Source organism: Hemiscyllium ocellatum, chromosome 7, assembly GCF_020745735.1.
Source record: "Hemiscyllium ocellatum isolate sHemOce1 chromosome 7, sHemOce1.pat.X.cur, whole genome shotgun sequence".
In the NCBI taxonomy this organism is placed as follows: Eukaryota; Metazoa; Chordata; class Chondrichthyes; order Orectolobiformes; family Hemiscylliidae; genus Hemiscyllium; species Hemiscyllium ocellatum.
Window position 1 is genome coordinate 99,457,122 of NC_083407.1, and position 123,290 is coordinate 99,580,411.

Below are 123,290 nucleotides of genomic sequence, written 5' to 3' on the forward strand. Positions count from 1 at the left end.
TCTTCCAGGCTGAAAAGAAATAGGGCAAGAAGTAAAAACCTGAAGTAGTGAAATGTACGCCTACAGTTGGTGTTTTGCTGGCTGAAAGCAAAAACCCCAAAACAAGTGGGTGTAGATAGTGGTGGGGGGCAGGAGATTACAGTCAACACTGTTGAAAGAGCATGGGGTCTGGAAGGCTGTAAAACAAACAGTCACTGACAGAGGGCAGCAGGCCGGGGACAGAGATGTCAGGTGAGAGCGAGGCACAGAATTACAATGACAAGAGACCAGAAGCTCGGGGTCACGTTTGAGGGAGTGCAAAGCATGGTGGCCTAGCCTCCCCCAAGTAACAGGCCTAGTGGGTCCCCAGGGTGAAGCAAGCAGTGAACAGGTCAATGCCTCACCTGGAACAGGGAAAGGGGAGGAGGATGCTTGGGCCTTTCGATGACGGGGAAAACAAAGCTCCTGCATTGCAGAGAAACCTTTTTGATCTCAATCGTAGGTTCGTACGGTTGGGAAAGATACTGAAATGGCTCACTCCCAGGGTTCTTTTGAGGTATCCGGATCTACTTTCAGGCTGCAAGATGTCACGCTGAGGCTGATCAATCAGCAGCGTTAGCTGGGGGTGAGGGGAGAGTCACATGGCACTTGAATCAACTTGTAGGAAAAGGCCAGAACTGGAAAAGGGAGAGCCAGTCGCCAACAGGGGAAAGAATACATGATGACACGGTTTGAAATCCTGGTCTGATTAAAGATACTGTGGTCTTTGGCAACATCCTGTCCCTTCTGTATAATACAAAAAGGGTCAGGAACTAATTAATGATAAGGTCCTAGGGAGTGTTGCTGAACAAAGAGACCTTGGAGTGCAGGTTCATAGCTCCTTGAAAGTGGAGTCGCAAGTAGATATGATAGTGAAGGTGGCATTTCGTATGCTTTCCTTTTTTGTACAGGAGTTGGGACGTCACGTTGCGGTTGTTGGGAGGTACAGGAGTATTGAGTACAGGAGTTGGGAGGTCATGTTGTGACTGTACAGGACATTGGTTAGGCCACTGTTGGAACATTGCGTGCAATTCTCATCTCCTTCCTTTCGGAAGGATGTTGTGAAACTTGAAAGGGTTCAGAAAAGATTTACAAGGATGTTGCCAGGGTTGGAGGATTTGAGCTATTGGGAGAGGCTGAACAGGCTGGGGCTGTTTTCCCTGGAGCGTTGGAGGCTGAGGGGTGACCTTATAGAGGGTTACAAAATTATGAGGGGCATGGATAGGGTAAATAAACAAAGTATTTTCCCTGGGGTCAGGGAGTCCAGAACTAGAGGGCATAGGTTTAGGGTGAGAGGGGAAAAGATATAAAAGAGACCTAAGGGGCAACTTTCTCACGCAGAGGGTGGTACGTGTATGGAATGAGCTGTCAGAGGAAGTGGTGGAGGCTGGTACAATTGCAAAATTTTAAAAGGTATTTGGATGGGTACATGAATAGGAAGGGTTTGGAGGGATTCGGGCCGGGTGCTGGCAGGTGGCTCTAGAGTGGGTTGGGATATCTGGTCGGCATGGACAGGTTGGACTGAAGGGTCTGATTCAATGCTGTACATCTCTATGATTCTATAGGACGCAAGAAGAGGATGAGGGGAAAGGGGTGGGAGGAATGTTTCGAGGAACAGCGCCTGGCAATTGCTCCTGGTCAACATTTATTCCACAACTCAGCAGTTATGAGAACCCAGATCACCTGGCTGACTAGCACATCGCTGTTTGTGGGATCTTGCTTTGTACAGCTTGCTCGGCGACAACAGAGACCGGGACACAAGAAGGGACACAACTGACTGCGAAGCAGTTTTGGATGTGCCAATGTTTTGCAAGGCGATGTATAAATAGAAGCCTTTAGATGTAGCAGCAGCGTGGGTATGAATGGGGTCTGACCGCCTGCCTGCCTCATGCAGGCCAGTACTCAGGGGCACAGTGCCAAGCATAGCTTGTGGGGTTTGCTTTTGGGGTGTGGAGAGATCTGTTTACACCTCTCGCTCTGAAGTCTGGGCAGCCAAGTTTAACAAGTGTCATCACTTTCATCGCCTCACGTCTCTCGGTACGTGCCAGTTTGGGAACACTGGATCCCACTCTGGCACTAATCACCATGTTATTCTCGGTCAGATTCATGGTTCTGGAGGTGGGGGATGGTGTTTATCTAAGAATTGGTTTTCTTTGCCACAAAATGCCAGGCTTGAACCGGCAGTCTCCGTGAGGGTAAACACGTTCCCCAGGCAAGCTCGTTGATCTGAACCAGTGTAAATCCCAAGAGGAACAACAGAGGCCAGAATCAGGCCTTTTGGAGTAAATCACCTCACTCTGGAGAGTCAAAAAAACACAGCAACGTTTCGCAAATACATAGGGATCTCGAGATCTATCCCGGGCTGTTGTCAACACAGTGGACTTTAACCCGGGAAGTTTATATGTGCAGGGAGTCCGACAAGTGAACAAAAGGATACGGTGTGTGGGAAAGGCAGCAGGATCTGCAACTGAGTAGCACCTCCCCCAGCCGCTGTACCCCGACTTTAGGGCCCGTGAGCGACGTTTCGAAGGGCGGTCACCAATGTGTGAACAGCAATTAGTGAACCCACTAATTACGACTAATGATCAGGCAATTGATCCATCAGTGAGGAGGGGGCGGGGGGAGTGAGCAGCCCTCTCTCACTGCTCCCTGAAAGGCTTCACCTTCATGGCAGGCTGCTATTTTAGCAGTAAACAAACCGCAGCGAGTGGTTTGGCCTGGATGGGTTTATTTTTCACATTGGAGGTGAAGGCAGGACACACATTCCCAATCACTGACTTAAAATTAATCATTAGTTCAGGGTTCACAAGCCAACGGGGTCTGGATTCAGGATGGATAAAGTTTGACTGATTGTTAACTACAAGCACATCCAAACAGAGACACTACCCAAACCTGTACAGTCACTGCTATATTCCTCAGACAATTAATCACAACAACAAGCTCGATCATCTCACAGCAAAGAGAAAAAGAGTCAAGCAGAATTTAATCGATGTGGTCAGAATTATAAAGGATTTTCTTTTAAACAGAAGCTGCATAGAAAACCATTACTCGTGGTAACAGACAGTAAGCAAGAGGCCACTGGTTTAAAGATAAATGACAAACAAGATGGAGGAAGGTAGTTTTTAAACCGATGTCGTGATTTGGAATGCGCTGGTGGGGGCAACTTGAATGCTGACAGTGGGGGTGTTGCTTTTAACATGACGGTCAGCTGTGGTCAATCTCACCCTGTAGGGTATAGTCTGGAGCTTGTGATGGAGAGATGTCAACTTTCTGTCCAACACATGGCTACTTCAGTAACCTTCCCTCCATTGGGAAGTCAGATGTGGGAACGTTTGCTGATGATTGTACAATGTTCAGCACCGTTCGCCCACCCCTCAGATACTGAAGCAGTCCGTGCTCAAATGCAGCAGGATCTGGATAATGTCCAGCCTTGGGCTGACGAGTAACACTCACACCACACAAGTACCAGGCAATGACCATCACCAATAAAGAGGCAATCTAACCCCACTTCCCTATGTCACTCAATAGTGTTACCCTCACTGAATCCCCCATTATCAACATCCTGGGGGTTACCAATGAGCAGAAACTTAACTACACTCAGCATAAAAACAGTGGCTCCAACAGCAGGTCAGAGGCTGGGAATCCTGCAGTGACTCCCCAGTCCTTGTCCACCATCTAAAAGGCACACGTCAGGAGTGTGATGGAACACTCCCCACTTACATGGAAGGGTCCAACTCAAACAACACTCAAGGAGCTCGACACCATCCAGGACTGGCACTATATCCACAAGGGCAGCAGATACAGCAGCAGACGACAGCACAGGGACAGACGGAGGAATGGCCTCCCACAGTGCTCCATCAATCTATAACGAGAAGCACAGATGGCCCAGTGGTGGCCACAATTATACCAGCGTGCCGGCCTGTTCTGGATTGGGGCTGTTGTTTCCTGGAAAGTACACACCACACTCATTTCCCACCGCACCCCACCCATAAGAACTCGGAACACAGAGTAGGCCATTTGATCCCTCCAGCCTGCTCCGCCATTCAATAAGATCATAGCTGATCTTTTCGTAGACTCAGCTCCACTTAACCCACCCATCTGCTGCCCTTTGCTGTTCAAAAATCTACTTACCTCTGCCTTAAAAAACATTGCCTCAACTGTTGTTTCACTGGGCAGGGAATTCCACAGATTTACAACCCTGTAGGGGAAGACATTCTGCCTCAACTCAGTCCTAATTCTGCTCCGCCCCACCCACCTTATTTTGAGGCATTGCCCTCTCATGCCCGTGTCACCCACCAGTGGAAACAACCTCCCTGCTTCTATCACATCTATTCCTTTCATAATTTCTGTAAGATTCCCCCCTCATTCTTCTGAATTCCAATGACCATAATCCCAGTCACTCAGCCTCTCCTTATAAGCCAAACCCCTCGACTCCGGAATCAACCTAGTGAGCCTCCTCTGCACCCCCTCCAGTGCCAATACATCCTTTCTCAAGTAAGGAAACCAAAACTGCACATAGTAATCCAGGTGTGGCCTCACCAGCACCTTGTACAGCTACAACATAGATTAGATTCCCTACAGTGTGGAAACAGGCCCTTCAGCCCAACTAGTCCACACCGACCCTCCGAAGAGTAACCCACCCAGACCCATTTCCCTCTGACTAACACTACGGGTAATTTAGCATGGCCAATTCACCTAACCTGCACATCTTTGGACTGTGGGAGGAAACCGGAGCACCCGGAGGAAACCCACGCAGACACAGGGAGAATGTGCAAACTCCACACAGACAGGATAACCTCCCTGCCTTTAACCTCAATCCCTTTAGTATGAAGGGCAATATCCCACTTGCCTTCCTAACGACCTGCTGCACCTGCCAACCAACCTTTTGCGATTCCTGCAGCATTCCCAAGGGCAGGAAGGGGTTGCATGTGTTCCATACCTAACAGGGTTGCGGCTGCATCCACACCACCGTTGTAGACACCTCGGTTTTCCCTGGACGGGTGAATATTATCCCACAGGATCTGCACGTAGTAAACCACCAGGTAATAACCGGTCGAGTTAAAGATCCACCACAGAGACCACAGCTTCAACTGCGGTGATCGGACCGTATCTGAAAGGGGGGGGGGGGGACAAAACACAGAATGAGAGTGAGTGAGTGAGTGAGTGAGTGAGAGAGAAAGAAAGAAAGATTTTAGCTCCAACTTAAGAGATTTACTTCAGAATCGTAGAATCACATTAGCATTTCCAGAGTGTGGAAACAGGCCATTTGGCCCATTGAGTCCACACTAACCCTCCAAAGAGCAAGCCATCCAGACCCATCCCCCTACCTTATCCTTGTAATCCTGCATTTCCCATGCCTAATGCACCTAACCTACACATCCCTGGGCACGATGGGTAATTAAGTATGGCCAATCCACCTAACCTGCGCGTCTTTGGGCTCATCACAAACATTAGCCAATGGTGGGGCTTTAAGTGCGACTCATGTCAGGAGGAGACCATTCAACTCATCAGACCAGACACTTCATTGCAAAATTATTTTATTTGGACCCACTCCCCAACCCCCCACCAAAACAGACCCTTAGGTTTAACTCATCCACGCCGACCAGATATCCCAACCCAATCTACTCCCACCTGCCAGCACCCGGCCCATATCCCTCCAAACCCTTCCTATTATTCATATACCCATCCAAATGCCTTTTAAATGTTGCAATTGTACCAGCCTCCACCACATCCTCTGGCAGCTCATTCATAAACCCTCTGTGTGAAAAAGTTGCCCCTTAGGTCTCTTTTATATATTTCCCCTCTCACCCTAAACCTATGCCCTCTAATTCTGGACTCCCCAACCCGGGAAAAGACTTGCCTATTTCTCCTATCCATATGACCCTCATAATTTTGTAAACCTCTATAAGGTCACCCCTCAGCCTCCGATGCTCCAGGGAGAACAGCCCCAGCCTGTTCAGCCTCTCCCTGTAGCTCAAACCTTCCAACCCTGGCAACAGCCTTGTAAGCACCTGAACCCCAGCAGATACAAGCTTCACCTGTCTAACCTTTCCTGACACAAGAGTTCCAGCTCAAAGCACTGATGTTCCTGCTCTGGATGCTGTGTGGTCTGCTGTGCTTTTCCAGCTTCTTATCTATGGGCTCAACCTATCCTCGTAATGGAGCATCTCCATTCCTCTTACTTTTGTTGAAAATTCCAGTCTTCCCATTGGTTCACTCTTAAATTTGTACCCTCCATCCCTTCCTGCTTTCCAAAAGTCTATCATTTCCTGTTTTAATGCCTTTCTCAGTAACCTCAGCTTAATGCTTTGATTTATGACACCTTCTGAAATGCGATCACTTGCCTCCACTATTAAGCTTGATGTACATTCCCACTTCCCGAGTTATGCAGCTTACAAGGACACTTTCCTGAGCGCAGTTCAGGTGGAGATTGTGCTAAATGGTCAGCCATTTTCCCCATGACTGGTGCCAGTGCCCTGGAAACCAGAGCCCACTTCTCCCACACCAATGAGCCATGCATTCTCTAATCAGGCTTGCCCAATGCCAATGTGCACACTGCTCATGTACCAATGCAGAATGTCCTCTGGCCAATTAGGGATGGGCTACAAAAGCCAGTGACATTCATCTCATGAATTACTTTTTTTTTAAAAACCTTCTGGCAATGGGAACATAGTTTCACCCCCATCTCCTCCATCCAGACCCCTCTTTAGTTTTGAGAACTTCTGTCTGCATCGTCACAGCTCTCGTTTTCCCAGTGGAACGGTTAGCCAGGGCTCCCCTGGCTGGGTACAAATAGATCTGGTTGTTCCCCAGAAGAGCAAGGAGTGCTCCCTCTTCCAACCCTCAACTGAAACAAACATCGCCGAGACACGTCCTGGAAACTGGGGCGTAAAATGGAAAATCTTCCACAGGTGAGGGGCACCAGTGCAGCCAACCTGCCTGAGCTGGGAGCGTTCAGGCCCAGGTGTACTCTCCTCACACACTACCACAACTGCTGACTGAAAACTGGCCATGTGCAGTTTGTGGGAGCTGGCTGTACATGGCTGCAGCATCTCCTATCTGACAGAGTGAGTGAGCGAGAACAAGAGCACACGAGAGAGTGAGAAAGAGCGAGAGCGAGGCGAAAGTGTAGACTGCAGAGCAGAGTCAAGATTAGAGTGTTGCTGGAAAAGCACAGCGGGGCAGGCAGCATCCAAGGAGCAAGAAAATCGACCTTTCAGACAAAAGCCCTTCATCACGAATGAGGCTGAGAGCCTCCAGGGGTAGAGAGATAAATGGGAGGGGGATGGGGGGGGAGGTAGCTGAGAGTGCAATAGGTGGATAGCGAGGTGGGTGAAGGTGGAGAGGAGGATGGAGCGGATTGTTGGGAAGGAACATTGACTGGTGGGACAGGACACGAGGATGGTGCGGAGCTGGAAGGTTGGAACTGGAGTAAGGTGGGGGTTGGGGGCAGCAGAGAGAGAGAGAGCGAGAAAGAGAGAGAACTGGTGAAATCCACATTGATGCCCTGGGGTTGGAGGTTCCTGAGGCATTCTTCCTCCAGGCATCTGGTGGTGAGGGAGAGGAGGCTCAGGGACCTGTGTGTCCTTGACAGAGTGGGAGGGGGAGTTGAAGTTTTCGGCCACGGGGCAGTGGGATTAGTTGGTGCGGGTGTCCCAGAGATGTTCTCTAAAGCGCTCCGAGAGAAGGTGTCCAGTCTCCCCAGTGTAGAGGAGACAGCAACAGATACAGGAAATGATGTGGGGAGTGCAGGTGAAACTCTGATGGATACGGAAGGCCTCTATGGGGCCTTGGATGGAGGTGGGGGGTGGGGGGGGGGGGGTGGAGGGGAGGTGTGGGCACAGGTTTTGTGATTCCTGTGGTGGTAGGGGAAGGTGCCAGGAAGGGAGGATGGGTTACTGGAGGGCATGGACCTGACAAGGGAGTCACAGAGTGAATGGTCTATATGGAAAGCAGATAGGGGTGGAGACAGAAATATATCCCTGGTAGTGGGTAGGTGTGAAAATGGCGGGGGATTGGTGTGGTGGCCTCTGCATACATTGCATCATCCCCCACCATTTCCACCACCTACAAACAGACCCCACCACCAGGGATTTATTTCCCTCCCCACCCCTATCTGCTTTCCATTAAGACCATTCCCTCCGCAACTCCCTTGTCAGGTCCACACCCTCCCCTCTCGGCACCTTCCCCTGCCTCCACAGGAATTGCAAAACCTGTGCCCACACCTCCCCTCTCACCTCTGTCCAAGGCCCCAAAAGGAGCCTTCCACATCCATCAGAGTTTCACCTGCACTCCCCACATCATTTCCTGTACCTGTTGCTGTCTCCTCTACACTGGGGAGACTGGACGCCTTCTCTCAGAGCGCTTTAGAGAACATCTCTGGGACACCCGCACCAACTAACCCCACTGCCCCGTGGCCAAACATTTCAACTCCCCCTCCCACTCTGCCAAGGACACACAAGCCCTGAGCCTCCTCCATTGTCATTCCCTCAACACCCAATGCCTGGAGTAAGAACGCCTTGGGACCCTCCAATCCCAGGGCATCAGTTTGGACTTCACCAGTTTCCTCCTTTCCCCTCCCCCCCACCTTACCACAGTTCCAACCTTCCAGCTCAGCACTCTCTTCATGACCCATCCCATCAGTCAATCTTCCTTCCCAACCATCCACTCCACCCTCCTCTCCGACCTATCACCTTTACCCCCAACTCCATTCACCTATTCCACTCAGCTCCCTTCTCCCCAGCCCCACCCCCACCATCTCTCCATCCCAGAGACAGACAGAGACAGACAGACAAAAACAATGACTGCAGATGCTGAAAACCAGATCCTCGGATGCTACCCGAACTGCTGTGCTTTTCCAGCACCACTCTAATCTAGGAGACAGAGACAGAGACAGAATGCATCATTAGCTATAAAGGGCTTTGGAAACAGCCTGGAACCACTCCTGGCGTTACGGAAATGCAATGGTTTACTACTTTCAGAGCTACATGTTGGCCGGTCTCCCTGGCAGGCTGTGATGGGCAGGAGAAAGCACCCACGAAACTACAGGGTGACCAGGTTTTGAAAGGTCAAAACTGGAAACCACTGGTAAGACTGGGACAGACAGGCTGTCACATTTTGGATCGACTGTGGAACTTTGAGAGTGGGAGTGTGCGGACAGAATGAATGGAAAAGGACTCTTCTGTTTTTAAAGAGGTTAAGTGAGGGGGGTGTGGTCCTGGCCAAAATGATCCAATGCAGACCGTCAAGGGAAGTACCTGGACTCCTAATCGAACGAAACCTGCCCTCGGTCACAAACTTTATTTAGGTTCAGTTTACTGAGCAAATGTCAAGCAGCTCACTGCTGCCATCTACAGTGTGGCCAGAGGACCGGCAGCTCACTTCCAACACATTGGGATGCCAAAATGGAGGGTCAAAGTTCAGAAACAGAGGGCACCAAAGGTTGACAAGAGCAGACGTGCGGGGCAAGGGTCAGCAATCAAGAAAGGCAAGACCCCAAAAAGGAAGGACGGACGTACGGACGGACGATCGAGGGAAACAAGGAGATCCACTTTGGAAGACATTTGAGAGGATCAACTCCTCAGGAATTAAGACAGAGCGTGACCCATGAGACATTGCTGCTTCAAGCAAAGACGGGGAGGAAAATCAAAGAGGAGTTATTAAAAAAAAACTAAAAAGCAAACTTCCTTCATTTGACTGGAACACTTATTCAGAAATGAAATATTGAACGGGATAAAAGAACTAGGCAGGATGAAGGCACCTATTGACTAATGGCAGGGTCTTTGGGGGTGGGGTCATGTGGTGAAACCAGTGGAACCCTGGGAAGGACGTGAAAGTGAGAGCAAGAGCAAAGGCCATCCCTTTCGGATGGGGGGAGTGTGGAAAAAGACTTCAGAACCTTAACATTTACATCCAGGCAGGTCTACAGTGATGTAGGAAGTACATCCTGGTCCAAGAAGGCGAGGGAAACCTGGATGCTGAGTTGAAGACAATTCGTTTCTGTTAATTAACATTACCAAGGGATAGGGAATCATGATGGATACAGCCACCAGTATGTGGATGATCTAACAGAGTTCTGGAAGGGGCTGGATGGTCTAATGTTCCACTATTCCAATGGAGTGCTGAATGTGTAAAGGAACTCTTTTATGGTCTCATTGTATGATGGAGCAGGCACGAGGCACCAAATACCCTACAGCAGCTCCGGTGTTTTGTGGAGAAAATAAGAGAGAGTGGTGTGCCATTATAACAGCATGGAGGAAATGGCATTGGACTGTCACTGGACTGGTAAATGAGAGGCCAGGCTAATGCTCAAGGGGGTCAGGGGTGAAATCCCACCATGGCAGTCTGGGTAACCAGTTCAACCAGCCTCATTCACTAATTGACTTTAGGGAAGGACACTCAACGTCAATAGCTGGCCTGCTCTACATGTGACTCTAGACCCATAGCAATGTGATTGGCTCTGATCTACTCTCTTGACAATTCAGAATGGACAACAAATGCTGCTCTAGCCCACGAAAGAGATTACCGAAGGGGGCACAAGGAAGCTGAAGGACCCAGGGTCAGTTGTTGCACTCCCAAATCGGATGCAAAATGGCGACACAGGTTAACGGGTAACTCGTTGCGCTCACTGCACTTTGAATGCCTGACGGGCAACTGTTCGAGAGATCGTTACCCCAGGGACCCTCAGTGTCCAGACACCGGCTCTGAATGAGGCATTCTCTACAAGTTATATAAAAAGTTCACATTTATATAGCGCCTTTCAACAGGACATCCCAAATTGAAAAGAACTCCACGGTGAAAGAAGGAGAGTCACTTGCAGTATAGGAAACACGCCAGCCACTTGCATGGAAATCATTGAATCCCTACAGTGCAGATGGAGGCCATTTGGCCCATCAAGAGCAGCCCCTCCCCATCCCTCACTTTCCACAGATCCCTCTACACATCCTTGGACACTATGGGCAATTTGGCATGGCCAGTCCAGCTAACCTGCACACCCTTTGGACTGTGGGAGGAAAGCCCTGCAGACATTGGGAAAATCCCACATTTTCCCAGTCACCCGAGGGCAGAATCGAACCCTGGCACGATGAGGTGGCAGCCACAGCGAGCCACCGTGCAGGGATTCGGTTAGAGACGACTCGGCAATCCAGACACCTCGGATCTGACCTCTAACCTCAGGAGCGAGACTTCCAGCCCGTAGCAGGCTGCAAACATGGAGGAAGGAAGGAAAACAGAGGCCGCTCACCTTTGAGCTCCAGGATCATCTTGACCAGCGCCATTTCCCGCCACTGCCAGCCTCGGGGGGCCTTCTGTTTCTCGGCCACCAGCGAGACGGAGGTGGCGTTGACTGCCTCGCCCTCGGAGTGCAGCGTGCCATTGGCCGTCAGCGCGTGCCGCCTGTTGAAGAACATGGTCCTCTTCGGCCTCTTGAGGAACAGGGTCAGGGTGAAGGCGAAGGTGACAAAGCCGAGGGAGATGTAGTTCAGGGTGAGGAAGGGCACGTCACCCAGGGTGACAAACAGCTGGCCCAGCACCGAGCTGACAAAGACCCCCATGAGCACGGAAGAACGAGAGTAGCTCGCCACCTTCTGGTAGGACTGCGGGCTGACCAGGGTGAAGATGTACGAGGAGTAGGCCACCCGAGCGGCCATGGTGATGCCGTAGAAGAACTCCATGAACTGCATCTGCAGCACGGTGGTCCCAAAGAGCAGCAAGAGCCAGATGGCCACGTGACTGAGGCTCTGTAGGATCAGCACCGGCTTATAGCGCAGGTAGTCCGTCAGCAGGAAGACAGGCACCAACACCGACATGTACGCGTACGACAGCACGGGCGTGATCTCATTGGTGAGCTGCAGAAAGGAACGTGGTGGGGGGAGGAAAAAAATATTTGAAGAAGTTTGGAACAAACTCTGTGACAACATTGTGTACGTCTGATATATGCACAGAGTCCTACAGCATGGAAACAGACCCTTCGGTCCAACTAGTCCATGCGGAACTATTTTCAAACTAAACTAGTCCCACCTGCCCGCTCCTGGCTCATATCCCTCCACACCTTTCCTATTCACGTACTTTAATCATCGTAATTGTACCCACATCCGCCACTTCCTCGGGAAATTCATTCCACACACGAACCACTCGGCGTTAAAACGTTGTCCCTAGTGTCTTTTTTAAAATCTCTCTCTTCTGACCTTAAAAAAACGTGCCCTCTCGTCTTGAAGCCAAGCCCCCGCTCCCATCCCATCCTAGGGAAAAGACACCTACCCTTTAACCTGATCTATATTGTCTCTATGAAGGTCACCTCTAAACGTCCTCCGCTCCAGTGGAAAAAAGTCCCAGCATATCCAGCCCCTCTTTATAACTAAAGCCCACCACTCCTGCCAACATCATGGTAAATCTCTTCAGAACCCTCCTCCAGCTTAATACTATCCTTCCTATAACTAACTGGGTGACCACAACTAGACACAGTATTCCAGAAGAGGCCTCACCAATGGGTCACGTACAACCTCAACATGACATCCCAACTTCAATACCGAAGGGACTGAGCAATGAAGGCAAGCATGCCAAATAGACCACCCTGTCTATAGATGCTGCAAACTTCAAAGAATTACGTGCCTGACCCCCTAGGTCCCACTGCTCTACAACATTACCCATTAATTGTACAAGTCCTGCCCGAATAAACAAAACCAGGAGGATCAGATGACCATGGGAAATAGGTACTTTAGGAATGGGTGTACGTATGCATTGTAAAGTGGGAGAGACTGAGGGGGTTAGGCAGAGCTTCCAGATACAGAGATGATCACCACTGGTGGAGTGGGGAAAGTTGAAGGGGCAGAGCGCTCTCGGAGGTGGGGTGCAGTGGGAGGAGATCGCAGAGCTACTGGAGGGCAAATTGAAAATTCCCCTTAAAAGGTGCTTCCCTGCATCTCGCAGACTTAGCTGGCTCATGGCATGCTTACGCTCCCAGAATCAGCCACACACTTTGGACTTTTGTAATCTGCCGTTTAGCAGCTGTGAAGGTTAAAGCGACCTGTTATCACACTGATACAGCTAATGAAGTGAACACACTTTCCTGAATCGCTCTCATTACTGAAGGATCTTCAGATTAAACACCAGCCTTCCCACTTTTCTCTCTCGGTAATGTTCCCCCACAGCACCAAGTTGTATTGCCATGGGGACAGTGAAATGCTGCAAGTCTCAAACAGAAACTAATCACAGGCCAATCAGCATAGACTCTAACTAACTAACTAACGAAATAATGTGTGGGGAGTCACTGACAAAGGACCATTAGCTTTCAGTCACCCATGTTTTGTCAAAAGAAAACAAGTGTCTTTTAGGGGCGCTGTTAAAATGGGAGCGACTACCAACAGCCCTCGCACTGCTTCACTGGAGAGATACACAGTTCTGGCAAGTCTTTCATTTTGCCAGGATAGCTCCGTTTTTTTCAAAAACAAAAACAAACGAAAACAAATAAACAACAAAAAAAAGTCATGGGAAGGACCTTATTCCCGATTCCTGGTTCCACTGGTTTTGCCAACGGACAAAGGTGCCAGCAGTGAGCTCCATTGAGAGTCTAGGCAATTCTCTTAACCTGTATTTCTATGGAGAGATGTCAGAGGATAGTATGGTGGCTCAGTGGTTAGCACTGCTGCCTCACAGCGCCAGGGGCCTGGGTTCGATTCCAGCCTTGGGTGACTGTCTGAGTGGAGTTTGCACATTCTCCCAGTGTCTGCGTGAGTTTCCTCCGGGTGCTCTGGTTTCCTCCCACAGTCCAAAAAGATGTGCAGGTCAGGTGAATTGGCCATGCTAAATTGCCCGTAGTGGCATTAGTCAGGGGAAACGTAGAGTAGTAGGTCAGGGGAATGGGTGTGGGTGGGATACTCTGAGGGTCAGTGTGGACTTGTTAGGCCCAAGGACCTGGTTTTCATATTCTATAACTCCAGGGACAACAGTCAGGGAATTCCCCAACCTTGCCTTGGTGGTGAAAATCAAAAGGTGGGTAGGGATCGAGAGAGGGTGAGGAGAGGTGAGTGTGGACAGACAAACTGACGCGGTTGTCAGCAACAGCAAGGGTGGCAGCATTCAGGTCAACAGAAGGGATGGTGCAACACAGCCAAAGCCAGGGACATTCTCAGACTTTGCCAACATTAGCACTGAAATGACCATTGTCAATGGGAAGCGCGCCCCCAGTTCCACACTGCAGCCTGTGGCAAAACCTCCAAACCCATGACTGTTAGCCTGCTGACTGTGAGTGATGTCGAAAGACAGGTCTCTCTCTCTCTCTCTCTCATACACACACAACCCATGACCGACAGAGAGCCCGAGACAAAAAAAAACAGGCAGACACAGAAGGAGAATAACATTCAAAAGTAGAGAATAGTTCCCGAATGGGACCTTTGACCCCGATCCTATTTTGTTGGTTTTATCTGCGAGCTGACTCAGAGTTAGGACTCTCAGTCTAAGCTTTTTTCACAATGTTACAGCTGGTTAATAATCTCCATGCTCTTCAAACCAACCCTGCTAATTATCACATAAAAACTCCGACACAGTAAACTACTCACACAGGCTCACCCCGAATCAGTGCGTGATTGCAAAATTCACAGTTTCCTATTATCACCAATACCATGACACGTACACCTTTAACCTCCTGCTATTGCTTAGAGGACATGGGTCCAAATTCTTACCTTGGGAAGACAGTAGGATTTCATTTAAACCAAACATGGCATTGAAAAATTGGTCTCAGGGGATAGTGACCAATGGCAAACTGGTGCAAAATCCAGCTCACTCATGTTGTTCAGGGAATGAAATTAGCCTAGCCTGGACCAAGGGTGACTCCCAGTCCACAACAACCGGGCCGACTCCTGGTTACTCTCTGAAATGGCTGAGCAGGAGGCTGGAAGAACACAGCAAGGGGGTGCAGAAGTCAATGTTTCAGGTGTAACCCTTCTTCAGGACTGGGGGTGGGTGTAAGGGGAGGTTCAGATAAAGGAGTGGGATGGGGGCAGGGGGAGGGAAAAGAAAAGAGAAAGCTTTTGGTGGGGAAAGGGTGAGAATGGTAAGGTAGGGATAGTTGAACGGGCCCTAGTTGGTCAACAGGAGGCATGAACCCAGTCGATGGCTGGAAGGAAGAGTCGGTCACTGGAATAGAAGGGAGGAGGACGGGGCTGGGGAGGGAGTCGAGGGATGGGTGAGAAGGGAGATTGTTTGAAATGTTGAGTCCTCTGGGCTGTAGGCTGTCCAGGCAGAAGAGGTGGTGGTGTTGTTCCCCCAATTTGCGGTCTAACTCAAACAACCTACCCACCCATCCCCCCACCCCAAACCTCCCCCGCTCCCCTCCACAACCCCACCCCAATTCCCTTTCAAGCCCTGCCTCCTCCCTTCCATTCCTCTGATCGACCCTTCCTTCCAGCCATCGACTGGCTTCATTCCTGCCATTGACTAACCAGGCTGTACCCTCTACCTGTGAGTTAACCTATCCCCACCTCACCACTACACCTGCCCTTTACCTGCAACTACCCTGAAAACCCACCCACACCTCCCCCCTCCCCCACCGCTCCTGAAGAAGGGTTACCCCCAAAACGTTGACCTCTCCCCCTCCTGATGCTGCCTGGCTTGCCGTGTTCACCCAGCCTCCTGCTGGTCTACCTTGGATTCCAGCATCTGCAGTTTTGGTTTGGTCTCTGTAACAGCTGACCCTGCCACTCAGTTCTAGGGCAATGGAGGTCAGACAACAAATGCTAACCTTGCCAGTGACAATCAGCCTTGGCGAGGTTGGCTCGAAGCAGACTCTTGGCTGTGGTGGAGTCAAGTTTGGCTTGATTCGGTAGCCAGTGGCAGCCACATTGGCAAAGACCATAGAGGATCACAGTGGCGAGGGCATTGGTGGAGGCAAGATGGTGCCAATGCGTGGCAACTCTTGTTCCAATGGCGGCAAAGGGGATTCATGCCACTAGGCCCCAGGGCAGAGCGCTTAACAAGGAGGACTGTAAAGTTAAACACTTCCTGTGTGTTCTATGTTTTGGTTTATTCTTCCCGTGTTTTAAGGCAGCGTCAGAGAGTGGTGACACTGTGCAACATTTTACATTGTATCCTGTCACAAAGTACACATGACATTAAAAAATAAAATCAAAAGAAGAGGGAAACACATATTGGCATCCCCATGCCCCTACCCCTCCCAGCACACAAATCTCCATTTCCAAAGTCCATCTCCCACCCCTGCCACAGAGCAGTCTATGGAGAGAGTGACAGATTCCGTAACGATCCTGACAGAATCACAATGACTCAGTGGATCAAAGATATGCCCAACTGGTCTTGACCCATTGACCACACTCCCACACTTCCCAGCATTCTCCTGCTGATCAGGGTGAAGGATCCCAGATGACGTTGGCACATGTGTAATCCCAGCAAGCCCTCTCTCCCTCCTTCCAACAAGGAGCAGATGAACAGACACACAGTATTTAGTTAACCACAACCATCATTAGGAAGACAAACCTATTCCCTGTTATTAAAATCGGAGCCCTATGGTTTCAGTATATTCTGCCCTGTTCCTAGCAGGTCAAGAAGCAAGCCATTACAAAATTCTGTCATGAGGAAATAAAGGCATTAAGAGCGATGAGGTGCTGACCTACCAGTTTCGACGGAGGGTTTAGAGATGCTTCAACATGTCAACATTTAAGTCTCCAGCTGTGGGATTCACCCCAATGCCCATAAACAGAAATGGTCTCTCTCATCATCACTGGAAATACTGCAATGTTTAAACTTTTAGCTTCATTTCTCCTCCTTAACACTAAGAAAGCCTGCAAATGTTTAATTTTGTTTTTACTCAGAAGAGAGTGACAGTCATGTTTAACTTTGTTTTCTTCCAGGTTAAGGTTTTGTACCGAGGTACTTGTATCTAAGATAGTGCTGTGTGTGAGGACATTGAAAACCTCTTACTGTGCTACTGTACTTTTGTACTTGGGTACAAGTGACAATAAAGTTTAAACTTAAAAATCACGCTACTGTTGTGGGGGCTTTTTGCGCACAACCTGGCTACCGCCTTTCCTTCATTACCACCTGTGGATGTGAAAAGCACCATGCAAATGCAAGTCTCTTCCCTCCCCCACCAACTTCCTGCAGAAGGTCCTTCAGACACAGGGGAGTCAAATACTGACTTGCATTCATATGGCGCCTTCAAAGATCTCAGGATGTCCCACAGTCCCTCATGGTCATGGAAGTACTTCTGCAGTCTGGCTATTGTTGTTATTGTAAGAAATGAGTCAGGGAGACAGTGCTTCACAGACTACATCTGTTGGTATATATACATGGGTAGGCGCAAATGTTGCTTGTCCCTTTTGAACCCAAGTCTGGAAACCCTTTGGATGTTGTTGCATTTGAACATGGACTGTTCCAGTATCTGGGGAGTCACGAATGGTGCTGGACAGTGCCGAACATCCCCACCTCTGACCTCAAGATGGCGGGAAGGTCATTGATGAAGGAGCTGAAGATGATCGGGCCGAGGACACTACCCTGAGGAGCGCCTGCAGAGTGAGCAGGCACTGGCCAAATATAAAACCTGCCTGAGTGTCAGAGGTTCTGCACACTCAGAGCTGGCTCTGAGGGGGCTGGGTCAATGTCAAAGACTCTCTACTTTTAACTCAAGGGTAACCTGGTGACGGAATACCAGTTATTTCACATCCAGTAGGAGATTGAGGGGAAAAAAAAGTTTCAAAAAAATACCTGCCTGACAAACACATAGCTGTCAAAAAAAAAGATACAAGATTTTCTGCTCTTTTATCACACTAGCATTAGTACAGCAGTAATATCTCTATACTTTGGCCTCAAAAGCTCGGGTTCAAGTGTCAACTACTCCAGAGATGGGTCACAACAGAATGGTTTTAATATTAAAAAAAAATCTAGACTGCCTCAAATATGGGAGATTCGAGGTGATCTTGTTGAAGTGATGTCGACAATTGAATGAATTGATAGTTAGTTTTCCTACTTCCTCGGCTGCAAAAGTCAAGAATGTTTTTAAAACAAATTGTATTCTTAACATGAAAGTTAGGGCAATGGCAGTGACGTTATAAAGCACTTGGTCACACACACAAGGGGGAAAAAAAAAGGTAGTGAACACCTGGAATCCTCTCCCAAAAAGCAGAGGCTTGAAAATCTCAGAGCCGAGAGCGATGGGGTTTCTTTGTGAATAAAGGGGATTTAGAGGAGAAAGGCTGTTGAAAAGAGAAAGAGTGTGAAAATAAAGAAAAGCCATGACCCAAAGGAGAAGTGGAACACGCTCGAAGGGCTGAATGGCCTACTCTGTGGAACAGATCTCTGCCCCCATTGTTGAACATCACCCCGACAGAACCTGGCAAAGCTCTACTGGGCAGCAATGCATTAATGCCCACAGTCTCTTCGATAGGCCCCTCATTCTCTGCACAAGGTGGTAGTTACAATGCAGTAAAAACAATGACTGCAGATGCTGGAAACCAGATTCTGGATTAGTGGTGCTGGAAGAGCACAGCAGTTCAGGCAGCATCCGAGGAGCAGTAAAATCGACGTTTTGGGCAAAAGCCCTTCATTAGGGCAGAGAGCCTGAAGCGTGGAGAAATAAGTGAGAGGAGGGCAGGAGGTGGGAGAAAGTAGCATGGAGTACAATAGGTGTGTGGGGGTGGGGTTGGAGGTGATAGGTCAGGGACGAGGGTGGGGGAAGGTAGCAAAGAGTCCAATGGGTGGATGGGGGTGGGATGAAGGTGATAGGTCAGAGAGGAGGGTGGAGTGGATAGGCGGAAAAGAAGATAGGCAGGTAGGACAAGTCATGGGGACAGTGCTGAGCTGGAAGTTTGGAACTAGAGTGAGGTGGGGGAAGGGGAAATGAGGAAACTGTTGAAGTCCACATTGATGCCCTGGGGTTGGAGTGTTCCGAGGCGGAAGATGAGGCATTCTTCCTCCAGGCGTCTGGTGGTGAGGGAACGGCGGTGAAGGAAGCCCAGGACCTCCACGTCCTTGGCAGAGTGGGAGGGGGAGTTGAAATGTTGGGCCACAGGGCGGTGTGATTGATTGATACGGGTGTCCCGAGATGTTCCCTAAAGTGCTCTGCTAGGAGGCATCCAGTCTCCCCAATGTAGAGGAGACCGCGTCGGGAGCAACGGATACAATAAATGATATTAGAGGGTGTGCAGGTAAAACTGACGCCAGCAGGCGGACAGAGAGGGCCAGGAGCAAACCTTCCAATGGTGAAGGGTACACATTAACAAATCTCAAGCTCATAACAAGGAAAATACTCCGGAGACACCATATTCATACCTCAGAAAGCTGGACAAGTCTAACCTGATCTGTGGAAGAAAATGGAGGCCTTTGAAACATGGATACCAATACCTTAGCTGAAGATTCCATCTGCAAAAGGAGGAGGGGTGCTAAAATTGCAAGAAGATTAAAAAGACGAGATCCAGAAAGCATTTTGGTCTTTTGTTCTCAATGGCAAAGTGGAGAGCAGCGGGAACAGAGCTTGACCCAGGACGCTGGCCATCAGGACAAGCTGCAATGGGTGCGAGCTTGGTCTAAGACAGATTGGGGTGGTAGATCACATCGGCAGATCTCCAGGTAGCAGCAGGAATACTAGGTAAATACAATCTTCCAAATACATGCCAACGTGGTTTACAGTCTTCGATTCAAAAACAGATCAGGAGATGTTGGGTCAATGGGCTGAGGGGTGGCAGATGGAGTTTGAGTTGGATAAACGCGAGGTATTCCTTTTGGTAAAGCAAACAAAGACAGGACTAGTTAATGGTAAGGCCCTGGGGAGTGTTGTAGAACAGAGAGACCTAGGGGTTCAGGGACATTGTTCTTTGAAGTTTGCGTCACATGTAGACATGGTAGTTAAGAAGGCATTTAGCACATATGCCTTTATTGCTCAGACCTTGGATATAAACGTTGTGACGTCACGTTGAGGTTGTACAGGACATTGGTGAGGCCTCTTCTGGAGTACTGTGTCCAGTTCTGGTCACCCTATTTCAGGAACTGTGTTATGAGGCTGGAGAGGGTTTAGGGGAGATTTACCACGATGCTGCTGGGAATGGAGTCATTGAGTTATAAAAACAGGGTGGGACTTTATCACTGGAGTGTAGAAGGTTGAGAGGTGGCCTTATAGGGATTTATGAAATCAGGAGGGTCAATAGGTAAGGTGAATAACAAAAGATCTTTTCCCTAAAGTGGGGAGGGGGTGGAAATTCAAAATTAGGGGCACATTTTTAAGGCAAGAGGAGAAAGTTTCAAAAGGGACATGAGGTGCAATGTTTTTTAAAACAAAGAGTGATTTGAGTGTGGAATTAACTGCCAGAGAAAGTGGCAGATGCAGGTACAGATACAATGTTTGAAAGACGTTTGGGTAAGTACATTAATATGAAGGTTTTGGAAGGATATAGGCCAAACACAGACAGGTGGGACTAGTTTAGTTTGGGAACATGGTTGGCATGGAGGAGTTGGACTGAACGGTCTGTTTCCAAGCTGTGTGACTCTATAAAAAGATTTCCAAAAATGAAACCAAAACTGAGTGGTTCCAACTCCCAGCAAACACACCCTATATTTTCTATAGAGGGAAAAATAAAGGATGGGGAGATAACCTGACAGAGAGCTTCCAGTCAAGGACTAGTAGAGCAGACCTGAAGGCCATTTGGCCCATCAAGACATGCATGCTTTTACTCTGTATCAAACACAAACCCTTCATTCAAATCACTGACGGATTACACATAGCTGTGGTTCTAGTAAGCTTTCACGTGGTCTGCCGCAATCCCAGCTTGCCAACCTGAAAAAAAAAGTGACCCATCTGTTCCAACTCGGTTTCCTGACTTGCATCAATTCCTACATCCAATTATGAAGGAGCTTGGCAGGGAGAAAGTGCTCCTGTACAAATAAAGGAGGTCGTTAATACATCCAGGGGATTGCGAGGGACTTTATCTTTTTTTAAACCAAAGACAAAAGGGAAACGCCAGTGAATGAGAAAGGGGATAGAAAGTGTGATGTTGCTCAAGTGGAACGGAGATGCTGAGCGTAGTGGATTTCTGAGCGAATCCATTTGGTGTACGTTTTGATGAGTACAAGCCGTGCTCGTCATTTCCATCTAAAATGGAGAGTGGGAGAACACCCATGGAGCCACTAATGAAGCTGGAACATAATCCAGGAGGAGGGCGTGCAGCTTATTTTTCTTAACTGCACGGAGGTGGGGGGGGGGGGGATTCTTAAAAAGCCGATGACAATAGGATTAGCACAGCAGGTTAGGCAGCATCCAAGGAACAGGAAATTCGACGTTTCGGGCCACAGCCCTTCATCAGGATTCCTGATTCCTGATGAAGGGCTCTGGCCCGAAACGTCGAATCTCCTGCTCCTTGGATGCTGCCTAACCTGCTGCGCTTTAACCAGCAACACATTTTCAGCTCTGATCTCCAGCATCTGCAGTCCTCACTTTTTACTCGACAATAGGATTAGTACAACTTCAAAGCTATAGTAGTGGCACATCAGGACCCCAACCTGCCAATTCGCACACTGCTAATAAAGAAGAAAAAAACACAATCCATATTTAATAATTAAGACAGGCAGAAAATAAATTCCTTCACATAGTAGGCTCTTAGGGGGCCTGAAAGCTCTTTCCAGCCAACGTACCACCTTTCGTGAAACATCGCCAGCATTCCAGCACTGGAAAGGCACAGCAAGATCCCACAAACCCAGTGTTATGGGATGATCATGCCAGTGATAATGGGTTAAGAGACAAATTTGGGGGGGGGGGGGGGGGGGGGGGGGAAAGGAATCTCCTGGTCTCCATTTTAAAAAATAAAATGGAGCAACAGAACGTGGATGATTTAATAACTCTGCTGGTGTAGCAACTGGGAACATCAGCAAGGAGAGATGGTGCTCAGCTGGATGCAGGAGGATTTGAACACCTCCAGAGAGGGAACGGAGTGTTAGCGCTCGCCCACCTCAGCGACAGTTCCTTGACCCTCAGCTCTTGAAAGGATAGAAGATGGAACCTCCTATAGAGTGGCCTGGGAGACGCAGTCAGCATGGAAATGTTTAAGCCGGAGCGCCTTTGAAGCGTTAAAAAGGTGACAGCAACTTTAGTCAAAAACAAGCCCCTGCGGGGGACAAATCGATCAAGCAGTAAATTCAGGTCTAAACTGGGGCAACACACACCGATTCTGGAGAGGGGAGGCTGTAACTTTAGGCAGTACCACGAAGCAGATGGACTGAATGGCCTCCCCTATTTGCAAATGTTTTTTTTAAAATTTCAAACCTGGGCCTTGAGTTGGGTTTATTCAGCACAGAAAAGATTTACAAGGATGTTGCCAGGGTTGGAGGATCTGAGCTATAGGGTTGAGGCTGAACAGGCTGGGGCTGTTTTCCCGGGAACGTCAGAGGCTGAGGGGTAACCTTATAGAGGTTTACAAAATTATAAGGGGCATGGATAGGGTAAATAATCAAAGTCTTTTCCCTGGGGTCTGGGAGTCCATAACTAGAGGGCATAGGTTTAGGGTGGGAGGGGAAAGATAGAAAAGAGACCTAAAGGGCAACTTTTTCACGCAGAAGGTGGTACGTGTATGGAATGAGCTGCCAGAGGATGTGGTGGAGGCTAGTACAATTGCAACATTTAAGAGGCATTTGGATGTGTATAAGAATACGAAGGGTTTGGAGGGATATGGGCCGGGTGCTGGCAGGTGGGACTAGATTGGGTTGTGATATCTGGTCGGCATGGATGGGTTGGACCGAAGGGTCTGTTTCTGTGCTGTACATCTCTATGACTCTATGACATCAGGACTGGATTTACTTGTTGAACCGCTGTACAGAAGGTGGGAAGAATTTAGAATTAGGTTCGTTGTCATGGTTACTCACATAAGAGCTACAGTTAATAAGTTCGCAGCTGACACCAAAATTGGAGATGTAGTGGATAGTGAAGAGGGTTACCTTAGATTACAACAGGATCTGGACCAGATGGGCCAATGGGCTGAGATGTGGCAGATGGAGTTTAATTCAGATAAATGCAAGTTGCTGCATTTTGGGAAAGCAAATCTTATCAGGACTTATACACTTAATGGTAAGGTCCTAGGGAGTACTGCTGAACACAGAGACCTTGGAGTGCAGGTTCATGGGTAGATAGGATAGTGAAGGTGGCGTTTGGTATGCTTTCCTTTATTAAGTACAGGAGTTGGGATCATGTTGTGGCTATACATGACACTGGTTAGGTCACTTTTGGAATATTATGTGCAACTCTGGTTTCCTTCCTATTGGAAAGATGTTGTGAAACTTGAAAGGTTTCAGAAAAGATTGACAAAGATGTTGCCAGAGTTGGAGGATTTAAGCTATAGGGAGAGTTTGAATAGGCTAAAGCTGTTTTCCCTGGAGCATCAGAGGCTAAGGGGTGATCTTATAGAGGTTTATAAAATCATGAGGGGCATGGGTAGGATAAATAGACAAAGTATTTTCCCTGGGATGGGGGAGTCCAGAACTAGAGGGTTTAGGGGAAAGAGGGGAAAGATATAAAAGAGAGCTAAGGGACAACCTTTTCCACACAGAGGGTGGTATGTGTATGGAATGAGCTGCCAGAGGATGTGGTGGAGGCTGGTACAATTACAACATTTAAGAGGCATTTGGATGGGTACATGAATAGGAAGGGTTTGGAGGGATACGGACCGGGTGCTGGCAGGTGGGACTAGATTGGGTTGGGATATCTGCTCGGCAAGGACAGGTTGGACTGAAGGGTCTGTTTCCATGCTGTACATCTCTATGATTCCCAGGTAATGCATTCCAGAACCTAACCACTCAAAAAGTTAGTCCTTTTGCTTCTTTTGGTAGTTACTTTAAAAAGCAGTGCCCTTTCATTCGCTGTGCTTTCACCAAGTAGGAAAATGTTTCCCCAGTGACTCTGTCTAGGCCCAGCAGGATTTTGAGGTGATACAGCATCATAAATTGCTCGAATGATTGGAGGAGATCCCACATTTTGCAGAGCAGTGGTGGTTATAGGAGGTAAAACTGTAGATAATTCACACCAATGATAGCCCCAGGACATCGCTGCAGAGAAAGGCCTGAAAAAACGTAGCTCTCTCCTGAGTCTGCTGCAAGAATGTGCCAGTTTGAACTGGGACTTCAGGCAAGAGATAGTTGTACCTTTTAGCACACACAACTCAGAGTGGTGATGTTCACAGGTTCATGCCCTACTCCAGACAGTTCAGTATGTAGTCCAGGCTGGTAATCCAGGGTCAGTACTGGGTGATCACCCAATGCTGTTAAATGGAAGAATGACAGGGTGGGGAGGAATTATCCCCAAGGTGTTTACCCCTCACTAAAAACAGATCATCTGGTTGTTACCTCACTGTTCAAGCTCAAACACACACACACAACCCTTTCTCTCCCCGCCCCCCCCATCATCCATGACCTGTAAAAGGTGCAGGGCAAAGACACTGACTGGGAATAAGGCAAAGGACTAAAATGTCCAAACTGTAAACTGGACTGGTCACATATGGATAGACAACAACAACTTGCACTTGTACATGTTTCTGTGCTGCATGACTCTATTTAGCGCCTTTACTGTGAGCAACCTCAAAGCTTGTTCATAGGTGCATGATCAAATTCATTGTGACAATGAGGTCATACAAGGAGATACCGAGGTATAGTCAAGAGTATGGTCAAAGAAGCAGCTTATCAGAACAAGTGGAGGAGAGAACACGAGAGACCCAGGTTAGACACACTGGCAGTATACTAATGGACAGTACATAATGATCACAGAGCGTCAATCAATTCCCTCAGTTACTGTACTAATTATTTCTATGACACATCTTACAAATGAAAGCTTTAACACTCTCTCCATCAATCCAACAGAAAACAGAATTTGCAAAAAAAAACCAAACAGGAACAGGAGACTGGAAGGCACCTGTAGAGCTGGAACCCAGCTGAAGACGATCTTTGGCACATGATGTTCAGGAGTCTGTTCACCCCAACCCTAACCCAGAAGTTTGTATATCATGCTCCAGGGCCTGGAGTACTGAGAGAACAGTCCAAAGATGTGCAGGTCAGGTGAATTGGCCATGCTAAATTGCCCAGAGTGTTAGGTGCATTAGTTAGAGGGAAATGGGTCTGGGTGGGCTACTCTTCGGAGGGTTGGTGTGGGCTTGTAGGGCTGAAGGGCTTGTTTCCACACTGTAGGGAATCTAATCTAGAATGCTGTCTTGTCAGAGGTGCTGACTTTTAGGTGAGAAGGCTTGGCGTGCCCTCCCCTGCAAATGTTGACATCATCAGGTGCTGAGGTGGAGATGGTGGAGTGCGTCAGGTTCCTGGGAGTGATTATCACCAACAATCTATCCTGGTCTACCCACGTAGCCGCTACAGTCAGGAAAGCACAATGACACCTCTATTAGCTCAAGAAGCTAAGGAAATTCGGCATGTCCACAAGGGCTCTTACCCATTTTGTTTAGACACACCATAGAAAGTATTGTATCCAGAGGCATCACAGCTTGGTATGGCATCTGCTCTGCTCAGGACTGCAGGAGATGACAGGAAGTTGTGAACACAGCCCAGTCCATCATGCAAACCAACCTTTCATCCACAGACTCTGTTTATACTTCCCAGCACCTCAGGAAGGCAGCCAACATCAAAGACCCCTCCCACCCCCATTTTAATCTCTTCCGTCAGGCTGAAGATACAAGAGCTTAAAACACACACACACACACACCAACAAATTCAAGAATAGCTTATTCCCTTCCGTATCTGAATCTCAAATTTTACATTTAAATGTTGATCTCACTCTCTGTGTGCAGCCATAACATTGAAAACAGCGAGGAGTACAATCACCCTACCAGATTTGTATGGAATGCTCTGCCTGTACTGCACACAAAACAAAACTTTTCACTCTACCTAGGTAGATGTGACAGTAATAAGTTAAAACGAATGCAAACTTCCATAAAGAGCAGGGGAATTCTCTCTGGAGTCCTGACCAAAACGTGTCCCTCAAATCCAATCTCACAGAAATATTACAGAGTCATCAGCACACTGTGGAAACCTGTTACCAGCAAACTGGTTACTATATTTCTTCTCTTACAAGAATAGGTACATTTCAGAAAATATTTTACTGGCTTTTTTTTAAAAATGGAATATCCCGAGGTCGCAAAGGACAAATCTTTCATTTGTTGAAACAATAAACAATCCTGAGTAGTATTTCTCCAGTGTAACTGTCCCTGAAGAACAGCGGCCAGTACTCATTAGGCATGAGCAGCTCTGCACTCACACAAAAAAAATTCTTCCAACCCTTGTTGGGTTTCAACTTTCCATTTCCTCGCCCCAAAACTCCAGCCTGAGCTCCATCACCAGCGGCAACCCCGTTATCATTTAACAACAAGCTGCATTGATGAGGCGCCACTGTGGTAAAGTGTGCCTCACTGGAGTGTGAACCATAATTGATAGCCAGCTATTTAGTGTTTTTTTTAAAGCACAGGAGCCCGTTCGTTTTACGGATTCCTGACTCACCTGTTCCCTGGTGAAGTTTTTGTCCGGACCCAGTAGGTAAGGGGTGATGAAGCTTTCCGCTGGTTTAATCTGAACCATGAACCCATAAAAGCACAGGTACAGGACAGAGAACCGCCAGCACTCCCCGGGCTGCTGCTGCTGCTGCTGCGTTTTCTCTGGGACTTCGGGGTCCATGGCTTGCTGTCTGTCTGTGTTTAACACGGCCCTGGTTGCTGGGTCTGCCCTCCCCAACCCTTCTCTCTCTCTATCTATCTCTGAGGTTGAACACTTTTCCCCGGGAGCTGAACTCAGAATGCAGTCTCCCTAAGTGCTCCCAGACTCAAGACAAGACTGAACCCCAACTCCCCTGAAACTGAAATTCCTTCGCGGTAGCTGATCCCCTTCTCTGCTGGTGGTGGTACCTAGATCCGCTGCACAGAACGTATGCCATGTACAAAACAAGGAGCGCCCCTCTTCTATCTTGCTGAGACTTAGGAGAGTCTGCAGAACTCCCAGAGCCTGGGCATCGATTATAAGCGGAGACTTCCCCCGCCTCCAACTCTGTGGCTTGTGGTAAAACCATTTGACTTTACTTAAACTCCTTCTTTTTACATAGTTCCCACAAGCCTTTACTTTTTTTTGCACAAAGCAAGCTGGGATTTGGAGTCCATCAGCCCACTAGACCCTGGTTCAGCACATACCGCTGTACTACATATACCAGGGAGCACCACACTGACTGCTGCAGCAGCTCATGTCTCCTAACTGTTTGTGACATTGCGATCATCTGGAGGAGGAGGAGGGAAGTTTAACTGAGCCACTTCTACTTAAAAGTCTGAGGAAGGGTCACTGGACACGAAACATTAAGGCAGATTTCTCTCCACTGCTCGCTGTTTTCAGCAATTTCTGTTCCACTTGAAGCCCTGACCCTCCTGGGTTTGGAGTTTGTTTTGCTTATATAAGACTTGCTTTTTTTTAATTTTTGGGTGAGTCGAGTGTGCAGTTCAGTTGCATGAGAGTGTGATGGCCTGGGATGGGGGTGCTTCAGCATGCTGTGTTGGGGAGGGACTTCGGGGCAGCACGTTAGCACCAGGAGAGTCCCAGGAAGCCCCCCTCCCCGGGGCTCGATTCCATCCCTCTCGGGGTTAGCACATTCTCCCCGTCTCTCTGTGGGGTTTGGTCCGCTTTCTTCCCACAGTCCAGAGGTGGATTGGACGTGGGACTAGCAGGGATGGAGTGGGGGAGTGGGAGATCCTGGGTAGGAGGGGGTCGGTATGGATTTGTTGGGCCGCATGGCCTGTTTCCACACTGTGAATGAACTACCTTGAAGGGGTAGGTAGGGCGTCCTGACATGCAGCGTCATGCTGTGATGATACAGGAGGCATTCCCTGGTAGCACAGAGTGGCTTAAGGGATGAAGTGAAGTACTTGCATTCCTATAGCCTCATGATGTCTCAGACACTCAAAGCACTTTTTGAAGCCATACAATAGTGATCAGACAATCTGCTTCTGTCACGCTGTTTGAGTCATGAGTACTGGCCAGGGTTGCCCAGCTCAATACCAGCCTGCCAGGTGCCATTAACCCTTTCAGCCAGGTTTTTCAGTGCTCCAACGACTCAGCATTTGTGTCAATCTGTTTCGAGTCCCGTTTTAGTTTTTTTCAAGTGTTTTCATTTAGAAGTACAGCTTTATGCTTAAAACAAGATGAAGAATTAACTTACTGCATTTCAATTACAGGAAATTATTTCAGTAGGAAATTACCAATTAGATTAGATTAGATTACTTACAGTGTGGAAACAGGCCCTTCGGCCCAACAAGTCCACACCGACCCACCGAATCGCACCCACCCAGACCCATTCCCCTAAATTTACCCCTGCACCTAACTCTATGGGCAAGTTAGCATGGCCAATTCACCTAAGCTGCACATTTTTGGACTGTGGGAGGAAACCGGAGCACCCGGAGGAAACCCACGCAGACACAGGGAGAAAATGCAATTCCTGATGAAGGGCTTATGCCCGAAACGTCGATTCTCCTGCTCCTTGGATGTTGCCTGACCTGCTGTGCTTTTCCAGCACCACACTTTTCAACTCTGATCTCCAGCATCTGCAGTCCTCGCTTTCTCCCAGAGCTTATAATCACCCAGGATTCATCTCCGGGAACCGTAGATTATTCAAATGAACACAGCTGCATCAATGTAAGGGAATAAGTCATAGGAATATCCAAAAAGAAATTAATTAGTTCTCAGAAACATTGGAAAAAGTGATACAAAGTGGGACTAATACCCAAAAAACAGTTGAAATCTGAGTGTGAAGTGTATAGTGCAAAGACTGGGTGTGGAGAGAGTATCTCATTGCTGTCCAATTTTCTATCACACCCCCATTTTAAATGTGTTCAGTTTTAAGCTGATTTTCAACACAGCAACTCTATTCCTGACAAATTTTGATCCCCTTCAATTTAAAACTGCATCCAATGTTATACTTGCCTTATTTAAAACACAACCCCTTTCTCCCCAAATTAAAATACAGTGGAATTACCCCTACCTAATTTTTACACCCACTGGATGTTACTTTCACCCAATTAGCTGCTACAACAGAGGTGGCTTGTTCTGGTAATTGGTGGCGACAGTGGAGGCATCAGAGGCGATCAGCAGAGCATGTGCCAGGGGTAGGCTGACCCAAACTCCAGGCCAGGGGTAGGCCCCAGGCAGATAAAACTTTAAAATCTGAAATGTTTTTCCTTTCCTTTTAAACATGGATTTTAAGATCTGGAAGCTTTTCTATTTCTTTTGACTGTTTCTTTTGTTTAATTCTCAACTTGTATTTAAAGATGGTGCCACAGAAGGGTGACTTTGTACACTTTTCACGCCGGTGTTCCTGTATGTGAGTACACATGACAGTAAAACCTAATTCTGATTATATGCCATCCCCCCAACTCCTGTACTTCCTCAGGAAGCTAAGGAAACTTGGCATGTCCAGAGGAACATCTCCCAATTTTATAGATGCACCATAGAAAGCATTGTATCCGAATTTGTCCCAGCTTGGTGTGGCAACTGCTCTGCCCAGGACTGTAGGAAACTATTGATTTGATAAAAGGCAATTCTCCTTGCAGGGAATAAAATTGGGCCATTTTAAAATTGGCTTTTGATTTATTATTGTCACAATAATTAGGGGTAATCGAACAGAGTGAGGAATACAGTGTTACAGCTGCAGAGAAGGTGCACAAACAGCAAGATTAACATGACATTTAAAATTTGAGATGTCCACTCAGAAGTTGAATAACAGCAAGGGAAGAAGCTGTTCTTGAATCTGTTGGTATCTTTTGTCTGACGGAAAAGATTGGAAGAGATGTACAACACAGACACAGACCCTTCGGCGCAACTCATCCATGCCAACCTGATATCCTAAATTAATCTAGTCCCATTTGCCAGCACCCGGCCCATGTCCCTCCAAACCCTTCCTATTCATATACCCATCCAGATGCCCTTTTAAATGTTGCAATTGTACCAGCCTCCACCACTTCCTCTGGCAGCTCATTTTACACACTGACCACCCTGTGTGTGAAAAAGTTCTCTGTTAGGTCACTTTTAAATCTTTCCCCTCTCGCCCTACACCTACACCCTGTAGTTCCGGACTTCTCTATCCTGAGGAAAAGACCTTGATTATTCACCCTATTCATGCTCCCCATGATGTTACAAACCTCTATAAACTCATCCCTTCAACCCTCCAGGGAAAACATCCCCAGCCTATTCAGCCTCTACCTTTAGCTTGAACCCTGCCAACATCCTTGTAAACCTTTTGTGAACCCTTTCAAGTTTCACAACATCCTTCCGATAGGAGGGAGACCAGAACTGCACTCAATATTTCGAAAATGTCCTGTACAGCTGCAACATGACCTCCCAACTCCTATACATTGTATATGGGAACATCTTCTCCCTATCTACTCCAACCAGTACAGAATTTTTAATCAACCAACTCTCCTCTCAGCCTCCTTCTCTCCAAGGAGAACAGCCCCAGCTCCTTCAATCTACCCTCATCAACCAAAGTTACACATTTCTGGAACTATTCTTGTAAATCACTTCTGCTCCTCATTCATATTTTCCCATAATGTGCCCACAGCTGTACACAATACACCAGCTGATGTCTTGTCCTTGAATGATCAGCCACAGTCTGGAGGTGCTCTGCATTATCAACAAGGGGTAAAAGATGTGTTATTCCTTGTGTCCAGGTCTGATGTGTGCAGCAAAACGTTTTCTTCAGTTGATCGTTCATTGTGATGTTTTAAACATTTCTGCAACGAGTGGATGTTTCACTCCATCGAAATGTCTCTCTTGTGCCAATTGATTGGGATGTCCATGGATAGGATATTTTTACAGGCTTTTCATTGACAGCGTGCAAGGCTTGATGGACATGTTTAGCTGCTAATAGCTGGAGTTTCCGTTTCGAAGTCTCATTGAGGGGAGGTCGAACCTGCTGAATTTTGTTGAATTTTGATGGGCTTGACCTCCTTTTGATGTCTGGAGAAAAGTGGAGCTAGAATCCCTAAAGGGCAAAAGAGGCCACTTGGCCCGTCGGGTCTGTACTCACCCTCTGAAAACTTCCCACCCAGATCTAGCCCTGTAACCCTGCATTTTCCCTTGGCTAATTCACGTAGTCTGCACATCCCTGGACACTACGGGCAATTTAGCATGTTCAATCCACACCTTTAGACTGTAGGAGCAAACCCATGCAGACATGGGGAGAACATGCAAACTGCACACAGCCTGAAGCTGGAATAGAACCTGGGTCCCTGGCACTGTGAGGCAGCAGTGCTAGCCACCGTGCCAGCCTAAGAGTGGATTTCCACCCATTTTTGGGAGCGGGCGTCACAATTCATGATCACCCCACTCTCCCTCCTGTTGGAGGTGGCAGTAAGCAAGTTTCTATGCTGGCACCTCACCTTGAATTGGTGCATTTTGCTGCCCTGCCCATTGGCTTCATGTTTGATGGGAAGCCCAGACCAGGAGGACAGGTGCCATGCTTCCCACGGGGAGCAACCTGTTTCCGGCCCATTTGCAGGGATGGATGCAGGGAAAAGACGGGAGATAGCAACAGGCCTAGGCCCCTGCTGCAGACTGAATGGTTTGGGGAGGGGACCCACATCAGTGGCCTCACCTGCATGGGCCCTGCGCACCATGAGGGTCTCTGGTTTCCATGGCAACAGTCCCCATAGTAACGCTATGGAGCCAAAGCTTGCAGCTAGGGATAGGGTGTGTCCCCTTGACTCCGGAAAACTGAGGAGATCAAGATTTGATGGGGTCAATAGGAATATTTCCTGTGGTGGGGCATGTCTAGGCGAGAGCAAAGTCCTTCAGGCCTGATAGCAGGAAACGTTTCTTCCGAGGGCGTAATCTCGGAATAAGGGGTCAGAGGTGAGGAGGAATGTCTTTTTCCAGAGGGCAGTGAATGTGTGGTCTCTATACCACAGAGGGCTGTCCAGGTCATGTTGTGAAATATAGTCATGACCAAGATGGATATTTAATCAGGAAGGGGATGCAAGGGAATTATAGGAAAAAGGTGAGAGAGCGGAGCTGAGGGCTATCAGACCAGAATGGCAGCGCAGACTCAATGGGCTGAATGGCCCGCTTCTGATCCCACTCGCCCATAAAGAGGAATGGAACCTTGGGGACGCTCTCATCCCAAAGATTACAGAGGGAGCTGGCTGTCAGGTTGGAAACCACACCGGATGGAATTTGGTTGGGTCAGGGTGTTAAGGGATTCTGGAATGAGGCAGGGGCAGGAAGCTGAGGGACAGATGAGTCACGATCTGTTGAAATGGCGGAAAAGACATGAAGGGCTGAACAGAATCCATCTCCTCCACCCCTGCGTTTGTACGCCCCTAGTGCCTCCCAGTCACAAATCACAGCCACCTTGCCAGGAAGCTAACAATAGGCAGCCGGCTATTTTAAACTGGCCCTGTATTTTTAAAATAACCCTGGCTGGTGAGGGTGGTGAGGAGTTCTGGTGAGACAGAACCATGGAGCATGGGGGAGAACATCAGACCACAGGAGAGGAAGTGGAGTCTCTGTTGTGTGTGAGAGACATATAATTAATGTACACAAGCCTCGCGGACTGCTGCCAAGATTCCAGACCAGCACTGGGGAAGGGCAGGAGGTGGGAGCCCAGTTGGAATCCTAATGCCTTTTCCTCATGTTTTGCCCAGTCAGCTTTAAATGCGTAAGAGAGAAAGACAGACTTGCTATTTTAAAAAAAAATACACAACAGACTTCTCACTCTCTCTGTTTTTAAAAAAAATATAAAGTTTCCGGGCAGCCTACTCACAAACCAGATTGTCCGGTCCAAAACCAAACTCTCTTGGTAATCTCAGCTATGTCACAGCAAGAGAGAAAGAGAGAGAGACGACAGGCAGTTCCTCAGCCTGCCTTCTGAAGGACCCCCCTTGTCTTCAGTTCTGAGTGAGAGCAGGTGGCATGGAAGAAAGGCTTCTCTCATTCTGTCCGTTTTTTTTTGGAAAGCTACGATATTTCACAATCTTGTCCCTTTCGATGCAATCTGAATCTCATAGTGCAACAGGAGACCATTCAGCCCATCAGCTTCATCTGGTTCTTTGGCTGAGTCATCGAGTTATACCGCGCAGAAGCAGACCCTTCGATCCAACCAGTGCATGCCAACCGTTATCCCAAACTGAACTAGTCCTACCTCCCCGCTCCTAGCCCATATCCCTCCAAACCTTTGCTATTCATGTACTTATCCAAATGTCTTTTAAATGTTGTAACTGTACCCAGTTGTAGCTGGGCAGCATGGTGGCTCAGTGATTAGCAATGCTGCCTCACAACGCCAGGGACCTGGGTTTGAATCCAGCCTCTGGTGATTGTCTGTGTGGAGTTTGCATGTTCTCCCCGTGTCTGCGCAGGATTTCCTCCCACAGTCCAAAGGTGTGCAGGCTAGGTGAATTGACTATGCTAATTTGCCCAGATGTTCAGGGATATGTAGTTTAAGTGTATTAGTCACGGGTAAATATGGAGAATGGGTCTGGTTGGGTTACTCTACGGAGGGTTGATGTGGATTTGTTGGGCCGAATGCCCTATTTCCACACTATAGGGATTCTGTGATTCTACATCCTCTTGAAGTTCATTCGATGCGTGCACCACTCTCTGTTAAAATAATTGCCCCTCATGTGTTTTTAACATCTTTCTCCTCTCACCTTGAAAATATGCCCTGTAGTCTTATAATCCAGAAGAGTGAATTCAGGAGAAACATCTTTGACCAGAGAGGGGGCAAAATGTCGAACTTACTGCCATGGGGTCTGGTTGAAGGGAATTGACACATTTAAGGGGAACTGAAAATGTGTTGCTGGAAAAGCGCAGCAGGTCAGGCAGCATCCAAGGAGCAGGAGAATCGACGTTTTGGGCATGAGCCCTTCTTCAGGGGAAGCTTGGCAGATTGGAAGGGATTACAGAGTGTTTTTATCTCATAAAGGACAGGACAAGGATCAAGTTGAGTATAAAGGCAAGCACAGACTGGTTGGGCCAAATGGCCTGTTTAAATGCTGGCTATTCAAATTCCATTCTTTCACAGGATGTGGGTGTTACAGGTAAGACCAATATTTGTTGCCCATCCCTAATTACCCTACATCTGAGTGACTTGCTCATCCATTTCAGATGTGAGTTAAGATACAACACCATTGCTGTGGGTGAAAATCATATTGCGTGGAAACAGACCCTTCAGTCCAACCAGTCCACGCTGACCATAATCCCAAACTAAACTAGTCCCACCTGCCTGCACCTGGCCCATAGCCCTCCAAACCTTTCCAGTTCATGTACTTATCCAAACGTCTTTTCAATGTTGTTGTAACTGTACCAGCCTCCATCACTTCCTCTGGCAGGTCATTCCACACACGAACCACCCTCTGTGTAAAAAGTTGCCTTTTGTGTCCTTTTCTAAAACTTTCTGCTCTCACCTGAAAAATACGCACTTCCCGTTTTGAACTTTGCTATTCACGTTATCTATGCCCCTCATGATTTTACAAACCTGATGAACCCCTCAAACTCTTACGTTCCAGTGAAAAAAGTCCCAGGCTATCCATCCTCAACATGATGTCCCAACGTTGACACTCAAAGGTCAGAGCAATGGAAGGCAAGTGTGCTAAACACCTTTTTAACCACCCTGTCTACCTGGGACACAAAGTTCAAAGAGTTATGCACCCAAACCTCGAGGTCTGTTCTGCAGCACTACCCAGGGCCTCACCATTAGTTGTATTAGTCCTGCCCGTGCTTATTTTACCAAAATGCAATACCTCACATTTATCCAAATTAAACTCCGTTTTCTCCTCCTCAGCCCACTGACCCAAGATCTCTGTGTAATTTTAGATGACCCCATCTCACTCTACACCACACCACCAATTTTGGACTCATCCACAAACTTCCCAATGGTATGTCCAATATTCTCATCCAACTTGTTTCTATAAATGACAAACAAAAATGGTCCCAACACTGTCCCTGTGGAACACCACTGGACACAGGACTCCAGTCCGCAAAACAACCCTCCACCATCGTCCTCTGTCTTCTGTAATTTAGGAACCCCCTGTAATCATCTTAAATCTGTGACAGCTAGTTACTGGCTGTCCTTCTAATCCAAGCAGTCTTCTCATTGTTTTGAGCACTGAGTTAAAGTGAGATCCCTCTTTAACATTCACTGCTTCACGGAACGCAATCCCTGCTTTCTGATCTAGGCATGAGACCTCTGCTCTCATACAGCACACATTGCAAGTGCCATAGTTTGAGCTGGAATGGTTAACTCACAGGAAGAGGCTGCGTAGACCTCCCTTCATTGAGGAGATCTAATTGAGTTGTTCAATATGATTAAAGGATTTGATAGGGTCGATAGAGAGAAGGTATTTCCTCTGGTGGTAGAACAGGACATAGCGTGAGATTAGAGCCAGCCAGGGTGATGTTATGGAGTGGTGCTCCACAAAAAGGACAATGGAAATCCGGAACACTCTTGATTCAGATAGGTTGTGGATGTTCAAGGTGGGGTCTGGGACGGAATTCAATTGAGATTGGTCAATGTTTGTTGGGTAAAGAAATGAAGGGCTATAGAAGCAGGGAGAGTAAGTAGATTCAAGGTACAAATCAAACACGTATGATGGACCAGTCCTGAGGGGCTGAATGGCCTCCTCCTGTTCCTGTGCTCCTTAATCTTTCTCTTCTTTTTCATCTGATTGACAAAGCATCAGAATTCCAATTGGACATCTAGTCCTCAATCTGTATAAATTCCCAACGACTCCTCCCCATCAACGGAAAGGAGGTTGAAAGAGTGGAGAGCGTCAAGTTCCTAGGGGTGACGATAACCGACCACCTGTCCTGGGCCTCTCATGTAGATGCAGTGGTCAAGAAGGCACAACAACACCTCTTCCTCAGGTGCTCAGGAAATTCAGCATCTCCATAAGGACCCTCACCAACTTTTACAGATGCACCATCGAAAGCATACTGTCCGGGTGCATAATGGCCTGGTGCGGCAATGCTCTGCCCGGGACAGTGAGAAACTACAGAAGGTTGTATGCACAGCCCAGACCATCGTGGCAGCTAACCTCTCACCCATGGGCTCCATTTACACTTTTTGTTGCCAACATCAAAGACCCCTCCCACCTTGGTCGTACCCTCCTGCAGCCTCTTCCATCAGGCGGAAGATACTGAAGCTTGAACACACACACACACACACTTCTGTTTCTTCTCTGCCATTATTATGTGGATGAATGGACTTCTCTAACTTTAAACAATGTTGGTCATACTAATGTTGGTCTTGCTTTCCATGCCTCCTGTGCAGTTATAAGCTGCATGCCTCACTCTGTCTAAAGCGCACTATGATTTGTATGTCCTTGCTTACTATGACCAGCCTGTACTGCTCACAAGAAAAAACTTTTCACTGTGCTTAGGTACATGTGATTACAATAAATCAAACTAAGTCAAAGATGGTTGTCTCATATGTCCAAATAAACATGGCATTTTAGACTCAGGCCATACCCTTCTTTAGTCCACTTTCTGGTGGGCAGAGGATGGGAGCTTAAAATACCCCACCAGGCATCATTCCTTCAACAAAGGTGGCTGGAGTTAATTTATCTGGGACTACGGTAGTTAAAGAGTATCCACTGAAAACTATGTCTAACTGAATAAGATTAAAATATGAGCCAGTACTGTGCCGCGACTGAGAGATCTTGGACTTTGATTCAGCTGCTGAGTTTTGAGTGAATTATGTTGGTTGCATCAGGTTGGAGAATAGTTAATCCCTGGGTCCTAGCTGTTTCTATTTTGTCAGAGACAGTCATTTATTAACTGAAAGCAAATGACTTTGAGAGAGAGCACACAAATTTCTGCTGCAATGACATTTTTAGGTGATGCAAAGGTTGCCGCGTGTGTTCATGTAGGACAGGGTGCCAGAGGTCAGGCAGAACGAGCAGCCCAGTTACCCCTTAGTTGCCACCCAGTTATTGTCCCATTCCCCATCGTGTCCAAACTAAGCAGAAATACACTTGGACATGGGCATCGCTGGCCAGTTTCAGCATTTGTTGTAAAAGCCGTATTACCCTTGAACCTGCTCAGACCTTTCTGGAGTTGCTGTGGGTCTGGAGTCACATGTGGGCCAGACTGGGTAAAGTGGGCAGATTTCCTTCCTGCAAAGACATTGGTGAATCTGCCAATGAATAACAACTGTCAATGATAATGTTGACGAATACTGAGGTTATAGTTCCAGATTTATTAATTGAATTTAAATTGCACTGATTGCTGTTGTGGCACAGTGGTAGTGTCCCTACTCCTGAACTGGGAGGCTCAAGTTCAAGTCCTACCTACCCCAGAGGTATGTAGAAACCTGCACTGGTTGCTGTGGTAGGATTTGAACCATGTCCTGTGGCAATACTATGGCTTTAAGAGGTGTATCATGTCCTGTTTTATTAATGAAGAAAGGTTTTAAAACAGAGGTGCTGAGCTCTCTACCGAAAGCCCATAAAGTAAACAGCCTGTGAGGCCTTGGGTTTTTAAGAAGAAGTTGGAACAATAGAAGCAGCCTGAATGGGTGGGGCAGCCTCCCATAGAACCAGGAGGTTTAGTTTTCATTTTTCAGTAGCAGCTGCTGGGTATTGAAGCTGGATTTGGAAACTGAGGTATATTTCTCTCTGCTTCTCTCTCTCTCTCTCTCTCTCTCTCTCTCTCTATCACTCAGAGTTTTCTCTTAATACTCCTGCGACAGGAGTTATCTGTGAGACAATCTGTTTTTCTGAATTTGCCTTTGCCAAGGGTGTACTTGTGGAAGTTATTATATTCGAACAGTTACTGTTGGATGAAAAAAAACACCATTTCGACTGGGACAACACACCTATCCTGGGACAGGCTATGCAAAGACATGCCAGAGAATTCCTAGAGGCCTGGCACTCCAACCACAAAGCCATAAACAAATACATAGATCTAGATGCCATCTATCAACCCTTCAGGAAACAAACAGGAAATGACATCGCCACAAACCCCAGGAACCCCATCCAGGAGAAAGATATAAATAGAAAGCAGGACACAACAGCTTCGCTTCACTTGGAGGTTGCCACTGATGATGTTACCTAGCCAGGTAATGAAACATCTGGATATCAAACCTATAGCTCAGCGAGCAAACCTACACCCTAAGTTACTGTTTAGTATTTAAATAATCTATTATTCTGTTAAGTTTTTCAATAGAGTTAAGTTATTCCAATTTCTTCTTTCTTATTTTGTGTATGAATAAAGTGTGTTTTGCTTAATATTGAGGTTGACCAATGGAATTGCATCTGGAACACGACACCTTTCGCTTACCTTTAAGATAAGAAAAAAGTTAGGGTCTGGACAATGTTTTGAATGTGTATTAAAGGGGTTTGGTCTGGTCCATAACAGTCCCCAGGGGATTAGTCTGGACCACAGGAATTAACAATTCAGTGATGTTCCCAACATCTCCCTTTTCCGGAGTGGAGGAAACACAATTTCAGAGCGTCGAGGTGACACAGAGCTGAGAACTCCGGTGAGGTGGATCATCACACAATTGTGCAAAACACAGACTGGGGAGTGGACAGCCATGTGGCAGGTGAAGATGAAGCCAGTGAAATACTTGAAGTGACGCACTTGGGAAAAGAAAACAATGACAAGTGGCAATATAAATGAAATTAAAAGGCGGCGCAGGAGCATCAGACACAGAGGCTGTTCACGCACACAGAGCGATCAGACAGAACTGAGATGGTAGCAGTTTTAAACAGCCCAGGATCCTGCATGTTATCAGGATACAAACACAGGGATGTGTTGCCAAGCCTCTATGATTTGCTTCGACTGCAATGGGAATACGGTCCATAAACTTCCCGGACATTTTGGGGTTGGACTAGAAGAGGCAAAGCCTGCTCCAGGATGGCATTGGGAAAGGTGGCAGTCTGGTTATCTGCCAGGAGGACCGTTTTGTCTCCAGGGGCTTTTGTGCTGCATCCTGAGGGTCCACTACCACATGGTGAGAATGCCCAGTGAAAGGAGGGGGGGATATGGGTAACATAGGAAGATAAACTGTAGGAAGAGATCACTGTGTTCAGAAAGGCTGAGTTAATGAGGACAAGACATTCTCAATCCGCCGTCTGTGATGGTTACAATAATGAACACATTCAACAAAAAGGGCATGTTAACGAAAGGAAGAAATGGCCAAGACTGGCAATGTTAGCTTTGAGCAAGAGTGCTGATTATATTCTGGGTATATCTGGAGAAGAGAATAAATCATTCCAAAATTCCATATGTGATGAGTGAGTGCAAGTGTTGGAGGGAGTCCTCCTCTCCCAAAAGCTAAGGTTGGAAGGGACGATGATGAGCAAGTTGGCACCACTGTATGGACCAGGACTTAGGTTCTCACAGGATACCCCCATGATGCCAGCCAGCAGAAAGTCCCAGCCCATGCGCTACTTAGAGTCAAGCCATCATTAAATTGACATTGGTGCATTTAGGAGGGTTTAGGTGAACAGGATAAAGTCAGGATTTAGGACACAGTGTCTGCCATAAGGACTGACAGAGCGTAACTCTGTTTTATTGAAGAGCTGATATGATCCAGCTTTCTCTCAAAGACTGAATAACTTATCCAATTTCAGAGAGTTGAACTTTGATTGAATGTGCATGATGACAGGATATTTCAAACATTATTTCTGATGAAGGATGCACCTCCCCCAGAAAACAATGAGGCATGTCTACATTTCAAAGCTGTTAGACGTCAAAAACTGAGCAAATGGTGTCTTAGTCATGCAGTCTTGGTTTAAACTCTTCAGAGCACTGCATGAGAGGGGATAAGGAGGGAGAGAGACAGAGAGGAGACAGAGATTCTGTAGGAGTCGAAAGAGTGAATGCAAAGTGAGAGTGGGTGGAAGTGGGGATAAGTCATTTGATCATTGGTCAATTTTGCCTCTCAAGGGAATACAAGCTTCTGCAACTTGTTGTTGTATTTTAACAATATTAAAATAGGTTTCATCCTGATGAATTTGCACAGTGCACTTTCCAAGGTCGATTTTCAAGGCACTTTCCAACAACAAGGCTTTAATCATCTAAGAGCACAACAAATCAACAAAATTAGTGTAATACAAGGAGACCAAAATCTTAATAACCATAAATTAAGAAAATAGTCAACAACTACAAGTGCCCAACCCAATCAACCAATACAACAATATTCATTAGTATTGATCATTCTCGCAGAAAAATTCACATTATCAAATCTATTTGAATCTTCAGATCAAGTGTAGAACACATCTCTTTGCTTTATGGGAGGAACATCAGATCATGTGTTACACCGACATTAGACTGATGAAAAAAACAAATTATGTTTGACAAGTTCCTAACAGCTTATGATCAATTCACTTCAGGAAGAAATAAGACTCTGGGGAGATCATGCTTCAATAGCACATGTGAACTCCCAGGAGAGTCTGTAGATAGCTTCATTGGTGACTAGTACATACAATCTGAACCCCTGGAAATGTACAGCAGGAACTCATTGTGACAGAATCATTGTTTATCTCTTGGATAAGTCAGTCACTGAACCTCTTCAATCAAAGAGGTTTTTTTTTTAACTAGAATGAGCTGAAAAATAGCACTGGACACAGAGTGTAGAGAAGTGTTCAAGGAGCATTATATAACAAACACTCCATTTAAGATCTTATCGATCCCTGCTCCCTGTCAATCAATCCACTATCTATGGTAATACTTACCTCAAACACCAGGAACTGTTAACTCTGGTGATGATTCTTTATGTGGCTCCTTCCCAAATATCTTTTAGAAATTCAAACACTCAACATCTACTGGTGTACTCATTAATTAGATTACTAATCTATAGATTACTTACAGTGTGGAAACAGGCCCTTCGGCCCAACAAGTCCACACCGACCCTCCGAAGAGCAACCCACCCAGACCCATTCCCCTACATTTACCCCTTTACCTAACACTACGGGCAATTTAGCCTGGCCCATTCACCTGACCTGCACATTTTTGGACTGTGGGAGGAAACTGGAGCACCCGGAGGAAACCCACGCAGACACAGGGAGAATGTGCAAACTCACACAGAGAGTCGCCTGAGGCGGGAACTGAACCCGGGTCTCTGGCGCTGTGAGGCAGCAGTGCTAACTACTGTGCCACCGTGCCACCCAAAATCTATAACTCAGTCTACTTTAGCCAATTTTAAAGAGGGCGTGACTGACTAAAGCACTACGGAGCATTAAAACAGAGGAAAAAAACTTCAAATCTGAAAAAGATATCATAAGTGACAACTTTGTGTAATTCTAAACAATATTTTATCACAGGTGTGCTTCCAACAGCCTACATCGCAAACACAACTAGGCCGTTTGTGAATCTTAAACACCTCAATTACACAAGAAGGTATGAAATAGGATCTGGAGTAGGCCTGTTTGAACACAACTCCAGTTCCTGTTCCCATAAACCTTGATGCCTTTATGGATCAGGAATCTGATCTGCTCAGGTTTGAATCTATTCAGTGACACAGGCTCCCTGAAGGAGAGAATTCCAAAATCAACAATCTTCTGAGAGAATTAATTCCTTCTCAATCCCATCTTAAAATTGGGAGGCCCCGTTATTTTAACTGTTCTATCTGAAAGTTCTAGAATCTGAACCTGCATGTGACCTTATTGATCTCTGCTTCCTGTTTCCTGTTAGTCAATCCACTGTCAGTGCTAATACTTACCTCGAACACTATGTAAACTGTTAACTCTTGTGACGATCGTTTATGTGGCTTCTTCCCAAATATCTCTTAGAAATTCAAACACTCCACATCTACCGGCTTGTTTGTTAATCTATTACTCAGCCCACTTTAACTAACTCTGACTTCTTATCTTTGTAATTGTCTTTATTTAAGCTTAAAGACATTAGTTTCATTTGCCAGGGTCCTTTCTCCATCTTGTTTGTTGCATTGTCAAAGAACTTTAATCAGTTTACCAAGTACAAAAACCATTTCACAAAATCCTGTTGACTCTGTCCAATCTTATGATGTTTTTCCAATTATCCTCCCACTATACCTTGTATCCATCATGTGTCTAATTTCAGATGATCGGTTAACTGGTCTATAGTTCCTTGCTTTCTGTCTCTTCCCTTCTTTGAATGAAAGTGTTAACAGTTGAAATTTTCCAATTCATGTAAACCTTCCAAGATCTAGCAATTTTTGGAAGATTACAACCAATCATTATCACAGCAGTTGCTTTTTTTAGGACCCTCGGGTACAGACCATCAGGTCATAGAATCAAAGAGATGTACACCACGGAAACAGACCCTTCAGTCCAATTCATCCAAGCTGACCAGATATCCTAACCTAATCTAGTCCCATTTGCCAGCATTTAGCCCATATCCCTCTAAATCCTTCCTATACATATACCTATCCAGATGCCTTTTAAATGTTGCAATTGTACCAGCCTCCACCACTTCCTCTGGTACCTTACTCCATGCACGCTCCATGCACGCTCCAGCCTCAATATGAAAAAGTTTGTCTTAAATCCCTTATAAATTTTCCACTCCCACCCTAAACCTACGCCCTCGAGTTCTGGAATTCCCCCGACCTCAGGGAAAAGCCTTGTTTATTTACCCTATCCATGTCCCTCATAATTTTGTAAACCTCAATAAGGTAACCCCTTAGCCTCCGATGCTCCAGGAAAAACAGCCCCAGCTTGTTCAGCCTCTCCCTGTAGCTCAAATCCTCCAACCTTGGCAACATCCTTGTAAATCTTTTCTGAACTCTTTCAAGTTTCACAGCATCATCCCAATAGGAAGAAGACCAGAATTACACACAATATTCCAACAGTGGCCTAACCAATGTCCTGTACAGCTGCAACATGACCTCCCAACTCCTGTACTCAATACTCTGACCAATAAAGAAAAGCATAGACCATGTCAACATTTGACTCCATTAGATTTCCCGAGTGTTTTATTCATGAGTCTTGGTGATTGTCTTCAGTTCCTTACTCCCATTAGACTCCTGATGTTCTATTATGTCTGTATTGTTGTTTACCTTGAAAGCATAAACAATATTGTTCAACATCTTTGCTATTTCCTTGCCTCCCATCAAGCAATCCTGTCCTCTCTTCCTACTCATATACACAGAGAAGTTCTTACTGTCTGCTTTTACATTTTTTCAAGTTTACATTTATTTTCTAATTTCTCCTGTTTATATTATTTTCTTAGCCATCCTTTTCTCGTGTTTAAACCTTTTCCAATGCACTGACCTATTGGTAATTCTGATAGCATTTCCTTCAATTAGCTTTTAACCTTAATTTCCTCCTCTCATTGTTTTCCTTTCTCTCTGAGTGTCACGGAATGCCTTCTTAAATGTTTTTATTGCATATCAACCTACTTACATTTTAGTTTATTACCCACTCCATTTTAACCAACTCTGTTTTCACATCTTTGTAATTGTCTTTCTTTAAATTTTAAGGCACTAGGTTCAGACCCCGCCCTAAAACTGAACGTGAAATTCTTATCCTGTGCTGGGAGCGTACTTTAATATGAGGCAATTAATTAATCCTATCTCAATACAAGTTCTAGAACATTACGCGTTTCAGATGATATTGGTTTATAAACCTGGCCTGAAATGTTGTATGATCTAATCCCCATATCAACATTTGTCAATTTGATTTGCCCAATTTATATATAGAGAGAGAGATTAAAATTACCATTGTTATTGCAACACCTCCCTTGCAAGCACTCATCGTTTCCTGTTGGAAATGCTGTCCAATAGTCCAGCGCCCACTTGAAGTCATATTGAAAATTTCCACCAATGATTTCTATTCTTCCCTATTTCTTCCATTCCAAAGCAAGATCATTTCTCACAACTGCACTGAACCCATCTTTGATAAACTGAGCTACGACACCTCGTTTTCCTTTCGTCCTTCTGAAATGCCAAGCACCCTTGGATACATAGTTCCCAGGCTCAAACCACTCGCAACAACCTCTCCCTTAACCCCCTCATTGAGCCAATGAGCTAACTGGCATAGGGTGAATAAAGCCAAGAGTGGCTCAAAGGGCGGAGTGTTGTTCAGTTCATGGGGGCACAAGTATCGGTACTGGGGTAGAGGAGGCTGTTCTGCTGGGACAGGCTTCACTGGAACTACACTGGTACCACTGTCCTGGCAAGTCAACTAACCAGGGGAGCAGAGAGGACTTTAAACTAATTGGGAAGGTGGGGTTTGTGCAAAATGCAGGTTATGGCAAAGGTACCATATGGCCACTCTTTCATTAGAGATAGAGCAACAACTGATAGTTGTTTAATCTGAGGGTCACCATACCTTCGGTGAAGGGAGAGGGTAAAATGTCAGGATATTTATGATGACATCGCAGCCAACATCACTAACTCTCCATCCAAACAACTGAGCTATTGGGATTCCAAACCAAGTCGGCTCTTGCAGGGTTACCAATTTTTTTTTTAACACCGGTGCAGATTTTCTTTCTAGCACCAATACATGTCGAATTCAGGGCTTTCTTAGATCTGTCACAATCTATTTTCATCCAACAATTTCAAAATAATTCCCTTTGCTACCACAGCAGCAAAGTAGGCACTGAGCAAGTGACTATGGAAGGGTATATGGTTGGGCACGGAGGTGCTATGTGTGACCTATGGGTGTGGGTGAAGGGAAATGAAATGGCATGATTCTGGTGCATGGGGGAGTGTGCAAGGGGCATGAGGGGTGTTTAAAATCTGATTGAAGATTTGTAGCTCGGGTATCCGTTGTTGTGGTTCTGCTTGCCGAGCTGGAAGTTTTTGCTGCAAACGTTTCGTTCCCTGGCTAGGGAACATCATCAGTGCTGTTGGAGCCTCGTGTGAAGCGCTGCTTTGATGTTTCTTCCGGTATTTATATTGGTTTGTTCTTGCCGCTTCCGGGTGTCAGTTTCAGCTGCAGTGATTTGTATGTGGGGTCCAGGTCGATGTGTCTGTTGATGGACGTTCTTGCCGTTTCCGGGTGTCAGTTTCAGCTGTAGTGGTTTGTATATGGTGTCCAGGTCAATGTGTCTGTTAATGGAGTTTGTGGATGAATACCATGCCTCTAGGAATTCCCTGGCTGTTCTCTGTCTGGCTTGTCCTATGATAGTGGTGTTTTCCCAGTCAAATTCATGTTCCTGGTTGTCTGAGTGTATGGCTACTAGAGATAGCTGGTCGTGTCGTTTTGTGGCTAGCTGATGTTCATGGATGCGGATTGTTAGCTGTCTTCCTGTTTGTCCTATATAATGTTTTGTGCAGTCCTTGCATGGTATTTTGTAAACTACGTTAGTTTGGCTCATGCTGGGTATTGGGTCCTTTGTTCTAGTGAGTTGTTGTCTGAGCGTGGATGTTGGCTTGTGTGCTGTTATGAGTCCTAAGGGTCGCAGTAGTCTGGCTGTCAGTTCTGAGATGCTCCTGACGTATGGTAGTGTGGCTAGTCCTTTTGGTTGTGGCATGTCCTCGTTCCGTGGTCTATCTCTTAGGCATCTGGTGATAAAGTTGCGTGGGTATCCGTTTTTGGCGAATACCTTGTATAGATGTTCCTCTTCATCTTTTCGCAGTTCTGGTGTACTGCAGTGTGTTGTGGCACTTTTGAATAGTGTCCTGATGCAGCTTCGTTTGTGTGTGTTGGGGTGGTTACTTTCATAGTTTAAGACTTGGTCTGTGTGTGTTGGTTTCCTGTGTACCCTTGTGGTGAATTCTCCTTTGGGTGTTCTCTCTACTAACACGTCTAGGAATGGGAGTTGGCTATCCTTTTCCTCTTCTCGTGTGAATCGGATTCCTGTGAGTGTGGCGTTGATGATTCGGTGTGTTTTTTCTATATCTGTGTTTTTGATGATTACAAAGGTGTCATCCACATATCTGATCCAGAGTTTGGGTTGGATTTATGGTATGGCTGTATGTTCTAACCTTTGCATAATGAAACGTTTGCAGCAAAAACTTCCAGCTCGGCGAGCAGAACCACAACATGAGGGGTGTGTGTGAGGGAGGTGGGGGCTTGGGAAGGTAGAGTGAATCATGTGAGGGGTGAGGCTCAGCAGATTTCGAAACCATGTTGGGGAGCTGAGCTGCTGTGTAAGGCAACCAAAAGGGAGCAGCTAGCCAACTGACCTCTACACCTCCTCTCCTCCTGCACTCCATTGCAACTCATTCAATGCACCGGGAACCTCATGTGAACAGATGAGGAGAGCATTGGGCATTGCACAAGTGGGTCAGCTGTATGTTTTGGAAGGTGCACGGGTTGGGATTTCCTGAGGACAGGAACATCCAGGCCTCTGCCACGATTCATCATGACGAGGTTCCACGATTTACTCCCGGGTAACCAATGCCCACCTCGCCCAGGACTACCCACGTTCCAAGAGAGAATAAAAGGAGTGTCTCAGAACCTCTTTGCGGTCTCACACTCTTCAAAATTGCGCTGTTTCATTTCAATTTTTCTCGCCAAAATGAACCACTTCTCTCTGCTACATTCCAACCTGCCAAACGTCTGGAGTTTTCACCGGTTCCCCGGGAGTCTGCTTACTGACCTCCTCCCCTGTGGCAGTGTGTTAAGGCGTCAAAACTCTGCCCTTTGCACCCACTCCTCGGTCATCGATGTGAACAGGAATTTGGATCTGCACACAGCAGTTCTCATGATGGCCGGGCATATCAAAGTGTTTTACAGCTAACAAAATACTTTCTTGTTTGTGTTAATGTAGAATGGATGCAGCCAATTTGCTCACAGTCGGGCTCCACAGACTGCAATGTGATAACCTCCAGATCAGCGGTTTTTGAGATATTGAGTGAGAGATCAATATTGGTTAGAATAACCAACAGAGGACCCCCCGAGCTCTCCTTTTACAGGAATCTAAGCAGATGGATGGAGCCTGGATTAATGCCTCAGCTGAAATGACAGCACCTCCAGCAGTGCAGCACTCCATCCATGGGACTGTTAACTGGGACTTTCAATAGTTGAGCTCCAGAGGGGGACTTGAAACTAGAAGCGCGTGATACTACAGGCGGAAATGCTACACACGGGGTATATGACAAACAAGTGGCTGCCTCACCCCTGACCATTGACTTCCCTCCAGTATATGAAAGCAATAATTTCCCATCCGGCGCTCCTCTCTGTTCCTTACACAATGCCATAAGCAAGCAGCCATATGCAATCTTATGTTGCACAGCTGGAATGTAGTTTGCCTTTAAGAGACACACTCATGGTATCACCGCCAGGTCATTGGATGTGACCTGATGGTGTAATGCCCTCCATCTCCTATCTGGATTAGAGTGGTGCTGGACTCTGATCTCCAGCATCTGCAGTCCTCACTTTCTCCATCTCCCATTCTGACTGAATATCCTTGCAGCATTACACACTGTGGGAGCTGTCATAAAATTTAATTGTCTCTTTCAGTACTTTGTAACGCACAGCTAGTTCCTGTGTTATGGGAGCTAGCCAGGTACCATCTCATTAGGTAAGGCACAGGTGGAAATCTGTCCCTGTATCTCTGACAGATCGTGGGGGCAGAATAGATCAACGGGTCAGTGTGGTGTCCAATTATAGAGAAGCAACCCCAGTGATCACAACACTGTCCCCACAATCCACTTAGCAAACAAGTCTATTAGTGGTAAACATCCATCCCTTTGTATTTCCAGAGCATCTGGAGATAATGGTTAACATTTAATTAACCTCTTGTACTGTTTGTTGTATATAACCCTGCAATGTGTCCAGGGAAAACCATTCAACTATGTGGTGTTGTTGCCCTCTAGTGCCCACCATTGATAATTGCAACCTGTGCTGACATAGAATCCCTCCAGTGTGGAAACAGGCCCTTCGGCCCAATAAATCCACACTGACCCTCCAAAGCATATCCCACCCAGACCCATTCCCCTACCCTACTACTTTACATCCCCCATGACTAATGCACCTAACCTACACAGCCCTGAATACTACGGCAATTTAACACGGCCAATCCTCCCAACCTGCACATTATTTTTGGACTGTGGGAGGAAAACGGGGCACTTGGAGGAAACCCACGCAGGCACGGGGAGAATGTGCAAACTCCACACAGACAGTCACCCGAGGCTGGAATCGAACCTGGGACCATGGCACTGTAAGGCAGCAGTGCTAACCACTGTGCCACCAAGCCGCCCTGTGATGAAATTCAGTTCCATTCCCACTCCTGCTTCCAATTATAACTCTCAGGTACATGGATGTTTCCCGGAGAAAAATCAACTTTGGAAAGGATTTAAATATGATTGAAGAGAGCAACGAGTATTGGACGGTTCTACAATTATTTTTAAAGACCTTTTCTTTTGAACCCAATTTCCTTTCCAGAATGATGCTTTCCCTTTTGTAATTCCCTTTAATGTGCTGACATTAGAACTGTCACAGGATGCTCTGTTTAAAGTGGCAGTTGCCCCAGCAATGACCCGAGTGAAATATACATTTTTCCTTTTCAAAAATACACTGAGACAATTGAATGTCGTCACTCAGAGGCATGGAGCTTCTAAATAATACCAAAAAGAAAAGAGATATGGTGTAAAGATTTTCATCTCACATGCATCGGGACAGAAGCAAGAAAACCAAAGCTGATTTGGTATTCTTGCAATTCTGTCCTGATGAGTGCAAGAAGGAACTCTTCACACTCCTCAGCATCACTAAAGTCAAAACTATTTTGTTCGTTTGCTAAACGCTACTATCAACAGCTTTGAGTAAAAAGTGAGGTCTGCAGATGCTGGAGATCAGAGCTGAAAATGTGTTGCTGGTTAAAGCCCAGCAGGTCAGGCAGCATCCAAGGAACAGGAAATTCGACGTTTCGGGCCAGAGCCCTTCATCAGGAATGAAGGGCTCTGGCCCGAAACGTCGAATTTCCTGTTCCTTGGATGCTGCCTGACCTGCTGGGCTTTAACCAGCAACACATTTTCAGCTATCAACAGCTTTGCTTTTGCTGCTATTTTGGGAGGTCACGTGGAAGAGTGTGCAGTGAGTAAACTCCAGTCCCTGTTGCAACAGCAGATTCTTGACTGTCAGAGAAAACCATGTGGCTCCTGCATTAATAGCTCTGGTTGTCTTTATTCACAGGGGATTCCTCACGTGGTGCCACTGTTTAGGAAAGCTGGTAAGGAAAAGCCAGGGAACTATACAGCAGTGAGCCTGACGTCGGTGGTGGACAAGTTGTTGGAAGGGATCCTGAGGGACAGGATTTACACGTATTTGGAAAGGCAAGGACTGATTAGGGATAGTCAGCATGGCTTTGTGTGTGGGAAATCATATCTCAGTAACTTAATTGAGTTTTTTGAAGATGTAGCAAAGAGGCTTGATGATGGCAGAGTGGTGGACTTGATCTATATGGACTGAAGGCATTTGACAAGGTTCCTCATGGGAGATTGGTTAGCAAGGTTAGATCTCATGGAATAAAGGGAGAGTTAGGTAGCCAGAGGGTGGTGGTGGTGGAGGGTTGTTTTTCAGACTGGAGGCCTGTGACCAGTGGAGTGCCACAAGGATCGGTGCTGGGCTCTCTACTTTTCATCATTTACATAAATGATTTGAATGCGAGCATAAGAGGTACGGTTAGTTAGTTTGCCGATGACATCAAAATTGGAGGTGTAGTGGACAGCGAAGAGGGTTACCTCAGAGTACAACAGGATCTTGATCAGATGGGCCAATGGAATGAGGAGTGGCAGATGGAATTTGATTTAGATAAATGCGAGGTGCTGCATTTTGGAAAGGCAAATCAAGGCAGGGCTTATACTCTTAATGGTAAGGTCCTAGGGAGTGTTGCTAAAAAAAGAGACCTTGGAGTGCAGGTTCATAGTTCCTTGAAAGTGGAGTCACAGGTAGATAGGATAGTGAAGAAGGCGTTTGGTATGCTTTCCTTTATTGGTCAGAGTATTGAGTACAGGAGTTGGGAGGTCATGTTGCGGCTGTACAGGACATTTTTTAGGCCACTATTAGAATGCTATGTGCAATTCTGGTCTCCTTCCTATCAGAAATATGTTGTGAAACTTGAAAGGGTTAAGAAAAGAATTACAATGTGTTGCAGGTTTGGAGGGTTTGAGCTACAGGGAGAGGCTGAACAGGCTGGGGCTGTTTTCCCTGGAGCGTCAGAGGCTGAGGGGTGACCTTATAGAAGTTTATAACATCATCAGGGACATGGATAGGGTGAGTAGACAAGGTCTTTTCCCTGGTTTGAGGGAATTCAGAACGAGAGGGCATAGGTTTAAGGTGGGAGTGGAAATATTTAAAAGGGAGCTAAAGGGAGACCTTTTCACGCAGAGGGTGGTACGTGTATGGAATGAGCTGCCAGAGGAAGTGGTGAAGGCTGGTACAATTGCAACATTTAAAAGGCATCTGGATGGGTATATGAATAGGAAGGGTTTGAGGGATATGGGCCAGGTGCTGGCAGGTGGGACTAGATTAATTTAGAATATCTGCTCGGCATGGGCGAGTTGGACCGAAGGGCCTCATTCTGTGCTGAACATCACTATGCCCCTATATCAGCTCCTGTTTCCTCCTCCCCTTGCCTTTTGTCTCCACCACAGGTTCAGCAATAACGTTCATAATGCGCCTGCCCCTTAGGAGTTGGGACGGCATGTTAAGGTTGGGCAGGATGTCAGTGAGGCCTTTTCTGGAGAACTGTGTCCAGCTCTGGCCGCCCTGTTACAGATTATTTAGCTGGAGAGAGTTCAGAAAAGGTTTACCAGGATGTCGGCAGGAGTGGAAGTTTTGTGTTATAAAGAAAGTCTGGATAGACTGGGACATTTTTTCCACAGGAGTGTAGCAGGTTGACCTTACAGAGGTCTATAAAATCATGAGGGATATAGATAGGGTGGAGGACTTCGAGATTGGGGGTATATTTTTAACAGGATAGGAGAAGTATTAAAGAAGGCACAAGGGGCAACTTTTTTTTTATACAGAGAGTGGTTCATGTGTGGACTGAACTGCCAGAGGAAGTGATGGACATGGATAGGGTTATAATGTTTAAAAGGCATTTAGATAGGTACATGAATAGGAAAGGTTTGGATGGACAGAGGCCAAATACAGGCAGGCGGGACTGGTTTAGTTTGGGATGTCTGGTCAGCATGGATTGGATGAACCAAAGGGTCTGTTTCCGTGCTGTATGACTCTGTCAATTGGAAATCCCAATTGTCTGATTTGGTTTGTGTAAATATATGGCTTACTATAGAATAGATGGCTGGCTGTGAGTCTGGACGTCCTTGGCGTTCGGAGGTCACGTGATGCTCCGTTGCGCGGACGGGGAGGTCACGTGGTCTGCCGTTTCGCGGGCAAAGGAAGGTCACGTGGGGTCGGACATCCGGGAATGCGAGGAGGCGGAGAATGGAATCAGATCAACAGCCAATCAGAAGATAATCACACCTCAGTGATTGCATGACGTGGGGTCAGGGGCAGGAATACGTCTTTTCTTTTTGAACTGACACACTTTGCAGTTTGTCAGGGACAGAAAGGTTTAGACCCGGAGCTCTGTATATTTTATCCACTTACTGCTAGAATAAAACTAAGAGTGTGAGATTGAATATCTTCTCCTATTGCTTCATTTAAAGAACACGCAGGACGGGGCTCACACACAGAAGAAAGTAAGTTGGCAGATTGAGCTGAAGTCCAACATTTGTCAGTCAAAACCACCTCTTCCCTTTTTTAAAATTTTGTTATCAGGCAATGTGTTCCAACAGCCTTTAATTCCAGGACGCTCCATGCGGAAGTCATTATGACATGGATGAGGACCATTCGGCCCAATGAGTTGAAACTAACTCTCTTTGGATGAGTCCAGTCAGAGTCACTCGTCCAGCCTATCCTCATAACCCCGCAACTTTTATTGTTCCCTCGCATCCAATCCAACTTGCTTTTGAAATCATCAAGTCAGCACCCTTGGGCGAAGAGAGGAGGCAGCTGGGATATGAGCGAGAGTGACCACGGTGCAGACAAGAGCAGGCTTTCAGCTCGGAATTGGCACTGCGTTGCCCTTGCTCTCAATGCTCCGTTTCGTGGATTAGGTCATCGAGCTCCCTTGACAGAGGGGCCTGTTTCTGTGGCTGTCAAAACAATAGCAGCATCTGTGGAAAAACAAGAGTGCGAGCTAACTCCGCAATTGTTGGCTGTCCGAATCAAACAGACAACGTTTCAGCTCACACAGAGCCTCGTTAAAGGACGGGACTGTGTGATTATACTGGAATATACCCGGGGTCTGGGTGGGTCAGGGGGCCCATTAAAGGTGCAGAGGAGTTGCAGGCCACAGAGACACACACACACACACACACACACACACACACGCGGAGTGAAGCGATTGGGAGAAACTGAGACAGGCAGAGTTTGACGTGAGGGTGTGTAAGATAACCTGAGGAAAACAAATCTGAATATATTCCCAAGGCTGTAAAGAGTTCTGGGCATCCATGTACATAGGTCATTCAAGGATAGTGGAAAGCTACAAAAACAAACTCTTAAGGTGCTGTTGCAAAATTTACTTTTATACCAATAACTGGAATATTAATTTGTGCTACATCTGTAATGAGCTTTTATAGAGGCTTATCAAATCATGAGGAACATGCATAGGGTGGATACCAAGATCTTTTCCCTGGGCTGGGAGAGTCCAAAACTGGAGGGCACAGGTTTAAGGTGAGAGGGGAAAGATATAAAAGAGACCTAAGCGGTAACATTTTCTGGCAGAGGGAGGTACGTGTATGGAATGAGCTGCCAAAGGAAGTGGTGGAGGCTGGTATAATTACATTTGAAAGGCATCTGGATGGGTGTGTGAATAGGAAGGGTTTGATGGGATATGGGCCAAGTGCTGGCAAATGGGACTAGATCCATTTGGGATATCTGGTCAACATGGACAAGCTGGACCGAAGGGTCTGTTTCTGTGCTGTACATCTCTGTGACTCTATGACACTGCACCTCGAATCTTTCCTTGCAGAGGAATGATATATAAAACTGATATAAGAAGCCAAAACATTAAAACGATCAGGACAGGTTCCATCAATCTGGCTAACATTTCCTTCCATCCAAGACAGTTGAAAGGTGAGAAAATATTAATGATAGGGATTGTTACAAAGTTGAAAGCATGTATGTTGCCTGTAAAATGGAGATTGTTTTCGATATTTTGGAAGTAATCTCAAAGTGCCCGAATGGAAAGGCTGGGAGACGAACTGTTCCAGAATAGGTACATCCAGCAAATGGCAGCTAAATGGATAGATGAGTATTAGTTGCTGTGGATAGGCGATCCCCTGTGGTGATGAGGGTGTGGATGGTCTGGGAGATGATGAGTTATCTCCAAGTGCCGCCACTGTGACATTGACCACCTCAACCTGTTCACCCCCCCTCACCCACTCCAACTTTTCATCCTTGCACCACACAGCCCTCCACTCCCTCTGCCCCAACCCCAAACCAGGAGAGAAGCTTGGCACACCAACTTCAACACCATTGAAGCCAGGACCAACTTGCAGACACCTCCTCCGACTGCCCCCTTGATCACGACCTCACCTTCCATCACTAGACCATCATCTCCCAAACCATCCACAACCTCATCTCAGGGGATCACCCACCAACAGCCTCCAATCTCACAGTCCCGGAACCCCACACCGCCACATTCTACCTCCCACCTAAAATTCACAAACCTGGCTGCCCCGGTCAACTTATCGTCTCAGCTTGCTCCTACCCCACCAAACCTCCCTGCATACCTTGACACGATCCTGTCCAGGAACTCCTCACATACGTTCGGGACACCACTCATGCCCTCCACTTCCCCCATGACTTTCATTTCCTGGCCCCCAACACCTTATCTTCACCATGGACATCCAGCCGCTGTACACACCCATCCACCATGATGGAGGGCTCTAAGCCCTCCATTTCTTCCTGTCCTGCCAACCCAACCAGTACCCTTCCACTGACACTCTCATTCGTTTGGCTGAACTGGTCTTCACTCTCAACAACTTCTACTTTGAATCCTCCCACTTCCTCCAGACCAAAGGGGTAGCCATGGGCACCTGCATGGGCCCCAGCTCTGCCTATCTCTTTGTCAGGTAGGTGGAGCAGTCCATCTTCCGCAGCCTAATTCAAGGGCCGCAATTTCCCCTGCCACATGGTTATGATGCCCTCCAGTGCATCTCCTTCACTCCCACACCGCCACCCTTGAACCCCACCCCTCCAACTGCAACAAGGACAGAACCTCCTGGTCCTCACCCACCACCCCACCAACCTCTGGATACAGCATACTGTCCTCTGCCATTTCTGCCATATACAGTCAGACCCCTCCACCAGAAATAGACTTCCCTCCCCACCCCTATTAGCCTTTCGCAGAGACCATTCCCTCCACGACTCCCTTGTTAGGTCCACGCCCTCCACCAACCCATCCTCCACTCCCAGCACCTTCCCTTGCCACCATCTAAGGTGTAAAACCTGTGCCCACCTCTCCCCCTTCACTTCTATCCAAGGCCCCAAAGGATCCTTCCACAGCTGGCAGAAATTATCTGCACATCCTCATCTATTGTGTCTGTTGCTCTCGATGTGGTCTCCTCTACACTGGGGAGACAGGATGCCAATTCGACGAACATTTCCAGCTACATCTCTGGGACACACCCACTTCCCTACGGCCAACCACTTCAACTCCCCCTCCCATTCCGCTAAGAACATACAAGTCCTGGGCCTCCTCCATCATGAAATCCAAGCCACCTGATGCCTGGAGGATGAACACCTCATCTCCTGCCTTGGGACCCTCCAACCACATGGCATCAACATCGACTTCACCAGTTTCCTCATCTTCCCTCCCACCACTTCAACCCAGATCCAACTTTCCAACTCAGCACCACCCTCTTGACCTGTCCTACCTGCCCATCTTGTTTCCCACGTGTCCGCTCTACCCTGCTCTCCAACCTATCACCAACTCTTCACAGCTATCTTCCCCCCACCCCAGCTTCACTCCACCCTCTTATTTATCTCTCATTCCGCCTTCCCCCTCCCCTACATTCTTGATGAAACTCTTTTGCCCGAAACATCGATTCTCCTGCTCCTCAGATGCTGCCTGACCTGCTGTGCTTTTCCAGCACCACACCTTTCAACTATAATGGTAGCAGGGTAATTCAGCAGCAAAACCACACCACACTGTTCCAACATGTCGGACACAATGTCGGTAGCACATTGCATTTTTATCACATTGAGTCTTTGTCACATCGGGTCTTTATTGCATCAAGTCCTTCTTACATCGAGATTTTACTACATCAAATCTTTGTCGCATTGAATCGTTATCATACTGAGTCTCTTTCCCATTGGTCTTTATTGCATTGAGTCTCCGTTACTTTGACTCTTTATCACATCAAATATCACATCAATATTTAAAATATTGAGTCTTTATCAAATGGAGTTTTGAACACATCGGGTCACATTGAGTCTTCTTCATTTCGGGTCTCCATCACATTGAGTATCACATCGACCTTTAAAACATTGGGTCGCCATCACATTGGGGTCTTTATTATTTTGAGTCTTTTCCACATCAATAACATTGTGACTTTGTCAGAACTCGGTCATACAGAGGTTTATCACACTGAGTCTCTATATCACATCGGGTTTTTATAGCATTGGGTTGGTATGGCATTCGATTTTCATGACACTGTGCTTTTATGACAATCAATCTTTCATAAGATCCCTAACTGGGAGAGATGAAATCTCACTTTATGTGGTGTTGGTCATCGAGGAGGGAATGAACAAATATAAATGATCCAAGTATGGGAAAGAACAAAATGGGACAGGACAACTGGTTGGAAATTGGTGCAATGAGGAAATAGAAACATAAATGAAATGGTTGGAAATCCATTAGGCCATCAGATTGAGATGCTTGGCTGTTAAAGGGCAGCAAAGGAAGGGCTTTGGTGTGCTCAGTACAGCAGATTGGCTATACTGGATGGAAGCTTGGCAATTCCATGAATGAGTTGGAGGTCCAGCTTTGGCATTGGGCTGCTACCATCTTCCCTTGTTCTGATAACGGGGGCAACATAATAGGACGGCTTTGAGAAAAGCATGTTTCGATTGCTGGAGATTTCTGGAAGGTTCAGGATGCCGGTCTTGTCAATCTCGTATATGTCCTCCCCTTGGCCAGACTCTGCTACCTGGCCTGAAGGCGAGAAGCGCTGAGGCTTGCAGGTAAGTTTGGAGATCATATTCCTTTTAAAGATTTTCCAGTAATTATTTTTGATAAAGAGGTCACAGAGCTCATCATCACTTTAAAATAAGAGAGAGAGAAACAGCTGTTATTGACCATGACAGAGGACATAGAGCTACAATGACACTAATTGGTGTTAGATAAGGCAATGGTTCTGAAAGGGTAAAGGTTAAAGGTTGCATTAAGCTCCACCCAATCTGATAATGTCATAAGCATTTGGGTGGGCAAAGGCTAAGTATCTTAAGATGCTATAAGGTGAGGGCAATTCCTGTTGGGTAAAGGCCTTTATCCAATAAATCTGAGTAACAGTGTCTAACTTGCTCATGTAACTTGCACCTAATTACCATCTGAGCATCATGGCAGCCAAACACAAGCTGGTACCATTAGCATCACAGCACAGTCAAGAACACAGAGTATGACGTCCTTGTACTTGTACTTGTTAAAAGAGAACTGCTGTGTTGAATCCCTTCATCCTTACAAGGGAGAATGGTGTAAATCCAGAATTCCTGCCAGCAAAATGCTGTAAACAATGACATAGGATTGACATACAACAGATCCATGTGTTTCTGCCCAGTCAAGTTGCTTGCATCCATCTTCACTTGACCCTGCTGACCCTAAATCCTTCTCGAAAAGCAGAATGCTGCCGATGCTGAAGATTAGATTAGATTAGATTACTTACAGTGTGGAAACAGGCCCTTCGGCCCAACAAGTCCACACCGACCCGCCGAAGTGCAACCCACCCACACCCCTACATTTACCCCTTACCTAACACTACAGGCAATTTAGCATGGCCAAATCACCTAACCTGCACATCTTTGGACTGTGGGAGGAAACCCACGCAGACACGGGGAGAATGTGCAATCACCACACAGTCAGTCGCCTGAGTCGGGAATTGAACCCGGGTCTCAGGCGCTGTGAGATAGCAGTGCTAATCACTGTGCCACCGTGCCACCCACAGAAAGATCTGGAATAAAATCAGAAAATGCTGCAAATGCTCAGGACAGTCTGTGGAGAGAGAAACCAGATTCATCTTTCATCTGAACTGGAAAGCATTAGAGATGTTTTCAGCGAATAAACTTTGTCTCCCTATTCTGCTTCCTTCTCTTTGCATGATTTAAGAAAAAAAATTTCTCCTTTCAGTCAGCTGCGAACATACTTTTGGCATATGTTTTGTTTTGTATTTTCTTTCCTCATCCCCATTCTCTTTGACCCCGTGGGAATGAGTCTATCAGCTCCCAATAACCTTCTTCCATCCTCACCCTCTGTATTCTCATCTCCAACTTTATCCAGTTCTGATAACGTTGTAAATCTTACCTTCTCTCCCATGGATGCAGACTGACTTGACAAGAATTTCCAACACATTTTCTGGTTTTAGTCCAGTTCCTTCCTCCCTGGAATGCTTTTCCTTAAAGACATATTTGCTATCCTCCTCAATCCCTCCCAAAGGGAACAATGATCACGTTCCAAACACTGTCCATGCAAAGCCATTTCTACCACACTCACTCCTGAATTTATTGTGTGACTGCATTACATCCACAAACTCCAGTTTTGGTCTCAATGGTAAGTGGTCAACCATCGATTTTCCGCAACTTTGAAAATGTCAGATTTAGCAGTTCTTTTGCTGGACAAAGACTGGCTCTGGAACTAAGGCAGGGAAATGGAGTTGGGACAGATCTACGATGGTCTTGTTGAAGGCTGCAGCAGGCTAAAGGTCTTGAAAAATATCCTCCCATTCCCACATTTTCCGTAATTTAATGGAGTGAGGTCTATGTCCAATTTCTAACAAAGGGAGAGAGAGAGTGAGAGAAGACAAACCCTTGTGTCCAAGAGCTAAACAGTGGGACCACACTTGGCTTTACACTGCCTGAAGGTGGCAAGCTCAGGGTTTGGTGTTTGCCATCTGGGCACTCAGACGTGTTTGGGTTCTGTTGTGTCAAGCCATTCCATGATGTAGCCCCAAAGAGTGCACACACACCTAATGACAGGTTTGTGATCAGCCTCAGTGTTCCAACCCCTTGGGGTGTGACTCACCTTGGATAGACAGACTGCAGCTTCCTCACTTTTTGCAGGGTTTGCTGGTCCATCAGTGCTGCAAAGGTCTGCATGTCGATCCGAACAATCGTTGTGCCTTGGCTCTTGATGCTGAAGATTCTCTTGTCCTTGAGGTTATTGGCCACAAAGTATTGCCGCAGCCCCTGTACACAGACTCAAAGCTGTTACAGCACTCCCAGACAACTGGATTCTCAATCACATATACTGGAGGACCATGAAGCTCAGTATTTACAGAGTCATAGAGATGTACAGCACGGAAACAGACCCTTCGGTCCAACCTGTCCATGCCGACCAGATATTCCAACCCAATCTAGTTCCACCTGCCAGCACCTGGCCCATATCCCTCCAAACCCTTCCTATTCATATACCCATCCAAATGCTTCTTAAATGTTGCAATTGTACCGACCTCCACCACTTCCTCTGGCAGCACCACCCTCTGTGTGAAAATGTTGCCCCTTTGGTCTCTTTTATATCTTTACCCTCTCACCCTAAACCTATGCCCTCTAGTTCTGGACTCCCCGACCCCAGGGAAAAGACTTTGGCTACTTACCTTATCCATGACCCTCATGATTTTGTAAACCTCTATAAGGTCACCCCTCAGCCTCCGACGCTCCAGGGAAAACAGTCCCAGCCTGTTCAGCCTCTCCCTGTCACTCAAATCCTCCAACTCTGGCAACATCCTTGTAAATTCTTTCTGAACCCTTTCAAGTTTCACAACTTCTTTCCGATAGGAAGGAGACCAGGATTGCACACAATATTCCAACAGTGGCCTAACCTGTACAGCCGCAACATGATCTCCCAACTCCTGTACTCAATACTCTGACCAATAAAGGAAAGTATACCAAACGCCTTCTTCACTATCGTATCTAACTGTAACTCCACTTTCAAGGAGCTATGAACCTACACTCCAAGGTCTCTTTGTTCAGCAACACTCCCTTGGACCTTACCATTAAGTGTATAAGTCTTGCTAAGATTTGATTTCCCAAAATGCAGCATCTCGCATTTATCTGAATTAAACTCCATATGCCACTCCTCAGCTCATTGGCCCATCTGGTCAAGACCCTTCCAACTTCTCCAACTCAACATTACACCATTAGTCATCAAGGTCTTCCCACATTGGCTGAGGTTACCACAAAGAAATCTCTTTCTCAACCTCTCTCACACCTGAAGTTAGAGACCCTCAGATTATATAGTCATTGAGTCATACAGCATGGAAACAAACCCTTCGGCTAAACTCATCTATGCCGATCCCCGTTTCCTAAATTGAACTAGGCCCATTTTTCTGTGTTTGGCCCATATCACTCTAAACATTTCCTATCCATGTACCTGCCCAAATGTCTTTTAAATGTTGTAATTGCACCCAACTCCACCATTTCCTCTGGCAGTTCATTCCATACACACACCACCCTCCATGTGAGAAAGTTGGCCCTTAGGTCTCTTTTCCCTCTCGCCTTAAACCCACACCCTCTAGTTTTGAACTCTGCCACTCCAGGGAAAAGACCATCGTCTCTTTAATGAGAGAGCCGCCCCACGGTCTGGCATGACTATGGCAACATTTCTAGCACAGAAAAAGGCTCTTTGGCCCATTGAGTCTGAGCCAACCCGAAAACAAGTATCTAACTATGTTAATCCCATTTTCCAGCCACTACCCCCGTAGACTTGTGTGCCTTGACATCCAAATGCACATGTGAATACTTCTTCAATGCTATGTTAAACTCATTCATGAGAGAATGCCAAAGAATCAATATCTCAAACAAAGCCCTGAGCAGGAAGTGGTCGAACTTGGATAATGATCAGGCTACCTCACGCCATGACCCATGGTCTTAGACATTTACCTCAGTAAGAAGCTGTACAGTTTTTCAAAGCGGGGGAGGTACATCTTGTGAGATGTGTCCTTCTGGGTTGCTTCAGCATTGGTCAGCTGGAGCACCGTGCACGCTCCTGGTTTCTTTATCCATGGAGGAATATTCTTGTTTTGGAGGCAGTACTAAGGCTGTTCATGAGGGCTGATTCCTGGGTTGAAGGTCTTAGGAAGAAAGGTTGAGGGGGTTCAATTTGAGTTGAGGAGAACAAGAGGTGACCAAAATGATATGAAAGAGATTCTGAGGGTGGCTGCTGAGAGGAAATCTCCAGGAGGGGGCTCTGTTTCAAAGAAAAAGAGGCCTCTTACTTAAAATGGAGATGTGGTTTGTTAGTGCATCGGTCGTTGAGTGTATTTAAGGCTCAGGCAGACAGATTTTGATGGATAGGACCTACAAGGGGTAATTTGGGGGGGGGGGAAGCAGGCAGGAAAGTGGAGTCATATCAGATCAGCCAATGGTAGAGCAGGGTCAGTGGGCAGAATGGCCCACCTCTACTTCCATTTGTTTTAATCTAATGCCTCATGGACCTTCCACATGGCTCTTGTCAGTTCAGAAGTTAGCAGGTTCAAGCCCCACTCCCACCAATATCTGGACTGACACTTCCAGAACAACATTCAGGTGAAACACTGTTATCATCCCAAGCTTATCTGTTCTGGTGGTTCACATAGAATCACAGACTCCCTACATTGTGGAAGTAGGCCATTCAGCCCATAGGCAGTCAGTGCAGAAAGACAAACCATGATTTCCTCCAATAACCTAACCAATGTTCAAGTCCAAATGAGTGTAGTTCATTCTGAACAGCCCTTTGAGATGGCTAGAAAGCTACTCCTTTGTATCACACTGACAAAGACATAGTCAGTCCAGTTAACACTCAGATGTCCTCCTGACTATCAATGGGAGAGTTCTATCAAAACTGGGGAGAGATACCTCACAGAGTAGTCAAGCAACAACCTGACACAATCAGACCTTACATCACCACCCTCACCCTCCCTGAGTATATTCTGTCCCATTGGCAGGCTAGAACAAGATCTAAGAATAAGATTTGGAGCAGACACAGGCCACTCAGCCCATCAACTCTGCCCTACCATTCAATGAGAGTTGGTCTGATCATTCTCAACTCCACTTCCTGCCTTGTCCCCAGAACCTTTGATTCCCTTACTGATTAAAGATCTGTCTATCTCAGCTTCAAGACTCAGCTTTAACAGCCCTCCATGGTAAAGGATTCCAGATTCACTATCCTCAGAGAAAGAATCCCTCCTCATCCCTGTCTTAACTGGGAGACCTTGCACTCTGAGATAATGTCTTCTGGTCCTGAACCCTCCCACAAGGGGAAACAGAGTCAAAACGTGTGGCGCTGGAAAAGCACAGCAGGTCAGGCAGCATCCGAGGAGCAGGAGTTGATGTTTCGGGCATATGCCCTTCACAAGGGGAAATAACCTCACCATAACAACTCTGTCAACTCCAATAAGAATCTTGTATGTCTCAATAAAGTCTCCTCTCATTCTTCGAAACTCCAGTGAGTCCAGACTCAATCTATTCAACCTCTCCTCGTAAGAGAGACCCCCACATCCAGGATAAGCCTCGTGAAACCTTCCCTGGACTGCCTCCAATGCCAGTGTACCTTTACTTTGATACGGGGCTGGTAAGTACAATTTTCAAACCTACAATGGACCAACTGCAGGGAAATGGCCAAAATTGTAGATGTAATATTATTGTACCTCAGCACTGCTCAATGTTATCTTACACTCTCGGTTTGAGAAAGGGTGCAGTGCAAACTTCCATTCCTTTATTTATCAGATATCTCAAATCAGACTTTCAAAGTGACACTTCTACAGTAACAACTTACAAATACTTCCCCTGGCAGAACTGAATCTATCTTCATGTAAACAGCAACGGACAGGGCTTTGGGAATCAACTGTTTTCTTGAAGTTTTCCGGTGTAAGTGTGAACTGTCTTCCAACCTTGATGTACTGATGGCACTGCAAACACACAGAAATAGTTTAAGTAGGGAATATTCTGCACGTTTAAAATGCTTCGATCTATGGAGTCATCGACTGCAATTTCTTGATCACCACATCATCCGACCTGACCAATTATTTCCTGAATTGTATTTCTATGTTTATAACACTCAATGACCAGGAGGGAAATGGGAATAGGAACAGCCCATTGGGTGGGTTTTCTCATTCAACTGGATTTTGGGTGATCAATACTTTAACTCCATTTACTTCCCTTTGCTCCACGTGTATCAATCTCAAACCGTGAAAACTGCTACTGACCCAATGTTTGTGGGGTTTTTGGGGAATCGAGTTCAGATTTTCACCACTTGTGTGCTTTCTAATGTCAGTCCTAAATTTTGTAATTTTATGTTTTATGCCCTTTGGCTCTGGATCCCCGCCCCCAACAGACATCTGAAGGGCTCAGCAGGTCTGGCAGCATCTCTGAAGAGAAATCAGGAGGTCACCGAATCCTGAAACGTTACTCTGATTTCTCTCCACAGATGCTGCCAGACCTGCTGAGCTTTTCCAGCAACTTCTGCTTTTGTTTCTGATTTACAGCACCCACCGTTCTTTAGGTTTTTACACATCAGGGGTAATAGTTTCTGGCTATCTGTCCCATAAATTATATTGAAAGTTAGATTACCCCTTAACCTACACTTAAGTGAATTAAAGTCAAATTCAGGAAGCCTATTCTTGGACTTTAAATGTTTAAGGAGAAAGTGAGGACTGCAGCTGCTGGAGATCAGAGCTGAAAGTGTGTTGCTGGAAAAGTGCAGCAGGTCAGGCAGCATCCAAGGAGCAGGAGAATCGACATTTTGGGCATAAGCCCTTCTTCAGGAATGAGGAAAGTGTGTCCAGCAGGCTAAGATAAAAGGTAGGGAGGAGGGAGCCCAGATTTAATTGTAGTGTACTTGCATGGACCTCTCTCCCAGGTCTCTAGATCCTGCCTGGCAATATGACGACCAGAATCATATATGGTACTCCAGAGGCAGTCTGGCCAAGGTTCTGTATAAATTAAACACCAATTCCTCACCTTTCAAACCCTTCAAGATAGAACAATCCACTCGCTTTATTCAGTACACTTTGCATCTTTGTGTTAGATTTGGTTAAAAAAAATCACACAACACCAGGATATATTCCAAAAGGTTTACTTGGAAGCACTAGCTTTCAGAGTGCTGCTCCTTCAACAGGTGGTTATGAAGAAATAGCACTTCGAAAGCTAGTGCTTCCAAATAAACCTGGAGAAAGTGAGGGCTGCGGATGCTGGAGATCAGAGTCGAGAGTGTGGCGCTGGAAAAGCACAGCAGATCAGGCAGCATCCAAGGAGCAGGAGAATCGGCGTTTCGGGCAAGAGCCCTTCATCAGGAATGAGGATTGTGGGCCAGGGATGGACAGGTCATTAAGGCAGTGCAGAGTTGGAAGGTTGGAACTGGGATAAGGTGGGGGGAAGGGGAAATGAGGAAACTGGTGAAGTCCAGTCCACATTGATGCCATGTGGTTGGAGGGTCCTGAGGCGGAGGGTGTAGCGTTCTTCCTCCAGGCGTCAGGTGGGTAGGTTTGGTGATGGAGGAGGCCCAGGACCTGCATGTCCTTGGTGGAGTGGGAGGGGGAGTTGAAGTGTTGAGCCACAGGACGGTGGGGTTGGTTAGTACGGGTGTCTCTGAAGAGCACTGCAAGTGAGAAGGGGTCCTCAGAAGGTGGGGGGTTGTCTTGATGGAAAAAGTAAGCCCGGAGACAGAGGCAGCGGAAGAAACATTCGATGTCACAACGCATGTTGAATCCGTTGATCTGGTAGCGGAGGGGGATGAAGGTAAGGCCTTTGCTGAGGACTGTTAGTTTGTCCTCAGTGAGGGGGATGTCTGGGGGAATGGCAGGGCTGGGAGCTAGGACCTGGTGTAGGGCTGCAGCTGGGAGTGGGGGTGGAGACTCTAACTGTAATGGGAGTGCCAGTGGGGGGGAACAGGGGTGATGTCATTTACAGAAGTGACATTCACCCTGGGCGTCGGTGGGGGGCGGGGGAGTGGTGACTGTGGGATCCGCGGGGGGCGAAAGTGGCATAACGTGTGTCGGAGGCGATTCGGTCGGTGGCGTTCACGTGGGTGGTGTCAGTGGGAGTGGAACTGGCTGCGGCAGCGGCAACAACAGGGGGTGGAAGTGATGTTCTGGTTGGGCCTCATGTTGGTTTTGGTGGCAGTGGATCTTACACTGGTGGGGGCGGAAGTGACGTCATCGTTCACCGGAGTGGTGGTGGCTGGAGCCGCCGTGTGGCTGATGGCGACCGAGCAGTTCCGGAGGCCGGGAAAAGCTTCTGGAATGGTCGGGAATCCCGACCATTGAGGTGGGTACTTGGACGTTTGTAGTACTTACAGTTTTTGATGTCTGATGTGATGCAGAAAAATCATTTGTTAAGTGTGTGAATTCTTCTGAGGATGTGAAACAGCAGGCGTCCTTTGCAGTTCTGAGAGAGTGTGGCCCTGAGCTGGGACAGGGACTGATTGTAGAGAGAGTAGGTGGCAGCTCATGGCTGCGAGTGTGGAGGGGAGGATCAAGAAGGACAGCTGTTTCTGGAGGTTTTGGATTTGGAGTAGGTACTAGGTGTCCTGTTCAGATCCATATTGTGTTGATCTGACTGTAGACCGGAGTCCATGTGGGATCTGTCGGTTCTGTAGGCAGGCACTGAGGAAGGAGATGTGCTGTGGGTGGCACGGTGGCACAGTGGTTAGCACTGCTGTCTCTCAGCGCCTGAGACCCGGGTTCAATTCCCGACTCAGGCGACTGACTGTGTGGAGTTTGCACGTTCTCCCCGTGTCTGCGTGGGTTTCCTCCGGGTGCTCCGGTTTCCTCCCACAGTCCAAAGATGTGCAGGTCAGGTGAATTGGCCATGCTAAATTGCCCATAGTGTTAGGTAAGGGGTAAATGTAGGGGTCTGGGTGGGTTGCGCTTCGGCGGGTCGGTGTGGACTTGTTGGGCCGAAGGGCCTGTTTCCACATTGTAAGTAATCTAATCTAATCTAAACCTGTTGGACTATAACCTGGTATTATGTGATTTTTAACTTTGTCCACCCCAGTCTAACACCAGCACCTCCAAATCATGTTAGATTGGAGTCATCCACGTATATGGGCACCTCAATCCCTTTGTTCCTCCAAAGGCTAGTCACTCACTGTTAGGAAGAGATTCATGTTTGTCCTTCACAGATCCAAAGTGGTTTACTTTGCCGTGTTGAATTCCCTCTGCCATTGTTTTACCCATTTAATGTCTACAACCTGTTGGGAAGTTGATAATCATCTGGCAGAAACAATACAGGCAAGAGATCCACCTCAGACATGATGGGCAGGAAGTTCTGCTTCTATGCTATAACCATTCCAAAATGATACCTGCCTTCTCCCATCCACTCAACCTACAGTCCAGCCAGGCTTCCTGTGATCTGTGAACTTGGATGTGCCAAGGATAATTTACAACTATGCCTCATTCAAGGCTTAAGGAAGTAAGATGGAGTATTGAGGGCCCCGTGCAGATCTGCGGGGAACACCACATCCTACTAACCCAACAGCACTGCCTATATTCCCGCTGTCTGTTTAAACCCAGCCATGAGTTAGGCAGTTCACTCTTACACTGTACAAGGTACAACAAAATGCTTAGGTAGGTACTGATTGATACTTCAGAGCGATTTGGCAGAAGCTGGTTAAAGATTTGGAACAGAGTCAATGACTCATCTGTCGTTGTATAACCAGGAGTGAGGACACTTGCACTAACAGCCTGAACGTGGGGCCAAGGAGTTTGTTCAAGGACTGCTTGGAGGTCTGGCTGAACTATTTGACTAAAAATAATTTATAAGCTGGATAATATTTAAAAATAGACAAAAGGCAGAGACTTTGACCTTTTGCCATTGCCATTGCCACATTCCTAAGTGATTCCCTCAAATGTTTGTACAGGGCACAGGGACGTCCCCTGGTGATGGAGTACACCACGTCTTTTTTACACTCTACTTTCTGTCCTTGTCTTGAAGACCACTCATGTAAAGCGAGTTTGTTACTGTTCTACAGGCTGAGCAGGAGAATGCAGCCACAACACCCAAGTTAATGCCATCCCCTTAACTCAAAACCAACACTGACATTCAAAGGGTCTCAGGCATTACTGGCAAGACCAACATTTGTTGCCCACCCTGAACTGCCCTTGAACAACTTATGAAACCAAATCAGACAGTTGTTAAAAACCCACAGCAAGGCTGTGGGTCGGGGGTCACATGTAGGCCAGAATGGAAAGCGGTAGCAGATTTCCTCCCCTGAAGGAAATTAGTGTCCTTGGGACAATTAATGCTGGCTTCATGGTTACAATGTTCTAGGAGAAAGTGAGGTCTGCAGATGCTGGAGATCAGAGCTGAAAATGTGTTGCTGGAAAAGCCTGAAGAAGGGCTCATGCCCGAAACGTCGATTCTCCTGCTCCTTGGATGCTGCCTGACCTGCTGCGCTTTTCCAGCAACACGTTTCCAGCTCATGGTTACAATGACTGACACTTGGCTTCTCATTCCAGATTTTAAAAAAGGTGATTAATAGTTAAATGTAAATTTTGCCACTGTGGAGTTATGAACCCATGCTCCCAAAGTACCAGCCTGAGCCTCTGGATTATCAGTCCGGTGATAATACCCACTTGTTCATGGTCTCCTGATCAGGTACAAATGGCTGGGGTTCCCTTTGCTTCACAGTCTTTGAACATGCTGACCTTTCATTCAGCCAGGAGTTGGTGCATTTCTCCTCAGGAGCCCTGAGGCTGTATTATACATACATTTGTGTATTCTGCTATGAGCATGACTGGGAAAGTGTGGGTGGGATTGGACGGGGAGAGAAGGCAGAGGAGTTTCACAGATTTGAGCGGTGGCCACACTTTAGAGAAGCACTTCACTGATTGCCGGGCACTTTGTGGTGAACGCAGGTCCCAAAGCGTGCAAATGGGGAAATGCAGGTCTTTCTTTCTTTGTGAAAGCCTTTGCAATGAATCATCTCACGGGACTAGGCCTGGGTGCTGTGCTTACTCGGAAACACATGCTCCTGCAAGTCTCGACACTTCTGAAGAAAACCAAGTCTTTCAATGTCAGCCTCAGTCAATCACTCCTGCTTTGGCCATGTCAGTGTCCTAGACTCATGTCCACACTGCACTTTTTGTGTGAATGTGCTTACCAACGTCATGAGGACTCAAAGGCTTGACAGCACCAAGAAACAGCTGTTCAAAAAGACCCAACGTGGTTTCAGAGCAAAAAATGTAATCCAGTCGTTAGACTAGGGCTCACTAACTGGTGTGAAATGTTGAAAGAATAAAGGTAGAAAGAGCTCACTAACTGGTGTGAAATGCTGAAAGAATGAGAACTGGGAAGACTATGAGAAAAACACACTGGTATTTATAAAGACAGGTCTCCAGGTCAAAGGAGAGAATAAACCTTTTTCCAATCTCAGGACATTCTAACCCACTTTTCATATATGGTTACTGTTGTAATGTAGGAAGGAAAAATGAAGGCCAGTAAATTGTTATATTTCTTTAGATTAATTGATTAATTACAGTTTTGCTGTAATTGCTCACACCTGGATGGGGCTGCGTGAGGGGAGGGTCTGCTCCATGTTTGGAGCAGGAAGAGGCTGACAAGGGTCATGGGTCAACACTCCATCCAATTTCCTGTTCCATACAAGTCAAGGTGAAGGAATATTGAAGACGGTATTCAAGGGCAAAACTGATCGTTATTCTATGCTGTAGCGTGTTTTCCATTTGTTCAAACGGCTGGCCCAGAAAACCTAACATTTCCCACGCCTACTGGTTCATTCACTCCCATTTGCAAACATCAATATTCCTGCAGTTTAAAACCTTTTGTCCTTGTTTGCAAATCCATCCATGGTCTCTCCTGCTCTAGCCGTACCACCTCTCCAGGATCTCAGGGATCCTACACTTCTGGCCCCCTAACTTTCCTGAATTTCCTTTAAATCCCACGTTCACGGCCAACACTTCAGTAACCAAGGACCTATACTCCTAAACTATCTCCCTAATCCTCTCTGTCCCCTGGACGCAGGCTCTTTCTTGAGGATGCACTTCAGAATTCTTCGACAAAGCCACTGGCTGCCTATCCTGAACTCTCCTTAAGTTGCCCAGAGCTGACTTTTTGATTGATAATGCTCCTGCGAGGTGCCTTGGATTGTTTTACTATGTTAACAGTGCGATATAAACACAGGTTGTTGTCAGAGAATCATAGAGTCACACAGCGTGAAAACAGATCCTTTGGTCCAACTCGTCCATGCCAACCTGATATCCTAAATTAATCTGGTCCCAATCGCTAGCACTTGGCCCATATCCCTCTAAACCCTTCCTATTCATATACCCACCTAGATGCCTTTATAATTGTACCCACCTCCACCACTTCCTCTGGCAGCTCGTTCCATTCACATACTACCCTCTGCATGAAAAAGTTGTCCCTTAGGTTCCTTTTAAATCTAACCCCTCTCACAATAACCCTCTGCCATCTAGTTTTGGACTCCCCAACCCTGCGGAAAATATCATAGTTTTATAAACCTCTATAAGGTCCACCCCTCAGCCTCCGATGCTCCAGGGAAAACAGCCCCAGCCTATTTAACCTCTCCCTATAGCTCAAATCCTCCAACCCTAGCACCATCCTTGTAAATCTTCTCTGACCCCTTTCCAGCTTCACAACATCCATCCTGTAGCAGGGAGACCAGAACTGTAGGCAGAATTCTAAAAATGGCCTAACCAATGTTCTGTCCAGCCGCAACATGACCTCCCAACTCCTTTACTCAATACTCTGACCAATGAAGACAAGCACACCAAATGTCTTCTTCACTACTCTGTCTACCTGTGACTCCACTTTCAAGGAACTATGAACTTGCACCTCTAGGTCCCTCTGTTCGGCAACAGAGTCCTTCCATTAATTGCCCTGGTTTGCCTTACCAAAATGCAAAACTTCACCACCTTAACCATCCCCTCCCTCCACTACCGATGCACAATGGCAGTGGTGTCTACCATCTCCAAGAGGAATTCCAGTAGACCAATAAGATTCCTTAGATAGCACTTTCTAAGACCTGGAAGAGGACGGGACAGCAGATGCATGGGAACACCACAACCTACCAAAATGCCCTTCAAACATTATGCCGCCCCGACCTGTAATAGTATCGCTGTTCCTTCAGAGTCCTGGGTGAGATTCCTGGCACTGCCTTTCGAAATGATACCCCGGGTGGATCTCCATTAACTGACTAAGGTGGTTCCAAAAGGCAGCTCCAGCACCACCTTCTCCAATGACAACTGGACACAGCCATGGAAGAATTTTTAAACGGCGCCACCCTTTGTACCTGTTCACTTTGAGAAACTTCTGTGATTGACTCTTTGTCTTCCACTGCTGTGATTTGGAAGAGATGTCTGAGATGGAGGCAATAGAAACAGTTGAGGAAGAGGCACTCAGGCCTTTCGTGGCCCTGGAAGCCCCGTGTTGACGTACTAAGGATGGCGAGGTGCTGGGCGTCTTGATCCAGCTTTTGCGATCCAAGCTTCTGTGCGTCGACCCACTTCTGAGAGTCAGGTTGAGGAATCGTCTGTCAACTTAGAAATGTTAGCCTTCGTTAGAAAGACGGGTGACAGCTCGAAGCAGCCCCAGTGACTCTGAAGCCCCACCCCTTGCGGCTGTCCGACTTTCAACAAATCCAGGGATTCCCTTCAACAACTTCCCCGAGTGACTGATGGCAGGATGCGGTGCTGGGGCATTGGGTCGATGTGACAATCCCCTTATGGGTGCCAGGCCAGTCATCTCTGACAACGGCTCTGTCTCCTGGCAATGTCAACCCATCTGAGTACCAGGCAACATGCCCTTTGCCAGCAAATTGCAGGATGGCAAACTGGGTTGGGGGCTGAGTATGGACACAGACACCCTACAGCACCTAAGGGGCCCATGATAGGAGGGGTAAAACTGGTAGTGCCACTGGGCTGTAAGATCCAAACAAAGGCTTTTAGTCTGGGGCATTCAGGTTCCAATATTACCGTGGCAACTGGTGGAAATCCAATTCAATGAACAAACCTGGAAATGAAATCTCGCCAGGGTAACGGGTAATTATAACATCAATTATGGTACCAAACCCAGTGGGTTCACAAAACCTTCAGGGAAGAAAGTGTGCTGTCCTTACCCCGGCCTGGCCTACTTTTGACTCCAGGCCCACAGCAATGTGCGTGGATCTTAACTGCCCCCTGTGATGGCCTAGCAAGCTACTCAGGTCAAGGGCAATTAGGGACAGGCAGCACAAAGACTGGCCTAATCATCAATGCCCACACCTCATGAAAGAATAAACAAAAAAATGGGCTCTCTCCCCATCTGGTCCCCACAATTCCCCAACTCCATCTACCCGCAAAATCATAGAATCCCTACAGTACAGGAAGAGGCCATTTGAACCATTGAGTCTGCACCGACTCTCCGAAGATCATCCCACCCATACCCACCCCACTACCCCATCCCTGTAACCCTGCACATCCCATGGCTAACCCACTTAGCCTGCCCATCCCTGAAGAGTATGGGCATTTTCCTATGGCCAACACACATACATATCAGTGGGAGTAAACTGCAGCACCCGGAGGAAACCCGCGCAGACACGAGGAGAACGTGCAAACTCCACACAGACAGTCGCCCGAGGCTGGAATCGAACAACTGAGGCAGCAGTGCTAACCACTGAGCCATGGAATACTGAAAATGGCCGAAACCCCTATGAATCGGAGAGAACAGCATCAATGAGAAACATTTTGTGCTCCCCGTTTAGCTTCAGTTAAATGTCCTGATGGCCTCGAGTTCTGACTCTTCCCTCACTCCCACTACTGTAGGAAATGGGACTTCTTAAGCCATGCCATTGAAAACTCTTTACCATCCTGGCTCCCTGGGCAGAGGGATACACAGACGGATGACCTTCTGAGATAGGAAACATTCCTCATCACTCTCTCACAGGGGAGGCTCCCTATGGTTAAATGGTCTATCTTAAACAATGCAATGGTGCATCAACAAGAATTTGGTCAGGGCAGAAACTTGATGTGATGTCAACAGCCATGGTTCCAGAAGTGTGGCACAGGAGTTCCTCCTCAATACACATCAGGGTTAACGTACCGAGAAAGTGTGACTTATACCTAAACAACTTACATTGGGGAATTTGTCTTTCTAAGAATAATGTAAATATGGGTGAATAGGGCCTGTAAAAGCCCTACCTGAGAGTCACCTATTCGACTCACACCAGGGAAATCTCTCCTTTAAGAAACAATGGGAATAAGGTAAGGACAGGGACTATTACTGAGGGGAATGTTAAAAGATGGCGGCAATACTTCCAGATGAAGCTCATGTTGATGCTGATGAGCCCTCGCTATGGACAACGTGACCATGTGACTCAGAAGCATCAGACAGGATGTTGGGAGTCGACGCTAAAATGGCGGCAAATTACACATTGTACATTCCTTATACTAAGTTGAACTGAGCTGAAAACAACACGACAACGTGAGACGTGCAGGGGAATTTTACATTTAGTTACTCAGTGACATGAGTCTGAAACAGCAGATATCATGATGATGTATATTAGCGACCCACCCCGTAAACGTTAAAGGCAAGGCCTAAAAGGTAGAGATTAGGCTGAATTGTTTAACTGGTACAGACACAATAGCCCAAACAGCCTCCTCCTGTGCTGTACGCTTGCAGGATCCTACATTAAAGGAGTTGCCACGGGGTTAACACTCTGTGGTACTCACCACTAGACTCTGGTTGCTGAATGGTGCTTTTCAAAAATGGCAACTCCTGAACAATGAACCTGTGATAGCTTGGGCACTGGGTGAGATCCACCAATCGCAGGACAACAAATCGGCCCTGCAAACAGAGGGGCATGGTTAGAGAGACACACACATACACACACACACACACACACACACACACACACCCCTGCAAACAGAGGGGCATGGTTAGAGAGACACACACATACACACACACACACACACACACACACACACACACACACACACATACACACACACACACACACACACCCCTGCAAACAGAGGGGCATAGTTAGAGAGACACACACATACACACACACACACATATCACACACACACAGCCCTGCAAACAGAGGGGCATGGTTAGAGAGACACACACATACACAAACTCTGTCTCTCTCACCCACCCCTAACCCCCACCACACACACACACACACACACCCCTGCAAACAGAGGTTCATGGTTAGAGAGAGACACACACATACATAAACTCTGTCTCTCTCACCCACCTCTCCCCCCACCACACACACACACACACACACACACACACACACACACACACACACACACACACACACACACACACACACCCCTGCAAACAGAGGTTCATGGTTAGAGAGAGACACACACATACATAAACTCTGTCTCTCTCACCCACCTCTCCCCCCACCACACACACACACACACACACACACACACAGACTCTCCTACATACACACACACCCTCTCACAGACTTATTCTCCTTTCCACTCACCCTCACACATATACACATACACACTCTCTCACAGACACTCATACCTACCCCCTCCCCACACTCAGTTTGTGGGGGAATTTGTACTTGCAGAATTACATTTTATTTTGCTCAAAAACTGCATGAATCCATGTAAGATTTTGTAAATCTCAGCCCCTCGTATCTTTTCCATGTTGAACAACACTTAGAGGATGCACTGAAAGTGGCAAGCATGCAAAATGTACAAGGTTGCAAAAGGGCCATCAAACACATTGCATGGGTAAGACAGATATGTAAAAGGTGTCAGTGATAAGGTAGAAATGATCTTGCAATGGCACAGTCAATCTGAAGACTGTGCTCACAACTTCAGTGCATATGTGCCCAGCAAAATTCTTCCAATTATAATCACTGAAGTGTGCATTCAAGTATTATCACATATATCACACATTTAATCAAATAAATTTCAAGAAACCATTAATTTTTGAAAATAAGCTCTAATGTTTGGTTATGATCTAAATATGAAGTATACTCCAACACAGCCCAGGAGGGCTCCGACCACAGAGGAACCTCGATTATCCGGAATTCGATTATCCGAATATCAGATTATCCGGCAAGATTGCAAGGCTCCGATGCTTGGCTAAAACTATGCTATCTGGCATTCGATTATCCAGGATTCGATTAACCGACCAAAATACTCCCCACCCGTGTCATAAAGATGTCCAGCATGGAAACAGATCCTTCAATCCAACCCGTCCATGCCGACCAGATATCCCAACCCAATCTAGTCCCACCTGCCAGCACCCGGCCCATATCCCTCCAAACCCTTCCTATTTATATAGCCATTCAGATGCCTTTTAAACGTTGCATTTGTACCAGCCTCCATCACTTCCTCTGGCAGCTCATTCCATACACGTACCACTCTCTGCCTGAAAGAGTTGGCCCTTAGATCTCTTTTATATCTTTCCCCTCTCACCCTAAACCTATGCCCTCTAGTTCTGGACTCCCCGACCCCAGGGAAAAGACTTTGTCTGCTTATCCTATCCATGCTCCTCATGATTTTATAAACCTCCATTAGGTCACCCCTCAGTCTCCGACGCTCCAGGGAAAACAGCTCCAGACTATTCAACCTCTCCCTATAGCTCAAATCCTCCAACCCTGGCAACATCCTTGTAAATCTTTTCTGTACCCTTTCGAGTTTCACAACATCTTTCCGATAGGAAGCAGACCAGATTGCATGCAATATTCCAACAGTGGCCTAACCAATGTCCTGTATAGCCGCAACATGACCTCCCAACTCCTGTACTCAATACTCTGACCAATACAGGAAAGCATACCAAACACCTTCTTCACTATCCTATCTACCTGCGACTCCACTTTCAAGGAGTTATGAACCTGCACTCCAAGGTCTCTTTGTTCAGCAAAACTCCCTAGGATCTTACCATTAAGTGTATAAGTCCTGCTAAGATTTGCTTTCCCAAAATGCAGCACCTCACATTTGTCCAAATTAAACTCCACCTGTCACTTCTCAGCCCATTGGCCCATCTGGTCAACATCCCATTGTAATCTGAGGTAACCCTCTTCGCTGTCCACTACCCCTCCAATTTTGGTGTCACATGCAAACTTACTAACTGTACCTCTTATGCTCACATCCAAATCATTTATATAAATGATGAAAGGTTGTGGACCCAGCACCAATCCTTGTGGCACTCCACTGGTCATTGGCCTCCAGTCTGAAAAACAATCCTCCACCACCACCCTCTGTCTTCTACCATTGAGTCCTTTAGACAATCGCGGTTCCTCTGTACATGGCAGAACTCAGCAAAAAACGGGGAGCAAAACTTTTTTTTTCCCCTTGATCTGTACAGCATCATGTCTTTGTCATGAAGTGAGGGCTGGGATATGCCTCTTATTTAGGAAGTCACCTTGATGACGAAGATGAGTTGGTCCATATTATTGGGAATAACCTGGCCGTACAGGAACTCCTCTGTGGTTGAGTAATCAGAAAGAGTCTCAATGGAGCTGTCAGGCAGTGAGTTCAGGAGGCTTAGCGATCTGAAGGAACAAACAATGCCATGTATGACAAAACAGAAAGAAAGCCTTGCACTTATATAATGGTTTCTGTGACACCCAGATTTTCAAAAGTGTTTTACAGCCATCGAAGCACTTTTCTGAAGCGTAGTCACAGTCAGGAGCAAGCAGAGATTTTCGGGGGAGGTGATAGTGACATGGTAATATCACCAGACGAGGAAGCCATTGATCTGGGGCCAGGTCCAAATCCATGTGATGGAATTCAAGCTCTGTTATTAAATAGGTCTGCAAAGGAAAGCTAGCCTTAGCAATGATGACCATGACATGTATTCCTCAGGCCTCCAAACACATTCGCCTTTGTCCTTTCTTCCAACCTTCCCCACTTCCCACTTTTCTATCTTTCCTTAGTTCTGATGAAATGTTAACTCTGTTTCTCTCCATTGATGGCAAGCACCACCAGCCTGCTATTACAGAGTCATAGAGCTGGGCAGCATGGCAAGAATGCCCTGAGGCATGGTACATTAGCGAGACTGAGCAGACGCTACGACAACAGATAAATGGACACCGCACAACAATTGCCAGACAGAGGTGTTCCCTCCCACTTCAAAGGACGGACATTTGGATCTTCAAGTGACCATTTTCCAAGGTGGACTTCGGGATGCGAAACAATGTTTTTGTGGCCGAGCAGAGGCTGATAGCCAAGTTCGGTACCCATGAGGATGGCTTCAACTGGAACCTTGGGTTCATCTCACACTACAGGTGACCCAATTGCACTCTTCACTCTCTCTCTCACACACAGACACAAGCACACATACACACACACAAGCACAGTTACACACACACTCTTTCATACTGACACATTCACACAGACCTTCTCTTACACACGCTCTCTCTCATAATACACACATTCCCCACACTCACATTCACATACACACCCTCTCACAGGTTTATACTCCATCACATTCACACACACACACTTTACCAAGCGCACTCACACTCACACACACACACATTCTCCCTCTCATACACGCACACACACACATATTCTCCCTCTCATACACGCACATACACACATTCTCCCTCGCATACACACACACATTCTCCCTCTCATATACACTCACACACACATTCTCTCTCTCATACACGCGCACACACGCATTCTCCCTCTCATACACACTCACACACACACATTCTCCCTCTCATACATACACACTCACACACACACATGTCTATGGGATGAATTTGCATTCGCAGAAACCTTCTATTTTGCTCAACAAGCGAATAATCTGGAGACAGTCAATCCATGGAATATTTTATAAAGTCCTACTTTGGAACTAGAACCAGCCTGACTTAAGATTGGGATAGAGACTCTAAATTCACACTTTTAATGCCTTGTCCGAGCTGAGATGTCACTTTTTTTTAATATAAAGCCTTCAGTTATCTTGAGAATGTGACTTCAAAGAGGTTCTGGGATTTACATATTAATAAACCAAACCCTGCAACCCACTCTAAAAGGCTTAACAACAATCTAGGTTTGTTCGATATTTTATTTCAGTTGCATGACACCGTAACCTTTTGCTATAAGTTCTGTGTCTTATGATCCTGGTCCACAACCACCTGATGAAGAAGCGGTGCTCTGAAAGCGACAGCTTCCAAATAAACCTGTTGGACTATGACCAGGTGTTGTGTGATTTGTAACGTTGGACACCCCAGTCTAACACCGGCACCTCCACCATCATGGTTCTCAAAACAGGATCAGGAGGATACCTGGCGGGGGAGATACTCAAAGGATGTCTCCCCCTTATGGCAGAGAGTAGAACCAGGGGATTCAGTTGAAATCAATGGGTCTCCCACCTATGATGAGATCATAAAAATCATAGAATGAGGTGGAATTTCTTCTCTTCAGAGGATTTTCAAGTCTAAGGAATTCTCTTCCCAAGAGAACAGTGAAGCCAGGGTCATTACATCTATTTTGAGATGTATTATACAGGGTAAACTGGGAGCCAGGAGTCACAATCAGATGAGGCTTGATCTTGTCAAATGGCAGAGCAAGCTCAAGGGGCTGAATGGCGCCCGTTCCAAATGTATGTACTTGGAAGTGGGTCATGAGCAGACAATCAGGTTTTACTGTGATGTTGATTGAGGGGTGAATCCCCTGCAACAACAGAGCCATGCAACCTTTTACATCCTCCCAAGGAGTCGAATCATACAAAACAAAGCCCTTGTGTAGGAATTCAGGCCTGGCCTGTTTCTGAAGGTGGGATCCTGCATGCAACACATCTACACATGGGTCAACAATCTTGGACAAGCACATCCTCCAAAGAGGAAGCAGCACCAACCCACACAACTTTAACAAGAGGGTCCAGTGGCTGAGACTTATAAAGACTGGGAGAACCTTCGAGCGTGTGGAGGCTGCATCAAGAATCCTGCAGCATGGAATCTGGCCATTCAGGCCATCAAGGCTCATTCTGGCCCACTGAACGAGCCATCCATTTAGTCCCAGTCTCCTGCTTTGTCACCGTAGTCCTGCCAATTATGTCACTTGGAGGATTCATTAAGCCCCTTTCTTTGAAAATCACCATTGCATCTGCTTCTGTGAGGCCTGTTCGACTATTTTGATTCAGTAATTTGCTGAAGTATTGGAGAGGATGGAGAGTTGGGTAACAGAGACCAAAGGATAGTATTGAGCAGTTGCTTGTCATTTTGGAGAGGAGGGTGTGGTAGGTTCCCCATGGGGCTGGTGTTCCAGCTGCTGCTAATGTTGGATCGACAGTGTTAGGGTTAGGATAATGACCTAAGCGTGGGTACAAACAGGAGAGAGTTTGAAAATGGCACTAAGTTAACAATGAGGAGGGTAGGGACAGGCTTTGGGAGAGACAGAGACAGGCTGGTGAAGAAAATCATCAGACACAAGGCAGACAAGCGTAATGTGAAGCATAGAAGAGATTTGATTTGCTTAAGACAAAGAAGGAGAGGTTACATTCCCGAAGAAGGGCTTATGCCCAAAGCATTGATTCGCCTGCTCCTCGGATGCTGCATTTTTCCACTCTGGTCTCCAGCTCTCACTTTCTCCTAGGTTACATTATTAGATTAGGTTAGATTCCTAACAGTGTGGAAACAGACCCTTCAGCCCAACAAGTCCACACTGACCCTCTGAAGAGTAACCCACCCAGACCATTTCCCTCTGACTAATGCACCTATCATTAGGTGCAATTTAGCATGGCCAATTCACCTGACCCACACATCTTTGGACTGTGGGAGGAAACCCACAGTCCAATTAGACACAGGGAGAATGTGCAAACTCCACACATACAGTTGCCTGAGGCAGGAATTGAACTCAGGTCCCTGGCGCTGTGAGGCAGCAGTGCTAACCACTGAGCCACCGTGCTGCCCATTAGAGTCAGGCTACAGCTTTGAAGGGTTGAAAGAGCTGCATGTTCCAGAGTAGAGGTGCTTAAGTCTTTAACAGTGACAGGACAAATTGAGAAGGTTGTTAAAAATATGCAGCTCTCTTAGCTTTTTAGAAAAGAAATACAGAGTACGGCAAGAGAGTCATGTTAATTATTCACAGAGCACTGATCGGGCCTTAGCTGGAGCACTGCATTCCAGTCCTGAATGAAACTCTTTACTGACATGGACACTACAGGATTAGGGCCTTGCCTCTCCTTAGAGCTGGGAATGTTAAGGGCCAATTGGATAGAAGTGCTTACAATTTGTACTGTATAAAATGGAGCCACTGTCTCCAACAGACAAGAGAAGAAAACAGCTTTAAAGTAACACACACTCCGCCCCAATGTCTGGCACAATCACTGTGCTAAATGTAACAGATTCAGAACAAATCCAGCAGCTGGGAAATGGAGCTGTCTGGAGGTGCTGTGAGTCATTAGCTGCAACAGAATTGTTTCCCACTGCAATCAGCCTAGCTCTCACTCTACCTTTACCATTGAAGTGGGGGGGGGAGTTGTGAGTGTCTGTGAGAGAGAGTACGTGTGTGTATTGGAATCCTGTGTGTGTCTGTGTCCGTGTCGGAATGCCTGTGTGCGTGTGTGTGTGTAGGAGTATCTGTGTGTGTGTATAAAATGCAATGGTCACCTGTAATGTGACATGAACCCAAGGTCCCAGTTGAGGCCCTCCCTATGGGTACTGAACTTGGCTATCAGCCTCTGCACGGCCACTTTTCGCTGCTGCCTGTCCTGAAGTCCGCCTTGGAGGATGGTCACCTGAAGGTCCGAGGCTGAATGTCCTGGACCACTGAAGTGTTCCCCAACTGGGAGGGAACCCTCCTGTCTGTTGATTGTTGTGCGGTGCCCATTCATCCATTGTCGTAGCCTTTGTTCAGTTTCCCCAATGTACCATTCCTCAGGGCATCCTTGCCTGCAACGTATACGATAGACGACGTTGGCTGAGTCACATAGGTACCTGCCATGTACAAGGTGGGAGGTGATCCATGTAATGGTGGTATCCATGCCCACACTCTGACATGTCTTGCAGGGCCTACCGTGACAGGGTTATATGGAGTAGTCCTGAGAGCCGGGCAGCTTGCTACAAACAATGATCTGTTTGAGGTTTGGCGGTTGTTTAAAGGCAAGTAGTGGAGGTGTGGGGAAGGTCTTGGTGAGGTGCTCATCCTCATTGATAATGTGTTGCAGGTCATGAAGAATATGGCGTAGTTTTGTGGCTCCTGGGAAATACTGAACAACGAAGGGTACCCTGTCGGATGTAACCACTTGATGAAGGAGCGTCGCTCCGAAAGCTAGTGCTTCCAAATGAACCTATTGGACTATAACCTGGTGTTGTGTGATTTGTAACTTTGGACACCCCAGTCCCACACCAGCTCTTCCAAATCATGTTACCATCAAAGACAGGATCGACCTACATATTCCATCCAGAACAATCACGTGCTGTTTGTGCTCCAAACAGTCCAATTAGAAATCGTAAGTGGCAAATAAGAACATTACATCAAAGGGAACAGGAGTAGGAGGAGGCCATTCTGCCCTTGACATAGTTCTGCCTTTGAAGAAGATTATGTTTTTGGCCTAACCATGAGAGAAATCAGATGTAGAAGATATACAGCATAATCAGCAAATGCACAATGGTATTCTTTCCCTAACTTTTCAGGAGAAATAAATCATGTATGATCAACAAACAACAAAAAAAAGTTAGGAATTAATCTACCTGAAAAATATAAAACGACGATGAGATTCTTCTACAAGCACCTGATCAAGTCTGTTTTCAAAGAAGTCCTCTTTGTCCACCACCAGGAGCTCAGTATCGTCCACACAGACAGCCGTGAAATTTCTGCGCAGCCCCTTCAATACCGGTATTTCCTACAAAAGATACATGGTTCAACAACAACTTATGTTTACATAGCCTCGTAACAAAACATTTCGAAGTGCTTCACCCTATCGTGGAGGATCGAAGTGTGACACTGAACGACACAATGTGGTATTAGGTCAGGTGACCAAGAGCTTGATTTTAAGGAGGGTTTTAAATGCCGAAGGTGATGCAGTGCATGGTCCCAATCAACTGAAGCTCCAGCCACCGACGGAGCAGCAATATTGACTGGGACTGCCCAAGTACGGGTATCTGTGAACCTTAGGGAACTGGAGGTGATTACTGAGTTCTGTAAGGACAAGGCCCTGAAGAGAATGGGAATTTTATCCCTGAGTAACCACACAAGGCATTCATAAAGGGCTCAAGGGTGTCAGTCCATGGGGAGTCAATGGCTCATGTTCAGAATCATACACCTAGTGATATTGTCAGTGCGATCATATTCATAGTCATATAATCAGTGCTTTTTTTCTATTTCAAAAACATTCACATTCAAATATTCAGCGATTGTTTATCTTGGCCACACTCTTGACCACATATACAGTGCATTCTCTCTCACTGACACACTCAGGATCACATATACAGTGAGTTCACTATCACTGACACACACAGAATCACATATACAGTGAGTTCTCTCTCCCTGACACACTCACGATCACATATACAGTGAGTTCTCTCTCACTCACACACACTCAGGATCACATATACAGTGAGTTCACTATCACTGACACACTCAGGACAACATATACAGTGAGTTCACTATCACTGACACACTCAGGATCACATATACAGTGAGTTCTGTCTCACTGACACACACAGGATCACATATACAGTGAGTTCTCTCGCACTGACACACTCAGAATCACATATACAGTGAGTTCACTATCACTGACACACTCAGGATCACATATACAGTGCATTCTCCCTCACTGACACACACAGGATCACATATACAATAAGTTCTCTCTCACTGATACACACAGGATCACATATACAGTGTGTTCACTATCACTGACACACTCAGGATCACATATACAGTAAGTTCTCTCGCACTGACACACTCAGGATCACATATACAGTGAGTTCACTATCACTGACACACTCAGGATAACACATACAGTGAGTTCATGATCACTGACACATGCAGAATCACATATACAGTGAGTTCTCCCTCACTGACACACTTAGGATCACATATACAGTGAGTTCACTATCACTGACACACACAGAATCACATATACAGTGAGTTCTCTCTCACTGACACACTCAGGATCACATATACAGTGAGTTCTCCCTCACTGACACACACAGGATCACATATACAGAGAGTTCACTATCACTGACACACACAGAATCACATATACAGTGAGTTCTCTCTCACTGACACTCAGGATCACATATACAGTGAGTTCACTATCACTGACACACTCAGGACAACATATACAGTGAGTTCTGTCTCACTGACACACACAGGATCACATATACAGTGAGGTCTCTCTCACTGACACACTCAGGATCACATATACAGTGAGTTCACTATCACTGACACACACAGGATCACATATACAGTGAGGTCTCTCTCACTGACACACTCAGAATCACATATACAGTGAGGTCTCTCTCACTGACACACTCAGGATCACATATACAGTGAGTTCACTATCACTGACACACACAGGATCACATATACAGTGAGGTCTCTCTCACTGACACACTCAGGATCACATATACAGTGAGGTCTCTCTCACTGACACACTCAGGATCACATATACAGTGAGTTCACTATCACTGACACACACAGGATCACATATACAGTGAGGTCTCTCTCACTGACACACTCAGGATCACATATACAGTGAGTTCTCTCTCACTGACACACACAGGATCACATATACAGTGTGTTTCGGCTCAGCTAAGTCCAGGATCAACATTCAGGGAATTCTCTATCTCGGACCACCATAGGCACAGCACTGTAGGTGGACTGTGGAAAGTACAAGTGCTCTCGGTGCAGTATCATTGCTCATTGGATCCTGCGGCTGTTTTATTTCTCGGGTCACACTTGGGTTCCTCATTTCTCATACTACCTTGGATTGAACTCCCCCCTTGTTCTGCACTGGACGGTCAGTGTGGATCACGTGTACAAGTCCATGACGGGGCTTGAGCTGCTCAAGAGCTAGTGCTTTAAGCTCAAGTCGGCCAAGTACGAACAACATCAATGGATCGGGCGCAGGTATTACTTTGACTTGGGTGAGAGTGGGTTGATCATTTTATTGTCTGGAATCATAGCTTTTTGCTTATATAACATAGCTCCGGGATGTCCAAAATTGCTCGAGAACCTTTGAAGTGCACTCACTGATATGCAATCGAAAATGGTCAGACAGCAAGCTCCCAATCTGACAATGGCGGAATGATATGAGGTAGATGCTTCAGTTGAAAGATAGGTATTAGCCAGGGTCTCCTGGAACGTTGTACCTGCGGCAATATGTGGGAACTTGGTTTATCATCTCATCTGAAAGATCCCACTCCTTTGGTAGCGCACGAAAGTACAGGCTGAGACCTTCCTGCTGAAGGCTCTGGACTCTGGGTTGCTGGAGCTGGGCCTATTGATCCAAAACTGACAGGAATCAGTTTAAGGACAAGGATTGCCATTTGCTTCTTGAAAGAAAGACAACAAGTTGAAAATTGCAGAAATGTGCCAAAGCTGGATAGTGGAGCTTTGTGCCCCTTACTTGTAGGAAAGCCCTTGTCTCATTCTCATACTCAAGACAGACGTGGATGAGGCCATTCGGCCCACTGAGGCCATGCCAGTCCTCTGCACAGCAATGCAGTCTGACCCATTTACCCCAGTCGATCCTCATAGCTCTGCAAGTTTACCTTCCTCAAGTGCCCATCCAATTCTCTTTAGAGGGGTTAGTTGGAGGGTTGAGGTGGGGTGGGGGAAGGGAGCGTATATCTAATTCCCTCATGACGTGGTTATGTGGGTACAAGCGCACAGACATTGAGCAGACTCACTCCAAACCTGGCCCCCTTTCGGAGGTCCGCTTGATGCTCTTCCTCAAACGCGCTGCTCCCATCTTGGTCGGTGGTAAAGCTGACCGCCCCTGAGTATATGAAGTAGAAGCTGTGTGCTGTCTGTCCTTTCTTCATGATCACCCTCCTCCGCCTGAACCTACAGCACAAGCAACAAGCCTGAGAGACCATTCGCCATCATTTGTACTCCTTCTCCTCCATACTCCACCCCCCCCATCCATCCTCCTTCCGCTGCCTCACACTGCAGGAACCCTCTTCACAAGTCGTCCTTCAGTACCTCACCCCATCTGTCAACTTTCACTGTTGATCTTTGACCCTGAGTGTTGCGAGACCCTTCACCTATGATCAACGTCAATCCTTGGTTTTCCAGTAATGGTCAGTGGATAGTCACGGTGGGCATTGACACAGGCATTGGACGAGTAACCGTGGGAACCGGGCTCGGGTTCAAATCCCGCTCAGGTAATTGGTGGGATTTAAATGAAATTAATAAAATCCAGTGCCGACCATGATAACTATTATCGATTGCTTGGTTTGGTTCACTAATGTCCTTTAGGGAAGGAAATCTCCACCCTTGCTTGTTCCGGCCTACGCTTGCCTCAAAGCCCAAAGCAGCATGGTTGACTGTTAACTGCCCTCTGAGCAGGCTTCTCAGTTCAAGGGCAATTAGGGATGGGCTCCTAATGGTCCCCTTGCCAGCACTGCCCATGGAAGATACCTTTTAAGTAAGGAATCTGACCCTGCACAGTTACTGGACACTGGTAATGTTTTATTTATTTGTTCATGGAATGTGGGATCCGCTGGCTAGGCTGGCATTTACTGCAGGGGTTAAGTTTTCATTTAAATTGAATTCAAGTGTCACCACCAGCCTTGGTGAGCAGGCGGGTTCTGAATTAGTATTCCAGTGATATTACCGCTGCCGGCCCCAGATCTGAGATTGTGTACCTGGGTGTGTGTACCAGGTATTTGTATCAGGAGTCTGTATCTGGTTGTGTTTACCAAAGACTGGTTACCAAATGGTACGTACCAGGACTATTTAGAAGTCAGTGCGTTTCAGGCAGTGTGTATCAGGGATATGTACCAGAACCTGCATCCTGGCTAGTTCATACTGGAGACTCCCATGCAGTATGTACTAGAGTCTGTCCAGGAAAGTATACATCAGAGAATGTACATGGGAAAGGGTAGCATGCATGACCCACAGAATGCATGCAGGAGACTTTAATTTAGATAAACGCAAGGTGTTGCATTTTGTTAGCTCAAACAAGGGCAGGACTTATACAGTCAATGGTAAGGCCCTGGGGAGTGTTACAGAACAAAGAGCTCTAAGAATACACATTCACAACTCTCGAAAGTGGAGTCACAGTTAGACAGGGAGGGGAAGAAGGCTTTCTGCATGCTAGCTTTCATTGGTCAGAGCAATGAAATGTGGTTGAGACATTTTGTTGCAGCTGTACAAGACAATGCTAAGGCCACATTTGGAGTATCGCATGCAGTTCTGGTTGCCCTAGTGTAGAAAGGATATTAGTAAACTAGAAAAAGTGCAGAAAAGATTTACTAGGATGCTTCGTGGACTGGAGGGTTTGAGTTTTAGGGAAAGGCTGGATAGGTTGGTATGTTTTTCCCTGGAGTGTAGGAGGCTGAGGGGTGGCCTTATAGAGGTTTATAAAGTTATGAGGGGCATGGATAAGGTAGATAGTAAACAGCTTTTCCCCCAAGCTAGAGGGCAGGGGTTTAAGATACAAAAGGGTCCAGAGAGGCATTTCTTTTCACACAGAGGGTGGTGAGTGTGTGAAACAGGCTGCCAGAGTTAGCGGTGAAAGCAAATACAATTTTGTAATTTCAGAAACATTGAGACAGACAAATGGATGAGTTAGATATGGAAAGATATGGAGCAAACGCAGGCTAACGGGACACAGGTAATTGAGAAAACTGGGCGGCACGGCCAAAGGGGCTGTTTTCATGCTGTTAACCTTGATGACTCTCTGAGTATATTTGGAGGAGTGTGTACTGGAGACCGTGTACCTGGGAGTTAAGACAGTCAGTTGTTGAGCAATGTGACGGAACATGGAACTCAGAACATCATCAGCTTCTCAAGGGTCACAGGGACCACCAACAAATGTTGGCCTTGTCAGTCAGCTCCCTGTTCATGGCGGATCATCAAACAGAGACAGTTTGGTCACATCAAGCCCTTGAGACCACTCAGTCGTCAGTCTCAGTCCTTCTCCACCTCATCCCCTTGTTTGTGGCTAACCAAGTTACCCGCTCCTGTCTCTGGAGGAGTTTGACAACATGGATTTCATTCCTTGAACTGGGGCCCCACTGCGTTAATCCATTCCTCGCTCTGGGAAAAGGGATAATGGGAGAGATTCTTCTCCGTTTTAGTGTGGGATTTGAAGTTTGTGTGGGATTACATTGTTTAGGAGTTGCTGATCACTGCACACTGCCTGGGGATGGCCGAGGCTAACCAGCCCTCTAGGACTGCCCTGGAACCTCCAGGAATTAAAGATTGATAGAACATAGAACAGTACACCACAGGAACAGGCCCTTTGGCCCATCATGTCTGTGCCGACCATGATATTTTTCTAAACTAATGCCTGCACATGCTCAGTCTCCCTCAATTCCCGGTCTGTTCATGTGTCTGTCTAAATGCCTCTTAAATATTGCTACTGTATCTGCTTCCATCACCTCCCCAGTTGCGTGTTCCGGGCACCTAGCACTCTCTGCTTTAAAAAAAACTATCCTCGCACATCTCCTTTAAACATTCCCCCTCACACTTGAAAACTTATGCTCGCTAGTACTTGACATTTCCACCCTGGGAAATAGACTCTGACTATTCACCCTATCCTTGCCTCTCTTAGGTTTTATACACAGCTATCATGTCGCGCCCCCCCCCAGCCTCTGACACTGTAGTGAAAACAAGCCAAGTTTGCCCAATCTCTCCTTGTGTTTAATACACTCCAATCCAGGCAATATCCTGGTAAACCTCTTCTGCACCCTCTCCAAAGCGTCCATATCCTTCCGATAGTGTGGGGACCAGACCTACACACAGTGCTCCATTGTAGCCTAATGGAGGTTTTATACAGCTGCAACTTTCATACTTAATACCTCTGTGTCTATTTCCCAGGGTGGAAATGTCAAGTACTAGCGAGCATAAGTTTTCAAGTGTGAGGGGGAATGTTTAAAGGAGATGTGCGAGGATAGTTTTTTTTAAAGCAGAGAGTGCTAGGTGCCCGGAACACGCAACTGGGGAGGTGATGGAAGCAGATACAGTAGCAATATTTAAGAGGCATTTAGACAGACACATGAACAGACCGGGAATTGAGGGAGACTGAGCATGTGCAGGCATTAGTTTAGAAAAATATCATGGTCGGCATGTGAAGACAAGTATGCTGTATACATTCTTTACCATCGTATCCACTTTCAGGGAGCTATGAACATGCGCCCCATGATCCCTCTGCACATTGATGAACCTACGTTCCTGCCACTTAATATACACTTCCTTTTTGTAATTGACCTTCCACGATGCATCACCTCATGTTTATTTGGATTTAAATCCATCTGCCATTTCTTTTCTCCACTTTCCAACTGATCCTCAACCTCACATAGGCTTCTGTTTTCTTTTTAACTAAACTTCCAATATCTCTTGCCATCCATGGACCCCAAACCTTGCATTCCTTGCGAACAGTTTACCCACTTTCAGTGTGAAGGACAAGGGAAGCCTGGATCTTGTCGATGCTGATCTAATGGGATTTTGTTCACTCTAATCCTCTGGGTTCTCGCTGACTCTGACCACTTGGCAAAATAAGGCCATAAGGTATAAGAGCAGAATGAGGCCATTTGGCCCACTGAGTCTGCTCTGCCATTCGATCACAGATTACATGTTACTCAACCCCATTCTCCTGCCTCCTCCCGTAGCCCTTGGTCCACTTACCAATCAAGAACCTATCCACCTCTCTCTTAGATACACTCAATGACTTGATCTCCCCTGCCTTTTCCAGCACCACACTCTTCGACTCTGATCTCCAGCATCTGCAGTCCTTACTTTCTCCTTTGGACCAGGAGACCCGGGTTCAAATGCCACCTGCCTTGGGAGTGGGTGTCACGGCATCGCTGACACAGATTCACCACCCTTTGGGAGAAATTTCTCCTCATTTCAGTTATGAAGAATTGTCCCTTCACTCTGAGGCTGTGCCCTCAGCTCCTCATCTCACTAACTAGTGTAAACATCCTCTCCATGCCCACTCTACCCAGGCCTCTCAGTACTCTAAGGTTCAATCAGATCCGCCCCTCATCCTTCTCAACTCCGTTGAGTGAAGACATGGAGTCTTCAACTGCTCCTCATTTGATAAGCCCTGCATCACTGGGGGCATTTTTGTAAACCTCCTCTGAACCCTCTCCAATGCTAGTATGTCCTTCCTGCAACACAGGGCCCAAAACCTATCACAATATTCCAAATGATCAGATCTGCTTCAGCAGTACCTCTCTCCTCTTGTATTCTAACCCTCTTGCAATGAATGTATTTGCCTTCCTAACTGCTAACTGAACCTCGCATGTTAACTTGAAGAGAATCCTGAGCCAGGACTCCCACACCCCACTGTGCTTCAGCTTTCCAAATCCTTTCTCAGCTTCGGATGTGGAATGAGATGATCATATTATCCATTTTGAGACGTTGGTTTGAGGGACCAGGGAAAACTGTCCTGCACTTCTTCAAGGCGTTGCCATGAGGTCTTTCACAATCACCCAATCAGGGAGCTGGGCCACCGGTTAAATGTCTCATCCACAAGGCAGTGTTTCAGACAGTGTGGCATTCCCTCAGCACTGCACCGGGCTATCAGCCTGACTGATTGGGCTTCAATACAGAGCAGAACTATGTGCCACAAGCAGCAAAAACAGAAGTGTCAATGTTAGAACAGCAGCTCCCTTTAGCCACAACCGAAAAAGACACCTTCCTTTTCAACTTATTCAATAAAGTTGTTACACACGTCTGCAACTCGAACCTAGAAGCGCAGAGGTAGGAACACCAGCAGAATACCAGAGGAGCCCTCAAGGGTCAACAAGAACTGGTCCAGAGTTGACGGAATGCAGGAGATGCCCTCTGGATTTGGTCTTTAAGAGTTGGGATCTTTGCAGCTATGTTTGTGCTGGGGTGTCCGAGGAGAGGGAGCACATGATGTCATCAATACTCTCGATGCCTTTAGACAGGGGTGGGCACCAAGAGGGGATACAGTGCTTCATTCCCCCCTCCTAACTCCATTTTGATTTCACCCGATATCCCCTCTCCCTAACCTTTGACATTTCGCATTGAAGGGCTTTGTACATAAATTTTTCGTTTGGGTGATTTACTGACGGTTAACAGATGGCAAGTAAAATACGATGGGTGATTTGCGGATGTGTGAAAAGAGACATTCAGTTGTGTGAAGGAGCACTCCTGGATATAAAGAAAAGAACCACGATCACCATCTGGAGAAGACGGTGGTGGTGCAGGCTAATGGGTTCAAAGTCCCACCATATGTTGTAGTACACAGGCCAGGCACATAGCAGCTGGTACCCACTCTCCAGTATATATGTACAGAGGATATACTGCACATACATCCATGTCTGGTGCAAACACACTCCTCGGTATAGACCGTTGTGACCATATTGTAATGATTCATAACTACAGGTCGATTCCCTTTTCTACTTACCTTCCTCACAGCTTTGATGGATTTACCCTGCTCCCGATCTATAAGTTGGTAATTCATTGGAAACGCGGGTAATGCAGTGGTGGAGGATAAATGAAAAGGCGAGGTGGTGGTTTGGTGATGGGGATAAAACAAAATTCCACAAATCACTTCTGGATATAGAGAAGCAAAGAAGAGGAGCTGGGTTATATTTACAGAGAGGTGGGCACAATGGTGGTGGGAGTTGGGGGGAAGGGGGAGATATAGAGCACGCAAACAGACCCTTCGGCCCAACTCGGACATGCTGACCAAGTTTCCTAAATTAATCCAGGCCCACCTGCCAGCACTTGGCCTGTGAAAAAGCCCAGGGTAGGCAAATCCAAAACTGGAGAGCATAGGTTTAGGGTGAGAGGGGAAAGATGTATAAGAGACATGAGGGGCAGCTTTTTCACACAGAGGGTGGTACGTGTATGGAATGAGCTGCCAGAGGAAGTGGTGGAGGCTGGTACAAATAGAGCATTTAAAAGGCATCTGGATGGGTATATGAATAGGAAGGGTTTGGAGGGATATGGGCCGGGTGCTGGCAAATGGGACTAGGTCATATTGAGGTGTCTGGTTGACACAGAAGAGTTGGGCCGAAGAGCCTGTCTCCGTGTTGTGCATCTCTGTGATTCCATTTTGAGTTAGTCCCCTCCTGGATTTTCTTTCCTTTCTAGTTGTGAAACTGCCTCCAGTGGGTATCGTGAGTAATTTATTTAATTAGTTATTATTCGGCTAATTTGGTGGGTTTTCTTTTAAGTGAAAGCCATGCCCTGAGGGATCTTGTGGTGCAAGTGGCAGTGCCTGTACCTTAGGACCAGGAGAGTCGAAACATGTGTTGCTGGAAAAGCTAACCGGCTGTGCTTTTCCAGCACCTCACTCTTTGACACTGATCTCCAGCATCTGTCGTGCTCACTTACTCCTTTGGACCAGGGGACCCAGGTTCAAATGCCGCCTGAACACATTGATGTTAAAAAGAAGAGCTGGGTTCATCCCTAATGAGGAGTTAGCTTCTGGATAGGGAAGTGTGGACTCTGGTGTTTGTGATAAACGGTAGATTTACAACAAAATCCACGCAAGTGTTTGAAGTTCAATCTGTTAAACAAGAGGTGAGGTGGCTATTAACGGGGTCTCACTGCAATACACCAAACGCCTGATCAAACGCTGATTGATTCTGCTGGGCCCCTGACTGTAGAATTGCAGAAGGGTTACAGCACAGAATGGAAGCCCCTTGGCCCATTGGTCAGTGCTGGCTGCGTGCAGGAATGACTCACTTAGATCTTCGGCCCTTTCCCTGCAAGCATCTCTCTCTCTCTCTCTCTCTCTTCAGGACATTACCGTTCGTATCGCATTATCTTGGCGAGCATGAGCTGGTAGGACTTGCTGTAGTATCTGATGCTCAGCAGCGATCGGAGGGAAGACAAGACCAGCTCCAAATCTTCCATCGTCCGCTGCTCAGGTGTCTTCATAGCGACCTGAATCGCTCTGATAGGAAATCTGTTCTGTGAACGCAAAATGAGTATCAGTCACAAACAAACCTTGGCCACTTCTGCTATCACGTAGGTTGAGGGAGAGATTGACAGTTACAACATTTAAGAGGCATCTGGATGGGTATATGATAGGAAGGGTTTGAAGGGATAGGGGCCGGGTGCTTGCAAATGGGACTAGGTTAATTTAGGATATCTGGTTGGTGTGGATGAGCTGGGCTGAAGGGTCTGTTTCTGTGCTCTACAACTTGACGATCGGGGGCGGGGGGGCAGGGGTTGGATGCAGTGACTTGCTCCAGAGATGAGGAAGATGTGATTGTAAAAAGACCCGGAACGTTATGCAAGTGCAGCGCATTGACAGGACCTGCATCACCCGGGCTCCAGCAGTTCCATAAGGTAGGCCATTAACACCTTCGGACAGATATGACAATGGCAGGAGTAACCACCACCACCACCACCAACCCCCACCCCAAGCCCCCCAGCCTGAATTCTCCACCGTGTGTTGCGGAGGTGAGGAGGGGAGTTGAGTGTGGGCGGAGTTGTTAGAAGCACAAAGTTTCTTTAAACAGGAAGCGAGCAGCTACCTGAAAACAGGCCTTTCATTTTATACCTGCAGCTGGGCCTCAGAAAGCAGTCCACTAGGCCACGTCCACCCCATAGAAAATAAACGCATTGAACGGGGCCTTGGCCCTGTCATAAATCAGTTTGAAACACCCCCACCCCAACCCCCAGCAGCCATTGTTGCTTTGGAGCTTAGAGTCTCAGGGGGCTATGACCCAAGAAACCCAGAGATAGAAGCCGACATTTTGTTTCTGCACAACTATAGTAAAGCACTGTAAGTAAAGTTCTGACACACACACACACAGAAACTAGTGTTGTCCCTGCATAGATCAAACAAATATACAACACCACATGGTTTGTCGCCTAGTAACTGAAACATCACAACAACTTCCCCACCAATGCCTTAACTTGTCTTTCTTTGAATGATCACTCTGTGCATTAGTTGAGCTGGGGTGGACTTACATGTTGTGTCTTGAAGTACTGGACATCAAAGGCCGCTTTGCTGCTTTCTCTTTGTTCCTGTTTGAATGAGAAGAGAGATATTAACCTTTTCGATGTCCAGTGGGGGACCAGGAGGGAAGGAGAGACAACCTGCAGGAAAACTGCAAGCTGTACAAATGAACAAAAAACTGTTCCTAAACCCTGCTGAGGACAGAGAGAAATGTTGCTGCTGCTTTTCATTTTGCACTCATCAGGACCACTGCGAGAATGCCAAATTTTACAACAATTTATTCGACAGGAGGAAAGGGTGCTGATTGGCTGGCAAGTCGCCTCTGATTGGCTGAGATATTGCCATGGGAAAAGCAACAGGGAAATCTAGGCTCCCAAAGCAAGCAGTCAATTCCAAATTGTAAGAGATATATTTGTGGCCCGGAAATTCATTCACAATTCCTTAATCAATATGGTTCCAGAGCTTTTTATCCCCACTCTCCTATCAAGTGCTCACTCTTGGTGTCACAGGAAGGAATACTGTCTGCTATTATTGTGAATGACCTTTCACACATTGGCACTGCACTTGTCCCACAGTTAGAGCTTAACTTCAAACGGCTAAAGTTAAAGATTACCCTTCTCAAATTAATTTTGTAGTGCTGTAGAATTGCCTCCTATTTGTATCATAACCAAGTTTTTCAAAACTCCTCTCATACCTCAACAGAGTGATAGAGCACAGAAGGTGGTTGTTCAGCCCACTGTGTCAATGCTAGCTCTCTGGTAGAATTACCCATTAGTCGCAAACTTCCTGGACCTTGATTTAGCATCTTAGTCTAAGAATTTACGCTCCACCACAATTTATTTTTTTATTGTCACTGGCTTCTTCGTAGCTTGTGACTAATTTTGAGGGCCAATGTAGTTCTAGAACCTGCTGCAATTGGATTGCATTGTGTTGCTACGGCTGCACTGCCTGAGAAAGGCGAAGAGGGGTTGGTGGGATTCCCTGCTCATTGAGAGGACAGCAAACTACAAGTAAAACCCTTGTGGGAAGGTGAAAGGTTAAATCAGGCTGGAAACACAGTTCTGACCCCCACCGCCTGCACGATGGACAGCACAGAGGGGCACAGGGCTGAGTGTGGAACTAAATGAACAAGGCAGCTACCAGAAGGGACAGCTCATAACAACCAGGAGAGATAAAACTGGATGAGGCTCTGTATTTGCAAAAAGGGACGAGGGCGCGGAGTGACTCGATGGAGCTCTTTAAAATAATGAAGAGGTTCGGTGGGGTAGATGTAGAGGAGGTAATCCAGGCTGTGGGAAGTTTAGGGGATTGTTCCAAAACTAGGAGAAGCTGCAGATATTCATCACTTATTAATTCAATCAAGAATTCAGGAGAAGTTTACATACCCAGTGAGTGGTAAGTATGAAGGCCTTACTACAACGTAAGGTAGTTAAAGCTTGGCCCTTTAATAAGTTACACTTTTCTGGTTGCCCTGTCATAGGAATAATATTAATAAGCTATGTGTGTGTGAGGGTGTCTGTGTGTGTGTGAGAATATCTCTGTGTGTACATGTATGAATATCTGTGTGTGTGTGTGTGTGTGTGTGTGTGAGAGAGGATATCTGTATGTGAGGGTGTCTCTGTGTATGTGAGGGTATCAGAGTCTGTGTGTGTGTGTATGTGTGTGAGGGTGTCAGTGTCTGTGCACACGTGTGCATGTGTGTGTAAGAATATCTGTGTGTGTATGTGGGTATGTGTGTGTGAGGATATCTGTATGTGTGTTTGCGTGTTAGGATAGCTGTACGTAGGTGTGTGTGTGAGGGTGTCGGAGTCTATGTGTGTGTGTGTGTGTGTGTGTGTATGTGGGGATATCTGTATGTGAGGGTGTCTCTGTGTAAGTGAGAGTATCAGAGTGTGTGTATGTGTGTGTGTTGGTATGTGTGAGGATGTCAGTGTCTGTGCACACGTGTGTGTGTCTGTGTGCATGTGTGTGTGAGAATATCTGTGTATGTGTGTTTGTGTGTTAGGATAGCTTTATGTATGAGTGTGCGTGTGAGGGTGTCTGTGAGAGGATATCTGTATGTGAGGGTGTCTCTGTGTCTGTGAGGGTATTGAAATGTATGTGTTGGTGTGTGTGAGGGGGTCAGTGTCTGTGCACACTTGAGTGTGTCTGCATGCATGTGCGTGTGAGAATATCTGTGTGTGTGTATGAGGGTGTCGGTGTCTGTGTGCACATGTGTGTGAGAGGATATCTGTGTGTCTATGTGTGTGTGGATATCTGTGCGGGTGAGAGTGTTTGTGTCTGTGTGCATGGGTGTGTGTGTGTGTGTGTGTGTGTGTGTGTGTGTGTGTGAGAGAGAGAGAGAGAGAGAGAGAGAGGGTGTCTGCATCTATGTATGTGAGGATGTCTGCATGTATGCATATAAGAATATCTGTGCCTTTGTGTGTATGTGTGCGTATGGGAGTCTGTACGTGTGTGTGAGGATATGTGTATGTGCGTGTATATGTGTCTGTAAGTGTGAGTGAGGATATGTGTGTGTGTATTTGTGTCTGTGCGTGTGAGTGAGGATATGTGTATGTGTGTATTTGTATGTAAACGTGTGAGTGAGGATATGTGTGTGCATTTGTGTCTGTAAGTGTGAGTGAGGATATGTGTGTGTGGGTGTGTATTTGTGTCTGTAAGTATGAGTGAGGGTATGTGTGTGTGCATTTGTGTCTGTGCGTATGAGTGAGGATATGTATGTGTGGGTGTGTATTTTTGTCTGTGCGTGTGTGAAGATACGTGTGTGTATATTTGCGTCAGTGTGTGTGAGGATACGTGTGTGTATATTTGTGTCTGTGCGTGTTTGAGGATATGTGTGTGTATTTGTGTCTGTGTGTGTGTGAGGATACGTGTGTATATTTGTGTCTGTGCGTGTTTGAGGATATGTGTGTATGTATTTGTGTCTGTGCGTGTGTGAGCATATGTGTGTGTGTATTTGTGTCTGTGCGTATGTGAGGATATGTGTGTGTGTATTTGTGCCTGTGTGTGTGAGGATACGTGTGTGTATATTTGGGTCTGTGCGTGTTTGAGGATATGTGTGTGTGTATTTGTGTCTGTTCGTGTGTAAGGATATGTGTGTGTATATTTGTGTCTGTGCTTGTGAGTGAGGATATGTATGTGTGGGTGTGTATTTTTGTCTGTGCGTGTGTGAAGATACGTGTGTGTATATTTGCGTCAGTGTGTGTGAGGATACGTGTGTGTATATTTGTGTCTGTGCGTGTTTGAGGATATGTGTGTGTATTTGTGTCTGTGTGTGTGTGAGGATACGTGTGTATATTTGTGTCTGTGCGTGTTTGAGGATATGTGTGTATGTATTTGTGTCTGTGCGTGTGTGAGGATATGTGTGTGTGTATTTGTGTCTGTGCGTGTGTGAGGATATGTGTGTGTGTATTTGTGTGTGTGCGTGAGTAAGGATATGTGTGTGTGTATTTGTGTCTGTGCGTGCGTGAGGATATGTGTGTGTATATTTGTGTCTGTGCATAAGTAAGGATATGTGTGTGTGCATTCGTGTCTGCATGTGAGTGAGGATATGTGTGTGTATATTTGTGTCTGCGCATGTGTGAGGCTACGTGTGTGTGTATTTGTGTCTGTGCGTGCGTGAGAATATGTGTTTGTCCGAGTGTGATGATATGTGTGTGTGTGATTGTGTCTGTGCGTGTGTGAGGATATGGGTGTGTGTATTTGTCTGTGCGTGTGAGGATATGTGTGTGTATTTGGGTCTGTTCGTGTGTGAGGATATGTGTGTGTGTATTTGTGTCTGTGCGTGCGTACGGATAAATGTGTGTGCGTATTTGTGTCTGTGTGTGAGAGAGGATATGTGTGTGTCCGTGTGTGATGATATGTGTGTGTGTAATTGTGTCTGTGCGTGTATGAGGATATGTGTGTATGTATTTGTGCGTGCGTGCGGATATGTGTGTGTGTATTTGTGTCTGTGTGTGAGTGAGGATATGTGTGTGTGTATTGTGTCTGTGCGTGTGTGAGGAGATGTGTGTGTGTAATTGTGTCTGTGCGTGTATGAGGATATGTGTGTATGTATTTGTGCGTGCGTGAGGATATGTGTGTGTGTATTTGTGTCTGTGTGTGAGTGAGGATATGTGTGTGTGTATTGTGTCTGTGCGTGTGTGAGGAGATGTGTGTGTAATTGTGTCTGTGCATGTGTGAGGAGATGTGTGCGTGTATTGTGTCTGTGCGTGTGTGAGGAGATGTGTGTGTGTATTGTGTCTGTGCATGTGTGAGGAGATGTGTGTGTGTATTGTGTCTGTGCGTGTGTGAGATGTGTGTGTGTATTTGCCTCTGTGCATGTGTGAGGAAATGTGTGTCTATTTGTGTCTGTGTGAGGATTTGTGTGTGTATATTTGTGTCTGTGCGTGTGTAAGGATATGTGTGTGTATATTTGTGTGTGCGTGCGTGCGGATATGTATGTGTGCATTTGTGTCTCTGTGTGTGTGAGGAAATATGTGTGTGTATTTGTGTCTGTGTGTGTGTGAGGATATGTGTGTGTATATTTGTGTCTGTGCATGTGTGAGGATATGTGTGTGTGTATTTGTATCTGTGCGTGTGTGAGGATATGTGTGTATATTTGTGTCTGTGTGAGGATTTGTGTGTGTATATTTGCGTCTGTGTGTGTGAGGATATGTGTGTGTGTATTTGTGTCTGTGAGTGTGTGAGGATCTGTGTGTGTATATTTGTGTCTGTGGTGTATGAGCATATTTGTGTGTATATTTGTGTCTGTGCATGTGTGAGATTATGTATGTGTGTGTATTTGTATCTGTGCGTGTGTGAGGATATGTGCGTATATTTGTGTCTGTGCGTGCGTGTGGACATGTGTGTGTATTTGTGCTTGTGCGTGCGTGAGGATGTGTGTGTGTATTTGTGTCTGTGCTTGTGTGTGTGTATTTGTGTTTGTGCATCTGTGAGCATATGTGTGTATATATGTGTCTGTGCGTGTGAGTGAGGATATGTGTGTGTGTATTTTGTCTGTGAGTTTGCGAGCATATGTGTGTGTATATTTGTGTCTGTGCATGTGTAAGGATATGTGTGTGTATATTTGTGTCTGTGCGTGTTCGATGATATGTGTGTGTGTATTTGTGTCTGTACATGTGTGAGATTATGTGTGTGTGTATTTATGTCTGTGCGTGTGTAAGGATATGTGTGTGTATATTTGTGTCTGTGTGTGAGTGAGGATATGTGTGTGCGTATTTGTGTCTGTGCGTGTGAGTGAGGATATCTGTGTGTGTATTTGTGTCTGTGCGTGCCTGAGGATATGTGTATGTGTATTTGTGTCTGTGCGTGTGAGTGAGGATATCTGTGTGTGCTTGTGTGAGGATATGTGTGTGTGTATTTGTATCTGTGTGTGTGTGAGGATATGTGTGTGTATTTGTGTCTGTGCTTGCGTGTGGATATGTGTGTGTGTATTTGTGTTTGTGCATGTGTGAGCATATGTGTGTGTATATTTGGGTCTGTGCGTGTTTGAGGATATGTGTGTGTGTATTTGTGTCTGTTCGTGTGTAAGGATATGTGTGTGTATATTTGTGTCTGTGCTTGTGAGTGAGGATATCTGTGTGTGTATTTGTGTCTGTACGTGTGTGAGGATATGTGTGTGTGCGTGAGTAAGGATATGTGTGTGTGTATTTGTGTCTGTGCGTGTTTGAGGATATGTGTGTGTATTTGTGTCTGTGTGTGTGTGAGGATACGTGTGTGTATATGTGTCTGTGCGTGTTTGAGGATATGTGTGTATGTATTTGTGTCTGTGCGTGCGTATGTGAGGATATGTGTGTGTGTATTTGTGCCTGTGTGTGTGTGAGGATACGTGTGTGTATATTTGGGTCTGTGCATGTTTGAAGCTATGTGTGTGTGTATTTGTGTCTGTTCGTGTGTAAGGATATGTGTGTGTATATTTGTGTCTGTGCTTGTGAGTGAGGATATGTGTGTGTGTATTTGTGTCTGTGCGTGTGTGAGGATATGTGTGTGTGTATTTGTGTCTGTGCGTGTGTGAGGATATGTGTGTGTGTTTTTTTGTGTGTGCGTGAGTAAGGATATGTGTGTATGTATTTGTGTCTGTGCGTGCATGAGGATATGTGTGTGTATATTTGTGTCTGTGCATGTGTGAGGCAATGTGTTTGTGTATTTGTGTCTGTGCGTGCGTGAGAATATGTGTTTGTCCGTGTGTGATGATATGTGTGTGTGTGATTGTGTCTGTGCGTGTGTGAGGATATGGGTGTGTGTATTTGTCTGTGCGTGTGAGGATATGTGTGTGTATTTGTGTCTGTTCGTGTGTGAGGATATGTGTGTGTGTATTTGTGTCTGTGCGTGCGTACGGATAAGTGTGTGTGTGTATTTGTGTCTGTGTGTGTGTGAGGATATGTGTGTGTGTATTTGTGTCTGTGTGTGAGTGAGGATATGTGTGTGTGTATTGTGTCTGTGCGTGTGTGAGGAGATGTGTGTGTGTAATTGTGTCTGTGCGTGTATGAGGATATGTGTGTATGTATTTGTGCGTGCGTGCGGATGTGTGTGTGTATTTGTGTCTGTGTGTGAGTGAGGATATGTGTGTGTAATTGTGTCTGTGCGTGTGTGAGGAGATGTGTGTGTGTAATTGTGTCTGTGCGTGTGTGAGATGTGTGTGTGTATTTGCATCTGTGCATGTGTGAGGAAATGTGTGTGTGTAATTGTGTCTGTGCGTGTGTGAGGAGATGTGTGTGTGTATTGTGTCTGTGCGTGTGTGAGATGTGTGTGTGTATTTGCATCTGTGCATGTGTGAGGAAATGTGTGTCTATTTGTGTCTGTGCGTGTGTAAGGATATGTGTGTGTGTATTTGTGTCTGTGAGTGTGTGAGGATCTGTGTGTGTATATTTGTGTCTGTGGTGTGTGAGCATATTTGTGTTTATATTTGTGTCTGTGCGTGTGTGAGATTATGTGTGTGTGTATTTATATCTGTGCGTGTGTGAGGATATGTGCGTATATTTGTGTCTGTGCGTGCGTGTGGACATGTGTGTGTATTTGTGCTTGTGCGTGCGTGAGGATGTGTGTGTGTATTTGTATCTGTGCTTGTGTGTGGATATGTGTGTGTGTATTTGTGTTTGTGCACCTGTGAGCATATGTGTGTGTATATATGTGTCTGTGCATGTGTAAGGATATGTGTGTGTATATTTGTGTCTGTGCGTGTTCGAGGATATGTGTGTGTGTATTTGTGTCTGTACATGTGTGAGATTATGTGTATGTGTATTTATGCCTGTGCGTGTGTAAGGATATGTGTGTGTATATTTGTGTCTGTGTGTGAGTGAGGATATGTGTGTGCGTATTTGTGTCTGTGCGTGTGAGTGAGGATATCTGTGTGTGTATTTGTGTCTGTGCGTGCCTGAGGATATGTGTGTGTGTATTTGTATCTGTGCGTGTGTGAGGATATGTGTGTGTATTTGTGTCTGTGCTTGCGTGTGGATATGTGTGTGTGTATTTGTGTTTGTGCATGTGTGAGCATATGTGTGTGTATATTTGTGACTGTGTGTGTGAGGACATGTGTCTGTATATTTGCCTCTGTGCATGTGTGAGGATATGTGTGTGTATATTTGTGTCTGTGTGTGTGTGAGAATATGTGTGTGTGTATTTGTATCTGTGCGTGTGTGAGGATATGTGTGTGTATTTGTGTCTGTGCGTGCGTGCGGATATGTGTGTGTGTATTTGTGTCTGTGTGTGAGTGAGGAGATGTGTGTGTGTATTGTGTCTGTGCATGTGTGAGGAAATGTGTGTCTATTTGTGTCTGTGCGTGTGTAAGGATATGTGTGTGTGTATTTGTGTGTGCGTGCGTGTGGATATGTATGTGTGTATTTGTGTCTGTGTGTGTGTGAGGAAATGTGTGTGTGTATTGTGTCTGTGCATGTGTGAGGAAATGTGTGTCTATTTGTGTCTGTGCGTGTGTAATGATATGTGTGTGTGTATTTGTATCTGTGCATGTGTGAGGATATGTGTGTGCGTATTTGTGTCTGTGCATGTGTGAGGATATGTGTGTGTATTTGTATCTGTGCGTGTGTGAGGGTATGTGTGTATATTTGTGTCTGTGTGAGGATTTGTGTGTGTATTTGTGTCTGTGAGTGTGTGAGGATATGTGTGTGTATATTTGTGTCTGTGGTGTGTGAGCATATTTGTGTGTATATTTGTGTCTGTGCGTGTGTGAGATTATGTGTGTGTGTATTTGTATCTGTGCGTGTGTGAGGACATGTGCGTATATTTGTGTCTGTGCGTGTGTGTGGACATGTGTGTGTATTTGTGCTTGTGCGTGCGTGAGGATGTGTGTGTATATTTGTGTCTGTGCTTGTGTGTGGATATGTGGGTGTGTATTTGTGTTTGTGCACCTGTGAGCATATGTGTGTGTATATATGTGTCTGTGCGTGTAAGTGAGGATATGTGTGTGTGTATTTTGTCTGTGAGTGTGCGAGCATATGTGTGTGTATATTTGTGTCTGTGCATGTTCGAGGATATGTGTGTGTGTATTTGTGTCTGTACATGTGTGAGATTATGTGTGTGTGTGAGGATATGTGTGTGTGTATTTGTGTCTGTGCGTGTGTGAGGATATGTGTGTGTGTTTTTTTGTGTGTGCGTGAGTAAGGATATGTGTGTATGTATTTGTGTCTGTGCGTGCATGAGGATATGTGTGTGTATATTTGTGTCTGTGCATGTGTGAGGCAATGTGTTTGTGTATTTGTGTCTGTGCGTGCGTGAGAATATGTGTTTGTCCGTGTGTGATGATATGTGTGTGTGTGATTGTGTCTGTGCGTGTGTGAGGATATGGGTGTGTGTATTTGTCTGTGCGTGTGAGGATATGTGTGTGTATTTGTGTCTGTTCGTGTGTGAGGAGATGTGTGTGTGTATTTGTGTCTGTGCGTGCGTACGGATAAGTGTGTGTGTGTATTTGTGTCTGTGTGTGTGTGAGGATATGTGTGTGTGTATTTGTGTCTGTGTGTGAGTGAGGATATGTGTGTGTGTATTGTGTCTGTGCGTGTGTGAGGAGATGTGTGTGTGTAATTGTGTCTGTGCGTGTATGAGGATATGTGTGTATGTATTTGTGCGTGCGTGCGGATGTGTGTGTGTATTTGTGTCTGTGTGTGAGTGAGGATATGTGTGTGTAATTGTGTCTGTGCGTGTGTGAGGAGATGTGTGTGTGTAATTGTGTCTGTGCGTGTGTGAGATGTGTGTGTGTATTTGCATCTGTGCATGTGTGAGGAAATGTGTGTGTGTAATTGTGTCTGTGCGTGTGTGAGGAGATGTGTGTGTGTATTGTGTCTGTGCGTGTGTGAGATGTGTGTGTGTATTTGCATCTGTGCATGTGTGAGGAAATGTGTGTCTATTTGTGTCTGTGCGTGTGTAAGGATATGTGTGTGTGTATTTGTGTCTGTGAGTGTGTGAGGATCTGTGTGTGTATATTTGTGTCTGTGGTGTGTGAGCATATTTGTGTTTATATTTGTGTCTGTGCGTGTGTGAGATTATGTGTGTGTGTATTTATATCTGTGCGTGTGTGAGGATATGTGCGTATATTTGTGTCTGTGCGTGCGTGTGGACATGTGTGTGTATTTGTGCTTGTGCGTGCGTGAGGATGTGTGTGTGTATTTGTATCTGTGCTTGTGTGTGGATATGTGTGTGTGTATTTGTGTTTGTGCATCTGTGAGCATATGTGTGTGTATATATGTGTCTGTGCATGTGTAAGGATATGTGTGTGTATATTTGTGTCTGTGCATGTTCGAGGATATGTGTGTGTGTATTTGTGTCTGTACATGTGTGAGATTATGTGTATGTGTATGTATGCCTGTGCGTGTGTAAGGATATGTGTGTGTATATTTGTGTCTGTGTGTGAGTGAGGATATGTGTGTGCGTATTTGTGTCTGTGCGTGTGAGTGAGGATATCTGTGTGTGTATTTGTGTCTGTGCGTGCCTGAGGATATGTGTGTGTGTATTTGTATCTGTGCGTGTGTGAGGATATGTGTGTGTATTTGTGTCTGTGCTTGCGTGTGGATATGTGTGTGTGTATTTGTGTTTGTGCATGTGTGAGCATATGTGTGTGTATATTTGTGACTGTGTGTGTGAGGACATGTGTCTGTATATTTGCCTCTGTGCATGTGTGAGGATATGTGTGTGTATATTTGTGTCTGTGTGTGTGTGAGAATATGTGTGTGTGTATTTGTGTCTGTGCGTGCGTGCGGATATGTGTGTGTGTATTTGTGTCTGTGTGTGAGTGAGGAGATGTGTGTGTGTATTGTGTCTGTGCATGTGTGAGGAAATGTGTGTCTATTTGTGTCTGTGCGTGTGTGAGGATATGTGTGTGTATTTGTGTCTGTGCGTGCGTGCGGATATGTGTGTGTGTATTTGTGTCTGTGTGTGAGTGAGGAGATGTGTGTGTGTATTGTGTCTGTGCATGTGTGAGGAAATGTGTGTCTATTTGTGTCTGTGCGTGTGTAAGGATATGTGTGTGTGTATTTGTGTGTGCGTGCGTGCGGATATGTATGTGTGTATTTGTGTCTGTGTGTGTGTGAGGAAATGTGTGTGTGTATTGTGTCTGTGCATGTGTGAGGAAATGTGTGTCTATTTGTGTCTGTGCGTGTGTAATGATATGTGTGTGTGTATTTGTATCTGTGCATGTGTGAGGATATGTGTGTGCGTATTTGTGTCTGTGCATGTGTGAGGATATGTGTGTGTATTTGTATCTGTGCGTGTGTGAGGATATGTGTGTATATTTGTGTCTGTGTGAGGATTTGTGTGTGTATTTGTGTCTGTGAGTGTGTGAGGATATGTGTGTGTATATTTGTGTCTGTGGTGTGTGAGCATATTTGTGTGTATATTTGTGTCTGTGCGTGTGTGAGATTATGTGTGTGTGTATTTGTATCTGTGCGTGTGTGAGGACATGTGCGTATATTTGTGTCTGTGCGTGTGTGTGGACATGTGTGTGTATTTGTGCTTGTGCGTGCGTGAGGATGTGTGTGTGTATTTGTGTCTGTGCTTGTGTGTGGATATGTGGGTGTGTATTTGTGTTTGTGCACCTGTGAGCATATGTGTGTGTATATATGTGTCTGTGCGTGTAAGTGAGGATATGTGTGTGTGTATTTTGTCTGTGAGTGTGCGAGCATATGTGTGTGTATATTTGTGTCTGTGCGTGTTCGAGGATATGTGTGTGTGTATTTGTGTCTGTACATGTGTGAGATTATGTGTGTGTGTATTTATGTCTGTGCGTGTGTAAGGATATGTGTGTGTATATTTGTGTCTGTGTGTGAGTGAGGATATCTGTGTGTGTATTTGTGTCTGTGCGTGCCTGAGGATATGTGTATGTGTATTTGTGTCTGTGCGTGTGAGTGAGGATATCTGTGTGTGCTTGTGTGAGGATATGTGTGTGTGTATTTGTATCTGTGTGTGTGTGAGGATATGTGTGTGTATTTGTGTCTGTGCTTGCGTGTGGATATGTGTGTGTGTATTTTTGTTTGTGCATGTGTGAGCATATGTGTGTGTATATTTGTGTCTGTGTGTGTGAGGATATGTGTGTGTGTATTTGTGTCTGTGAGTGTGTGAGAATATGTGTGTGTATTTATGTCTGTGCTTGCATATGGATATGTGTGTGTGTATTTGTGTTTGTGCATGTGTGAGCATATGTGTGTGTATATTTGTGTCTGTGTGTGTGTGGGGATATGTGTATGTTTGCCTCTGTGCGTGTGTGAGGATATGTGTGTGTGTATTTGTGTCTGTGTGTGTATGAGGATATGTGTGTGTGTGTATTTGTGTTTGTGCTTCTGTGAGCACGTGTGTGTATATTTGTGTGTCTGTGCGTGTGAGTGAGGATATGTGTGGGTGCATTTGTGTCTGTGAGTGTGTGAGCATATGTGTGTGTATATTTGTGTCTGTGCGTGTGCAAGGATATGTGTGTGTATATTTGTGTCTGTGCGTGTGTGAGGAGATGTGTGTGTGTATTTGTGTCTGTGCGTGTGAGTGAGGATATCTGTGTGTGTATTTGTGTCTGTGCGTGTGTGAGGATATGTGTGTGCATATTTGTGTCTGTGCGTGTGTGAGGATATGTGTGTGAATTTGTGTCTCTGCTTGCGTGTGGATATGTGTGTGTGTATTTGTGTTTGTGCATGTGTGAGCATATGTGTGTGTATATTTGTGTCTTTGCGTGTGTAAGGATATGTGTGCGTATATTTGTGTCTGTGCATGTGTGAGGAGATGTGTGTGTGTATTCGTGTCTGTGCGTGTGAGTGAGGATATCTGTGTGTGTATTTGTGTCTGTGCGTGTGTGAGGATATATGTGTGCATTTGTGTCTGTGCGTGTGTGAGGATATGTGTGTGAATTTGTGTCTGTGCTTGCGTGTGGATATGTGTGTGTGTATTTGTGTTTGTGCATGTGTGAGCATATGTGTGTGTATATTTGTGTCTGTGTGTGTAAGGATATGTGTGTGTATTTGTGTCTGTGTGTGAGTGAGGAGATGTGTGTGTGTATTGTGTCTGTGCGTGTGTGGGGATATGTATGTGTTTATTTGTATCTGTGCATGTGTGAGGAAATGTGTGTCTATTTGTGTCTGTGCGTGTGTAAGGATATGTGTGTGTATATTTGTGTGTGCGTGCGTGCGGATATGTATGTGTGTATTTGTGTCTGTGTGTGTGTGAGGAAATGTGTGTGTGTATTTGTGTCTGTGCGTGTGTGAGATTATGTGTGTGTGTATTTGTATCTGTGCGTGTGTGAGGATATGTGTGTATATTTGTGTCTGTGCGTGCATGTGGACATGTGTGTGTATTCGTGCTTGTGCGTGTGTGAGGATATGTGTGTGTATATTTGTGTCTGTTTGTGTGTGAGGATATGTGTGTGTATATTTGTGTCTGTGGTGTGTGAGCAGATTTGTGTGCATATTTGTGTCTGTGCGTGTGTGAGATTATGTGTGTGTGTATTTGTGTCTGTGCGTGCGTGAGGATATGTGTGTGTATTTGTGCCTGTGCTTGTGTGTGGATATGTGTGTGTGTATTTGTGTTTGTGCATCTGTGAGCATATGTGTGTGTATATATGTGTCTGTGCGTGTGAGTGAGGATATGTGTGTGTGTATTTTGTCTGTGAGTGTGCGAGCAAATGTGTGTGTATATTTGTGTCTGTGCGTGTGAATGAGGATAAATGTGTTTATATTTGTGTCTGTGCATGTGTGAGGATATGTGTATGCATATTTGTGTCTGTGCATGTGTGAGGATATGTGTATGCATATTTGTGTCTGTGCGTGTTCGAGGATATGTGTGTGTGTGTATTTGTGTCTGTACATGTGTGAGATTATGTGTGTGTGTATTTGTGTCTGTGCATGAGTGAGGATATATGTGTGTGTATTTGTGTCTGTGCGTGCCTGAGGATATGTGTATGTGTATTTGTGTTTGTGCGTGTGAGTGAGGATATCTGTGTGTGTATTTGTGTCTGTGCGTGTGTGAGGATATGTGTGTGCGTATTTGTGTCTGTGCGTGTGTGAGGATATGTGTGTGTATTTGTGTCTGTGCTTGCGTGTGGATATGTGTGTGTATTTGTGTTTGTGCATGTGTGAGCATATGTGTGTGTATATTTGTGTCTGTGCTTGTGAGTAAGGATATGTGTGTGTATATTTGTGTCTGCATTTGTGAGGATATGTGTGTGTGTAATTGTGTCTGTGCGTGTTTTAGGATATGTGTGTGTATTTGTGTCTGTATGTGTGTGAGGATATGTGTGTGCATATTTGTGTCTGTGCGTGTGTTAGGATATGTGTGTGTATTTGTGTTTGTATGTGTGTGAGGATATGTGTGTATTTGTGTCTGTGCATGTGTAAGGATATATGTGGGTTTGAAATATGCATCCCCAGTTTACATCTAGATTGCAACAATATAGATCGTAGATGATTTGAGCCAATAGGAAGGAACATTAGATTAAGAAGAGACAATCTCATGAATTAGTTAATGTAATAGGCCCCGAACCCTGTCAATTCCTGTCTTATAACATTCCACAGCCTCCACGATGTGCTGCCATTAGCTCAATGCAGCTTCCCTTTCCCAAGGCTCCCCCACCTCAGGCAGCTGTATTCCACCTGAATCATCAACAGGGGCTGCTCCCCTCACATAAGGGCCAGGGGTGAAAGCTGTTCAAAGGTCACAGGGGGTCTGGACAAAGGTCACATGGAGACACATTTTCTATTGGTGAAGGGTGATGAATGAACGGAGGCAGGTTCAACTCTGGGAATCAGGGAATAGTTATTTGAAGAGGTAACATTGACCAGGCCACAGGGAAAGGAAAGGGATAAGTTGCTCTTACAGAGGGTGAGTCCAGGCTGGGCGGGATGAATGGACTCCTCCTACGCAGTAGTCAGTCTATGATTCCACAGATAAATGGCCTTACCTCTTCAGTCTGCTGCTTGCTGGCATATTTTGCCAATGTCGCCCAGACCTCCATGAAGGCTCTCGACGCTACGCGTAGATGCATACAGACCCGACACATCAAAACCACTTTCTTTGCCACAACACGGAATGTCTGCTGGACCTGGCAGAACAAGGTCTGGACGTAAGGATGAGCCACCAAGATCCATCCGCTGTCACCGGTCCGCACAGCACAGCAAACAGGAATTCATTACCCACCCACCCCGCACCCTACCCCCCCCACTTCGCTGACCCAGAGCCTGGACACTTATAACAGGCTGTCAGCACATCCATCCAACAGCAGAGCAGAAAGGAGGTGCATTTACATAGCACCTTCGTATCCATTCCCAAACACCTTCACAGCCAAATGAGGTCCCTCTGAATTACAGCCACTGGAGGTAAAGCCAATTCATGCACAGCAGGCTCCCATTAATAACGATGAGATAATAACCAGATATTCTCTCATGGTGAGGGATAAATATTGGTCAGGACGCTGGGTGGGAGGGGACTTTTTAAAATGAAGTCAATCTTCATCCACACACTCCCGCAGCCTTCTTCCATAGATACCGTGGGATTTTGTAATGGCCAACTTGAGAGAAGAGGTTGAGTCTTAATTTAACATCTCGTCAAAAGACAGCCCATCTTGCAGTGGAGCACTCCGTCAGTACTGTACAGGGAGTTGTACCTTGGGTTATCCAGTCAGGGCTCCTGAGTGGAATTGAATCTGCAATCTTCTGTCTCGGGGGCAGGATGTGACACAAGGGAGACTGACGTGAGGGAAGTGGGGTTGGCTTTAATGTCCAGCCCGTATGTTAATGTCATAGGGTCATAGAGATGGACAGCACAGAAACAGACCCTTCGGTCCAACTCATCCATGCCGACCAGATATCCCAAACAAATCTAATCCCATTTGCCAAGCACTTGGCCCAAATCCCTCCAAACCCTTCCTATTCATATACCCATCCAGATGCCTTTTAAATGTTGTTATTGTACCAGCCTCCACCACATCCTCTGGCAGCTCATTCCATACAGACACCACCCTCTGTGTAAAAAAGTTGTCCCTCAGATCCCTTTTAAATCTTTCCCCTGTCACCCTAGACCCTCTAGTTCTAGACTCCCCCACCCCAGGGAAATGTCTATTTACCCTATCCATGTCCCTCATGATTTAATCAATCTCTCGAAGATCACTGATCAGCCTCGGACACAGACACATAGCTGATCAGGCTCTGAGATCCCCGGCCACTCCCAGATGCTGTGTGCAGTCCCAGTGATGTGTAACTGCTCCTGCGCTGGTCATTTCTCTTTGACTCCAGAAACGAGACCCTTTGGCCTGACCCATCTGTGCTGACTCGTCCATTCCCTGAGGTGAACTTTCAGAGGCCCGTTTTGTTGGGTGGAGGGTGGGAATGGCCTCCCACGTTGCGATCACTTGTGACATTTTCGCGATCCCCAGCCGAGTGCTCCCTGACGGGCAGTGTGGTTTGGGATCGCACTATGCCAGCCCGCGCAGCCCCGGCCATTTTGGGGCTGGCTGGAAGCCCGGACACAGTCAACTTCAGATAAAATCAAATCCCTAACTCACCGCGACCTCTTCCCTTGGATGGTGATGTGTTGCCTGTGGAGGGAAAGGCAGAATTGAGAAGAGTGAAACAGCAGCTTGGAACAATCAACAATCCAACTGGTTGAGAGGGAAGTAGTCTTGTGTTTCATTCCTGAGGAAGCGCCCATTCCCCCCTGACCTACCCACCTCTGTTTGTCAACCCACGATCGCCACAGGGGGCAGGACAGCTGGCCTGGGCCTGGGGTTGGGAGGAGAACGGGAGCACTAGAGGGACTCAGTGGAGGTCCGTGCGGGGAGAGAGAAAGCCGAGCCAACGTTTCCAGGCGGCTTCCAAAGGAAGTTCACCGGATCTCCCGGAATGTCGGCCCTGCTTTCTCTCTCCGCCAGTGGGCCAAGTCTCTCCAACGATTCCTGTTTCCTCGGTCCGATCTCTTGGCGTCCGCAGTTTGGGTTTGGACTTTCCTCAATCCGATGCCTCACTCGGTGCGAGAGCCTTTTGGGGCTGGGAGGGCCGGGAGGTCAGCTTTAAAGGAGCTGCAACTCCCTCTCCCCTTCCCAGCCACCGCCCACCCAGCCATTTCGATCGGTGGGGCCTCACGCCAGCCAACCTGACTGGGCCAGGCTCCGGGCCTGCAACCACAGTGTAGGCCTAGCCTCCAGGTCATTGAGTGTAGGTCGCACTCCCCCACCCCATTTGATGGTTCTGGCACTCTGCCGTGTACAGGACGTTACCGGGGTACGTGATCTGAATAAGCAATGGCCCGTTGCAGGGGCTGGGGGGAGTTGGGAAAAGGGATGAATGCACCGCACTGCCCAGAAACAGAAGTGTGCACAGTGTAAACCTGACTCTTCAGTCCGGGGGGAAGGGGCTGGCCATGGTCAGGACAAAGTTGGCAAGGGTTTTGTAAAGGGCATCAGGAGTTTGAGCTCAACAGACTGCAGTCAGGCTTGGGGGGAGCAGCAGGAACAGGGAGTGCAATAGAATGAGAGAGGACCAGTCTCTGACATTCATTCATGGGATGAGGGTGTTGCTGGTGTCCATTGCCCATCCGTAATTGCCCAGAGGGCAGTTAAGAGTCAACCACATTGCTGTGAGTCTCGAGTCACATGTAGGCCAGACTGGGTCAGGATGACAGTTTCCTTCCCTGAAGTGAACCAGATTGTTTCTTAGGAACAATTGACAACAGTTACATCGCCATGATTAGCCGAGCTTTTTATTCCAGATTTTAAAACTGACCTTCAATTTCAATGTGCCACTGTGAGATGTGAAGCCATTTCCTCACACCATTAGCTTGGGACTCTGGATTACTATGTAGGTATGAGAGAGGAGGGAGTGAGGCAGCGAGGGGCATAACCACAGAGACAGGAGTGTGACAGGGAACGTGTGACAGAGACTGACAGGAAGAGAGATGGAGAGGGTGATGAACGTGACAGACTGAGTGTTACAGGGAGTGTCAGAACATGAGTGTGTGACAGGGAGCGTATGAGATGGTGTGTAACAGGGAGTGTGTGAGGTGGTGTGTGACAAGGAGTGTGTAAGATAGTGTGTGACAGGGAGTGTGTAAGATGGAGTGTGACAGGGAGTGTATGAGATGGTGTGTGACAGGAAGTGTGTAAGATGGAGTGTGACAGGGAGTGTGTGAGATGGAGTGTGACAGGGAGTGTGTGAGATGGAGTGTGACAGGGAGTGTGTAAGATGGTGTGTGACAGGGAGTGTATGAGATGGAGTGTGACAGGGAGTGTGTGAGATGGAGTGTGACAGGGAGTGTGTGAGATGCTGTGTGACAGGGAGTGTGTAAGATGGTGTGTGACAGGGAGTGTATGAGATGGAGTATGACAGGGAGTGTGTGAGATGGTGTGTGACAGGGAGTGTGTGAGATGGAGTGTGACAGGGAGTGTGTAAGATGGTGTGTGACAGGGAGTGTATGAGATGGTGTGTGACAGGGAGTGTGTGAGATGGAGTGTGACAGGGAGTGTGTGAGATGGTGTGTGACAGGGAGTGTGTGAGATGGAGTGTGACAGGGAGTGTGTAAGATGGTGTGTGATAGCGAGTATGACAAGGAGTGTGAGTGTGTGAGATGTGGCTGGTGGTCAGACATGAAGCAGTGAGGCTGGGACTGACTGGCACTCCCTGATATCAGACTCTGAGCAATCTAACAGTGTGCTGATTGTTTTTAACCCTCACTCTGATTGTGTAATTTTCATTATATGAACAAACAGCATTTTCACTTCAACCGCATGAATAAAAGAATCATGACACTGACTCACATGGTGATCGGACTCTTCATTATCGAGTGTGGACTCCTGTGGAATAAAAGGAAGTAGGATTTGAACTCGCAACAGAAACAAATGAAACATTAGACTGTCACATCAGAGGAGCATGTCAGGAAATGTTGGTGCAAACGACAGCAGCTAAATTCACCCAGAAATATTATAAACAATATATTGCCCATGTATTGTTTAAAGACACGAAGCTTGACTCCATCCTGTTCGAAGATATCTGCTTGATTGGCACTCCATCTTCCACCTCCGACATTCACTCCTTCCACACCTGGCACACAGTGCGTACCATCTATAAGATGCGCTGCAGAAATTCACCAAGACGCGTTGGTGAATTCACCAACACCTTCCAAACCACCAACATTTATCATCTAGAAGGACTAGGGAGGCAGATACATGGGAACACCACCATTTGCAAGTTCCCCTCCAAGCCACTCACCATTCTGACTTGGAAATATATTGGTATTCCTTCAGAGTCATTGGAAATCTTTTTCTGCCAGAACTGTACCTGTAGTTACCCCGTGTACTTAACAATCCAAAAAGGTTACTTGCCAATATCTTCTCAAGCGAAATAAATGCTGACCTTATCTACAACACTCACATGCCAAAATAAATTGAAATGTATCTATAATTGCTAACTGTAGCTGTTTAATGTTTGTCATTTTTGATTCTTTGAGTAAATACTCGTTACCTTACTCCACGTTTTCCCAATTGCCATTTGCTAACTATTTCACAAATGAAATTGCACTTCATTTTTGTGCCAATCTCACGCAGACTAAAACATGATCGATGAAACAGGACTTCAGTGGAAAATGTTCACATGGAAATATTCTATGGACAAGGAAGATCAGTGACCCTGTTTGTATCGTCCACTAAATGCGGTGTGTGCTGCCTTATCTACAAGGTGGAGGTCAATTAAAACTTTCCAAATTCAAATGAATAGATTTTTGTTGGGTAAGGGTTTTATGGAATATGATATCAAGGTGAATAAACATAATCAAGGCACAGAGCAGCCATGACACAGCTGAATTGTGGAACTGGCTTTATGAAGGCTGAATGGCCTCCTCCTGTTCCCATGTTTCACAGCATTGTGAACACTACATTATCCAGCAGTAACATTTGCTTTCACACCCATGAACCATGGCCACCATGATCATGGCAGGTCAGCTTCACTTGTTGCTTGCTCCCCTGATTCCCTGAGAGGCTACAGATCTGTCCCAGCCTGAAGCACATTCACCGATGGAGCATCCACCACTTCCCGGGGCCTGGGATTCCAGGCATTCACAACCCTCTGATGGAGCCGTATAGAGTCGTACAGCATTCAAACAACTCAACCGTGATGACCATGTTCCCAAACTGAACTAGTCCCACTTGCCTGCTCCTGGCCCAAACCTTTCCTATTCTTGCACCTATCCAAATACCTTTTAAACCTTGCACCTGTACCCGCATCTAACACTTCCGCTGGAAGTTCACTCCACACACGTACCACCCTCTGATTGAAAACGTTACCCCTCAGGCCCCTTTTAAACCTTTCTCCTTTCACCTTCAAACTGTGACCCCTAGTTTTGAACTGCCGCGCCTTAGGGTGCTTGCTAGTCTTCTTATCTGTGACCTCATGATTTTATTAACCTCTATAAGGGCACCCCTCTATCCACTATGCTCCAATGAAAAACACCCCAGCCTATTCAGCCTCTCCTTGTGACTCAACCCCTCCAGTCTCGGCAACGTCCTGGTCAATCTTTTTTGAACCCTCTCCAATTTAGTAACATCCTTCCTAAAGCATGATAATCAGAATGGTACACAGTACTCCAAAGGTGGTCTTGCCAACATTCTGTGCAACCTCAACATGATGTCCCAACTCCTGTACCCAATGGCCTCAGCAATGAAGGAAAGCATGCTAAGTGCTTGCTTAACCACCTTGTGCACCTGTGTTGCAACTTTCAAAGAACTACGTACCTGAACCCCTGAGTTTCTCTGTCCAACAACACTACTCAAAGTCCCACACCACGGAGTTCTAAGGGAGATAGCTGAAGAGATAGTGGGGGCGTTAGTGGTGATCTTTCAGGAATCGTTAGAATCAGGGAGGGTCCCAGAGGAGTGGAAAATCGTTAATGTTACATTTCCATTAAAAAGGGGAGGAAGGAAGGAGATGGAAAATTACAGACTGATTAGCCTAACCTCAGGTGTGGGTAGGATCCTGGAATCCATTGTCAGATTTCTGAATATTTGGAAGTGCATGGTCAAATAGGGCAAAGTCAGCTTGGTTTCATCAAGGGGAGGTCATGCCTGACAAATCTGTTCGAATTCTTTGAGGAAGTAACTTTATTGTTTGCCAGCTTCTCCTTACAGCCTTTCTTAAGTAAAGACACAACATTTGCTCCTGCTCTAGTTCTCCGGCACCTCACCTGTTGATATAGATGATACAAAACATCTCTGCTAGTGCCCCTATAATTTATTCTCTAACTTCCTACAAACTCCTGCGATTTACATGATCAGGCCCTGAAGAGATATCCATTTATGGTTTTGTTTTTAAAAACCTCCTCCTCTGTAAGGTGGACTGTTTTCAAGACATCGATCCTAACTTCCCCCGAATTCTCTAGCTGCTATTTCTTTCTCCACAGTATACACCGACACAAAATATTCATTTAGTCTCCCCCATCTCCTGTAGTTCCACATATAGACAGCCTTGTTGATCTTTAATGGGCCCTTACCTCTCCCTAGTTGCTCCTCATGTACTTGTAGAATCTCTTTGAATTATTCTTAACCTTATCTACCAAGGCTACTTCATTTCTCCTTTTTAGGCCTTCTGATTTCCATCTTAAGAATGCACCTACACCCCTCTTAATCTCCAGCAGATTCAATTGATCCCAGTTGTCTATATCAATATATGACTCCTTCTTATTCTTGACCAGAGCCTCAATAACTTTATTCATCCATTGTACCCTCATCTTACCAGCCTTACCCTGCACTTTCACAAGAACATAATGCCTCGAAACTCCTGCGATCTCACTTGCGAAAGCCTCACACTTGCCAGTCAACCCTTTACGTGCAAACAATCTACTCCAATCAACTTTTCTAAGTTTCCGTCTCACACCATCAAAACCTGTCTCACTCCAATTACGGAGCATAAGCTTCATACAAGGCACGATGGCACAGTGGTTAGCACTGCTACCTCGCAGCACCAAAGACCTGGGTTCAATTCCTGCCTCAGGCAACTGTCTGTGTGGAGTTTGCACGTTCTCCCTGTGTCTGCGTGAGGTGCTCTGGCTTCCTCCCACAGTCCACAAAAGTGCAGGTTAGGTGAATTGGTCACGCTATGTTGCCCATAGTGTTAGGTGAAGGGATGGGTTGCTCTTCAGAGGGTTGGTGTGGACTTGTTGGGCCAAAGGGCCTGTTTCCACACTGGAAGTAATCTAATCATATCCTTTTCCATAATTATTCTAAAACTAATAGAATTATGATCACAGGTTCCAAAGTGCTCTCCCACTAATGAACACCATTGCAGTTACTGACCCTGGTTCATTCAGCTTACACCAGTCACCCTCCAAATTTATTGGGCACAAAGACATAAAAGGTATAGTTAGTAAGTTTGCAGATGATGCCAAAATTGGACAGCGAAGAAGGTTACAATGGGATCTTTACCAGATGGGTCAATGGGCTGAGAAGTGGCAGGTGGAGTTTAATTCAGATAAATGTGAGGTGCTGCATTTTGGGAAAGCAAATCTTAGCAGGACTAATGCACTTAATGGTAAGGTCCTAGGGAGTGTTGCTGAACAAAGAGACCTTGGAGTGCAGATTCACAGCTCCTTGAAAGTGGAGTCGCAGGTAGATAGGATAGTGAAGAAGGCGTTTGGTATGTTCTCTTTTATTGGTCAGAGTATTGAGTACAGGAGTTGGGAGGTCATGTTGCGGCTGTACAGGACATTGGTTAGGCCACTATTGGAACATTGCGTGCAATTCTAGTCTCCTTCCTTTCGGAAAGATGTTGTGAAACTTGAAAGGGTTCAGAAAAGATTTACAAGGATGTTGCCAGGGTTGGAGGGTTTGAGCTATAGGGAGAGGCTGAACAGGCTGGGGCTGTTTTCCCCGGAGCTTTGGAGGCTGAGGGGTGACCTTATAGAGGTTTACAAAATTATGAGGGTCATGGATAGGATAAATAAACAAAGTCTTTTCCTTAGGGTGGGGGAGTTCAGAACTAGAGGGCATAGGTTTAGGGTGAGAGGGGAAAGATATAAAAGAGACCTAAGGGGCAACATTTTCATGCAGAGGGTGGTACGAGTATGGAATGAGCTGCCAGAGGACGTGGTGGAGGCTGGTACAATTACAACATTTAAGAGGCATTTGGATGGGTATATAAATAGGAAGGGTTTGGAGGGATATGGGCCGGGTGCTGGCAAGTGGGACTAGATTGGATTGGGATATCTGGTCGGCATGGACAGGTTGGACCGAAGGGTCTGTTTCCATGCTTTACATCTCAGTGACTCTAAGACCTTTCTCCTTTTCTGCTACCCTGTAGGTAGATGGCTTGAGTAGTTACAAATCCAACTGTCCTATTAGTCAGGGGTACTCATGACTGTCTGCAGGCTATATCCTGTTGTAACATGTATGGGTTTGTGAGAAACAGAGTACACTAACTTGCACCATCCACCTTCCTTCCTTCCTTCCTCCTTCGCAGGACCCTCATCACTCCAGCTCCACAAAGGGTTGGGATGTGGCAGCTAAAAGACAAGAAACACTTGGGTTTTTTTCTCCAAAGGGGACAAATCTCGTCCATCAAATTAAAGCAAAATACCACAGATGCTGGAAATATGAGAATGGAGAAAGTCAGCAGGTCCAGTGGCATGTCTGGACAGAGGCAGAGTTTAATGTTCTGAAATGGTCCTTCTTTGGAACAGGAAGAAGCTGGGAAACCTATTAATTACACAAAACATCGACATTGTGTGCCGAACAGCTTTAGCGTAGTTCTGCCAGCTCAACAAGGCAAACAAGAATCACATGTTGTTGCTTAAATTGGGACATTGTACAATGGTCCTGGTATTGTGGTTTTTGGATAATGCAGTATGGCAATACGAAATGCAAAGTCATCTTGCCGAAGGAAATTGCATTAAATGCACCAATGATAAGGTATTAGAAAAAATTGAGTTCTATTAAAATCTTATATGAATGTCAATATTCTAGAGCAGACTAAAAGTTAAACTTTTTCTACATGAAAGATTAAGATTCTACAGTCCCAGAAGACCGTAGGGCTGCTCTATCATTAGTGAGAGAAAGATAACTAGTGGGGGTTTAACCTGCTTCATCTCAGCCCTGAATGATTAACCTCAGGCTGTACGGTTCTGGTTTTGATTCCACAGACAGGGGGAAACAACCTCTCAGTGCCGAACCAATCAGGCCTCTTCAGGATCTTGTAAGTTTTAATGAAATCATCTCTCTCTTTCTAAACTCTGAGTATAGAGAGCCAGTTAACTCAGCTTCTTATCATTGCACTACCTTCTCATAACAGGTATAAATCCAGTGAATCTTCACAATACTTCATCCAATCCTTCCTTCGATATGGAGGTCAAAATAGTGATCCTGCTGGGGTCCCACCAAAGTCCTGTAACAACTGTAGCAAGTTTGCCCTATTCTTGCATTCCAATTATTGCAAACTGCAATAACATCCCATGTGCCAGTTGCCACCTGAATTTCTTGCAGTACCTGTTAGCTTGTCACCGTCTCGGAAACATTGTAATTCTCCCCGAACATCAATGTTTTGAAGCATCAACAATCTTTTTACGAAGTATTACTAAAATGAATAACCTCACAGCTCCCTGTACTATATTCCATTTGCTGTCTTGTTGCCCACTCCCGGCCTGCAACCGCTGTTTGTCTTCCTCACAACTTAAGAGTCTCACCGACCTTTGTACAATCAGTAAATATAAATACATGACTTTTTGTTTAAGCTTTTTAGATGAGATTCCCTACAGGCCCTTTGGCCCAACAAGTCCACACTGACCCTCCGAAGAGCAACCGACCCAGACCCATTCCCCTACACCTAACACTATGGACAATTTAGCATGGCCAATTCAGCAGACCCACACATCGTTCGACTGTGGGAGGAAACCAGAGTACTCAGAGGATAGCCACGCAGACACGGGAGAACATGCTAACTCCAAGGCAGGAATTGAACCCAGGTCCTCTGACACTGTGAGGCAGCAGTGCTAACCACTGAGCCACCATGCCAGATTGCATAGATCGTAAAAAGCTAAAGTGTGGGATTGCCCACCACTGCAGCCTGCCTGGGAAAATGCCCAGTTGACCCCCACTCTCTGCAAGGTTAGGGGGGGGAGGGACACAGGCTCAAGAGCCAACAGAGGCACTCAGGGCCGAGTGGCCTCCCTCCTGTGGGAAGGGGAGGACCTGGATTTCAGTAGAATCGAGGGAGTCGAGATGCTAAGTTGGTGATGGGGAGGGGGGGCAGGACTCGAGGAGGTAATTAGTGAGCAAGTCAGAATCTGAAAGGAGCATGAGGGTGGAGGTGAAATGCTGGACTGGATTTGATCTGAAGGGAGAGCTCGGTTACTTGGCTACTGAAACTCCCGCGGGGATGGGTCGCTGCCACTCGGCTGCTCTCCCTCGAGATGTCCGAGCTGTCTCCGGAGGTGCTCATCGCCTTATTTCTGGTGCATTCACTCTCGGCCACACGGGGTCCGCTCCGAGGGGTGGGGGGGAACAGAGGCGACTTTCGAAATGCAGCCGCGCAGTTCGGAATTGGAACCGGCATGGCACGCTCCCCACCTCCACCCCACCATCACCACCGCCACCGTGCTGCAGCAGGGAGGGTCCTGGCCGGCTTTAGGGGCTTCCTTCACCTCTTACCACCCTTTTCCCAAATGCACAACCTACAGAGAGAGAGAGAGAGGCAGTGAGCGAGCAATTCTGAGTCTGTCTTCAGCCTCCAGCTTCTCCCTCTGTAATCTGACCCCAGCTAGTTGGGAAAGTGCAAGATAATTGCCCCCCCTCCCCCCCACCAAAATGCCTCATAACCCCAGCAAGGTGTGCTAAACTTCCCTTCAAAATCCTCTTCATTTCTCGTTCTGCTTTGGGATGTGGATGTCACCTCACTCCCATCTCTCCTCAAGGTGTTTAAACCGCTACCGTCCACCTGCTATGAATATATACCAGGAATTTGACCCAGAGACCAAAACTTAAAACAAACTGCAGATGCTGGAATCCAAGGTAGACAGGCAGGAGGCTGGAAGAGCACAGTGAGCCAGGCAGCATCAGGAGGTGACGCTGACATTTGGGGTGTGACCCTTCTTCAGTTCCCTTCTCCACCTCCTGATGTTGCCTGGACTTGGACCCTACCAGGGTCAGAACGTGCAGGTAGTGTTATCTGGGTCATTGAGGTTGTGAGTTTGGAATTTGCAATCTAAGGAGCTTGGTATCATACAGACGTACAGAACGGAAACAGACCCTTTAGGCCAACTCGTCCATGCCGACCAGATATCCTAAATTAATCTCCCATTTGCCAGCACTTGGTCCATATCACTCTAAACCCTTCATATTCATATACCCATTTAGATGGAGTTTGAATGCTGTAATTGCACCAGCCTCCACCACTTTCTCTGGCAGCTTATTCCATCATTGTGAAAGATGAGCTTTCTGAATACTTGGAAGTGTATGGTAAAATAGGGCAAAGTCAGCATGGTTTCATCTAGAGGAACTCCTGTCTGACACATCGGTTCAAATTCTTTGAGAAAGTCAATCAAGTTAGACCAAGGAGAGCCAATGGATGTCACCTACCTGGACTTCAAGAAGGCCTTTGACAAGGTGTCTCACAGCAGGCTACTGAGTAAGATAAGGGCCCATGGTGTCAGAAGCAAGGTGCTAGCATGGAGGGAAGATTGGCGTCCTGACAGAAAGCAGAGAGTGGGGATAGAAGGGTCCTCCTCAGGATGGCAGCCAGTGATGTATTGTTCCACAAGGCTCAGTGTTGGGACGGCAACTTTTCACTTTATACATTAATGACCTAGATGAAGGAACTGAGGGCATTCTGGCTAAGTTTGCAAATGATAGGTAAAGGGACAGGTAGCATTGAAGAGGCAGGGAGGCTACAGAAGGATTTGGACAGGTTAGGAGAGTGGGCAAAGAACTGACAGATGGAGTACAATGTGGGAAAGTGTGAGGTCATGCACTTTGGGAGGAAGAATAGATGCATGGACTATTTTCCAAATTGGGAAAAAATTCAGGAGTCTGAAGTGGAAAGAGTTCTAGTCCAGGCTTCCCTCAAGATAAACTCACAGGGTGAGGCAGTCGTTAGGCATTTAGTTTGAGAAGACGTGAATATAAAAGCACGTCTCTATAAGGCTCTAGTCATACCACATTTGGAGTATTGTGCACAGTTTTGGGCTCTATATCTCAGGGAGAAAGTACTGAACTTGGAGCGTGTTCAGTGAAGGTTCACAAGAATGATCCCAGGAATGAAAAGTTTAACATATGAGGAAGGTGTGATAAAAGTGTGAGGAAGGTGTGAGGAAGGTGTGAGAAAGGTGTGAGGAAGGTGTGAACAAGGTGTGAGGGAGGTAGGAGGAAGGTCTGAGGAAGGTTTGAGGAATATATGAGGAAGGTGTGAGGAAGGTAGGAGGATGGTATGAGGAAGGTGTGAGGAAGGTTTGAGGAAGGTGTGAGGAAGGTATGAGGAAGGTGTGAGGAAGATTTGAGGACTCTGGGTTGATACCCGATGGAGTTTGGAAGGATGCAGGCAGGGGAGTCTAATTGAAACTTACGGAATACTGAGTAGCCTGACAGAGTGGATGTCGGGAAAATGTTCCCATTGGTAGGAGAAATTAGGACCCGGGAACATAGCCTTAGAGGAAATGGAAGACCTTTTAGAATAGAGATAAGGATAAACATCTTCAGCCAGAGAGTGGTGAATCTATGGAATTTACGACAACAGAAAGCTGTGGACACTTGATCTTTGAGTATATTTAAGACAGAGGTATATTCTTGATTGGGTTATGGAAAGAAAGCGGGAGAATGGGTTGAGAAACTCATCAGCCATGATTGCAAGCTGAATAGACTCAACGGGTTGAATGGCCTAATTTCTGCTCCTGTGTCTTACGGTGTAAAACTTGCAGTTAGTGTTTCCTGGGTGATAGAGGTTATGGCTTTGGAAGATGCTATCTAAGGAACCTCAGTAGTTGTCCCAGTGCATCTTTACAGAATCGTTACAGCTAGAAGCCATTTGGCCCATTGGGTCTCACTGAACCTCCAGGGAGAAAAACACCTTCTCCCCATAACCCCCACATTACCTATGGCCAATCCACCTAACCTGCACATTGTTGGACTGTGGGAGGAAACCCACACAGATACGGGAGAATGTGTAAACTCCACACCAGACAGTCACGCGAGGGTAGAATTGAACCCTCTCTCTGGTGCTGTGAAACAGCAGTGCTAACCATTGAGCCACAGTGTGGCCCCTGTCAGTCAAGTTGCCTGGCAGAGTGTCATCTCTGATACCAGTCCAGGAGTTTGACAGTCAGCTGCTTGTGGTTGTTAGGGTCAGGGTCCTTTCCTCATAACAGCTATAGACAGTGTACATTGCTGCTATACATTAGCAGTAAAGGAAGTGAATATTAAAGGTGGTGGATGGAGTGTCAGTCAGGTAAGATTACAAATTGCACTGCTAGGTTTAAGTTGTGGAGATGCTGTGAATATATCACTCAGCCTATGGGCTAACCTGGAGTATAAATTCTTCACTCTGTAAGAGGACCTCTGTCAGCAGGTGGTGAAGGTGAGGAACAGACACTGAGCAGGGCAGCCAAATGAACCTGCTCTGGAAGCAAAGATGTCTTTTGGGGATGGAAGGAGGTCTCATGGGGAGATAGATTACACAAACACAGAAATTTCTCAACCATTTGTAAACCACAGGCTTACTTTCATATGGATATCATATTTGTTACAGTTTATCCTTAATTCCCTTCCTATTGGTACTGACCTGATGCCTGTGGAATAAAGAATTCTTGTTTCATGAGCTTTGGGCTGTCCCAAATTATATTTAAATATCGTGTTGGACGTTGGTAAATTGCATACAAAATTAGCTTGGTCATAGTCATCAGAGAGTAGTTGTGGAGGGGTCCCTTTAATGACTGGGGGAGCTCCACAAGAATCAATACTGGGACCTCTGTTGTTTGCAACGTATGGCAAGTGATTTGGATGATCTACTTAGTATGTTTACAAATGACACAAAAATCAGTGGAGTTATGGATAGTGAGACGGATTGTCAAAGGATACAGCAGGATACAGCAAAGTCAGAAAGTTGTGTGAAGTGGCAGAGTTTAATATGGTCAAATGTGAGGTGATGCATTTTGGAATGTATATATTAAATGGCAGGATCCTTAGATGCGTTGATGTGCAGAGGGATCTTGAGGTGCAAGTCCATAGCTCTCTGAGAGTGCAGCATGAGTGGTTACGGTGGGAAGGAAGGCATTTGGCATGCTTGCCTTCATCTGTTGAGGTATTGAGTATAAAAGTTGGCAAGTCATGTTGCAGCTATTTATACTCTAGCTAGGTGGCATTTGGAGTATTGTACACAGATCTGGTTGCCACTATAGGATGGATGTGGAGGCGTTGGAGAGGATGCAAAAGAGGTTTACCAAGATGCTACCAGAATTGGAGTGCATTGGGTATAAAGATGGACAAACTTGTATTGTTTTTGCAAGGCTTGGGTGATTTCTGACCTGGGGTAAACAGGAGATGGTTTAAACGTTTGTTAAATGGTAGCTATTACTTCTGATTAGATTAAGTGGGGTGGCACAGTGGCTAGCACTGCTGTCTCACAGCACCAGGGACCTGGGTTCGATTCTAGCCTCGGCCAACTGTCTGTGTGGAGTTTGTATATTCTCCCTGTGTCTGTGTGGGTTTCCTCCCACAGTTCAAAGATGTGCAGTCCAGGTAAATTGGTCATGCTAAATTGCCCATAGTGTTAGGTGCATTAGACAGTAGACAATAGGTGCAGGAGTAGGCCATTCTGCCCTTCAAGCCTGCACCACCATTCAATATGATCATGGCTGATCATCCTTAATCAGTATCCTGATCCTGCCTTATCTCCATATCCCTTGATTCCACTATCCTTGAGAGATCTATCCAACTCTTTCTTAAATGAATCCAGAGACTGAGCCTCCACTGCCTTCTGGGGCAGAGCATTCCACACAACCACCACACTCTGGGTGAAGAAGTTTCTCCTCATCTCTGTCCTAAATGGCCTACCCTGTATTTTTAAGCTGTGTCCTCTGGTTGAGCACTCACCCATCAGCGGAAACATGTTTCCTGCTTCCAGAGTGTCCAATCCTTTAATAATCTTATACTTCTCAATCAGATCCCCCCTCAGTCTTCGAAACTCAAGGGTACACAAGCCCAGTCGCTCCAGTCTTTCAGCGAAAGGTAGTCCCGCCATTCCAGGAATTGACCTCGTGAACCTACGCTGCATTCCCTCAATAGCCAGAATGTCTTTCCTCAAATTTGGAGACCAGAACTGCACACAGTACTCCAGGTGTGGTCTCACCAGGGCCCTGTACAGCTGCAGAAGAACCTCTTTGCTTCTATACTCAATCCCTCTGGTTATGAAGGCCAGCATGCTATTAGCCTTCTTCACTACCTGCTGTACCTGCATGCTTACCTTCATTGACTGGTGTACAGGAACACCCAGATCTCTTTGTACTGCCCCTTTACCTAAATTGATTCCATTTAGGTAGTAATCTGCCTTCCTGTTCTTGCCACCAAAGTTGACAACCATACACTTATCCACATTAAACTGCATCTGCCATGCATCTGACCACTTACCTAACCTGTCCAGGTCATCCTGCAATCTCCTAACATCCTCCTCACATTTCACCCTGCCACCCAGCTTCGTATCATCAGCAAATTTGCTAACGTTATTACTAATACCATCTTCTATATCATTAATATATATTGTAAAAAGCTGTGGTCCCAGCACTGATCCCTGCAGTACCCCACTGGTCACTGCCTGCCATTCCGAAATGGAGCCGTTTATCACTACTCTTTGTTTCCTATCAGCCAGCCAACTTTCAATCCAAGTTAGTATTTTGCCCCCAATACCATGCGCCCTAATTTTGCTCACTAACCTTCTATGTGGGACTTTATCAAAAGCTTTCTGAAAGTCCAGGTACACTACATCTACTGGATCTCCCTCGTCCATCTTCAGAGTTACATCCTCAAAAAATTTCAGAAGATTAGTCAAGCATGACTTCCCTTTCATAAATCCATGCTGCCTCTGACCTATCCTGTTACTACTATCCAGATGTGTCATAATTTCAACCTTTATAATGGACTCCAGCATCTTTCCCACCACTGAAGTCAGACTAACTGGTCTATAATTCCCTGCTTTCTCTCTCCCACCTTTCTTAAAAAGTGGTACAACATTAGCCACCCTCTAATCCGCAGGAACTGATCCCGAATCTATCGAACTCTGGAAAATAATCACCAACGCATCCATGATTTCTCGAGCCACCTCCTTCAGTACCCTGGGATGTAGACCATCAGGCCCTGAGGACTTATCAACCTTCAGACCTAACAGTCTGTCCAACACCAATTCCTGGCAAATGTACATTCCCTCAAGTTCAGGTCCTTCAGCCACTGTTACCTCTGGGAGATTGCTTGTGTCTTCCCCAGTAAACACAGATCTGAAGTACCAATTCAATTCTTCTGCCATTTCTTTGTTCCCCGTAATATATTCCCCTGTTTCTGTCTTCAAGGGCCCAATTTTAGTCTTAACCGTTTTTTTACCTTACACATACCTAAAAAAGGTTTTACTTTCCTCCTTTATATTTTTGGCCAGTTTACCTTCGTACCTCATTATTTTTCCTGCGTATTTCCTTCTTAGTAATCCTCTGTTGTTCTTTAAAAGCTTCCCAGTCCTCCATTTACCCACTTACCTTTGCTATGTTATAAAGTTAAAAGAGAAAAAGTATATGTTTCTTAACTTCCCTCGTTAGCCACGGCCACTCATGCCTCCTCCTAGGGTCTTTCTTCCTTTTTGGAATGAACTGATCCTGCAATTTCTGCATTATACACAGAAATATCTGCCATTGTTCCTCCACTGTCATCCCTGGTAAGGTATTGCACCATTGAACTTTGGCCAGCTCCTCCCTCATAGCTCCATAGTTCCCTTTATTTAACAGAAATATTGTCACTTCCGATTGTACCCTCTCCCTCTCAAATTGCAGATTGAAGCTTATTGTATGATGGTCACTACTTTCCAATGGCTCCTTCACTTTGAGGTCCCTGATCAATTCTGGTTTGTTGCACAACATCAGATCCAGAATTGCCTTCTCCCTGGTAGGCTCCAGCACCAGCTGTTCTAAGAAACCATCTCGAAGGCACTCCACAAAGTCTCTTTCTTGAGGTCCAATACCATCCTGATTTTCCCAGTCTACCTGCATGTTGAAATCCCCCATAACAACTGTAGTAACATCTTTGCAACAGGCCAATTTCAGCTCCTGATTCAACTTACATCCGACATCCAGACTACTGTTTGGGGGCCTGTAGATAACTCCCAATAGGGTCTTTTTACCCTTAGAATTTCTCAGCTCTAACCACACTGACTCTACATCCCCGGATTCTAGGTCCCCTCTATCATCCCTTACCAACATGGCCACCCCACCCCCTCTGCCCGTCATATAAAAGCAGGGATGCACTTCTGAGACTCTATAAAGCTCTAGTCATACCACATTTGGAGTATTGTGCACAGTTTTGGGCTCTATATCTCAGGGAGAAAGTACTGAACTTGGAGCGTGTTCAGTGGAGGTTCACAAGAATGATCCCAGGAATGAAAAGTTTAACATATGAGGAAGGTGTGATAAAAGTGTGAGGAAGGTGTGAGGAATATATGAGGAAGGTGTGAGGAAGGTTTGAGGAAGGTGTGAACAAGGTGTGAG

At 46.3% G+C, this 123,290-nt stretch overlaps 2 protein-coding genes across 2 annotated transcripts in view; both read right to left on the bottom strand.

Annotated features, from left to right (window-relative positions):
- slc19a1 (solute carrier family 19 member 1) overlaps nt 1-26,742 on the bottom strand; it is a 71,102-nt gene extending 44,360 nt beyond the window's left edge. The window contains exons 1-3 of the mRNA XM_060828079.1: nt 26,494-26,742; nt 11,261-11,864; nt 4,958-5,128 (exon numbers count right to left, since the gene is read on the bottom strand). Coding sequence (XP_060684062.1) covers nt 4,958-5,128; nt 11,261-11,864; nt 26,494-26,667 — 949 coding nt within the window. The 5' untranslated portion in view covers nt 26,668-26,742. The remainder of the gene's footprint in view (nt 1-4,957; nt 5,129-11,260; nt 11,865-26,493) is intronic.
- A 29,083-nt stretch (nt 26,743-55,825) lies between these two features.
- LOC132817653 (cyclic nucleotide-binding domain-containing protein 2-like) lies at nt 55,826-116,116 on the bottom strand. The gene is made up of 14 exons (XM_060828153.1): nt 115,916-116,116; nt 107,095-107,127; nt 105,496-105,636; nt 91,124-91,180; nt 89,952-90,115; nt 82,900-83,056; nt 79,732-79,883; nt 74,451-74,580; nt 69,361-69,576; nt 67,195-67,237; nt 64,258-64,399; nt 61,870-62,002; nt 58,141-58,304; nt 55,826-56,168 (listed from the first exon to the last, which is right to left on the bottom strand). The coding sequence occupies exons 1-14, from the start codon at nt 116,114-116,116 to the stop codon at nt 55,826-55,828; spliced, it is 2,076 nt and encodes a 691-aa protein (XP_060684136.1).
- Nucleotides 116,117-123,290: the final 7,174 nt, after the last annotated feature.

Excerpts from the sequence above, each read along its gene's own strand:
- LOC132817653 (XM_060828153.1), bottom strand. The coding sequence starts at position 116,116 with ATGCCGGTTCCAATTCCGAACTGCGCGGCTGCATTTCGAAAGTCGCCT. Across the intron at positions 107,128-115,915 it reads GCGGGAGTTTCAGTAGCCAA|GCAACACATCACCATCCAAG; the intron begins GTAACCGAGCTC and ends TTCCCTCCACAG. Across the intron at positions 56,169-58,140 it reads CTGCAGTCTGTCTATCCAAG|TGATGATGAGCTCTGTGACC; the intron begins GTGAGTCACACC and ends CTTATTTTAAAG.